Source organism: Nicotiana tabacum, chromosome 23 (assembly GCF_000715075.1).
Source record: "Nicotiana tabacum cultivar K326 chromosome 23, ASM71507v2, whole genome shotgun sequence".
Taxonomy (NCBI): Eukaryota; Viridiplantae; Streptophyta; class Magnoliopsida; order Solanales; family Solanaceae; genus Nicotiana; species Nicotiana tabacum.
Window position 1 is genome coordinate 96,570,422 of NC_134102.1, and position 144,179 is coordinate 96,714,600.

At 39.5% G+C, this 144,179-nt stretch overlaps 1 pseudogene; it reads left to right on the top strand.

Moving 5' to 3' along the window:
• The first annotated feature begins 100,540 nt into the window (after positions 1-100,540).
• On the top strand, positions 100,541-104,780 carry LOC107804556 (histidine decarboxylase-like; annotated as a pseudogene).
• Positions 104,781-144,179: the final 39,399 nt, after the last annotated feature.

Below are 144,179 nucleotides of genomic sequence, written 5' to 3' on the forward strand. Positions count from 1 at the left end.
TGACCGGAAGTGGACTTTTTTATATCAGGGTTGGAATCTGATTCCGGAAGTTGTAGTAAGTACTTAATGTCATTTATGACTTGTGTGAAAAATTTGAGGTCAATGGGACGTGATTTGATAGGTTTCGGCATCGATTGTAGAAGTTGAAGTTTCAAAGTTCATTAAGTTTGAATTGGGGTGTGATTCATGATTTCAATGTTGTTTGATGTGATTTGAGGTCTCGAGAAAGTTTGTGTTTTTTTATAGGACTGGTTGGTATGATTGGATGGGGCCTCGAGTGTGCTTCGGGGTGGTTTTAGATCATTTCGGGTTGTTTTGGAACTGTTGTTGTTGTTGTCTGGTTTGCTTCTTCACGAACACGAAGGAGGGCTCGCGAACGCAGAGAGATGCGTGATGGACTTACGCGAATGTGAGGGGCCAGTCACGAACGCGTAGAAGGAAATGGAGGAGATGGACCTGAGGTCGTTGGCCTTCACGAACGCGAATGCGAAGGAGCCGGTTAGCTGGCCATCACGAACGCGACGAGGAGGTCGCGAACACGAAGAAGAAATTTTGGGCAGTGGTATTTTTGCCTTCGTGAATACGAGACCTTGGTCGCAAACGCGAAGGATGAGTGACTATGTTGTGCAGAACGTTTTAAGAACGGGGGTTGAGTTCATTTCACCCATTTTCACACGGTTTGGGCAATATTTGGAGCTTTTGAAGAGGGGATTTCATCATCAAGCATGAGGTAAGTGATTTCTACTAGTTGTGAGTTACATACAAGGATTATATACGGATATAGACATGAAAATTTGTAAAAATTTGGGATTTTGAAGAAAAACCTAAAATTTGGTATTTTGGATTTTGACCACAAATTTGGGCATGAAATTTGGAATAAATCATATATTTGAGTTTGTGAGGTTACGGGTAAAGTTTATCATCGAAAAGTTTCGGAATCCGGGCACATGGGCTCGAGGGTGATTTTATCAACTTTTCGAACGAAGTTGAAAATTGTTATAAAATGATTAATTATGAGTTTTAGAGTATACTTTGATTCATTTGCGTCATATTTGACTAGTTTTGGAGCGACGGGCATCAGTTTGAATTTTCGTAGCGGCTTTGGAGCTGGTTATGAAATTTCGGAGCAAGGTAAGTCTCCTTTCTAACCTTGTAAGTTGGAATTAACCCCATAGGTGAACTAAATTATTATGTGATTCTATTTGTGGGGGCAACGTACGCACAAAGGGGTGAGAGTCCGTACGTAGCTATTAACTATGCATATGTTCGGGTAGTTTTAGGCTTACATCATGCCTTGTTGCTATTGTTGTTGAATTTATGTTTATTGCTTGCCTTGAAAGGAAGCGAGATTTAGTTAGCTTATTAAATGTTTCAAAATGAGTTGAAATTGAGGACAAGTTGGGAACTTAAAAGTTTTCATTTGAACTTCGTATATTATGAAAAGAATTGAGGAACACCATAATAACTTAAGAAATTTATGTGTAACCGCGTCGCATGTATGTTTCGCGAGCGGGGTAATTTTCTTAAAGAGCTACAAGCTGAATTTTCCTTATTTTAAAAAGAATCAAGAACGAGATATGATTTTAAATGTTAAATTTATATTTGACCGCGTCGCAAGTATAATCCGCGAGCCGGGAAATTCCTTAAATTTATATTTGACCACATTGCACGTATGATTCGCGAGCGGGGTATTTTCTTCTACTACTCTTATGGGATCGGGTTGTTCACCTCGACATGATTTATGTACCACACTCTCATGGGAGCGGGCCGTTCGCCTCGGCAGGTTAATAGATGCATCTATGGTTCGCGTCGTTCGACCCTCGGTAGTGCATAGTTTACTTTTATGTTGGATCGGGCCATACCCCTCGGCATTTCCTATATGTACATTATCCTCATGGAATCGTGCATAACATTTGGAAAGAAGCCAGTGTATCTGAGGGTGTTTCCCTGATTTGAATTATGACAACCACCTCTTTGATGAGATCCACTACATCTATATATATATATATATGAGATCCACTACATCTATATTTATATGCTCCGGTTATGGAGGGAACTCGCTAGTTGAGAGCTTGAGTAAATTGTAAAGAGGGAAATTGTACCACGTATTTTATACTTGTTTGTTTCATATATTTACTCTGTCTCATATTCATTCACTTCTTTACTGTACCTTATATTATTGATGGCCACAGTAAGTGTCGGAGTCGACCTCTCGTCACTACTTCTTTGAGGTTTGGCGGGACACTTAGTGCGTACGCATTGATTTACGTACTCATACTACACTTGTTGCACGTTTTATGCAGGTACATATATGACTAGTGGCCTTGTGGGCGCAGAGGCGCGGTTATTACAGGGACATAGGTGAGCTGCATCTTATGTACGACCCGCAGCCAGCAGAGTCTCCTTCAGAGTATTGTACTTTCTTTCCTGTACAAATTTGTATTACGGACAGTTATTGTATTTTATTTTAAATTCCTAAAAAATACTCATGCACTTGTGACACCGGGTTCTGGGATGATTATGGGATATTCAGTATTGAAATTGGAAAACATTGTTATTATTCTGTAAATTCATCTTTTACTAGTTAGATTGAAGTAAATTTACGATTTCAAAAATATTAAAATGGGAATTTAATTAACTAATTAGTGTTGGCTTGCCTGATAGTGGTGTCCGACTGCATCACGACCTTTAACAGATTTTGAGTCGTGACACTACTTGACCAATTGAGCGTGGTTTGAGGTAAGTGACTTGTCTAACCTTGTGTAGAGGAAATTTCCATTAGGATCGGTATTGATATGAAAATGTACACGAGGTGACAAGTGTGTACACGGGCTAAATGTGGACGATTATATCTTTAAATTGTGTAGAGCACTGTTGCATATTAATTAAATTATTTTATTTTGTTATATTCATCATCATTCATATATTTTCGTATTTTAAATTTGCCTGACCTGTTCCTGCTAAGTGTTTTACATGTTTAGTTGAAACTCTTTTTCTTTTGTTCTGTGCATTACTTGAATGATGGATTTCTTAAGTCAAATATTATTAAAAATGAAGTATTTTACATTTAAAATTTTAATATTTAGGCAAGGTGTTAAATTTGTGAAATATTATTTTGGTTGAATATTTTGTGAGATTTTCGTACTCGTTGTGATGGTGACGTGAGCTTTTTATTTTAGCATGAGCCGTGTTGATTTATTTTAGCATGAGCCGTGAGCTCTTTATTGTGAAAAAATAGTGTTGTTGATTTATTTTGGAAAGTTGAAATAGTTGGGCACTTGAGGTGCAAATTGTGATATATTTGATATTGATACGCATGTGGTGGTACAATGTCTGGGTGTTGAAATGTATGCGGTGAGATAAGGGTGGCTAAAACGCGGGATGCTATTTGGGGAAAAAACATTCTTTAAAATTTAATGTGAGGGCTCCCGCGGTGATATAAGAAATTGAGATATTGTGAATTTATTTATGATTTGGGACTACGAGGTGGTACCTCGGGAGTGCCCTTGTTGATATTTCTTTATGGCTGCATTGTCTTTGGTTATTTTTGGTGTTTTCCTTAAGGTTGTAAATTTCTGTTTTCTTTCCGCGAGGTGTTAATTGCTGTAAATTTGTAAAGTTGTAAATTTCTGTGTAGTTAAATTGTGACATACTACTTACTTTATTTATCCCCATTGTCATTATTGTTATTATGTTGTTAAACTTTTCTCCCTGTCTTTTATTATTCCAGTAGGGTCTGACCTGACCTCGTTACTACTCTACCCAAGTTAGGCTTCGCACTTACTGGGTACCGCTATGGTGTCCTCATACTACGCTTCTGCACATCTTTTTGTGCAGATCTAGGTACATCTTATCAGACCAGTCATCAGTGAATTAGCCGTACGAGGAGACTTTGAGGTATATCTGCCAGCGTATGTAGACCCCGGAGTCCTATTCTATCCTTTTTATGTTGCTTCCTTATTTTCTTTAGACTCTGATATATAGAGATATTGAGAATAAATCCTTAGAAGCTTGTGACTTATTTCTACCTGGTTTTGGGAGTTGTACTTTTGTGAATTTGCAGATTTATTTATTTCAGATTTCTATTGTTATTTTGCATTGATAGGCTTACCTAGTCTTAGAGACTAGATTCCATCATGACAACGGAGGAAATTTGGGGTTGTGACAAGTTGGTGTCAGAGCCCTAGGTTCATAGGTATTATAAGTCACAAGAAGGTTTAGTAGAGTCTCGAGGATCGGTACCGAGACGTCTGTACTTATCTTCGGGAGGCTATGAAATTATTAGGAAAATATTCACTTCTTTGATTCCTTATCGTGCGCATTTTTTGCCTTGAAAATTTAAAACTATCGTCTTTCTATTCTGTCATAGATGGCAAGGATATGCACAACTGGATCCGATGATCAGGCACCCGCGCCCCTGTTAGAGCCGCAAGAGCCCGGGGTCGGAGTAGAGGTCGAGCTAGAGGCTGAGGAAGACCACGTGGTATAGCCAGAGCACCCGCACGAGCTACTGCAGAGGAACCACCAGTAGCTCTAGTTGGAGAACAGGCACCTAAGACGCATGTTACTACTCCTGCACTTCAGAAGACTCTTGCCTAGATTTTGAGCATGTTTGGCACTCTAGCTCAGGTAGGGTTAATTCCACTTGCTCCTGCCACATCTCAAGCCAGAGGACGATCACAGACTCCAGCCGCCCGTACCCCAGAGCCACGGGACCAGGTTGACCATGCCCCGGTGGTTATACCAGTGCGACGAGTTGTTCCAGTTCAGCCCGAGGTTAGGGCAGCTGTTTCAGAGAGGGAACAACTCAGGCTCGAGAGGTACAAGAAGTACCACCCTCCCACATTTAGCGGTTTAGCTTCAGAGGATGCTCAGGGTTTTCTTGAGGAATGTCATCATATCCTCCGTACTATGGGTATTGTGGATTCCAGTGGGGTTTCTTTCACGGCATTCCAGCTTAGAGGAGCGGACTACTAGTGGTGGCGAGCATACGAGTTGGATAGTCCGGCTGATGCAGTTTCACTTACTTGGATTCAATTTTTAGTTATGTTCTTGAGGGAGTATGTTCATTAGAGTCTTAGAGATGCACGTTGCGCAGAGTTTGAGCAGTTGTGCCAGGGTTCTATGATCGTGTCGGAATATGAGGTCTGATTCAGTGATTTGGCTAGGCATGCACCAGCCTTAGTTGCTACTGTTTGAGAGCGGGTTCGCCGATTTATTGAGGGGCTCCACCCTAGTACCAGATTCAATATGTCTCGAGAATTGGAGATGGACATCACATAGCAACAGGTGGTGTAAATTGCTAGGAGATTGGAGGGTATGCGGACTTGGGAGAGAGAAGAGAGGGAATCTAAGAGGCCCTGAGATTCTGGCACATGTAACAATTCTCGTGCCCCAGCTACAGCCCACCATGGTAGAGGCTATGTGAGTTGTCCTATTCATTCAGTACTTCCAGCTTCCAGCAGTATTCCGGCTACTCCTAGACACCATGTTCCATATTATGAACCGCCAATGTCTACTGTACCTCCTGTACAGGCTGCTTTCAGCGGGCAGTCCAGTCGATCAAGCCCGGTCTTGTCCTAGCAACCACGTCCTCCGAGGGCTTATTTTGAGTGTGGTGACACTCGTCATATCATGAGGGATTGACCCATACTTAGGAGGGGTGCACCTCTATAGATTTTTTAGGACCCACCTATTCCACAAGGCCCTCATGCTTCTCAGGCCATGATTACTGCACCAGTTGCCACCCCACCTGCACAGCCAGCTAGAGGTAGAGGTCGGACATGCAGAGGTCTCCCTAGAGGGGGAGACCATGCCAGATATTATGCCTTTCCTGCTAGGACAGAGGTCGTTGAATCTGATTATGATATCATAGGTATTATTTCGGTCTGTCATAGAGATGCATCAGTCATGTTTAATCCAGGCTCCACTTATTCTTGTATGACATCTTTTTTTGCCCCGTATTTGGGCATATCCCATGATTCTTTCAGTTCTTCTGTTTATGTATCTACACCCATGGGTGAATCTATTATTGTGGACTGCGTGTATCATTCATAATTAATTGTTATCAGTGATTTTGAGACAAGAGCTGATTTATCAATGCTCAGTATGGTGGATTTTGACATTATTTTGGGCCTGGATTGGCTGTCGCCCTATAACGCTATCCTTGATAGTTATGCCAAGACGGTGAAATTGGCTATGCCAGGTCTACCGCGGCTAGAGTAGAGAGGTACCTTGGATCATGTTCCTAGCAGAGTTGCTTCATTTCTTAAAGCTCAATGAATATTTAAGAAGGGGTGTGGTGGATAATTGTCCTGTGTGAGAGATGTTAGTGTTGATACTCCTACCGTGGAGTTAGTTCCTGTAGTAAGGGATTTTTCCCGCGGAACTTCCACGTATGCCACCCGACAGGGATATTGACTTTAGCATTGATCGGTTACCGGGCACTCAGCCCATTTCTATTTTACCATATCGTATGGACCTAGAATAACTGAAATAATTTAAAGAGCAGTAACATGAGTTACTTGAAAAGGGCTTCATTTAGCCAGTGTATCACCTTGGGGTGGACCTATCTTATTTGTGAAGAAGATGGATGGCTCTACGCGGATGTGTATTGATTACTGCCAACTGAACAAGTTTACAGTGAAGAACAAGTATCCATTGCCATGTATTGATGACCTATTTGATCAGCTTCAGGGTGCTAAAGTGTTCTCTAAGATCGACTTGCATTCAGACTATCATCAGTTGAAGATTCAGGAACCAGATATCCTAAAGACTGCTTTTAGGACTTGATATGGTCATTATGAGTTCCTGGTGATGTCTTTTGGGCTGACCAACGCCCTAGCAGCATTTATGCACTTAATAAATAGTGTATTTCAGCCCTATCTTGATTCTTTTGTCATTGTGTTTATTGACGACATTCTAGTGTATTCCCGAAATCGGAAGGATCATGAACAACACTTGAGGACTGTGCTTCAGGCTTTAAGAGAAAAGAAGTTATATGCAACATTTTTGAAGTGTGAATGCTGGCTTGATTCACTGGGATTTTTGGGTCATGTGGTAACGAACAAGGGGATCTAAGTAGATCCGAAGAAAATTGAAGCAGTGCAGAGTTGGCCAGACCGTCATCAGTTACTAAGATCCAGAGTTTTCTTGGCTTAGTGGGGTACTATCGCCGATTTGTAGAGGGTTTCTCTTCTATTGCTACACCTATGACCAAATTGACCCAGAAGGGTGCTCCGTTCAGGTGAACCGAGGAATGTGAGGAGAGCTTTCAAAAGCTCAAGACAGCTTCGACTACAGCCCCAGTACCGGTATTGCCTATAGGTTCAGGGTCTTAAACTATGTATTGTGATGTGTCACACATTGGTCTCGGTGCTATGTTGATGCAAGACGGTAGGGTGATTGCCTATGTGTACAGACAGTTAAAGGTACATGAGAATATGTATCTAGTCCATGACCTTGAGTTATCAGCTATTGTTCATGCCTTGAAGCTTTGGCGGCATTATTTGTACGGTGTCCATTGTGAGGTTTATACCGATCACCGTAGTCTATAACATCTATTTAAATAGAAGGATCTTAATTTACGGCAACGGAGGTGGTTGGATTTGCTTAAGCATTATGATATCACCATTCTCTATCATCCTGAAAAGGCCAATATGGTGGCCGATGCCTTGAGTCATAAGGCGGAGAGTTTGGGTAGCTTAGCATACTTACCAGTAGTAGAAAAGCCTTTAGCCTTAGATGTTTAGGCCTTGGCCAACCAGTTTGTTAGATTGGATATTTTCGAGCCGAGCCGAGTTTTGGCTTGTGTGATTTCTCAGTCTTCTCTGTATGATCGTATCAGGGAGCGTCAGTATGATGGCCCCCATCTGATTAACCTTAAGGACACAATTCAGCACGGTGACGCCAAGGATGTCACTATTGGAGATGACAATGTATTACTGATGCAGGGCAGGCTATGTATGCTTAATGTAGATGGTCTGCGTGAGTTTATTCTCCAGGAGGCTCATAGTTCGTGGTACTCCATTCAACTAGGTGCCGCGAAGATGTATCAGGACTCGAGACAACATTATTGGTGGAGGCGGATGAAGAAAGACATAGTGGAATATGTAGCTCTGTGCCTAAATTGTCAGCGGGTGAAATATGAGCATGAAAGACCGGGTGGATTGCTTCAGAAGTTAGAGATTCCATAGTGGAAATGGGAGCGAATTACTATGGATTTCGTTGTTGGGCTCCCACAGACTCAGAAGAAGTTCGATACAGTTTGGGTGATTGTGGATAGATTGACCAAGTCAACTCATTTCATTCTTGTGGTTACTACTTACTCTTCGGAGCAGCTAGCTCATGTTTACATTCGCGATATTGTTAGGGTTCATGGCGTACCGGTATCTATCATCTCTGACCATGGTATACAGTTTACATCACGGTTCTGGATGGTTGTACAGCGAGAGTTGGGTAATTCTGTGGAGTTAAGTATAGCATTTCACCCTCAAACGGATGGACAGTCCGAGCGCACTATCCAGATACTGGAGGATATGCTTCGTGTGTGAGTGATAGATTTTGGGGGTGCATAGGATCAGTTCTTACCACTTGCGGAGTTTTCTTACAACAATAGTTATCAGTCGAGCATTCAGATCGCTCCGTATGAGGCCTTGTATGGTAGGCGGTGCCGGTCTCCAATAGGTTGGTTTGAACCGGGTGAGGCTAGGCTATTGGGTACAAACTTGGTTCAGGATGCCTTAGAAAAGGTTAAATTGATTCAGGATCGACTTTGTACAGCCCAATCTAGACAAAAACGTTATGCGGATCGGAAGGTTCGTGATGTTGCATTCATGGTTGTTGAGCGGATCTTGCTCTGGGTTTTGCCTATGAAGGGTGTGATGAGGTTCGGGAAGAAGGGCAAGTGGAGCTCTAGGTATATTGGGCCTTTTGAGATTCTTGAGGGAGTTGGAGATGTGGCTTACAGACTTGCACTACCACCTTGACTCTCTGCAGTTCATCCAGTGTTCCATGTTTCCATGCTCCGGAAGTATCATGGCGATCCATCTCATGTGTTAGACTTCAGCTCAGTCCAGTTGTATAAGGATCTATCTTATGTCGAGGAACCAATGGTCATTTTGGACAGACATGTTAGAAAACTAAGATCAAAGAACATAGCTTCAGTGAAGGTGCAGTAGAGAGGCCAGCCAAACGGAGAAGCTACTTGGGTGACTGAGCGAGAGATGCAAAGCAAATATCCACACCTATTTGAGACTCCGGGTATAATTCTAAACCCTTTCGAGGACGTACGTTTGTTTAAGAGGGGGAGAATATAACGACATGTCCGCTTGTTTTGAGTATTACAACCCTATTTCCCCATTTACTGCTCAATTTGTGCTTTACAGTTGTTGTGTGACTTGTGGGGGTAATTGGTTCGGGTCCGGTGACATATTGGAATGAATTGGAACAATTAGTTCCAAGGTTTAAAGCTGAAGTTCAAATAGTGACCGGATGTCGACTTACGTGTAAACGACCCCGGGATGGAGTTTTGATGATTCTATTAGCTCTGTATGGTGATTTTGGACTTAGGAGCATGTCCGTAAAAGTTTTTTTGAAATCCGGAGATAAATTTGGCTTGAAATGGCGAAAGTTAAATTTTTGGAAAGTTTGACCGGGGAGTTGTCTTTTTGATATCGGGGTCCGAATCCAGCTCTAAAAATTTTCATAGATCTGTTATGTCATTTATGACTTGTATGCAAAATTTGAGGTCAATCGAAATTGATTTGATAGGTTTCGGTATCGAATGTAGAAGTTGGAAACTCTTAAGTTCCTTAAGCTTAAATTGGTGTATGATTCGTGGTTTTAGTGTTGTTTTATATGATTTGAGATTTCAACTAAGTTCATATGATGCTTTAGGACTTGTTGGTGTACTTGGTTGAGGTCCTGAGGGCCTCAGGTGAGTTTCGGGTGGTTAACGGATCAACAATTGAAGTTGGGAGACTGCTGAAGTTGAGTTTGTTGGTTTTTTTGGCTGATCTGGTTTTTCCTTCATCTATCAAAAATCGAAGTAAAAAAAACAATTTAGGTCAAAAATCGAGATTAGGAAATCGAGGTCACGAAATCGAGGTCAAAAAATTGAGGTCAGAAAATCGAGGGTAGGAAATCGAGGGCAGGAAATCGAAGTCTGGAAATCGAGGTCAGAAAATCGAGGACAGCGCGTGGACAGAGACTTTAAGTTATAAAATGGGGGCATTGTCCCATTTTCCATTTGGACAAATTAGGGCTTCGGGAGAGGCGTTTTTGAGAGATTTTCAAGGAAAAATATTGGGGGTAAGTGATACCTACTCAGATTTGGTCAATATACACGAATATATCACTGTTTTCATCATTTAATTAGTGTTTTGAGATGGAAATTTGGGGAAATTTTTTAGAAATCTCATAAAACGATTTTTTGAGATTTTGGTATCGATTCGGAGTCGGATTTGAGTAAAACTAATATGGTTGGACTTGTAATTGAATGGATTGTCGGATTTGGTAAGTTTTGTCGGATTCCGAGATGTGGGCCCCACGGGCAATTTTTGGGTTAAATTTCAGATTTTGTTAGAAAATTTGTATTTTCATATAGAATTTATTCCTATAATTTGTATTTATTGAATCGAATTAATTATGACTTGATTCGAGCCGATCGAAGTCGAAAAATTAAGGAAAAAACATACTACTTGACTGATTGAGCGTGGTTTGAGGTAAGTGACTTGTCTAACCTTGTGTGGAGAAAACCTTCCTTAGGATCGGTATTGATATGAAAATGTTAATGTATTGACAGTCATGTACACGAGGTGACGAGTCTGTACACGGGCTAAATGTGGAAGATTATGTCTTTAAATTGTGTAGAGCACTGTTGCAAATTAATTAAATTATTTTATTTTGTTATATTCATCATCATTAATATATTTTCGTATTTTAAATTTTTCTGACCTGTTCCTGCTAACGGTTTTACCTGATTAGTTGAAACTCTGTTTCATTTGTTCTGTGCATTACTTGAATGATGGATTTCTTAACTCAAATATTATTAAAAATAAAGTATTTTACATTTTAAAATTTGATATTTAGACAAGGTATTAAATTTGTGAAATATTATTTTTGCTGAATATTTTGTGAGATTTTTGTAGTCATTGTGATTGAGCCGTGAGCTCTTTACTATGAAAAATATTGTTGTTGATTTATTTTTGCATGAGCCATGAGCTCTTTATTGTGGAAAAATAGTATTGTTGATTTATTTTGGCAAGTTGAAATATTTGGGGACTTGAGGTGCAAATTGTGATATATTGTGATATTGATACGCATGCGGTGGTACAGGGTCTGGGTGTTGAAACGCATGCAGTGAGATAAGGGTGGCTTTATACGCGTGGCTAGTAGAGGAACTACTAGAAGTCATGCAGTGTGATAAGGGTGGCTAAAGCGCGGGATGCTAATTCGGAAAAAATGTTTTCTTTAACATTTAATGCGAAGGCTCCCGCGGTGATATGAGGAATTGAGATACTGTGAAATTATTTATGATTTGGGACTACGAGGCAATACCTAGGGAGTGCCCTTGTTGGTATTTTTTTATGGCTGCATTGTCTTTGGTTATTTTTGGTGTTTTCCTTAAAGTTGTAAATTTCTGTTTTCCTTCCATGAGGTGTTAATTGCCCTTATGTTGTATAGTTAAATTATGACATACTATTACTTGATTTATCCTCATTGTCATTATGGTTATTATATTTTTAAACTTTTCTCCCTCTCTTTTATTATTCCAGTAGGGTCTGACCTGACCTCGTCACTACTCTACCCTGGTTAGGCTTGGCACTTACTGGGTACCATTGTGGTGTACTCATACTATACTTCTGCATATCTTTTTGTGTAGATACAGGTACATCTTATCAGACCAGGTATTAGTGAATTAGTTATACGAGGAGACTTCGAGGTATATCTGTCAGCGTTCACAGACTCTAGAGTCCCCTTCTATCCTTATTATGTTGCTTCCTTATTTTTTTTAGACTCTGATATATAGATATATTGAGAATAAATCCTTAGAAGCATGTGACATGTTTTTACCGAGTTTTGGGAGTTCTACTTATGTGAATTTGCAGATTTATTCATTTCAGATTTTTAGTGTTTTTTCGCAATGATAGGCTTACCTAGTCTTAGAGACTAGGTGCCATCAGGACATCATATGATATATATATATATATATATATATATATATATATATATATATATATATATATATATATATATATATATATATATATATGTCTTATTCTCGATCACCTTATTAGTACTTTGCTCGGATACCTCATGCAACGACCCGACTTGTTGTTTTGAAGATTTACGCTCCTTCCATCTATTTGAAGTCTTGAATAGCTTCATATGATGTATTATGACATGTGTGAATCATCGGTTTTGATTTTCAAGTGTTTCAAGATTAGTTCGGAAGAATAAATTCCATGTTGGAAGCCTTAAGTTGAAAGAGATGACCAAATTTGACATTTTAGTATTCGACCTCGGATTTAAATTTTGATGGTTCCGTTAGGACCGGATGGTGATTTTTGACTTAGGCGAATGCCCGGATTTGCATTTGGATAGGTCTAGAAGGTTTCAGCACTAATTGGTGAAAATTGGAAATATTAAGTGAAAAGGTGTCTTAATTTGCACAACACCTACCTTTGAATGGGTATAACTCTCATAATGTGAAGATATTTTCCATGAATTTTGAACCTAGATTGTATCCCTTTGAGTCTAGTTTCTAACGCATCAAGTCGTTCGTCATTTGGATATTCCTACTAAAAGTTATGATCAAATTACCAATGTTAGATCACCCAGTTATTTTGGCGGACAACGAAATGAGGGTCACTTCACCAGACCGGGCGCAGATCCTGTCTTCTCTTGCATGCGGTAGACAGCGAAGTGAGGGTCACTTCGCCAGACCGGGTGCGGGACACCTCCAGCTCTTCTTAAGCCAATTCGGGGTTCATTTTTTCCCATTTCATTTGGACGAATTTTGGAGCTCTTCTCCAATCTCTCAAGACCACCAACTCCCCTCTTCTTCAAGGTAAGCAATCCCCCTTTTTCTTGGTGTGAAATTCCATCATTTCTACACTAGTCTTGTCGAAATCCACATATAAAATACTTAGATCTTCATGAAATGTTTTCAAGAACTTAAAGGAGGATTTTGCAAGATTTCTTCCAAAAGGTAATCCTACACCCTTAGACTTACATGTATGGATATATTATGGGAAAATGACTATGAATTAAGTATTAGAACTTATGGTATGGTGATTGGAAGCCATATGTTCCCAGTTTAAATACATAACCATTGTAGAGATTGAAAGGTGATTATTTGATGGAATTTTGTTGATTCCCTAGTCGGTCGGTTTCGTCATTAAATTAATATTTTAAAATTTTAAAATTGACATAACGACCGAATTTGGTCGGTATTTGTGAGGTCAAACGGTCAAATATTTTTTTAACATTAACATCCGAAAGCGGTCATATCATGACTAAAAATCCATTAAAGGTCGTGATGGCGCCTAACACCACTGTCAGGCAAGCCAATAGTAAAAGTTTAACTTAATTATTCCTTTTAATATTTTGAAATCAAAAATATTTTTCCTTCAATTAATAATCAGAGATAAAATTTACAAAGTAAATGATAATATTTTCCGAAATTAAATACTGAAAAACTCATAAGTACCCCAAACACTTGGTGTCACAAGTGCATGAGCATCAACTAGGAAGTAAAATAAATACAGTATCTATCCGGAATATAAATTAGACAGGAAAAATATAAATAACCCTAAAGGAGACTCTCTTGGCTGTGGATCGTAACCTGGAATGCAGCTCGCAGCAAGTCCCCGCATCATCCGTGCCTCCGTTCCCAAAGGACCACCGGACATAAAAGTTCCTGCACAAAAATGTGTAGCATGTGTAGTATGAGTACGTATATCCACGTGTACCCAGTAAGCATATAGCCTAACCCCTGGAGGGGTAGTGACGAGGGGTCGACATCGACACTCACTAGTGGTCCAATAATATGAAGTACAATAAGGAGGTGAACAAATATGAGGCAAAGTGAATAAATAAAATAAATAACTGTAAATTTGTGGTACAATTATCCTCCTTACAATAAACCCAAGCTCTTAATTAGCAATTCCTCCTCAACTGGAGCGCGCACACACACACACACACACACACACACAGTGTGTGTGTGTGTAATGGACCTCACCAAATAGGTTGTTATAATTCGAATCAGGGAAAGACTCACAGATACTCTGGCTTCTTGCCAAATATTACACACGATTCCATGAGGATATTTTTATAGAAATGCCGAAGCGTACGACCCGATCCAACATAAATAATAAAATATGCATTGTCGAGTGTGGTACATAAAGCATGCTGAGGCGAACAGACCGATCCCTTTAGAATAAGAAGTACATAATCCTACCGAGGAGAACAGTCCGATCCTATTAGAATAAGGAGCTTTGACGGGTCCTTGACTCTTGTAACGACCCGACTTGTCATTTTTAGAACTAGCGTTCCATTCAATGTCTTAAGACCTCAATCAGCTTTGTATTGTGTATGATGACTTGCGCGCGCGGCCGAGTTTTGTTTTCGTATGATTCGAGATTTAATTGAAAGAACAATATATTATTGTTTTGGAAGCTTAAATGAAAAGAGTTGACCGGAGTTTGACTTTTGTGCAAACGACTCCGGAATAGAACTTTGATGGTTCCAATAGCTTCGTATGGTGATTTCGGACTTAGGTGTATGTCCGGAATTGGAGTTGGAAGTCCGTAGAATAATTCAGCGCATTTTGGCAAAATTAGAAAGTTGATGCTTGCTAATTATATTATTCTGTGTGCAGACGAGGACTATTAATATGATGGATACAATTTGGATATGATAATAAGTGTACGAGGCATATTATAAGTGATGTGGGGTCTAAGGTGAGCCCTAAGTCTAAGTCAAGTTGGAAATTTCATGATAGACTGAAGTTTCAAGCGGGTACGCACAAGACTAAACTTTGAACGAGCATATCTACATACATATAAGGATTTATGGGATGGATAGACTACCAGATTAAAGTTCTTTGAGTTTAGTTTATAATATTTCAGACCGTTCGTCATTTGGACACTCCTACAAGAAGTTATAACTAAATTACTAAAGGCTGGCAGAATGCAATTTTGCGGCCAATTCTGCGGGCCGCAGAAGTGGTTATGCGACCGCAAAATGGTCGCAGACCTATCCTGTGAAGCCCATTTCTGGGCATCAGTTTTTGGTGCATTGTGAGACCCGCATAACAATTGTGCGGTCCATTGTGCGATCGCAGACCTGAGTTCGGAGGGTTAATTTTCCTATTTTCATAACCCGACCCCATTTTGATAAATAGCCTTTGGGGCTTATTTTGGGATATTTTTCTGAGGGTTTTACAGAGAAGTAATAGAATTTTAGAGATAGAAGGAGGGATCCTAACAATCTAATCATCTAATCTTGCACCAATCTTCAAGAATCAAGGAAGCCAATCACAAGATCTTCATCTAAGAGGTAAGATTCAAACCCCTAGTCTTCAATTTCGAGTTTGGGGTAAAAGATGGGTGATTGGGGGTATGATTCTTGGGTGTACGAGTATTATGTATTTATGTTAGTACCAATAAGGTTGTGGGGACCAATAAGGTTGTGGGGAAATTGTTGAGCTCAAATAAGTAAAGATTGGTTTGTGGGATGAAAGAATTCACCATAGAAGAACCTTGAAATCATAATGCACACCTAGTGTTTGATGAAATGCTTAAATGAGGTGAACCCACGAATATCTTCCTAATTATGTTTCACTTTTGTTATGTTTCTAAATAGACTGAAGTTTCTAGGATTTCTGAAACATTGTAGTAATGTAAGGAAAGCTCAAGAAAGATTGGAGCCTTCCGGAGGTCAATTCATGTGAGAATGTTATTTTGGAATATCGGCCTAACTCCGTTAAGATAAGTGTCTTATCTAACTTTGTATGAGGTACACGACCTATATGTGGTATTTGACTGGTTAGGACCATTAGACTCCTTTTATACAATTATTTGTAAATATCGTGTTATGATGATATCTTTTGTTGTTAGAATTTTTGTACGTGCTTTAATTGAAATTGTTAGTACATATTACATCCTTGTTGTCAAGTTCACCCTTATATGCTAATTGTTGATTGTAGTCACTTGTTGAATTACTGCTTGTCTGCTATATGCATTGATTGTGGATGGTTATTACCTTGCTATTTGACTTCGTGAGCTATCGTGTAGCTTTTTCATTAATTGTGACTTCTTTGTGTAGACTCGTTATTCCTTATGATTTTGTGGTACACCGTAGTTGGTTGTAAATTAATTGTTTAATTTGTGCTGCTTGAGGAGCGGGTTGCACTCTGCAACGGATGTGTTAAATGTTTAATTTGAGGAGTGAGTTGCACGCCGTAACAGATTTATTGAATGAATATATTGGAGAATCGGGTTGCACGCCTCAAATGAATTTAAAATGAATATATTGGAGGATCGGGTTGCACGCCGCAATAGAATTTAATATGAATATATTAGAGGATCGAGTTGCACGCCGCAACGGAATTTAAATATGAAATTATTGTGATATTAAGGTTAATTCCGACTGTAATTCTCATAATGCATTCCATGTTGGGACGATTATTGTGGTTTCTTAAATCACTTCATTATATTTTGAACATAATTAATTGACCGTCAATGTATTAAAAATGCAGCAATATGGACTTCTTGTGTGAGTCATGCATCCTATGTGATATGATAAGTTGTTGAAAGTTAGCAAATTTAAATGAAAGAACTTTCAAGAGGTTCTACTTGTCTGTATTTCAAAACTAAAACTCATATTTTATTCGAAGATTTACTAATCTAAATGGTGATTATATTTCTACTCTAACTGGTATCTCAAATTTGATCATTATATTATTGTCATGTAATTTACGTAAAAATTATTATCACGTATTACTTTAATAAATCCCATATTTATCTCGTTAAGATTTGATTGAGTGTCTTATTTGTATAAATATAATATTTTATCGGATATCATATATTTCTAAACTAAGTTTTATTGATATTCTATTTGTACAACCTATCAAATATTTTACCTTATTTAAATCCTAAATTGGATTAATAACTCATTAGACACTTTAGTATGTTCAAATTGGAATTGTATTTAATTATGTTTAAATTATTCATCATTTCATGGTAAGGACGAGAGTAAGAGCACGATGGGTGATGTCGTGCCGTGTTTATATTATAGTTGTACTCTGACTGTGTTGTTGCTTAATTGCTTGATTGCTTGCTCGGTGCCATCCGTGTTATCATTGTTTTCATTGTTGAATTGAATGGGAAATTCTTCTACCATTGGCCTTATATTGATATTCTTTCCTTGTTAGCTTTATGTAACCTATTGTACAGGTTTATATGTCTGATAGGTGTCTTGACCTGGCCTTGTCACTACTCTACTGAGGTTAGGCTTGATACTTACTGGGTACCGTTGTGGTGTACTCATGCTACACTTCTGCATATCTTTTTGTGCAGATCTAGGTACCTTAGTGTTGTTGATAATATTATAATTGATCGGGCATTGTTGTGGAGACTTAAGGTATATTTGTTGTCACGTTCGCAGGCCTTAGAGTCACCTTCGGATATTTTTCTGCACTGTCGATTCTATTCTAGAACAGTTGTATTTAGAGATTTTCTCATAAATTCTGTAGAGCTTGTGACTTGTACTACCGGTTTTGGGAATTGTATTAAATTTCTACTTCATATTTATTCCAGATATTTGGTTGATCTATTATCATTTCAACTGAACGGTTAAAAATGGCTAAGATTTATTCTTATGTTGGCTTGCCTAGCAAGTGAAATGTTAGGCGCCATCACGGCCCTGAAGGTGGAAATTTCGGGTCGTGACAACCCCACTCACAAATAAACATGTGAGTTGTAATTCCTTTAACAAAAATCTTTCAAATAATATATATATCATGGAAACATATCGTAAGAGGAGTAGAATTATTCGGTGACTAATAGCAAGTCTAGTCTCAAGTAGTAATGTAAAACAGAAGAATTTAATAGGCGAGAGACTGCTCAAATTGTACCGCTATAGCATGATGTGAACCTAAGCCTACACGGATAATAACATGAATGTAGTTTACGTATGGTCTCTCGTCACCTCGCGCGTACGTAGCCACCACAACAAGTAGCACACATCAATATACAACATCTAAGTGTAATTTCCCACTTACAGAGATAGACATGAGACTTACCTAGCTTCGAAGTTCCGTAACCGGGTCCAACGCCGCTCTAACACCTCAAACCGGTGCTACAAGTCATAAGCAGGTTTAGTAGAGTCTTGCGGATCAGTATGGAGACATATGTACTTATCTTCAAGAGGCTACGTAAACTATTAAAAAATTTTACTTCCTTCATTCCTTGTCGCGCGGTATTGATTTAGCATGAAACATATATCTCACATTCCTTTGCATCCACTCGTGTATGACATTGCAGACTCTATATCAACTGTGCAATGACGGTATATGATGTCGCGAATTGACTACGAGGGAGCCAGGTATGCCCAACATTATTTCAATGTGTGGTTCTGACCGAAGATGCCAATGTATTGAAAGATCACTCAGTGAATAATGTGGGGGTACAACAGGCCATGGCATCTGGTTGATTTGTACGAGCTGTGAAGGTTAATATGATGGGTCATAGGACATTGTGACCTATGACATCACGCCAAATGGGGGAGTCCACTATCAGTGGACGGATTGCGGAGTCACATGTTATATCAGTTTGGGCCTGAGATGTATATGTATGTGGTAGTGAAAGCTTCCCCAAAATTTGCACATGTTTAAGGCCTGAGATTTTGCATGAGATAATGTTGAGACTTGCAGTATGTCTGCGTCCTTAATAATCCTATACTTCAGAATCAAAGGAGTTAGAGAAACAACTCAAAATTTATAAAAGGTCTATTCAGTGTGGGCGTCTCGGTTGCGGCATCATGGGGTACTTCAGAGGAAGTACAGTGATTGATGAGCTTCTGGACTACATGGTTCATGGCAGGATTTGTCTTTATGGAGCTCTACTTTTGTGATGATTGTGTATTGTCCCGACCCAAAATCCATTAAAGGTCATGATGGCACCGAACCCCGCTATCAGGCAAGCCAAAAAATAATTACTTAATTTGGTTCTCATTTTTAACAATTTTGAAATCATATTTCCTTCAATTAAATAGTAAACGATAGAATTTACAGTGTAAATAATAATATTTTTAATAATTTCAATACATGACAACCCCTAATCACCCCAAAACTCGGTGTCACAAGTGCATGAGCATCAACTAGCAATGTAAAATAAAATACAACATCTCTCCGGAATACAAATTGGACAGGAGAAAAAAATATATTAATACTCTAAAGGAGACTCTGCTGGCTGCGGATCATAGTATAGAGTGCAGCTCACCTAATTCCCCGCTATAACCGTGCCTCTGCACCCACAGGGCCACTAGACATATATGTACCTGCACGAATATGCAGCAAGTGTAGTATGAGAACGTAAATCAACGCGTACCCAGTAAGTATCCCGCCTAACCTCTAAGAAGTAGTGACGAAGGGTCGGCTCCGACACTTTCTATGGGCTAAATCAAATACCAATGATATAATTTAGCATAGATTACATAGAGCGGCTGCAACCTCAATATCATGAAATAAGTAAACAATTCTTTTCTAATAAGAAATTTCCAAATTTATTTTTCATCGTTTATCATTTTGTATCTCAGGCCATTGAAGCAATATCAATTATCATAAATTCCAAAGAAAACAATTCAATCATGCGCAAATCATGCTGAGGTCGTACGACCCGATCCAACATAAATATTTAAACTGTGCACTGTCGAGGGTCGAACGACGCAAGTCATAGATGCATCTATCTACTACTGAGGCGTTCGACCCGCTCCACAAAAGAGAAAACACATTAAACAACCAATTGAAGATTTATTAAGGGGAAAATATTCCAAGAATTTCAAATTCCCATTTAACGGTCAAGTAAATGAAGTTTAACCCTTTTTTTCTTTTACAATTCCTTTATCGAGTTTCTAAATATTTTAAACAATTAATTTAACAAGTAGGGCACAACATCGCAAGTACAAAATGATATGGGTCCTAGACTACCCGGACATAAGCATAATGGTAGCTACGCACGGACTCTCGTCACCTCGTGCGTACGTAGCCCCCACAAATAGTAGCACATAAAGATTTGATTCACCTATGGGGTTAATTGCCTCTTACAAGATTAGAAAGGAGACTTACCTCGCTCCGACGTTTCATAGCCGGCTCCCAAGCCTTTCCAACAACTCAAACTGATGCCCAATGCTCCAAAACTAATCAATAAATGTGCAAACCCAAAAACATATACTCTAATACTCACAATAATTCGATTTAAATAAATTTCCAACTCCGCTCGAAAAGTTGATAAAACCACCCTCGGCCCACATGCCCGAATTTCGAATATTTTCAAAGATAAATTTTACCCATAACTTCACGAACTCAAATATATAATTTACTCTCATTTTAATGCCCAAATTTGTGGTCAAAATCCAAAAATATCAAATTCTAGGTTTTGTACCAAAAATCCCACAAGTTTTACTAATTTTCATGTTTAAATCCTTATACAAACCATGTATTTAACCTATAACAAGTGGAAATCACTTACCTTGTGTTGCTTGATGAAACCCTCCCTTTCAAGCTCTCCAAAATCGCCCCAACCAAGTGAAAAATGGAAGAAAATGGGCCAAGTACCGTCTTTAAAACAATATGCACAGTCGACCTTTCGCATATGCGGTACACCGGCCGCACCTGCGGCTCCGCCCATGCGGAAACTCCATCGCATGTGTGTTCCCTCCAAGCTAGGCGAAATTCGCTTTTGCGGTCCTCCACGCGCTTCTGCGCCTTCGCATATGTGGATTCCCTCTCGCATTCTCGCACCTGTGACACTTTATCGCCCAAACCACACTTGCGTCCATTTCTTCGCCTTAGCGGTCACGCACCTGCTGTCAAACTTGCACAGGTGCGATTACACAAGAACTGGCACACTTCATCCATTCCTTAAGTCCAAAACTTGGTCCGTTAACCATCCGGGACCCACCCGAGGCCTCCGGATCCTTAACCAAATATACGAACATGTCCCAAAACACATTACGAACTTAGTCGAGCCTTCAAATCACATCAAACAACGCTAAAACCATCATGTAGTATTTTCATTAATTGTGACTTCTTTGTGTATACTCGTTATTCCTTATGATTTTGTGGTACACCGTAGTTGGTTGTTTAATTTGTCTTGCATGAGGAGCGGGTTGCACGCCGCAATGGATGTGTTAAATGTTTATTTGAGGAGCGTGTTGCATGCCGCAACAGATTTATTGAATGAATATATTGGAGGATCGGGTTGCACGCCATAACGGAATTTAAAATGAATATATTGGAGGATCGGGTTACACGTTGCAATAGAATTTAAATGAATATATTGGAGGATCGGGTTGCAAACAGCAACGAAATTTAATATGAATATATTGGAGGATCGGGTTGCATGCCGCAATAGAATTTAAATATTAAATTATTGTGATATTAAGTTTAATTCCGATTGTAATTCTCATGATGCATTCCATGTTGGGACGGTTATTGTGATTTCTTAAATCACTTCATTATATTTTGAACATAATTAATTAACCGTCAATGTATTAAAAATGAAACAATATGAACCTTTTGTGTGAGTCATGCATCCTATGTGATATGATAAGTTCTTAAAACTTAGCATATTTAAATGAAAGAATTTTCAAGAGGTTCTACTTGTGTATCTTTCAAAAATAAAACTCATATTTTATTCGGAGATTTACTAATCTAAATGGTGATTATATTTCTACTCTAATTGGTATCTCAAATTTGATCATTAAATTATGGTCATGTAATTTACATAAAAATTATCATCATGTATTACTTTAATAAATCCCATATTTATCTCGTTAAGATTTGATTGAGTGTCTTATTTGTATAAATACAATATTTTATCGTATATCATATATTTCTAAACCAAGTTCAATTGATATTCTATTTGTACAACCTATCCACTATTTTACCTTATTTAAATCTTAAATTGGCTTAATAACTCATTAGACACTTTACTATGTTCAAATTGGAATTGTATTTAATTATGTTTAAATTATTCATCATTTCATGGTAAGGACGAGAGTATATCATGGGTGATGCCATGCCGTGTTTATATTATAGTTGTACTCCGACTGTGTTGTTGCTTAATTGCTTGATTGTTTGCTCGGTGCCATCCGCGTTATCATTGTTTTCATTGTTGAATTGAATGGGAAATTTTTCTATTATAGGCCTTACATAGATATTCTTTCCTTGTTATCTTTATGTAACATATTGTACATGTTTATATGTCTGGTAGGTGTATTGACCTGGCCTTGTCACTACTCTACCGAGGTTAGGCTTGATACTTATTGGGTACCGCTGTGGTGTACTCATGCTACGCTTCTGCACATCTTTTTGTGCAGATCCAGGTACCTCAGTGTTATTGATAATCTTACTAATTGATTTGACATTGTTGTGGATACTTAAGGTATACCTGCTGTCATGTTCGCAGGCCTCAGAGTCACGTTCTGATATTTTCCTGCACTGTTGATTCTATCCTAGAACAGTTGTATTTAGCGATTCTCTAGTAAATTATGTAGAGCTTGTGACTTGTACTATCGGTTTTGGGAATTGTATTAATTTTCTACTTCATATTTATTCCAGATATTTGGTTCATCTATTATCTTTCAACCGAATGGTTAAAAATGGCTACGAGTTATTCTAACGTTGGCTTGCCTAGCTGTTAGGCGCCATCACGGCCCCGAAGGTGGAAAGTTTTGGTCGTGACAACCCCACTCACAAATAAACGTGTGAATTGTAATTCCTTTAACAAAAACCTTTCAAAGAACATATATATCACAGAAACATGTCGTAAGAGGAGTAGAATTATTCGGTGACTAATCATGAACTCATGAAGTCTCTACAACAGCAAGTCTAGTTTCAAGTAGTACTCTAAAACAGAGGAATTTAACAGGCGAGAGACTGCTCAAATTGTACAGCAATAGCATGATGTGACATAAGCCTACCCGGACAATAACATTAATATAGTTTACGTACGGTCTCTCGTCACCTCGCGTGTACGTAGCCACCACAACAAGTAGCACACATCAATATACAACATCTAGGGGTAATTTCCCACTCATAGAGTTAGACATGAGACTTACCTCACTCCGAAGTTCCGTAACCGGCTCCAACGCTGCACTAACACCTCAAACCGATGCCCGTCACTCCAAAACTAGTCAAACAATGTTCAAACCAATAAGAATATTCTCTAATACTCATTACAAATCAATTTAGATAAATTCCCTACTCCGCTCGAAAAGTTGATAAAGAAACCCTTGGGCCTCCAAATCAACATCCAGACGCGCTCCCAATACCAGAATAACCATACGGAGCTATTCCCAGACTCAGAATCCCAAATGGACATCAATAGCATTGAAATGCACTTCAACCCAAATTTATGAAATTCTTCAAAACCCCAACCCTCCACAATAGGCGTCGAAACGCTCGCAGGTCATCCGAAACCCAATCCGGACATACACCCAAGTCCAAAGTAATCATATGAACATGTTCGAACTTTCCAATCCTGATTCTGAGTTCGTTTACTCAAAAATCAAACCTTAGTCAATTCTTCCAACTTAAAGCTTCCAAAATTAGACTTTTCTTCCCAAACTAACTTCGAACTTCCCAAAATTCAATTCCAACCATACGTGCAAGTCAAAATACCTGAAGTGAAACCACTCAAGGCCTCAAACCATCGAACGAAGTGCTAAAGCTCAAAAACGACTGGTCGGATCGTTACAGGTCGGAAATCTGTTAATTAGACCACACCAGACGGGTTTCTTCCCCATATCCATCTTTTCAATCTCTCTTCTATCCCTCATCCATCTCCCTTACCCACCGATTATTTGTCTAATCCAACCCAAAATTAAGTCACCCACCCCCAAACAACGAAGCCACACCTCTTCTCTCTCACGCCTAAGCCCCATGCCGCTGCCACCACTTTTCCGCGCCTCCACTACCACCACTGATGTGCCACCGCTACCACCACTACCATTTTGACTCCTCGGCGGCACCACCACTGCCATTGTTGTTCAAGGTTAGTAATCTACCTTATTAGCTTTTTAATTTTTAATTTTCGGAATATAATTTTATGCAATTTTGTTGGGTTTTAGTCTATTTAGAATTTATGTGACTAAATAGAGTTCTTGAACTACATTAGATTTAGATTTATAATTGAACTACCTAAATTAGAATTTTTTAGGGTTTTTTGTTTGAACTACATTAGATTTAGAATTAAGGTATAAATTATGAACTACTTTTAATTATGAACTTATGGTTCTTAATAGAATTCAAATTAATGCATTTAAATTATGTGATGTATAAATTAATATAAGGTATAAATTATGAACTTAATGTAAAAATAGGGAACTTTGTAGATTCCCAACAATAGAAGAGGTCAAGAATGCAGTAATTTCATTGAGTGGGGATAGTGCAAGTGACCGGTATAAATTATGAACTTAAGGTATAAATAACGAACTACCTTAAATTATGAACTTATGGTTCTTAATAGAATTTAAATTAATGCATTTAAATTATTTAATGTATAAATTAATTTAAGGTATAAATTATGAACTTAAGGTATAAATAACGAACTACCTTAAATTATGAACTTATGGTTCTTAATAGAATTCAAATTAATGCATTTAAATTATTTAATGTATAACCTAATTTAAGGTATAAATTATGGACTTATTATAGAATCATAAGCTAATTGAATTCATAAGCTTATTATAGAATTATAAATTGTAGAACTTATGGTTCTTAATAGAATTCAAATTAATGCATTTAAATTATTTAATGTAGAAATTAATTTAAGATATAAATTATGAACTTATTGAATCATAAGCTTATTATAGAATTATAAATTAATTTAAGGTCTAATTATATGATTAATGATAGAATCATATAATATAATTGAATTCAATTATGGATATATATATATATATAACATGTAATTTATTTGTTCTCTACGTAGATGGAATATCGTAGTTGGATGTATAATAGGAATTATCCTAATCGTCGATTTTTGAGGGAGGAATTTATAGAAATGGTTAATGAATTTATTAGGCATGCAATATCACTTGAACCATTTCAAATCGGTGGGATGATTAGGTGTCCTTGTGTGAAGTGCAACTGTTTGCATTTTTTTGGATCGGAGGATGTTAAGACTCATCTTTGTAAAAAAGGGTTTATGGATAATTATTTTGTATGGACTAGTCATGGAGAGGTTGATGGTACTGATGGTGTATTTCATAACGTAATTGTTGGTGAAAGTAGTAGGTCGGTGAAGAATAGCGTTCAACATCCTAGATACCATGAAATGGTTGCGGATGCTTTTGGGATGCACTTCGATTTTGATAGGTCCTAAAAAGGGGATAGCATACGGCCTTCCAAAGAGATCATTTCGGCGCTACAGGGCTGGATTGCAAGGTATAGGAAATTCCGCCCAAGGCGAGGTAATTGATAGGTCGACTCTCTCGTCTGTGGAGAAGAAGATCGCAAAGATGACAGCAGAGCTTGAAGAGACAAAGGCTAAAGAGCAAAAGAGAGTTGAACAATTTGATACCCTTCAAGTTCAGCTAGAAAAGAGGGGCCAACAATTTAATCTCCTTCAAGGTCAGTTGGCCAATCTTCTTACTAGTGCTGTTTTCCCCATTCCCCGGTTTCGTGAGCCTTCCCCAGAGGCTAATCCTTCTCGTCGTGATCCTTCGAACCATGCCAACGATGAAGCTTCTAATAGTGAAGATGGAGATGATGTCATACAAAACACCCATTAAATGGTGTGTATTACTAAACAAAGTCTTGAACTAGTTAATATTTAGTTAGGAATAGTTTTGAATGATGATTGTATTGTTGATATTATTTTGTTATTGAACATTTGTATAGTTTTTGTTGTTGTTCTAAGCGTTGTGGTTGTGATTGTTATTAGCGCTGTTGTTGGTTAATTGTTGTTGTTGTTGGTTAATTATGGTTGAATGGTAGCAATGTAATGCTGCCATTATAGGATGAATATTGGTTGTAATTGTCAGGTGGTGTAGCTTAAAAGCAGGCATATTCTGTTCGGTTTCACCCAGAAAACCGACCGAAGTCGGTCGGAAATCTCATATTATTTTTGTAGAAATTCAAAATTTTCGACCGAAATTTCAAATGAATTATGCAGAATCTTGACATTTCCAACCTAAGTCGCTCGGAAATATCTTTTTAAATATATTTATTTATTTAGTATACCGACCGATTTTGGTCGGTTTATTATAATTTATAAATAATTATAAAATTATAATAGATTTAAAATTCCAACCGAAGTCGGTTGCTTTTTGAAAATAAATAATTAATACCGACCGATTTTAGTCGGTATATTTATCTTTTTTGTCAGTCAACGCGTTGAAATAACCGACCGCTTTCGACTGGAAAATTTAGACCGATATCGGGTGCAATACCTTAGAGACCATTATTTTTCTGACTAATTAAAAGCGATTGGAAATCGGTCGCTTTTCCTCAAATTCCGACCGAAATCTGTCAGTTTTCTTGGACGTAATTATGCTCTTATTATTTGACAGAATATGTAGATTCATATGAAGAAGGAAACAAAAGAGTATAAGCGCAAATAGAAAATAGGAAGATACGTGACTTAGAAATGTGGCTTACAAACATATAATACATCTCATTACACGTTAGGGCTCATTATGCTTGTAAAATTCTTAACTAATTCAGGCTAAGAACAAAGCTTATAGTGGTAAAGTTGCGTATGGGTGAAATTGTGGGCAAAGGTTTCCCCGATAAAGTAACAAAGAAGAAGCGTAGCTCGAAGTGAGTATAATCAAGGCCCAGAAGGCCCTCGTATCGAAACGCTGCACGAATGAACAATGTATCCGAGATCGAGCATGGTGTAATGGAAGACCCGTGCTAAGTATAGCTTCTGGACCTCGGAGGGACGCGATGAACGGTTTCGCATAATGAGAAGGGGGCTATAATATTCGCCCTCAACCTGATATTACGGCGCGAATCCCATTCAGTATCAACTGTAGATCAACATTTACCTGAAAAAGAAGATTTTGACCTCTTTTAGACTTGTGCTAGAATTGAAATTATCCTACTATATAAAAAGAAAGGTTTTCTTTATTCTGACATATTATGACGCGCAAATCAAAGTAATAAAAGCGTACTTTTGTCTTCTAGCTATTGTTAAAAGCATATTATGACCGAGCTTGTACCGAGGGTCCATTTGAGGACGAATTCCACTATTTAGTCTAAGATCAGGCTTGGTCACTACATTGCGATTGGTTTGATAATTTATTTTTTCTTTAAATCATTTACCTATTGTTCTTAATTAATCGTATTGAATTAAATCACGTATCTTTTAAACCGCTTATAAATTTAATTCTTACTTATTTTAGGGGTAAACAGTTTGGCGCCCACCGTGGGGCTAAGGATAATAGTGGTGATTTGATACGAATATCCATAACACACCCTATTTTACGCTTGTTCTTTGAAATTTTAATTCCAGGTTAGCCTTAGGATGTCAAACTCTCTGTCTGCCCACTTGAATATTGACGTAGAGTTAGGCCATCATGGCAAGAATAATATATGGTGCCTAGTAATGATGTTCCACCTGCCGATACCAAAAGTATCCCAGTTGCCGACCTGGTCGATGCTAACTCGCAGCTGGCCATCAACATCAAATTTCCATCTGACCCCGAAAATAGTTTGAGGGGGACCCTGGCCAGCGACTCGAGAAGCGCCTGAAGGTGAAGGTAATAGGGTAAGCCTACGACTGATTTTCGAAATGTTGCAGGCTCAACAAGCGGAAATAGCATAGATGCAAAACCAAAGCCACGCCCCTCTCATGGTCGAGCCCGAACAGTTTCGAGAAAATACTCGGAGAGATGAGCTAGTTTCCATGGAACCGGGTGAAGTCAGACCCGGAGAAAATTCTAAGGTGATAAAGATACTCGAAGCATTAACAAAATAGGTGGAGTGAGGAGAGAAAAAGATCAAGGCCAATGACCAGATGGTAGAAACATACAACTCTAGGATCGATTAGATCCCGGGAGAACCTCTGATATTGAAGGGGGCGGACTCCAAAAAGTTTATTGAGAAGCCCTTTCCCTCGAGCGCGGCACCGATGCCGATCCCAAAGAGGTTTAGAATGCCTGACATTCACAAGTACAATAGGACCACAGATCCAAATGAGAATGTAACCTCATATGCATGCGCGATCAGAGGAAACGACTTTGAATATGACGAAACCGAGTCGGTGTTGACGAAAACATTTGGGGAAACTTTTTCCAACAGGGCAATAATATGGTATCACAACTTGCATTCTATTGACTAGTTTGCTATGATCGCAGATTCTTTCGTGAAAGCCCATGTCAGAGCCATCAAGGTCGAGACCAGAAAGTCGGATCTTTTCAAGGTCAAACAGAGGGATAATGAGATGCTCAGGGAGTTTGTATCGTGATTCCAGATGGAACGAATGGATCTGCCACTAGTTACGGATGATTGGGACATTCAATCATTCACTCAAGGGCTTAAACCTCAAAATTTCGCAACCTCTCAACAACTAAGACAAAATTTGGTGGAGTACCCAACAGTGACCTGGGCCGACGTCTACAAAAGATACCAATCAAAGATCAGGGTCGAAGACGACCAACTTAGGGTCCGTATGGATTTATTTACCCTATTAGAACCGATGACAAGTCTAAGAGAGCCATTGATCAGGAGCCAAGGCCGGTTCGAGATCGGTATCTGTCATACAAGGCATATCGAATAGGGAACAGATCCGGGCATCACTCGACAAGGAAAGAGAAGAGAAGTGATCGAGGACCGAGCGGCCAAGGCCTAATGAGCAAGAGCGGGTTTGATAGGTCGCTCAGGAGCAGCGAAGTACCATGATTATTGGAGTATAATTTTGTCACAACCCAATTCCATTTTAGTTCGTGATGGTGCCCAACACCATTGCTAGGTAAGCCAACAGTGAACAATCTAGTCATTTTCCCATTTTAATAATTTTTTCCCAAGTAAATAGCTTTTCTTAATTTACTAGGTTTAGTAAGAAACAGATTTAAATTATTAAAATGAAAGCAGCTGAATGTATTTACGGCCATAGGAATAAAACCAAAATCACAAGTCTACTAGTGTGTGCCAAGATCTGGTGTCACAAGTGTGTGGGCTACTAGTGGAATATACAAAAGATCTCTCTCTACTGTTTGAAATAGAATAGATAGAAAATAAATCAAAAGAGAGATTTCGGTTGCTGCGAAACGGCTCGGAAGGGCAGCTCACCGTGTGGTCTCGGACCAGAAGTCAAGCGTGCACGTCGGATTGATAACCAGATGCACCTGCCTTAGATCCTGCACAACAAGTACAGAAGTGTAGCGTGAGTAAATAAACAATATACACCCAGTAAGTATCTACTATAACCTCGAAGAAGTAGTGACGAGGGGTCGACTTCGACACTTACTATGGGCTAAAGATACAAAAGTATGAAGTTCTAATTAAACATGATATATAAACTGATAATAGTACTCAGAGCAGAAAAAATAAGTAAACGATCCTCCCATTTTAAGTAAGAACCAAGTCATTTCTCTCGTCTATTCCTTTCACCTTTCAAGTTCGTGGAACAATATTAAATATAAATGGGTTCCAATATATTTACGTACGAATTATGCCGAGGACGTACGGCCCGATTCAAATATACATATAAATATATTTTGCACTATCGAGGGTAGAACGACCCGAACCATAAATACATCAATTAACCTGCCGAGGCGAACAGCCCACACCCATGAGAGTAGTGAAAATTTACCCCGCTCGCGGAATATACTTGCGAAGTGGTTGAGTATAAATTTTCTCAATTCTTTTCAAAATAAGAAATTCATCTAGGAACCTTTAAAAATGTTGAAATCCTCAACCTCCGCTTTAATCCAAACACTTAGTAAGCATAAACAAGCAACGATATCAACAAAAACCATGGTGTAAGCCTAAATCTACCCGGACATAAATATGAATAGTAGCTACGCACGGACTCTCGTCATTTCGTACGTATGTAGCCCCCGTAAATAGTAGTATATAATTACTAAATTCACCTATGGCATTAATTCCCTCTTACAAGGTAAGAAAAGAGACTTACCCCATTTCAAGGCCTATTTTCCGGTCCAAGAATGTGCTCACTCCCTCAATTTGGTGCCGAATCATCTAAAAACTAATCGAAGAGGATATAAAATAATCAATACATGCTAAAAAGTTCGTATTCTAACTACTAAAGCTATTACCTAACCCCAATTTATGAATTCCCAAAATTCACCTCCCCGGGCCCACGTGCCCGGATTCCGGAAAATTGTTACCCATAACCTCATGAACTCAATATATGATTTTTACTAAATTCCATAACAAATTCTATGGTTAAATCTCATTTTTTGATCAAAAACCAAGGTTTTCACCCAAACCCATATTTTTCACTAATTTACATGTTATAATCTACCCATAAACTATGTATTTAACACACATTATATAGAAATTACTTACCTCAAAGTGCTAGGTGAAATCCCCTCTCTAAGAGCTCTAAATATCGCCTAACAATGGAAATAAATGAGCCAAAAAAACTAAGTCTCGTTTAAAAAGAGACCTCACTGCCTCCAGCGATCTCACATCTACAGTCGTAGGGCCGCACCTACGCTGTCACTTCTGCGGAAGTACCCAGGCAGGCTGGCTCTGCTTCTGCGGATGGGGTTCCGCTTCTACGGAAGTTGGGGCACACCTGCGGATCCTAGGCTGCCCTTCCTTGGCCGCTTCAGCGAGCTCGCACCTGCGCTTGGCCGCTTCAGCGAGCTCGCACCTGCGGCTGGCCAAGCGCAGGTGCGATTATGACAGCAACTTGGAGCTTCGGCTGTTGCTCCCAATTCCCAACTTGGTCCGCGCCTCATCCGATTGGCACTCAGGGCACCCCGAGTCCCCGCCTGAATATACCAACAAGTTTGGAATCATAAAACGGACTCGTTCGAACTCTCGGAAAGCCCGAAACAACAATAAAACTAAGAATCACACCCCAAAACCAATTGAATCAAACTTATGAACTTTAAGTTCTTCAATTTACTCCCACTGCGCTGAAACGTACTTAAACTACTCGGAATGACATCAAATTTTGCGTGCAAGTCTTTAATAACATTCTGAAACTATTCCTAGTATCGGAATTCCATTTGGACATCTATATCACGAAAACCCGCTCCAAACCAAATTTAAAGAACTTCTAAAACCTTCAAAGAACCAACTTTCACTATTAGGCGCCAAGACGCTCCCGAGTCATCCAAACATACGCCCAAGTACGAAATCATCATACGAACCTATTGGAACCGTCAAATCCCATTTCCGAGGTGGTTTACGCGAAATATTGACCGCAGTCAAACTTTGCCTTTTAAGGCCAACTTAAGGAACCAAGTGTTCCGATTTCAACCCGAACCCTTCCAAATCTCAAACTAACCATCCCCGCAAGTCATAAATTAGTAAAAGCATATACGGGGAGTCTTATTTTGGGAAACAGGGTTCTAAGAAGCAAAACGACCATGTTAGATTCTCCACCTCTTAAACGAACGTTCGTCCTCGAACGGGTTTAGAATCGTACCTGGAGTACTGAATAAGTGAGGATATCTACTCCGCATGACCTCCATGGACTCCTATGTCGCCTCCTTGACTGGTTGGCCCCTTCACTGAACCTTTAGCACGAAAATCCTCTTGGATCTCAACTGGCGATCCTGCCTATCAACAATGGCAAATGGCTCCTCTTCATAATCGAGACTCTCATCTAACTGAATCATGCTAAAGTCTAACACATGTGACAAGTCGACATGATACCTCTAGAGCATAGACATGTGGAAGACCGGATTAACTCCCAATATACTGGGAGGTAAAGAAAGCTCATAAGCAACCTCTCCAACTCGTCTCAATACCTCAAATAGGCTTATAAACACTGGGTTCAACTTTCCCTTCTCCCCAAATCTCATGATCCCCTTCATCGGCGAGACTTTCAAGAGAACTTCCTCGCCTACCATAAATGATAAGTTAGCCTCACCAGGCTCAAAGCATCCGATGGGAGAATGACATCGCCGACCATATAGAGCCTCAAATGGGGTCATCTCGATGGTGGAATGATAATTGTTGTTGTAAGAAAACTCAATCTAAGGCAAGAACCGATCCCACTAGCCCCTAAAGTCAATCACACATGCCCTGAGCATGTCCTCCAAGATCTGAACTGTCCACTTTGAATGCCCGTCGGTCTGTGGATGAAATGTTGTGCTAAGCTCTACATGGGTCCCCAACTCACTCTGTACTACTCTCCATAAATGCAAAGTAAACTGAGGACCTCTGTCTGATATGATGGAAACAGGCACACCATGCGGCCGAACTATCTCTGAAGTATACGTAGTCATCACAGGAATGAAATGTGCCGACTTGGTGAATCGGTGTACAATGACCAAAACTACATCAAACTTCAGCAAGGTCTGCAGCAGGTCTACAGCAACCCAACTACGAAATCCATATAATGTGCTCCCACTTCCACTCAGGTATTTTCATCTGCTGGAGTAGGCATCCTGGTCTCTAGTACTCATACTTAACCTGCTGGCAATTTAGGCATCTGGCTACATACTCAACTATGTCTTTATTCATCCACCGCCACCAATAATGCTGCCTCATGCCGCGGTACATCTTCGTAGCACCTGAATGAATGGAATATCGAGAACTGTGCGGCTCCTCTAGAATCCTCTAGCTTAATCCATCAACATTTGGAACACATAGATGACCCTGGAGTCACAGAACACCATCCTCGCCGATAGAATTCTCCTTGGCACTACCCGGCAATACCGTCTCTCTGAGAATCGTCAAGTGCAGATCATCAAACTATCGAGCCTTGATCTACTCCAATAGTGAAGACTGGGCAACGACGCATGCAAGAACTCGGCTGGGCTTTGAAATATCCCACCTCACAAGTCTATTAGCCAAAGACTGTACCAAGGCTAGTTGTCTCTTGTAACGACTTGGCTTGTCATTTTAAGAATCTATGCCCCATTCAGCAACTTAAGATCCTGATAAACTTCGTAATATATATTATGACTTACGTGTGCGGCCGTTTGATTTTCGAAAGATTCAAAATTTAAATTGAAAGAAAAATTCTCATTTTTGAAGCTTAAATGAAAAGAGTTGACCGGAGTTTAACTTTTGAGGAAATGACTCCGGAATAAAATTTTGATAATTCCAATAGCTCTATATGATGATTTTGGACTAGGGCGTATGTTCGGGTCTAGTATCAGGTGGCCCGGGAGTATTTCGGCGCCTATTACTGAAGGTTGACATTTTTAAAGTTTAAGAATTTTCTAAATATGGGTTGAAGTGGATTTTGATGTTATCGATGTCCGTTTGGGATTCTGAGCTTGGGAAGAGCTCCACATGGTGATTCTGGTCTTAGGGGAGCATCCATATGTGGATTTGGAAATCTCTGTTGCATAGGACTGACTTGGGAAGCTTATATCTCCCAATCTATAAGTAAATGGGAGATGAGCAACAAATGAATGTTATAGCCCTTTGTGTCTAGTTTTCAGAAAGGTAAACCATTTGTCGTGTGGAGTTGTGTACAAAAGGTTATGGTAGATACACTATAGGCTATCTGGGAAGAGCTTGGAAATACTGTGTCACAAGGTGACTTTTATTCGAAAGAGATTTATTTGAAAGAATTTTATTTGAAAGAAATTTATTTGAAGGAATTATATTTGAAAGAGATTATTTGAAAGAATTATATTTGAAAGATATTTATTTGAAGGGAGTATATCCGAAATATATTTATTGAAAAGTATTATATTCTGAAGATTATTATTTGAGAAGCATATAGGCGAAATATTTATATTTGAAGGACTTGATTAATTGGGTGTACTTGTATTTATTATTTGTTGAGCAATATTAATGGTGTTCTTGTTGCCCTTCTTTGTATATCACTCATTGATTAGTGTTGCCAATATTGTTATTCGTTTTTCTATTATTTTTGTATACTATATTGCACATGTTATTTGACTAGTGAGTATCTTGACTGTACCTCATCACTACTCTACTGAGGTTAGTCTTGATATTTACTGGGTACCGATTGTGGTGTACTCATACTACACTTCTGCACAATTTTGTGCAGAGCTAGGTGTTGGAGATATCGGACTCGGATAGAGTTAAAGTGTGATCGCAAGGATTCAAGGTAAAGCTGCTTGGTCGTCGCAGTCCCTTGGACTCTTTCCATTTTATTGTACTGTTAATTGTTATTCAAACAATATTGAGTAGTCAATCCTTGAGATCATTCCATGTATTCAATTAGAGTTCATGACTCGGTATTACCAGTCTTGGAAGGTTGTTATATTTGTAATTATTTCCGCTGTTGGTTTATATATATAAAAATAAAATTGGCTTGAATTATAATTATAATCGGCTTACTTAGTCTTAGAGACTATGTGCCATCCCGACGCCTGTGGTGGGATTTTGGGTCGTGACAAGTTGGTATCAGTACATAGACGTTTGTATGGTATGGAGTCTTGCGGATCGGTACAGAGACGTCTGTACGTATCTTCGAGAGGCTACAGAGCTAGTAGAAAATATTTCACTTCTTTCATTACTTATCGTGCGGTATTTATTCAGCTTGAAGCATATATCTTATGTTCTTTTGCATCCACTCATGTATGAAATTTCGAACTCGGTATCAACTATGCGTCAATAGTTCGTGATACTAAAGAGGGGTTATAAGGGAGCCAGAGTATCTCAACCATTCCTACAACGTGTTGTCCCGATCGAGGATGCGAAAGTATTGAGAGATCATTCAGTTGTGCACATGGGGGTGCAGTAGGTTCTGACATCTGGTTGATAAGTATGATCTTAAGAAGGTTTAATTAATTGCCTAATCATCACAATTGTGATAGGGTCACGAGGTGGATGTTGATCTAAAGATAGTTGGTGGTATTAGAGACTATGTAGTTTGTATGGGATTTCCAATTAGTGAAAGGTACATACTAGCAGTCAAAGCACTCGAGGAAACAGTTGTCTGCCACAAGGATGACATGTGCCCAATAAATGGCTTGATGTGTCTTATGACTAGTGACGTACGAGCGATGAAGGTTAGTATTGTACATCATCGGACTGTGTCCAATGGCTTCGCACCAAGTGAGGGGACTCCACTATCAAGGATCAAATTACGGGGTCATGTGTTATATCAGTTTTTTAGATGTATATATGTGTTATTGAAAGGTTCTCCAAAACTTGTATATGATTAAGAGCTGAGATTTGTATGGGATGGTGTTAGGAATTGCAGTATTCCCATGTCCTTAATAATTCTACATTTCAGTATCAGCGGGGTCATGGAAACAATTTCAGAATACTCGGGGTGCTCCAGTAAGTTCTTTTAATGCACCACCGGCACGGGGTTCCTATAATGGTTATTCCAGTTATCTGGCATAGACTCAGTATGACCAGTCGAACCAGCAGAGGGGTTGTTATCAGTGTGGTGATACTAGGCATATCATGATAGATTGTCCCATACTTGGGAGAGGCGAATTTTATCAGAATACTCAGGCTACAGGCTCTATTCCAGTTACTACCACACATGCACAGTCAATTAGGGGTGGAGGACAGGCGGGTAGGGGGCGCCCTATAGGGAGAGGCCCGACCCATTGATATAATTGATATGGTATGGTTGAGGTCGCTACACCAGATTGTGTCGTTACAGGTATAATTTAATTTGTAATAGAGGAGCACTGATTTTATTTGATTCAATTTCAATTATCGGGGGGAGACCTCCTATCATGCTCCATGTATAGTGAGTTAGTGATTTTTTACACCACTCACTTGTTTATCCCTGTTGGGAGATTTGATGATGTTAGCCTGTGTCTATCATTTTTATTTTTGTTCACTATTGAGAGCTATAAGTCCAAAAATGACTTTCTATTAATCACTACAGTGCGTTTTGATGTGATTCAGAATAATTGATTTCAATTTTATGAATTCTATGCGCTATTGGTATGGGGTTTCATTATGTGTTGTGAAAAAAAAATTATTTACGAAATTTATTGAAAAGAAGAAAGAAGGGAAATTGAAAATTTCAGTTGGCACAACGTGTAAAATATTTGTTATTCGGAGTTGCGGACGAGATCCTAGTATTTTTATATGATATGAAAAATTTAAACCGGGCTACAAGCCGCGGCGGAAGTTATATATGGACGAGGTCCTTGTGGTGAAATATTTATGAGTTTAAATTCTCCCTTTGTGAAATTTAATTTGTACTATAGTACTAATAGGGAGTCATGCCTGATAGGCTTATGTGATAATTCTTTTATGTGTTTCTGTGCCATAACTGTGCTGTAATTATTTAGTTTTAGCCCACGAAGTGAGAGCCCAAGTGGCATTAAATGTGACTCGGTAACCCGAGTAAATAGTTATGAGGTCTTCATGCCTCGCGTGTTGCTGTCAGTGTTGTAAAAATTATATATGAGATTTTGGTTAAGATGAGATTAATTGAGGATGTTGAAGTTAATTATAAACAACAATTATGACCAGAGATGTGGTTATGGACATACATATGATGTGTGTTGATGTAAGGAATTTGAAATTGATTGGAGTGTAAGGATTTGGCTTTAAAGCTTATAAGTGTGAATAAAAGAAATAATCTCCACTGAGATGATGTTGTCGGACCCCTGTTAAAATTACGGTGACGTAGAATCACACGTGAGTATGTGTGAAATTATGCACTGAGTAATTTAATGTCATCAGAATAATTCTTGGCATGTTCGAGGACGAACGTATGTTTAAGAGGGGGAGAATGTAACGACCCGACTTGTCATTTTAAGGATATATGCCCCATTCAACTACTTAAGGTCTCGAGCAACTTCATAATACGTATTATGACTTGCATGTGCGGTCGTTTGATTTTTGGAAAATTCAGAATTTAAATTGAAAGAAAAATTCTCATTTTTGAAAATTAAATGAAAAGAGTTGACCAGAGTTTGACTTTTGAGCAAATGACTCTAGAATAGAATTTTGATAATTCGAATAGGCATGTATGATGATTTTAGACTTGGGCGTATGTTCGAGTCGAGTATCAGGTGGCCCGGGAGTATTTCGGCGTCTATTACTGAAGGTTGGCATTTTTAAAGTTTAAGAATATTTTAAGTTTGGGTTGAAGTGGATTTTTATATTATCGATGTCCGTTTGGGATTCCGAGCTTGGGAATAGCTGCGCGTGGTGATTCTGGTCTTAGGGGAGCATCTGGATGTGGATTTGGAAATCTCTGTTGCACACGGCTAACTTTGGAAGCTTATATCTTGCAATATATAAAGAATTGGGAGATAAGCAACAAATAAAAGTTATAGTCCTTTGTGTCTAGTTTTCAGAAAGGTAAACCATTTGTCATTTGGAGTTGTGTACAAAACGTTGTGGTGGATACACTATAGGTTGTTTGGGAACAGTTTGGAAATGCTGTGTCACATGGTGACTTTTATTCGAAAGAGATTTATTTGAAAGATATTTATTTGAAAGAAATTTATTCAAAGGAATTATATTTAAAAGATATTTATTTGAAGGGAGTATATCCGAAATATATTTATTGAAAAGTATTATATCCTAAAGATTATTATTTGAGAAGCATATTGGCGAAAGCTTTATATTTGAAGGACTTGATTAATTGGGTGTACTTGTTTTTATTATTTATTGAGCAATATTAATGGTATTCTTATTGCCCTGCTATGTATATCACCGGTTGATTAGTATTGCCATTATTTTTATTTGTTTTCCTATTATTTTTGTATACTATATTGCACATGATATTAGACTAGTGAGTATCTTGACTGTACCTCGTCACTACTCTACTGAGGTTAGTCTCGATACTTACTGGGAACCGACTGTGGTTTACTCATACTACACTTATGCATATTTTTGTGCAGAGCCAGGTGTTGGAGATATCGGACTCGGACATAGTTAAAGTGTGTTCGCAAGGATTCAAGGTAGAGCTGCTTGGTCGTCGTAGTCCCTTGGAGTCTTTCCATTTTATTGTACTGTTAATTATTATTCAAACATTATTGAGTATTCAATCCTTGAGATCATTCCATGTATTTAGTTAAAGTTCATGACTCAGTATTACCAGTGTTGGCAGGTTGTTATATTTGTAATTATTTACGTTGTTGGTTTATATATAAAAAATAATAATTGGCTTGTATTGTAATTATAATCGGATTACTTAGTCTTAGAGACTAATTGTCATCACGACGCTTGTGGTGGGATTTTTGGTCGTGACATCAATAACGTGTGAAGCGTCGCAATACACATTATACATACCCGAACCAGAAGGTAACATTAGGACTGGTGCTGTAGTCAAAGCTGTCTTGAGCTTCTGGAAGCTCGCCTAACAATCATCGGACCAACGAAACTTAGTACCCTTTTGGGTCAATCTAGTCAAAGGTACTGCAATAGACGAGAAGCCCTCCACGAACTAGAGATAATAACCTGCTAACCCCAAGAAGCTCCTGATCTCGGTCGTCAAAGTAGGGTGAGGCTAACTCTGAACTGCCTCAATATTCTTGGGATCCACCTTAATACCCTCGCCTGATACAACATGCCCCAAGAATGCCACAGAATCTAACCAAAATATCGCACTTGGGGAACATAACATATAGCTTCTATTCCCGCAAGGTCTGAAGCACCACTCTTAAGTGTTGCTCGTGCTCCTCCATGCTACGTGAGTAAATCAAAATGTCATCAATGAATACTATGACATATGAATCAATATAAGGCTTGAACACCCTATTCATTAAGTCCATAAATGCCCGCTGGGCGTTAGTACGGAAAGCAGTCTTCGTAACATCCGAGTCTCGAATCTCCAACTGATGGTACCCCGACCTCAAATCGATCTTAGAGAACACCTTAGCACCCTGAGCTGGTCAAACAAATCATCAATACGCGACATCGGGTACTTGTTCTTGATGGTAACTTTGTTCAACTGGCGGTAATTAATGCACATCTGCATAGTCTCATCTTTCTTCTTCACAAATGGCACTGGGACACCCCAAGGTGATATACTTGGCCTGACGAACCCCTTTTCTAGCAACTCTTCAAGCCGCTCCTTCAACTCTTTCGGAGCCATACGGTACGATGGGATAGATATAGGCTGGGTACCTGGAGACAAGTCAATACAGAAGTCGATATCACGATTTGGTGGCATTCCTGAAATATCAAAAAGAAACATATCGAAGAACTCCCAGACTACTGGTACTGAATCAATCACCGGAGAGTCTGCAGTAGTATCCCGAACATAGGCTAGGTAAGCCAAACAAACCTTCTCGATCAATCGTTGAGCCTTCATAAAAGAGATAACTTGACTAGATGTACTAACAGACGAACCCTTTCACTCCAATCTAGGCAACTTTGGCATCGCTAAGGTAACAGTCTTGGCATTTCAATCAAGGATGGTGAGACATGAGGATAGCCAGTCCATGCCCAGCATAACCTCAAGGTCGGTCATATCAAGCAACAAAAGGTCTGTTCTAGTCTCATATCCACATAATGTGACCACACAAGACTGATAGACCCGATCCACAATAATAGAATCACCCACAGGAGTGGACACATAAATAGGAGCACCCAAGAACTCAAGAGGAATATCCAAAAAGTGAGCAAATAGAGATGACACATACGAATAGGTAGACCTTGGATCAAATAGTACTGAAGCTCCCCTACCGCAGACAGAAATAATACATGTGATCACGGCATCTGAGGCCACTGCATTTGGTCTAGCCAGAAAAGCATAGAATCTGGCTGGAGCGCCACCTGACTGGCCCCCGCCTGCCTGACCTCTACCTCTTGGGCGGCCGAACGGCTGGTGCGGCTACTGGTGCTGAAATCATGGGCTGCTGACTCTGCTGCACCGCCTTGCCCCGTAGTCTGGGGCAATGTCTCTTCATGTGACTAGGATCCCCGCACTCATAACAACCTCTCAGAGTGGTGGACTGTTGCCCTGAAGTCTGACCTTGATGGCCTGAATACCCACTAGGAAAACCTTGAAGAGCGGATGGGTTGTATGAAGTATCTGGCATGGTGCTGAAATAGGAACGAGAAGAACCCTGATGACCAGAGTACCCACTGGAAGAACACTGAATAGCTAGTGGGCGGTAAGAACGCTCCGGCATAGCACTGAAGTAGGGTCACACTGGAACACCCCGAGGCGGTGGTGGTGCTGAATATGGGGGCCTGCTGGGCTCACCCCTCCCAAAATGACCTCTTCCCCCAGCTGGGGCACCTCTGAATTCTTCAAAAAATGGGACCTCTTGTCCCGCTACATCTTCTCTCTACCCCTCTTATGGTAACCCTCAATCCTTCCAGCAATCTCCATTACCAACTGGTAATAAGTCCCCACATCAACTTCCCGAGCCATACTAGCTTGAAGACTAGAGTGCAACCCCGCAAAAAACCTCCGCACTTGCTCTGCCTCAGTAGGAAGTATAATAAGTGCATGGCGAGACAACTCATAGAATCTCGCCTCATAATCGGTCACTGATATCTGGCCCTGCTGGAGCTGTTCAAACTGAAGCCGCAACACTTCCCTCTGAGAGGAGAACCTGCTGGTCTGCCAAGGAGATAAGACTTCCACCACCAACGTGCTCTGCCCTCTAACTAGAAGGTAGTGAAATCCACCCCGTGAGACTCCAATATGCTCATGTTGTACATTCAGTCCCTGCACCTATCAATGAAGTCCTCGGGGGTCCTCATGTTCCTTACCCCCAAATATCGGAGGTTGAAGCCTAGTCCATCTATCCAGTAGCTTCTGCAACTCGCCGGTCGCATCTGGTCTGGACTAAGGTACAACTGTTGTAACTGACTGTGCTCCACCCACGGGTAGTGTGCCCGGGGTCTGATATACTACAGCTACACACCCAGGAGTCTGAGCAGTAGGGGTATGTGCTCCCCCTCCCGCCTGAGATTTGGTTGGATCTACTGGAAATAAACCAGTCTGGGTCATAGAATCCATGAACCGTAACATATGGCCCATGACCCTCCTGAAAGCTCGGTGCTGACAGAGATCGACCGGGGCTGCCTCTGCTGCGGGTACCTCACCCTGTTCCTCATCAATGAGATCCTCCACTAGATCGGCTGGTGGTGCAACTGGGGAAACTCTGAGATGTCCTCGTCCTCTACATCGGGCCGGTGCCCTCCCCCGGCTTCTGCCTCGGCCTCTAGCAATAGGGGTGCAGCTCCTCCCGGGTCCGAAATATCTGTCGTGCACGTTCTCACCATCTGTGAGAGAGTAAGAGAAGAAGCTTAGTACACCATCAACTGCATGATAGGAGATGAATAAAGAGTAGTTTTATAACACCCTATAGCCTCTCAAAGATATGTACGGACGTCTCCACACCGATCCGCAAGACTCTATTAGGCCGTCCCATAACTTGTGAGACCTACATGAACCTAGTGCTATGATATCATGTTGTCACGACCCACTTCCATTTTAGGCCGTGATGGGGCCCAACATCATTGCTAGGCAAGACAACAGTGAACAATCCAATCACTTTCCCATTTTAATAAGATTTTCCCAAGTAAATAACTTTCCTTAATTTACTAGGTTTAGTAAGAAACAGATTTAAATTAATAAAACAAAAGCAACTGAAAATATTTACGGCCATAGGAATAAAACCAAAATCACAAGTCTACTAGTGTGTGCCAAGATCTGGTGTCACAAGTGTGTGGGCTACTAGTGGAATATACAAAAGATCTCTCTCTACTGTCTGAAATAGAATAGGCAGAAAATAAATCAAAAGAGAGACTCTAGTTGCTACTGAATGACTCAGAAGGGCAGCTCACCGTGTGGTCTCGGACCAGAAGTCAAGCGCGTGCGTCGGACTGATAACCAGATACATCTGCCTCAGATCCTTCACAACAAGTGCAAAAGTGTAGCGTGAACATAAATAATATGTACCCAGTAAGTATCTAGTCTAACCTCGAAGAAGTAGTGATGAGGGGTCGACTTCGACACTTACTATGGGCCAAAGATATAAAAGTATGAAGTTCTAATTAAAAATGATATATAAACTGATAATAGTACTCAGAGAAGGAAAAATAAGTAAACTATCCTTCCATTTCAAGTAAGAACCAAGTCATTTCTCTCGTCTATTCCTTTCACCTTTCAAGTTCGTGGAACAATATTAAATATAAATTGGTTCCAATATATTTACGTACGAATTATGCCGAAGACGTATGGCCCAATCCACATATACATATAAATATATTGTGTACTGCCGAGGGTCGAATGGCCTAAAACATAGAAATATCAATTAACCTACCAAGGTGAAAGGCCCGCTCTCATGAGAATAGTGGAAATTTACCCCGCTCACGGAATATACTTGCGAAGCGGTTGAGTATAGATTTTCTCAATTCTTTTCAAAATAAGAAATTCAGCTAGGAACCTTTAAAAATGTTGAAATCCTCAACCTCCGCTTTAATCCAAACACTTAGTAAGCATAAACAAGTAACAATATCAACAAAAAACCTGGTGTAAGCCTAAATTTAATGAGACATAAGCATAAATAGTATCTACGCACGGATTCTCGTTACTTCGTACGTACGTAGCCCTAGCAAATAGTAGTACATAATGACTAAAATTCCCTCTTACAAGGTTAGAAAAGAGACTTACCTCATTTCAAGGCCTACTTCCCGGTCCAAGAATGTGCTCACACCCTCAATTCGGTGCCGAATCAACCCAAACCTAATCGAATAGGATATAAACTAATCAATACATGCTCAAAAATTTGTATTCTAACTATTAAAGCGATTACCCAACCCCAATTGAAGAATTCCCAAAATTCACCCCCGGGCCCACGTGCCCGGATTCTGAAAATTTTCTAAAAATATTATTACCCATAACCTCATGAACTCAAATATATGATTTCTTTTTACTAAATTCCATAACGATTCCGTGGTTAAATCTCATTTTTGTCAAAAACCTAGGTTTTCACCTAAACCCATAATTTTTAATCTACCCATAAACTATGTATTTAACACACATTGAATAGAAATTACTTACCTCAAAGTGCTAGGTGAAATCCCCTGTCTAAGAGCTCCAAAAATCGCCCAACAGTGCTAGGTGAAGTACCCAGGCGGTCTGGCTCCGCTTTTGCAGACGGGGTCCCGCTTCTACGGAAGTTAGGGCACAACTTCGGACACTAGGTTTCCCTTCCCTGGACGCTTCTACGAGCTCCCACCTGTGGCTGGCCAAGCGCAGGTGCGATTATGACAGCAGCTGGGAGCTTCAGCTGTTATTCCCAGTTTCCAACTTGGTCCGAGCCTTGTCCGATTGGCACTCCCCCCCCCCCCCCCAAAAAAAATATACCAAAAAATTTGGAATTAAAACGGACTCGCTCAAACTCTCGGAACGCCCGAAACAACATTAAAATAAGAATAACACCCCAAAACCAATTCAATCAAACTTATGAACTTTAAGTTCATCAATTTACTCCCAATGCACCAAAACATACTTAAACTACTCGGAACGACACCAAATTTTGCGTGCAAGTCTTAAATGACATTACAGAACTATTCCTTGTCTAGGAATTCCATTTGGACCTCGATATCACCAAAACCAACTCTAAACCAAATTTAAAGAACTTCTAAAACATTCAAAGAACCAACTTTCACTATTAGGCACCAAGACGATCCCGGGTCATCCAAAGCCCAATCCGAACATACGCCCAAGTCTGAAATCATCATACGAACCTATTGGAACCGTCAAATCCCGATTCCAAAGACGTTTACTCAAAATGTTGACCGAAGTCAAACTTAGCCTTTTAAGGCCAACTTAAGGAACTAAGTGTTTCGATTTCAACCCGAACCCTTCCAAATCTCAAACTAACCATCCCCGCAAGTCATAAAATAGTAAAATCATATATGGGGAGTCTTATTTAGGGGAACGGGGTTCTAAGAAGAAAAAAGACCGGTCGGGTCGTTACAAATTTTAATGTGGACACTACAAGCATAATGTCCTCCATAGGGCACATTAAAGATACCAAATGGCCCCGACCGTTGCAATCCGACCCTGCCTAGAGAGGTATTAGTATGATGTGTAAGTACCACGGTACTCACATTCATCAGACCAAACACTACCAACAGTTTAGAGAAATAGTTGCTCGATTGTTCAACAATGGGCACCTTTGAGAATTCCTAAGCGAGAGAGCCAAGAACCACTTCAGAAACAGGGATGCCAACAAACAGATCGAACAAGTGGAGTCTCAACATGTAATCAACATGATCGTTGGAGGAGTCGATATCCCCCAAGGGCCGATGATCAAATGCACTAAAGTGTTGATTATGAGGGAAGAATACACCCGGTATTACGTCCCAGAAGGAACTATCTCGTTCAGCGACGAAGACATCGAGGGCATCATACAACCCCACAATGATGCACTGGTAATATCTGTACTTATCAATAAATCTTGGATTAATCATCTATTGATTGATATATAGGTAGCTAGGCCAACATCATGAGATCGAGGGTAGTAGAGCAACTGGGTTACAGGATCAAATCGTAGCGGCAGTCCGGGTATTAAATAGATTCAACATGGCGTGATCTAATGGGACATGAGGTACAATGCTTTGTTCGGAAGGTAGTGGGTCCATAACATGAGGGCGATGCCTTCGACCTTATGACAGGCGCTGAAATTTCCCACACCAGGAGGAGTCAAAACAGTCTACGGAGAACAGCCGGTTGCAAAAGAAATGTTTGTTGTCGATGAAGTGATCCCAGTACCCATGATTTTAAAGGGCACAGAATCGACCAAAATAAAGGTAACTAAATATCAATCAATGACACCAGCCTCAGCCAGTCCAGAAGTACAGAAGGAGCAATGACCGGATGATGAGGGCGATTATAGTGTCCCGAGAGCTTTCATAGCACTCGATGACACTAACGCCACCAAATCAACGATTGAGGAGTTGATACATGTTAAATTGATCGATCACCTACCGGATCGAAAGGTCTACCTAGGCACGGGGTTAACCCCCGAGCTCAGGAAAAAACTTATTGATTTTCTTAAAGTTATTGCACATCATTTTGCCTGGTCCTATCTAAACATGACAGGGATCCTACTGGAGGTAACCACTCATAAGTTGAGTTTGGATCCGATGTTCCATCCGGTTAAGCAGAAGAGAAGTCCACAGTCCGAGATCAAACACGCGTTCATCAAGGACGAGGTATCCAAACTTCTAAAAATAGGTTTCGTCCGGGAAGTTAAATACCCGGATTGGTTAACTAAAGTTATAGTCGTACCTACAAAGGAAATAAACTGCGGATATGTGTATATTATAAGGATCTAAACAAGGCATGTACGAACGATTCTCTCACTTTGCCTAATATCGATAGAATGATCGACGCGATGGCCAGACACGAGATAATTAATTTTCTCGAAGCCTACTCCGGGTACAATTAAGCTCGGTTGGACCTAGACGATCAACACTAAGTATGGTACATACTGCTATAACATAATGTCATTTGGATTAAAAAATGTCGGTGCCACTTACCAATACCTAGTAAACCGGATGTTCGAAGAAAAAATATTAAAATCAATGGAAGTTTATATTGATTATATGTTGATCAAGTCCCTGTAAGTAGAGGACCATTTGAAACATTTGCAGGAAACCATTGATGTATTAAGAAAGTACAACATGAAGCTAACCCAGAGAAGTGTGCATTTGTGGTCGGCTCGGGCCAATGTCTTGGATTCATGGTATCTAATCGAGGGATAGATATCAACATTGAAAAAATAAAGGCCATAGAAGACATTACTGTAGTCGACAATGTAAAGGAAGTTCACAGGATGATCGGGAGCATAGCCACATTGGGCCGGTTCATCTCGAGACCGTAGGATAAGAGTCATCGATTCTTCTCACTTTGAAGAAGAAGAACATTTTTTCTTGGACTCCGGAATGCCAGCAAGCTTTGGAAGAACTCAAGCAATACATATCGAGCCCCCTTTGCTGTACACTCTGAAGGCAGGCGAACAACTGTACCTCTACTTGGCAGTTTTCGAGGTGGCGGTAAGTAGATTCCTAGTACGGGAAGAAGAAGGTACATAATTTTCTATTTATTACATTAGTAGAACTTTAGGCTATGTCGAAACAAGGTATCCACTTCTAGAAAAATTAGCGCTCGCCTTGCTAAGTGCTTCTAGGAAATTAAAACCGTACTTTCAATGCCACCACATATGTGTCGTAACCTCTTACCCGCTGAGGAATGTCATGCATAAGCCCGAGCTCCCGGGTCATTTGGCCAAATAGGCCGTAGAGATTAACTGGTACGATATCGAGCATAGACCTCAGACTGCCATAAAATCTTAAATATTGGCAGACTTTGTTGCCGAATTTATGCTGGCCTTAATACCCAAGGTTGAAAGGGATTTTTCGCTTATATCAGGGGCTAGCTAGGGGATCTGGACCCTATTCATGGATGGTGCCTCCAACACGAAATGGTCCTGGATCGTAATCCTATTAAAACCACATGCGGGTAACATAATTAGATAGTCCATTATAACTATAAATTGACTAACAATGAAGCCGAGTATGAAGCTATGATTGCAAGTCTAGAACTGGCAAAGAGCTTCGGGGACGAAATGATAGAAGCCAAATGTGGCTCTCTCCTCATCGTAAATCAAGTCAGCGGAATGGTCAAAGTAAAAGAGGAATGGATGCGGAGGTACTTGGACAAATTGCAAGTGACCCTACACCAATTCATAAAATGGATTGTGCAACACGCACCTCGGGATCAAAATAGTGAGGCCGATCCACTGGCTAACTTGGGGCCGTCTCTCAACTCCGATGAATTTGAATCGGGGGACAGTGGTACAACTGATGAACTCGGCGTTAAAGGAAGGTCACGCCGAAGTAAACTCGACAAGTTTGACTTGTGATTGGAGAAACAAATACATAGATTACCTAAAGAGAGGAAAAATCGCCATCGGATCCCAAAGAATCTAAAGCACTCTGCACTAAAGCTGCCAGGTTTAGCTTAGTCAAAGGGAAATTATTTAGAAGATCCTTGTTTGGTCCACTGTCTAGGTGCTTAGGTCTGGGAGATACCTAATACTCCATGAGAGTGGTCCACGGGGGCACTTGTGGGAACCACTATGGGGAAGAATCCCTGGTTCGAAAGCTAATCAGAGTCGGTTACTACTAGAATGAAATGGATAAGGATGCGAAAGACTTTGCACGGAAAAGCAATGAGTGTCAAAGATACGTCCTAATGATTCATCAACCAGGAGAGATACTTCACCTGCTCCTATCGCCATGGCCATTTATGAAATGTGGGATGGATATCGTCGGTCCCCTACCATGGGCGCCCGGTAAGGCCCAATATATACTGCTCATTACCAATTTGTTTTCCAAATAAGTTGATCCTCATGCGTTCAACAAGGTCCGGGATAAAGAACTCATCGACGTCATTTGGGATCACATAATATGTCAATTTTGGATATCGTTCAAGATCGTTTGCGACAACAGAAAATAATTTGTCGGCAGTAAGGTAAGTATGTTTTTCGAAGACTACAAAATCAAGAAGATATTATAGATTCCTTACCATCCAAGTGGGAACGGGAAAGCATAATCGATAAACAAAACTATACTCAAAAACGTGAAAAAGAGATTGACCGATTCAAAAGGAAAGTGGAAGGAAATCTTGCCCAAAGTCTGGTGGGCATATCGTAAAACTTCAAAGTCGAGTACCGGGGCGACCCCGTTCTATCTAGTCTATGGAGAAGAATCCTTAATACCCATCGATATAGGGGAACCGAGCCTCATGTTCCAGTATTCTACCGAAATATCAAACGGCGAAGCCATGAATACGAGCCTGGCATTATTGGACGAAAGGCGAGAAGTCATCATGGTCTGATTGGCCACCTAGAAGAAACGAGTAGGGAGGTACTACAACCGAAGAGCGAACCTTTGACATTTTCAAGTCAAAAACTTGGTGTTGATAAAAATAACACTACACACTAGGAACCCAAACGATGGGAAACTAGGCCCGAATTGGGAAGGACCGTATAGAGTTGCCGGAATAACCGGGAAATGATCTTATAAACTTGAGTCGGGAAACGGTGTACAACTACCAAACAACTTGAACGTGGAACACTTAAAGTAGTACTACTGCAAAGGTACGATCTCTATTCCCTTTTTAATTTCGTTATATTACGGACTAACTTATGCAGGTACTCGGCCAAAGGCAAATGTGACTATTAGGTCTGAAAGCACGTGTTGTACTCTTTTTCCCTTGAACAGGTTTTCCTGAAGTAGTTTTTTGGCAAGGTTTCTAACGAGGCAATAGTAAAACGTGCTACACTTAAATTGGAGTTGTTGATCATTTGCACCGAACCAACAGTAGTTGAGACCTCACAAGTTCAGCATCAAATACTGGGGGCCATTATCTCTAGGTTAAGATCTTTATATTAAAAGCCAAGGCTTGGTAAATAGGATCCATTATAAGGGTCAAAATGAACCGTACCCATATAGCCCACTCTAGCCATGGCACAAGGCTTATGCGCCTCTGATTATGTGCTTGTCACGGCCCAAAATCCCACCACAGGCGTCGTGATGGCACTTAGCCTCTAAGATTAGGTAAGCCGATTATAATAACAATTTAAGTAAAAAAAATATTTCAATACAAGATAATCGAAACCAACAGCGAAAATAATTATAACAACCTCCCAAGACTGGTAATACTGAGTCCCGAACTCTAACTGAATACATGGAATTATCTCGAGGGTCGAATATACAATACTGTTCGATTAAGAAATTAACAGTACAATAAAATGGAAGGACTCCAAGGGACTATGACGACCAAGCAGTCCTACCTTAAATCCTTACAATCATACTCTAATCTCTGTACGAATCTGATATCTCCAATACCTGGCTCTGCATAAAATGTGCAGAAGTGTAGTATGAGTACACCACAGTCGGTACCCAGTAAATATCAAGACTAACATCGGTGGAGTAGTGACGAGATACAGTCAAGATACTCACTAGTCTAATAACCTGTGCAATATAGAATACAAAAATAATAGGAAACAAATAGCAGTGATAGCAACCATAATCAACTAGTGATGTAAACAGCAAGGCAACAAGAACACCATAAATATTGCTCAATCGAATAATAAACACATGTACATCCAATTAATCAAATCCTTCAAAGTATACATCTTTTATCTATATGTTTTTCAAATAATAATATTTAGAATGTAATCTGTACAATTAAATGTATCCTGAATATACTTCCTTCAAATAAATACCTTACGGATATAATTCTTTCAAATAAATATCTTCAAATATAATTCTTTCAAGTAAATATCTTTCGAATATAATTCTTTTGAGCAAATAGATTTCGAATATAATTCGTTCAAGTAAAAGTCACCATGTGACACCGCTTTTAACTTTCCTGGTTTTAGAGATATATTCAATATATCATATCAAATGGCACGGTAATACCTTCGTGCACTTGTCTCATTCTTACCTGATGATGTGATATGCCGAATAAATATATATATATATATACAGATATATATATGTAGATCAAATCAATTGGCACGACAACACCCTTCGTGCATTTATCTCTTTCTCACAGAGCATACATATAACAGTACCAACTAGGTAGGAGAATGACAATAACAGTAAAAAAAAAAAATAAAGTGGGAGGCACACAAAAAGCCACAACGACTACATATCACATAGAAAACATAGGTTCACAATAACATCTTAAGATAAATGTAACGACACGTCCGGTCGTTTTGAGTATTACAACCCTATTTCCCAATTTAGTGCTCAATATGTGATTTATAGTTGTTGAGTGACTTGCCGGGGTAATTAGTTCGGGTGTCGACCTATGTGTAAATGACCCCGGAATGGAGCTTTGATGATTCCAATAGCTCTGTATGGTAATTTTGGACTTAGGAGCCCGTCCTGAAATTTTTTTGAAATCCGTAATGAAATTTGGCTTGAAATGGTGAAAGTTGAATTTTTGAGGTCAATCAGAATTGATTTGATAGGTTTCAGTATCGAATGTAGAAGATGGAATTTATTAAGTTCCTTAAGCTTGAATTGGTGTATGTTTAGTGATTTTTGCATTGTTTTATATGATTTGAGATTTCAACTAAGTTCGTATAATATTGTAGAACTTGTTGGTGTATTTGGTTAAGGTCATGAGGGCCTCAGGTGAGTTCCGTATGGTTAACAGATCAAGAATTGAAGTTGGGAGAATACTGAAGTTGAGTTTATTGGTTTTTGGCTGATCTGCTTTTTCCTTCATCTATCAAAAATCGAGATAAAAAAATCGAGGTAAAAAAAAATCGCGGTTAGGAAATCAAGGTCAAAAATCAAAGTCAGGAAATCGAGGGCAGGAAATCAAGGGCAGGAAATCGAGGTTAGAAAATCGAGGGTAGGAAATTGAGGGTAGGAAATCGAGGGCAGGAAATCGAGGGCAGCGCCTGGACAGAGACTTTAAGTTATAAAACGGGGGCTTCGTCCCATTTTTCATTTTTGACAAATTGGAGCTTTGGGAGAAGCGATTTTTGAGAGATTTTCAAGGGAAAATATTGGGATAAGTGATTCTAACTCAGATTTGGTCAATATACACGAAAATATCATTGTTTTCATCATTTAATTAGTGTTTTGAGATGGAAATTTTGGAAAACTTTTAGCAATCTCATAAAATGAATTTTTGCGATTTCGGTGTCGATTCGGAGTTGGATTTGAGTGAAACTAGTATGGTTGGACTCATAATTGAATGGGTTATCGGATTTAGTAAGTTTTGTCGGATTCCGAGATATGGGCCCCACAAGCGATTTTTGGGTTATATTTCGGATTTTGTTAGAAAATTTGTATTTTCATATGGAATTCATTCCTATAATTTGTATTGATTGAATAGAATTAACTATGTCTAGATTCGAGCTGATCGGAGTTGAAAAATCGAGGAAAAGGCATACCACTTGACTGATTGAGCATGGTTTGAGGTAAGTGACTTGCCTAACCTTGTGTGGGAGAAATTCCCCTTAGGATTGGTATTGATATGAAAATGTTGATGTCAAAAATCATAGTCTGGAAATCGAGGTCATGAAATCGAGGTCAGGAATTGAGGGTAGGAAATCGAGGTTAAGAAAGCGAGGGCAGGAAATCGAGATCAGGAAATCGAGGTCAGAAAATCGAGATCGGGAAATCGAGGGTGGGAAATCGAGGGCAGCGCCTGGACAGAGACTTTAAGTTATAAAATGGGGGCTTCGTCCCATTTTTTATATTTGACAAAATGGAGCTTTGGGAGAAGCGATTTTTGAGAGATTTCAAGGAAAAACATTGGGGTAAGTGATTCTAACTCGTATTTGGTCAATATACACGAAAATATCATTATTTTCATCATTTAATTAGTGTTTTGAGATGAAAATTTGGGGAAACTTTTAGCAATCTCATAAAACGAATTTTTGAGATTTTGGTGTCGATTTAGAGTCGGATTTGAGTGAAACTAGTATGGTTGGACTCGTAATTGAATGGGTTCTCAGACTTTGTATGTTTTACTGGATTCCGAGATGTGGGCCCCACATGCGATTTTTGGGTTATATTTCGGATTTTGTTAGAAAATTTGTACTTTTATAGGAAATTCATTCCTATAATTTGTATTGATTAAATTAAATTAATTATGACTAGATTCGAGCCGATCGGAGTCGAAAAATCGAGGAAAAGGCATACTACTTGACTGATTGAGCGTGGTTTGAGGTAAGTGACTTGCCTAACCTTGTGTGGGAGAAATTTTCCTTAGGATTGGTATTGATATGAAAATGTTGATGTGTTGAAAGTCGTATACACAAAGTGACGAGTGTGTACACGAGCTAAATGTGGAAGATTATGTCTTTAAATTTTGTAGAGCACTGCTGCATATTAATTACATTATTTTATTCTGTTATATTCATCATCATTAATATATTTTCGTATTTTAAATTTGTCGAACATGTTCCTGCTAAGTGTTTTATCTGTTTAATTGAAACTCTGTTTCTTTTGTTTTGTGCATTACTTGAAGAATGGATTTCTTAATTTAAATATTATAATAAAAATGGAAGTATTTTACATTTACAAATTTGATATTTAGACAAGGTGTTAAATTTGTGAAATATTATTTTGATGAATATTTTGTGAGATTTTCGTACTCATTGTGATGGAGTCGTGAGCTCTTTATTATGGAAAATATTGTTGTTGATTTATTTTGGCAAGTCGAAATATTTGGGCACTTGAGGTGGAAATTGTGATATATTGTGATATTGATACGCATGCGGTGGTATAAGGTCTGGGTGTTGAAACGCATGTGGTGAGATAAGGGTGACTTGATACGCGTGGCTAGTAGGGGAACTACTAGAAGTCATGCGGTGTGATAAGGATGGCTAAAATGCGGGATGCTATTTCGGGGAAAATATTTTCTTTAAAATTAAATGTGAAGGCTCCCGCGGTGATATAAGAAAATGAGATATTGTGAATTTATTTATGATTTGGGATTACGAGGTGGTACCTCGGGAGTGCCCTTGTTGATATTTTCTTTATGGCTGCATTGTCTTTGGTTATTTTTGGTGTTTTCCTTAAAGTTGTAAATTTCTGTTTTCCTTCCGCGAGGTGTTAATTGCCCTTATTTTATGTAGTTAAATTATGACATACTACTTACTTGATTTATCCCCATTGTCATTATTGTTATTATATTTTTAAACTTTTCTCCTTGTCTTGTATTATTTCAGTAGGACCTGACCTTACCTCGTCACTACTCTACCGAGGTTAGGCTTTGCACTTACTGGGTACTGTTGTGGTGTACTCATAATACACTTCTGCACATCGTTTTGTGCAGATCCATGTACATCTTATCAGACCAGGCATTTGTGAATTAGTCGTACGAGGAGACTTCGAGGTATATCTGCCAGCGTCCGCAGACTCCGGAGTCCCCTTCTATCCTTATTATGTTTCTTCCTTATTTTCTTTAGACTCTGATATATAGAGATATTAAGGATAGATCCTTAGAAGCTTGTGACTTATTTCTACCGTGTTTTGTGAGTTGTAATTATGTAAATTTGTAGATTTATTTATTTCATATTTCTATTGTTATTCTGCACTGATAGGCTTACCTTGTCTTAGAGACTAGGTACCATCACGACATCCTACGGAGAGAATTTAGGGTCGTGACAAGTTGGTATCAGAGCCATAGGTTCATTGGTGTTATGAGTCACAAGTAGGTTTAGTAGAGTCTCGCGGATCAGTACGGAGACGTCTGTACTTATATTTGGGAGGCTGTGAAACTGTTAGGAAAATATTCACTTCTTTGATTCCTTATTGTGCGCATTTGTTGACTTCAAAATTTTAAACCATTGTCTTTCTAGTTTCTCACAGATGGTGAGGACACGTATAACTAGATCCGATGATCAGGCACCCGCGCCCCCTTGTTGGAACCACAAGAGGCCGGGGTCGTGATCGTGCAACCAGGGCACCTGTACAAGCTGCTGCACTTAGGAGCATGTCCGAAAATCTTTTTGAAATCCGTAGTAAAATTTGGCTTGAAATGGCGAAAGTTAAATTTTTGGAAAGTGTGACCGGGGAGTTGAATTTTTGATATCGGGGTCGGAATCCAGTTCTGAAAATCTTCATAGATTTGTTATGTCATTTATGACTTGTGTGCAAAATTTGAGGTAAATCAGAATTGATTTGATAGGTTTCGGTATCGAATGTAGAAGTTGGAAATTATTAAGTTCCTTAAGCTTGAATTGGGGTATGATTCGTGGTTTTAGCGTTGTTTTATGTGATTTGAGGTTTCAACTAAGTTTGTATTATGTTTTAAGACTTGTTGGTGTATTTGGTTGAGGTCCTGAGGGCCTCGTGTAAGTTTCGGATGTTTAACGGGTCAAGAATTGAAGTTGGGAGACTACTGAAGTTGAGTTTGCTGGTTTTTGGCTGATTTGGTTTTTCCCTCATATGTCAAAAATCGAGGTAGAACAAATCGAGGTCAAAAAAAATTGAGGTCAAAATCGAGGTTAAAATCGATCAAAATCGAGGTTAGGAAATCGAGGTCAAAAATCAAAGTCAGGAAATCAAAGTCTGGAAATCGAGGTCACGAAATCGAGGGTAGGAAATCGAGGTCAGGAAAGCGAGGGCAGGAAATCGAGGTCAAGAAATAGAGGTCAGGAAATTGAGGTCAGAAAATAGAGGGCAGGAAATCGAGGGCAGCGCCTGGACAGAGACTTTAAGTTATAAAACGGGGGTTTCGTCCCATTTTTTATTTTTGACAAATTGGAGCTTTGGGAGAAGCGCTTTTTGAGAGATTTTCAAGGAAAAATAATGGGGTAAGTGATTCTAACTCGTATTTGGTCAATATACACGAAAATATTATTGTTTTCATCATTTAATTAGTGTCTTGAGATGGAAATTTGGGGAAACTTTTAGCAATCTCATAAAATGAGTTTTTGCGATTTCGGTGTCGATTCAGAGTCAGATTTAAGTGAAACTAGTATGGTTGGACTCATAATTAAATGGGTTGTCGGATTTTGTAAGTTTTACCGGATTCCGAGAGGTGGGCCCCACATGCAATTTTTGGGTTTTATTTCGGATTTTGTTAGAAAATTTATATTTTTATATGGAATTCATTCCTATAATTTGTATTGATTGAATCGAATTAATTATGACTAGATTCGAACTGATCAAAGTCTAAAAATTAAGGAAAAGGCATACTACTTGACTGATTGAGCGTGGTTTGAGGTAAGTGACTTGTCTAACCTTGTGTGGTGGAAATTCCCCTTAGGATTGGTATTTATATGAAAATATTGATGTGTTGAAAGTCGTGTACACGAGGTGACGAGTATGTACACGGGATAAATGTAGAATATTATGTATTTAAATTGTGTAGAGCAATGTTGCATATTAATTAAATTATTTATTCTATTATATTCATCATCATTAATATATTTTCGTATTTTAAATTTGCCGGAGCTGTTCCTGCTAAGTGTTTTACCTGTTTAGTTGAAACTCCATTTCTTTTGTTCTGTGCATTACTTGAAGGATGGATTTCTTAATTTAAATATTATAAAAAAATAAAGTATTTTACATTTAAAAATTTGATATTTAGACAAAGTGTTAAATTTGTGAAATATTATTTTGTTGAATAATTTGTGAGATTTTCATACTTATTGTGATGGAGCCGTGAGCTCTTTGTTATGGAAAGTATTGTTGTTGATTTATTTTGGCATGAGCCGTGAGCTCTTTCTTGTGGAAAATATTGTTGTTGATTTATTTTGGCAAGTTAAAATATTTGGGCACTTGAGGTGCAAATTGTGATATATTGTGATATTGATACGCATGCGGTGGCATAAGCTCTGGGTGTTGAAACGCATACGGTGAGATAAGGGTGGCTTGATACGCGTGGTTAGTAGAGGAACTACTAGAAGTCATGCGGTGTGATAAGGGTGGCTAAACCGCGGGATGCTATTTCGGAAAAAATATTTTCTTTAAAATTAAATGTGAAGGCTCCCGTGGTGATATAAAGAAATGAGATATTGTGAATTTATTTATGATTTGGGACTACGAGTCTGTACTTCGGAAGTGCCCTTGTTGATATTTTCTTTATGGCTGCATTGTCTTTGGTTATTTTTGGTGTTTTCCTTAAAGTTGTAAATTTATGTTTTCCTTCCGCGAGGTGTTAATTACTCTTATTTTGTGTAGTTAAATTGTGACAAACTACTTACTTGATTTATCCCCATTGTCATTATTGTTATTATATTGTTAAACTTTTCTCCTTGTCTTGTATTATTCCAGCAGGGCCTGATCTGACGTCGTCACTACTCTACCGAGGTTAGGCTTGGCACTTACTGGGTACCGCTGTGGTTTATTCATAATACGCTTCTGCACATCGTTTTGTGCAGATCCAGATACATCTTATCAGACCAGGCATCTATGAATTAGCCGTACGAGGAGACTTCGAGGTATATCTGCCAGCGTCCGCAGACTCCGGAGTCCCCTTCTATCCTTATTATGTTTCTTCCTTATTTTCTTTAGACTCTGATATATAGAGATATTAAGGATAAATCCTTAGAAGATTGTGACTTATTTCTACTGGATTTTGGGAGTTGTAATTATGTAAATTTGTAGATTTATTTATTTCATATTTCTATTGTTATTACTCATTGATAAGCTTACCTGGTCTTAGAGACTAGGTGCTATCACGACATCCTACGGAGGAAATTTGGGGTAGTGACAATAAAGGCATGAATGCATACACAACGAAAAGATATCACAATATAATGTATGTCTCTTATCCTCGCCTGCACGGAAACACCCTTCGTGCCATGAACATATGATAATATAAAAATAATGGCACGGCATCACCCTTCGTGCTTTTACTCACATCCTAACATGATAATATAATTGAAATGGAACGACATCACCCTTCGTGATTTACACTCTTAAATGGCATGGCATCACCCTTCGTGCTTTATACTCTCAAATGGCACGGCGTCACCCTTCGTGCTTTACACTTTCAAATGGCACGGCATCACCCTTAGTGCTTTACACTCTTCCTTACCAAGCACATGGATATCATTAACAAGCAAGGTAGGAAGCATAAATAACATCAGGGAAAGTATTTAAAAGACAACACAATACAACAATTCATATCACAATTTGCCCACCGGCCACAACCAACTCCAAAAGATAAAACAAAAATCAATTAATTTCAAAGCAAATAGCCCAAGGCTCCACACAATATATATAAAACCTCAAAATAACAACGGAGATAGAAAAGTAACTCAGCATAGGACAACACCTTCTTTAAACCAAATTTTTGATAAATATATTAACGCCTCTTTTTAAGCTTATTTAATTAATTATTTGTAGATGGAAAATCCATAATGAAAATAATTCCAAGAAATATCGAATCAACAAACACACGGAATTCACATAAAATCTAAGTGGCAATCACTCCAAATTATCATATAAAATACAAACTCGACAAACAAGGAACGAGGCATGACAATTTACTATGTTCCAACAATTTTCCAATTTAATACATAAGGGTGTCTACGAATTTAAACCGATATAATTTGCACATTTAAACCAAGTACATACTCGTCACCTCGCGTACATGGTTTTCAATCTCACAATTTTCACATAAGACTCAATGCCTAAGGGGAATTTTTTCCACTCAAGGTTAGACAAGATATTTACCTTTTTGTAGTTAGGCCGATATTTCAAAATAGCCTTCTTGCTTGAATTGACCTCCGGACAACTCAAATCTATCCAAATTGATTGTATAACTTCATTAAAATTTATCTAAAATAATTTCAGATAATAAAACGTCGACTAAAAATTTCACATTAAAAAGTCAACCAAAGTCAACGTGGGGCTCACCTCTCGGAACCCTATAGAATTTTCATGAAATCCGAAGATCTATTCCGATACGGGTTCAACCATACCAATTTTATCAACTTTCGATAACGAATCGACCTCCAAATCTAAAAATTTTGTTTTTGAAAGATTTTACAAAAATATTAATTTCTTCCATCAAAACTCGAATTAAACGATGAATATAACCATAGATTCATGAAATATAATCACAAGGGAGTCAAGAACACTTTCAAACCCAGCTCCCCAACTCTTTTTTTGTCCAAAATAGAAAAAACCCCGATTATAGAGCCTTAGTTGTTTCGAGCTCCACAAGGAGCATGGGGCACTGCCTGTGGTGCAGTTTCCAGAACTCCAATAATTCCCAGTGCCATAGCTAGCGCCCTACGCTACCCTGGGGGCTGGCGGCAACCGGAAATCTTTCCTGATATGGAAATGGACATAACTCTCTCGTACGATATCCGAATTCGACGATTCATTTTTCTATGGCTCCGAAATTTTAATATGGATCTAATGCTTCAATAAAATTTGAATTTGGAGCTCATTTTATTAATGTTATAACATTTATTCTCAAAGAAACGTGTCGAAACATCATAGAAAAATTCAAATTAAATTTCGTTAACCATCCGAAATCCACCCGACGCCCTCGGAAACTCAACCAAATATACCAACAAGTCCTAAAATATCATACGAACTTAGTATATGCCTCAAATCACATCAAACAACACTAAAAATATGAATCACACCCGAAATTCAAGCTTAAATGAAACTATCAAATTCCAACTTCTACATTCGAAGCTGAAACCTATCAAATCAAGTCCAATTGACTTCAAATTTTTGCACACAAGTCATAAATGATATAATGGACCTATTCCAATTTCTAGAATCGAATTTCGACCCCGATATAAATAATGTCAATTCCCGATCAAACTTTCTAAAAATCTTCCATTTTCCAACTTTCGCCAAAAATGCGTCAAATTGCCCTACAGACTTCCAAATCCAAATCTGTACATACGACCTAAGTCCAAAATTACTATACAAAGCCATTGACATCATCGAAATCCCATTGCGAAGTCATTTGCTCAAAAGTCAAACTTCGGTCAACTCTTTTCACTTAAGCTTCAAAAAAATGAGAATTGTTCTTTCAATTTAATCCCGTATGTTCCGAAAACCAAACTCGAACATACACGCAAGTCATTATGCACATTACGAAGTTGATCGAAACCTTAAGTTGTTGAACGAGGCGTTAATTCTTAAAACGGCAAGTCGGGTCATTACAGTACTCTACATACAAAACTATGAAATAAATCTTTTCTTTCTTTATACTTTATTACAACGCATTTCACCTCGTTGATGCTTCACAACGGATCCTAAATCAGAAAGCCCACGGGCTGCCCCTACTCGGAGACTGTCATCCGATAAAAAATTGGATGGCCCGGGATATTAAATCCTGGAGGTACCGAGCCTATTAGGCAGGGCCCGAACATGAATGGCTACGGCCGCCCTAAAATGTCTCGGAGACTTCCGAAGTCCGTAGTTAGAAAGTGAGGCCTTACGTATAATTAAAACCTATTAAAGGGTTACCCTCGGTAAAATATCATTGCATATGACTGAAACACTTAAGTGTCTTAAAGGCCTTCGAATACCTCACAAAAGTTCGAAGCCGCGAGCAATCTAGAGTTACCATTGAATCTGGGGGCCATTCGGGCGCCGAGGACGTCGCCAACTCAGGTGGGGGAGAATGTCATGGGCGGCTTTCCAGCCATGCCCCATGATCCCTTGGACGCGCCCCGTGGCGTCCTGGCCAGCCTCCCAACGCCCGTCGCCACGGTCGGCCCCGTGGTCTCGGCAGCTCCAAGTGACAAGCGCGCATGTGCCTCTGTCGCCCCACCGATAGCCATCGCCAGCGCCCAGCCACAGGCAAAAGCCAACAGCGCCGCGCGCGCAGACAATGCCGCGCGCGCAGACCCTGATGCTAAAGACAAAGTTGCTGCCAACGGACTTGCTGCTGCTTTGTAGAAGACTAAGTCCTTTTCATTGTAAATATAGAGTAGTTTTGCTGCATTTTCTTTAAGTGTGATTTTCCAGCTTTCATAGGTCTAGTCATGTAACTTTGGTTTATTTTTTTTAAGCATTATTAAGGGGGACCAAGCAATCAAAACTTTCAAGCAAGCAAACAATTCTCTGTACTGGTGTCTCTCCCCCCGACACCGTCTTGTTTTCTGTAATAGCTTTCATTCAATGCAATCAAGCTTTCTTTCATTCTCAATTCTCTTTTCTGCTCTCTTTCAATTGCTCATGACATTGGTTTTCCCGTACGGCACTGACAATCTAGTCTAGCGTACGGAGGAGACCTCAGTTGGCGGACAGCAACCGTACTGACATCGGTTGCCTAGCCTTACGTCGCCCTTCCAAGGAACTTCAGGAAGGCGCCGCGTAACAGTTGGTATCAGAGCCTAGGCTCGACATCGGACGAGGGATCACATTGCAATTACCACCATTTTTCTGACCATGGTGAATTATGGGGATCGCATCGCGACCCTTGAGGGAACGGTTGACGCATTACGGCCCATCGTGGAAATGGTGCCCGATCTAAAAACCAGCCTAGTGCAAAGGTTGGACGACCTAGACCGCAGACTCATCCAGGCCGAAGTTGACATAGAAAACATCAGCCGCGACTCTGAAGGAGACCGGCAAACAGCAGCCACAGAGGCAGCTGAAATTTTTGGTAAATTTGAGGTCCTCCAGCAGGAGCGTGCCGAGGATTTAGCCAACAGGGAACAAGAGGCAGACAGGGTGACTGCCATGCAACAAACCATTGACAACTTGACAGGCCAGCTCAATATTGTCAATGCTGCTTTACAAGGCCTACTTCGAGGAGGCGGAAACCAATTTGGGGGTGGTGTGAACCTCGCCCCCATGGCACAAAAGCTGAAAATTCCTGAGCCAAAGCCATACAGTGGAGCTCGGAATGCCAAAGAAGTGGAAAATTTCATTTTCGACATCGAGCAATACTTCGATGCCGTGGGAAGCCTGGAAGAAGCTAAGAAGGTAGCAACTGCTGCCATGTATCTTCAGGGTGATGCCAAACTATGGTGGCGGGTGAAGTACGAAGCCATCAAGGCAGGTGAAGATGCCCTCGACACATGGGCGGAACTGAAGGCAGCCATACGCCTACAGTTCTTCCCCGAAAATGTTGAGTACAATGCCAGGAGAAAGTTGCGGGAGCTCCACCAGGCCAAATCAGTGCGAGATTACGTGCGGGAATTCTCCGCGCTCATGCTGAACATCCGTGACATGGGGGACAAAGACAAACTCTTCACCTTCCTGGAAGGGTTGAAACCTTATGCCCGGATGGAGTTGCAGAGACAAAGGGTAGACACGTTGCCTAAGGCAATCCAAGCAGCAGAGTGCCTTGGGGATTACCAAGTGGAAGCCCGGAAGGATAGGCCTCAACAGCCTGTCCGAGGAGGATACAAAGGGGGCCAACCAAACACTAGTGGCCCTAGCAGAAGTGGAGGAGACCGGAGTGCACCCAAATCCAAGACTCCCTCTTCCGGCAGTACTAGTGCTGCATCTAACAACAATGATCGGGGGAGGAAGCCCCCCTCAGGATGTCGCCATTGCGGCGGACCACATTGGAATAATGAATGTCCACATGCACAGATGAATGCCCATCAAGCTTTTGAGGATGGGACGGATGACGACGCCGATGATGCGGACCAGACCGAGCCAGTAGGTGCATTCAATGCAATTGTTGGCTCCATTTCTGAGCCCTTAGCGGGTACCAGTGCCGGTATCCGCAAGAAGAAGGACCCCTGTCCAATTGCCAGGAAAGGAAATAAGAAGGCGAATTTGAGGACTCCTCCTCATCAAGAGAGGACCCTAATGTTCGTTGACATGAAGGTAAATGGCAAGCCCATTCGGGCAATGATAGACACAGGTGCCACCCACAACTACTTAGCCTCGACTCAGGTGGAGCGTCTTGGACTAGTCGTAGGAAAGGGCAAAGGTCGTGTGAAGGCTATCAACTCACCACCTCAACCAGTGGGTGGAATAGCCAAAGAAGTACCAGTGAAGCTTGGCCCTTATGAAGGAAAGTTCAACCTGCGCGTAGTGATCATAGATGACTTTGAGTTAATCGTGGGGTTGGAATTCCTGAGACAGACCAATACCATGCCCGCACCGTATGCAGACATGCTGCTGATGATGGGGGCAAATGGGGCCAAGCCCTGCATTATTCCGTGCATTCCCATGAAGATGGCAGCCGAGAACATCTCGGCCTTGCAGTTGAAGAAGGGGGTAAAAAGACATGAACCCACGTTCCTGGCTACCCTCTGCATGGAAGATATAGAACGCTCCTCGGGTCCCATTCCTGCACCCATGAAGGAGTTACTTCTGGAATTTGAAGACATCATGCCACAAGACATGCCAAAGCGTCTTCCGCCTAGGCGAACTGTGGACCATGAGATTGAGTTGGTGCCGGGTGCGAAGCCACCTGCCCGGGCGCCATACAGAATGTCACAACCCGAACTCGCCGAGCTCCGGAGACAATTGACGGAAATGCTAGACACAGGGATCATTGTGCCCTCTAAGTCCCCATACGGGTCCCCTGTGCTATTCCAAAAGAAACATGATGGTAGTTTGCGACTCTGCGTGGATTATCGGGCTCTAAACAAAATCACCGTGAAAAACAAGTACCCTATTCCGCTAATGGCAGACTTGTTTGATAGACTGGGTGGTGCGACGGTATTCACCAAAATAGACCTGAGGACAGGTTATTGGCAAGTTCGGATTTCCGATGGTGATGAGCACAAGACGACCTGTGTGACAAGATATGGGTCGTACGACTTCCTGGTTATGCCCTTTGGCTTGACTAACGCGCCAGCCACATTTTGCACCTTGATGAACCAAGTCTTCCGAGAATACATTGACGAATTCGTCGTGGTTTATTTGGATGACATTGTGGTATATAGCCAGACACTAGAAGAACACCTGGAGCATTTGCGGAAGGTCCTAGCCCGATTGCGGGAGCACGAACTATATGCGAAGCTATCCAAGTGCTCCTTTGCTCAGAAACAAATTGACTTCCTCGGACATGTCATCGAGGAAGGGAGGATCAAGATGGACCAGCAGAAGATTCAGGCCATTACAGAATGGCCGCCTCCTAAGGATATACATGCCTTGAGGTCGTTCCTTGGCCTATGCAACTTCTATCGGCGGTTTGTGAAAAGTTACTCCCTCATTGCAGTGCCGCTGACAGAACTTCTCAAGAAGGCCACCCCGTGGGATTGGGGCCCCAAGCGGGCAAAGGCCTTCGACGCATTGAAGATGGCTATGTCCAGTAGCCCAGTCTTGGCCCTCCCTGACTTGGCCAAGCCATTCGAAGTGCAAACGGATGCCTCCGACTATGCACTTGGTGGAGTATTGCTACAAGAAGGGCATCCCGTAGCGTACGAGAGCCGGAAACTGAAGGATGCAGAGCGACGCTATGCCGCCCATGAGAAAGAATTATTGGCTGTCGTTCATTGCTTACGCCTTTGGAGGCATTATCTACTGGGAGCCCCATTCGTGGTCAAGACAGACAATACAGCCGTTAGCCATTTCATGACCCAGCCAAAGCTGAATGGACGACAGGCTAGGTGGCAGGAACTCCTAGCGGAATTTCACTTCAACCTGGAGTACCGAAGTGGAAAGACCAATCATGTTGCTGATGCACTCAGTCGGAGAGCTGATCTAGCATCGATGTGTGTTCTCGCCGCCCTAAAGGGAAGCGAAGTAACCACCACCATAAAAGACCAGATACAGGATCTACTCATCAAGGATCCTGCTGCACAGTATTTGGTTGATTTGGTAGGACAGGGCAAGACTCGCCAGTTCTACACCGAAGATGGGTTCCTGAAGGTGAAAGGGAACCGACTTTATGTTCCTAAAGGAGGAGATCTGCGACGGACTCTTCTTGCAGAATGCCACGATACTTTGTGGGCCGGTCATCCCGGCAAGGAACGCACCATGGCATTGCTTCGCCGTGCATATTATTGGCCTCAAATGGTCGATGACGTCGCTCAGTATGTGAAGACTTGTCTAGTATGCCAGAAAGATAAGTCAGACCGCTTGACGCAGGCAGGGCTCTTGGAACCACTAGCTGTACCAAAAAGACCTTGGGAAAGCGTTTCCCTGGACTTCATCACCGGATTGCCCAAGGTCGGAGATCTCACAACTATCTTGGTTGTGGTGGATCGGTTTTCCAAGTATGCTACCTTTATAGCAGCCCCACAATATATATCAGCAGAAGATACAGCTCGACTATTCTTCTCTCATGTCGTCAAGTATTGGGGCTTACCTAAAGACATTGTTAGTGATCGCGACTCACGCTTCACTAGCAATTTTTGGACCCAACTCTTTAAGTGCCTCGGGTCAAAATTGAGTCATAGCTCAAGTTTTCATCCGCAATCTGATGGCCAGACGGAGCGATTCAATGGCATGCTAGAGGAATATCTCCGGCACTTTGTGACCGGATCGCAGAAGAATTGGGTGAAGCTTCTGGATGCTGCTCAACTGTGTTTCAATTCACAAAAGAGCTCAAGTACCAACAAAAGCGCTTTTGAAATTGTTACCGGACAGCAACCGCTACTCCCACACACAGTGAACGCACCAAACATGTCAAAATCTCCTCGGGCTGCCAGCTTCTCAAAAGAATGGAAGCAAAATTTGGAGATAGTGCGGAGCTATCTTGTCAAAGCCCAAAAGCGGATGAAGAGGCATGCTGATCAGAATCGCCGCTTTGTGGAATACCAGGTGGGAGACAAAGTGATGGTCAAAATCCCAAAGCGGTACTTGTTTGCAGGGGTCCATGACCCTCGCCTATTGCAAAAATATATTGGACCCTTGTCCATTGAAAGGCGCATTGGGAAAGTTGCATACCGGGTGGATACCCCAGCTTGGTGGAAAATCCATCCTGTTTTCCATGTCAGTCTCCTGAAACCTTTTCGGGAAGATGTGGAGGATCCTTCACGAAGCCAACTCACAATACCAAGTATTCGAGGCCCTAATTCAACCGGAAAAAGGCGTGCTGAAGCTATTCTTGATGATCGAGTGATTCACGCCTCAAGAAAAGATCACCAGGAGTTCTTGGTGAAATGGCAGGGATGTGATGTAGAGGAGAATACTTGGGAGAGGGGAACAAACCTCAAAGCCTACAAGAGCCTGATTGATGATTACCTTGCAAGGAAGGCGCCGAGGACGTCGCCAACTCAGGTGGGGGAGAATGTCATGGGCGGCTTTCCAGCCATGCCCCATGATCCCTTGGACGCGCCCCGTGGCGTCCTGGCCAGCCTCCCAACGCCCGTCGCCACGGTCGGCCCCGTGGTCTCGGCAGCTCCAAGTGACAAGCGCGCATGTGCCTCTGTCGCCCCACCGATAGCCATCGCCAGCGCCCAGCCACAGGCAAAAGCCAACAGCGCCGCGCGCGCAGACAATGCCGCGCGCGCAGACCCTGATGCTAAAGACAAAGTTGCTGCCAACGGACTTGCTGCTGCTTTGTAGAAGACTAAGTCCTTTTCATTGTAAATATAGAGTAGTTTTGCTGCATTTTCTTTAAGTGTGATTTTCCAGCTTTCATAGGTCTAGTCATGTAACTTTGGTTTATTTTTTTTAAGCATTATTAAGGGGGACCAAGCAATCAAAACTTTCAAGCAAGCAAACAATTCTCTGTACTGGTGTCTCTCCCCCCGACACCGTCTTGTTTTTCTGTAATAGCTTTCATTCAATGCAATCAAGCTTTCTTTCATTCTCAATTCTCTTTTCTGCTCTCTTTCAATTGCTCATGACATTGGTTTTCCCGTACGGCACTGACAATCTAGTCTAGCGTACGGAGGGGACCTCAGTTGGCGGACAGCAACCGTACTGACATCGGTTGCCTAGCCTTACGTCGCCCTTCCAAGGAACTTCAGGAAGGCGCCGCGTAACAGATTATATGTTAAGGCATTGTGGATGATTCATAAATAAAAAACTGATACTAGATGCTGGAAAGTAACAACATTGTGTTTCCAAAGGGAAATTTTTGTGTATATCTCAAAAAATATTTACAAAGGCACGATAATACGCCCTCAAAATAAACAAGAAAGAAAATTTACAAAAAGGGAACAAAAAAAGAGCTAAGGCATCTCCGCCTGATCTTTATGGAGGCTTGACTCGGCACCAGAACCTTCAAAACCTTCTGATCTTTCAGGACATTCAGGCTCATAATGTTCTTTTGCCTCAACCTCAAGCCTCTTGGCTTGTTCACTCTCACCCGACAGGTAGAATCCCCGGGCGTGAACCTCCTTGAGGGTCTCCTTCCGAGACAACTGATTTACATACTCGGTCTTTGTCCTTAAACGGGCCTCGACTATCTCCACATTGACTTTATACTAGGCCAGCATTTCTTCAACGTCAGAGAAAATAATCGAGGTTGCCTCTAATTTGGACTTCGGCATAGTGTATTCCCAATCGAGGTCGTCCCGTTCCGAGACGGTTGAACCCAGTTGTGCCCGAAGTTCATCGTTTAACCGAGACAACTTGTCGGTCTTGTCCTTTTCCATACATAGTTGTTCCTTGACCGATACTAACTCCTCTTTTATAGCCACCTTTTCCAAAGCCAGCAGGACCATCCTGCCTGTCACGACCCAACTAGAGGGTCATGACTAGCACCCGGGCCATACTTGCCGAGCACCAACGTACATTTTATCTCACCTTCCTTATTATCTTTAAGGGCTGACAAGATCAATATAAATGGTAGACATGGATCATGAACATCCAACAATGAAAGATAATGTCATGAACATACATAACATGGGACGAAAAGACTGTCAAGAAACTATATATAAGGTACGAGCTACCATGAGTCGACACCTGTCTATGAGCCTCTAAATGAACATAAGTTCTACAACATTGCCGGAACAGGGCCCCGACATACCCATAATATCTATAACAAAAATGCATACCAAGACCACGGCAAGTCCGGAGAAGGGATCTCGCCAATAACCGCTGAACTGGACAGCCTACTGTGGTGGGGGAGCTGCGTCTACCCGTCTATCAGGACCTGCAGCACAACATGCAGCGTCCACGAATAAAAAGGACGTTAGTACGAATAAAGTACTGAGTATGTAAGGCAGGAAAGCATAAGTAAGAACAATAATGTAAACAGTGATAGGGAATATACAACCTGTGACATCTGGGTACCTCTGAGGGCTACTGACATGAAATACATGATACATACATATATATATACATAAACTTTTAAAACATACGCCTTTGTGGGCATCATCATCATCATATCGTACCCGGCCATAATAGGCTCGGTAAAACGTACCCGGCCATCATAGGGCTCGGTAGAATCGTACCCGGCCACGTGGAGCTCGGTAAAACCCAACTGATCAGTGGTTGCACAATAGGTGCCATACCCGGCCGACTATAGCGCAGCTCGGTAGAGTAAAATAGATACATATATATGATGCATGCTGGACTCATTGGAATTCACATTTTGAACCTTTCGGAGTGACGTAAGGTCGGTATCCTTCGTACACGTTATTAGGATTAACTCTTCATCAAGAATCTTATAAGAATCAGGAACTACCAACAATATTGATAATATAAGAATAAGAGAAGTAACATCAATATCAATCGTTTCATAAGAAGGGCAGCAATGTAAGTACTGCTAGCTTCTAAGAGTAGAGTATCTTTGGGAGCTCGTTCATTACATTATGTACAATCGGAGTCGTGAAAAAGAATGAAGGGGATAGCCTCACATACCTTGTATATACTGCCCAACCTCAGGCTATGCAAATGTCACGACTCCTTAGTCTACAATAAGAGAAATGACACTATCATTATCGTTTAAGCGTCCTAACTATTATGTATCGACCGCAACCTATTTTACGATGAAACGGACAGCACCTACCCTATTTATATGACTTCCCACAAGTCAATACAATCACCAAACAGCCCAAACAACATCATTAATAATCATATTGAGCCTCCAAAACTGCCCACCAACTAACAACATTACTACCAAGCCTTTCGATATATATTTCGCAAGTTCTAGCATCAACGACTTAGCCACAACTTGGATAATCATAAATATATATAGAGTAAGAGGTTCCTTACCTTTAAACAGAAATAACAACTCCAATTTGACCTTAATTTTCCACGAAATATCCCTTCAATTCTGCCACAAGAACAAGGAAGCGAAACTAGCAATTAATTCGGGTTTTTCGGCACTAGAATTACTTTAGAATACTTGAAATCACCTAGGGTTGATATTAAAAACTTGAAGGTGTATTTACAGAACATAAAACACTTAAAACAACCTCCCACACGAGCTGGAACAACACAAAAATCAGCAACAACAAGAAGAACAAGAAACTTACTAGCGCCACGGGATTCCCGACATTTGATTTGTGTTGTTTGCCCTTTGTTTGGGTCTTGGATCATGAGAGAACCTTGAGATACTATTTTTAGGGTTATAAGGTCTGAATATACTGAAAAATAATGACTTAAAACGGGGTTGAGGTATCTTATATATGTCCATATGTCTTAAACCGCCTTTGTGGGCCCCATAGAGAGCAGCTTGGCGCACTCTCGTGAAAACGCGAATATCTATCTATTCCGAGATCGTATCGACGAACGGTTTAATGCGTTAGAAACGAGACTAATAGATCTTCAATTTGATAGGTAGATCACCCCATAATTCCAAGCACATTTGGAGAAAAATGCAGTAGCATTTGACCTAAAGTTTAAGTAAAATTATAAACCTAAGTTGCGACAACTTTTATCGACTTTTGTTTCATAACTCGCTTGACTTCAAGACTTATGATACAGATATTATATGATTCAAATACATTAAAACAAGACCTCTTGGGACAGTTAATCACCTCTTGTGTTACCCGAAAATACGGGTTACAACATCCTTGATTCGTTTAACTTCTAATACTTGTTAATCACTCTTATACACCCTTGTATCGTTTAAGACCAATAGGATTAACTTCTTATCATCTCAAAGATAATCTCTTCTTGGATTTACGTCGACTAACTTACGGCGTGATCTATGGTATGCGAATTTGGGTTGTAACACCCTCTTCCCCTTAGGAACATTCGTCCTCGAATGTAAGGGTTTATGGGGTGTCTAACTCATCGTGGATTCCGACGGAGATTTCCGGCTGAGTTTCCCCTATAAAATGGACACTAGCCAAACTTGCAAGCAGTTAAACCCAACCTATGGCCTTACAAGACTATACAAAGCATTATGGATATGTACATTATCTGCATATCACCATTTTGTATTTTAAAAAAAGAGTATTCACAAGTTATTGCTTACCTCATAGAGCCGTTTCACCTTATAATGCATCCTTTTTTCCCCTGGCATCCTCGTTATCTTCACTCTGGAATAGGTAAGGGTATTTAGACTTCATCTCCTCTTCTGCTTCCAATGTCATTTCTTCTATATTATTGTTCCTCCATAATACTTTAACGGAAGCTACATCCTTTATTCTCAGCTTGCGGACTTGTCGATCTAATATAGCCACTGGCACCTCATCATATGATAGATCCTCTGTAACTTGTACATCTTTGATAGGGACGACCCAAGAAGGGTCTCCAATACATTTCCTCAACATAGATACATGGAATACCGGGTGGACAAATTCCAATTCAGATGGCAATTCTAACTCGTAAGCAACCTGTCCAATTCGTCGAAGAATTTTGTACGGCCCAATATACCGCGGACTCAACTTACCCTTCTTCCCAAAATGCATAACACCCTTCATCGGCGAGATCTTCAGGAAAACCCAATCACCAACCTCAAACTCCAGATCACGACGTCGGACATCGGAATAAGAATTTTGCCTGCTTTGTGCCGTCCTCAGTCACTCTTGTATCACTTTCACCTTCTTAATGGCTTGGTGAATCAAATCTGGCCCATATAATTCTGTCTCACCGACTTCGAACCATCCAACTGGTGATCTACATCTCCTCCCATACAGTGCCTCATACGGGGTTATTTTAATACTGGAATGGTAGCTATTATTGTAGGCAAATTCTATAAGTGCCAGATAGTCATCCCAATTCCCCTTGAAATCTAGAACACATGCTCGTAGCATATCTTCAAGCGTCTAGATAGTACGTTTAGCCTGTCCATCAGTCTGCGGATGGAATGCAGTGCTGAGATTTACTTGTGTGCCTAAACCCTTCTGAAAAGACCTCCAAAAGTTAGCCGTAAATTGAGCTCCTCGGTATGATATAATAGATACCGGCACACCATGAATCCTAACAATCTCCTTGATATACAACTTCGCATAATCTTCAGCCGTGTAAGTTGTCTTAACTGGTAGAAAATGGACAGATTTTGTAAGTCGATCAACTATCACCCAGATGGAGTCAAACTTATGATAAGAGCGAGGTAATCCAATAATGAAGTCCATACTAATCACCTCCCATTTTCAGGTCGGAATCTCTATATTCTGAATCAATCCACTGGGTTTCTGATGCTCGATCTTTACTTGTTGACAATTAGGACACTGGGCTACAAATTCTACAATAGACTTCTTCATGTTATCCCACCAATACTGCTCCTTAACGTCATGATACATCTTTGTCGAGCCAGGATGGATAGAATATCAGGACTGATGAATCTCAATCATAATCTTCTCTCGCAATCCTGCCACACTAGGCACACATAATCGGCCCTGGTATCTTAGTGTCCCATCTCCTCCGATCTTGAAAGCTGTAATCTTACACTGCTGAATTCCCTCTCTCAATCTTACTAAGGTAGGATCTTCATATTGCCGTGCTTTTACCTCGGCTACCAAAAGATGATTCTGCTATATTCTGTACAGTATCACCTCCATCATCAGAGTCCAACAATCTGATTCTCATATTGGCCAGCTGGTGAAGCTCCATTGACTTACGACTGAGAGCGTCTGCCACAACATTGGCTTTACCGGGATGGTACAATATCTCGACGTCATAGTCTTTTAGTAATTCAAGCCACCTACGCTGCCTCAAATTCAACTCCTTCTGCTTGAAGATGTATTGTAAACTCTTTTGATCTGTGTAGATGTCAACATGGATGCCGTATAAGTAGTGTCGCCATATCTTCAAAGCATATATTACTGCAGCCAATTCCAAATCATGAGTCGGGTAATTCTTTTCATGCTTCTTTAATTGTCTTGATGCATAAGCAATCACCTTCCCACGTTGCATCAATACGCACCCCAAACCTATACCTGAGGCATCACAATATACCACATAACCTTCTGTTCCTTCTGGGAGAGTGAGCACTGGCGCGGATGTCAATCGATTCTTTAGCTCCTGAAAACTATGTTCACAAGCATCAGACCACTGGAACTTGGTAGTTTTCTGTGTTAACTTAGTCAATGGTGCTGATATAGAGGAAAACCCTTCTACAAACCGCCTATAATATCCTGCTAGCCCCAGGAAGCTGCGGACTTCTGACGGTGTTGTAGGTCTCGGCCAATTCTTCACTGCATCGATCTTCTGAGTGTCGACACTAATACCCTCATCAGATATCACATGGACAAGGAATGCTACTGAGTTCAGCAAGAATTCACATTTAGAGAGCTTAGCATATAACTTATGATCCTGAAGGGTCTGGGCATAAGCCTGAATACGGGAAATATCCATGCCCTCTACCAAGGAGGCTGTTGTGCACTCATTTATCAGATGTGGTCCTAACCCGTTCAAAAACAGGTGCACCCTATCACTCATCTCCGCCACCATATGGGGAGTATACCTTGCTAAAGAATCAAACTGTATACTATACTCTCGTACACTCATATTACCCTGTCTAAGGTTCAAGCACTTATCAGCTCTAGCTCGTCGTATCTCAGCTGGCAAGTAGTGACAAAGAAAGGCCTCAGAAAATTCCTTCCACATGGCTGGAGGAGCGTTCGGACCCCTAGATCTCTCCCAACTATCATACCATAAAATCGCTAACTCCCGTAACCGATAAGAAGCCAACTCTACTGCCTCCGTATCACTAGCATGCATAACCCGCAATGTACAATGAACCTGATCAATAAATATTTGCGGGTCCTCCTTGGGGTGTGATCCGATAAACACTGGAGGGTCTAGATTAATAAAATCACAAACTCTCGCACTAACCGGTTTATCAGCAGCACCGGTATTTTTCCTCTTAGCCTGGGCAGCTACCAAGCTAGTCAACAACTGCATCGCACTGCGCATATCGTGGTCTGTAGTGCCAGACGAAGGAACTGGATGTACTGGGTGCCTCCTAATATCCTCTGGAGGAGACGGAGAGGTATGAGACGGCATCTCACTCTGAGCCTCACTTTGGCCTGCTCTGGCTGGAGGCACCTGAATGTTACCCTCTCCCATAGCTGTATCAAGCCGTTTACTAATCGCTTGCTTCCTAGTCGAAGGCATCGCTGAAAGAAAACAAGGTGAATATTAGATATGAACACTTACTACTCAACTCTACGCACGATCTAGATTCAGGAAGAAGGTAACAACCCTAGATGTCACGTAGCCTCCTGATTATAAATGTGGCGCGCTACACATCCATAATCAAAACTCTACTAGACACGGCTCATAGACATCCCCTAGGACAGACTTGCTCTGATACCAAGTTTGTCACGACCCAACTGGAGGGTCATGACTAGCACCCGGGCCATACTTGCCGAGCACCAACGTACATTTTATCTAACCTTCCTTATTATCTTTAAGGGCCGACAAGATCAATATAAATGGTAGACATGGATCATGAACATCCAACAATGAAAGATAATGTCATGAACATACATAACATAGGACGAAAAGACTGTCAAGAAACTATATATAAGGTACGAGCTACCATGAGTCGACACCTGTCTATGAGCCTCTAAAGGAACATAAGTTCTACAACATTGCCGGAACAGGGCCCCGACATACCCATAATATCTATAACAAAAATGCATACCAAGACCACGACAAGTCCGGAGAAGGGATCTCGCCAATAACCGCTGAACTGGACAGCCTACTGTGGTGGGGGAGCTGCGTCTACCTGTCTATCAGGACCTGCAGCACAACATGCAGCGTCCACGAATAAAAAGGACGTCAGTACGAATAAAGTACTGAGTATGTAAGGCAGGAAAGCATAAGTAAGAACAATAATGTAAACAGTGATAGGGAATATACAACCTGTGACATCTGGGTACCTCTGAGGGCTACTGACATGAAATACATGATACATACATATATATATACATAAACTTTTAAAACATACGCCTTTGGGGGCATCATCATCATCATATCGTACCCGGCCGTAATAGGCTCGGTAAAACGTACCCGGCCATCATAGGGCTCGGTAGAATCGTACCCGGCCACGTGGAGCTCGATAAAACCCAACTGATCAGTGGTTGCACAATAGGTGCCATACCCGGCCGACTATAGCGCTGCTCGGTAGAGTAAAATAGATACATATATATGATGAATGCTGGACTCATTGGAATCACATTTTGAACCTTTCGAAGTGACATAAGGTCGGTATCCTTCGTACACGTTATTAGGATTAACTCTTCATCAAGAATCTTATAAGAATCAGGAACTACCAACAACATTGATAATATAACAATAAGAGAAGTAACATCAATATCAATCGTTTCATAAGAAGGGCAGCAATGTAAGTACTGCTAGCTTCTAAGAGTAGAGTATCTTTGGGAGCTCGTTCATTACATTATGTACAATCGGAGTCGTGCAAAAGAATGAAGGGGATAGCCTCACATACCTTGTATATACTGCCCAACCTCAAGCTATGCAAATGTCACGACTCCTTAGTCTACAATAAGAGAAATGGCACTATCATTATCGTTTAAGCGTCGTAACTATTATGTATCGACCGCAACCTATTTTACGATGAAACGGACAGCATTTCTGGGGAAGAGTATTGCAAGAGAAAATGGTGTATTGACTGTTTATGATTTTTCATGCGTGTAAAACTGTCCACCAACTAACAACATTACTACCAAGCCTTTCGATATATATTTCACAAGTTCTAGCATCAACGACTTAGCCACAACTTGGATAATCATAAATATATATAGAGTAAGAGGTTCCTTACCTTTAAACAGAAAGAACAACTCCAATTTGACCTTAATTTTCCACGAAATATCCCTTCAATTCTGCCACAAGAACAAGGAAGCGAAACTAGCAATTAATTCGGGCTTTTCGGCACTAGAATTACTTTAGAAGACTTGAAATCACCTAGGGTTGATATTAAAAACTTGAAGGAGTATTTAAAGAACATAAAACACTTAAAACAACCTCCCACACGAGCTGTAACAACACAAAAATCAGCAACAACAAGAAGAACAAGAAACTTACTAGCGCCACGGGATTCCCGACATTTGATTTGTGTTGTTTGCCCTTTGTTTGGGTCTTGGATCATGAGAGAACCTTGAGATACTGTTTTTAGAGTTATAAGGTCTGAATATACTGAAAAATAATGACTTAAAACGGGGTTGAGGTATCTTATATATGTCCATATGTCTTAAACCGTCTTTGTAGGCCCCATAGAGAGCAGCTTGGCGCACTCTCGCAAAAACGCGAATATCTCTCTATTCCGAGATCGTACCGATGAACGGTTTAATACGTTGGAAACTAGACTCATAGATCTTCAATTTTATAGGTAGATCACCCCATAATTCCAAGCACATGGGGATAAAAATGCAGTAACATTTGACCTAAAGTTTAAGTAAAATTATAAACCTAAGTTGCGACAACTTTTATCGACTTTTGTTTCATAACTCGCTTGACTTCAAGACTTATGATACAGATATTATATGATTCAAATATATTAAAACAAGACCTCTTGGGACAGTTAATCACCTCTATTATTATCCGAAAATACGGGTTACAACATCCTTGATTCGTTTAACTTCTAATACTTGTTAACCACTCTTATACACCCTTATATCGTTTAAGACCAACAGGATTAACTTCTTATCATCTCAAAGATAATCTCTTCTTGGATTTACGTCGACTAACTTACGGCGTGATCTATGCTATGTGAATTTGGGTCGTAACACTGCCCCTCAGCGCCTCAGCCGTAGTCATGACCTCATCCATATCGGCCCGAAGCTGGTCAATCAAGTCTATCTTCTATTGGACCTGCGAGGTTGCATCATTATTCATCACATGTATCCTCTCTTTTCTAACCTCAAAGATCTTTACCTTCTCGACTAGATCGATATGTTCCCACGAGCGATAAAAGAGTACCTTCTCCTTCTGTCTCCCGAGCTAGAGGGGGATCGGCCTCTCTGCCACCTTCTCTGGTTGCCGCCTGTTCTCCTTTGTCGATGGTGGACCTATGAGCGATAAATTACAGATCATTGTCCACAGGGTAATCCCTGAGCTGGAAGAGGGAATCGGGGTCCGACACCCTGAATTTGGTACTCTTATTGTTTCTTTTCCAGACCCAGAAAGTTACCCGTTTCTTCTTGACCTCGGCGTCCGGGCAACCAAAGGATTTTTTCTTTTTCTTATTCTTCTCATCCTGTGCTGCAGCTCCTGGCTGTCCTGAAGCGGAGGGTTTAGCAAGCGAGGACGGGGCCTCATCCTCATCCAATTGCCGAAGCTCAGTGGTCTTGGACAAACCTGTAAAAGGGAAAGAGACTTAGCAGGAACGGCCACCTCGTCATCCGTGGTCAGGTTGGAAGTTGAAGGGACAGTCTGTTGAGGCATGGATTTGGAAGTTTTTTCGATCGAATTCTAGAAAATATGATGGTTTGAAGATGAGGATGAAGATTTGAAGATAAGGATGGAGGTATGAAGGTCTCACTTAAAGATTTCAAAGTATATACAAAAATTATATATTTATATGTCGGTTTGGTTCGAATTTGTTTACTCAATACCAAACCGAATCAAACCAAACCTAGTCGGATTTTTTAATCAATTTGGTTTGAGTTTTTGGTTTGGTGTGATTTTTCAGTTCGGTTTGTCCACCCCTAATTGCAAGTACTTAAGTGTGGTCTCAGTTAGTTTGACGATTCATGCAACATTAATATTTGCTGTCACACTTTCACCAAAGTTACGTAGTTTCACCTATTCAATAGTATATGATATAGTTTAATTGAACTAATTTTAAAAATAAATATATTTTTTTAAACTTATAGTCTTAAATACATTATGTCGTTTACATGAATATAAAATTTTTGAAATTTGTAATTTTAAATCAGCCATAATATTTTTATAATTATAAGAACTTGTCATTAAAGGTAAATTAAAATAGAAAGTTCAAGACTTAAAAATGTATCGCTCTCTCTCTTGAATGGACTAATAATAAAACTATGTCATTTTTTTAAAGGGGTGGAATATTATATATTGGACGATTTATCGGTAGGTAAAAAGAAGAGTTTAAAGATTTTCTCCAAGATATTTATTTCATTGAGCGCAACGTACTACTATTGAACCAATTACCTCTTTCCAGCAGTGACTTCAAAATACTCTCAATCTGCCCCTTTAGATTTGATCATAAACTATGAACATATATTAATAGTATGATATCAAGTTAATTACCAGCATCAAGGACGGAGTAAGAAGGTTACTTATACTTTAGTTTAAGTCGTATATTTGTATTTAAAAATTTATTAAACTTGGTTTTGCATTCATTTCTTTTATAACTAATTTCAATACATATTTATGTATCTTTCCCGATTTGTACTAATTTATACCACGTATCCTTAGAATTATGTATAAATTTAACTCTATCCATTTTTCAGGTAAACAGTTTGGCGCCCACCGTGGGGCTAAGGATAATAGTGGTTATTTGGTATGAATCTCTGTGAAACACACTATTTTACACTTGCTCTTGGAAGTGTCTTTGATTTCAAGTTAAAAATGACGAACTCTTAATTAATGGCCCTACCTATCGATAACGAAGCTGGCCTTCAACATGAGAACAATAACTTGACGCCCGGGGATGAAAGGCCCCTCGTCGAACCAGTTGGAACTCGAGCCGTAGATCCAATTGACGTTAATTCACAGGTGGCCATTGAGGCGAATCAACGTTCCGACCCCGAAAATAACATTCATGGTGGAGCTTAATCTGCAGTTCGAAATGCCCAAAATGCTGGAGAAGACAGGATCAGCCTGCGTATGATTTTTGAAATGCTGCAAGCTCAACAGATAGTGATAGCTCAGTTGCAGAGCCAAACCCAGACACCGTGCAGGCTCGAGCCCGGTCCACCCCAAGAAGTCACCCACAAAACGTGGCCAACTATAGTAAGGACGAATGAACATGAATCAGGGAATAATCTCGAAATTATAAAAATGCTCGAGGAACTGACAAAACGAATAGAGTCAAGAGAAAGGAGGATTGAAGCAAACGACAAAATGGTAAAAACTTATAAATCCAGGGTTGATCAGATCCCGGAGGCACCACCACCAATATTAAAGGGCTTGGATTCCAAACAATTCGTACAAAAGCCTTTACCCCTAAGTGTGGCTCCAAAACAGATTGCCAAGAAGTTCCGCATGCCCGAAATTCCTAAATATAATGGAACGACCGAGCCCAACGAACATGTCGCCTCTTACACATGTGCCATCAAAGGGAACGATCTAGAAGATGACGAGATTGAATCCGTATTATTAAAGAAGTTCGGTGAAACCCTGTCAAAAGGAGCGATGATATGGTATCATAATTTACCGCCTAACTCTATCGATTCTTTTGCTATGCTTGCAGATTCTTTCGTAAAAGCACATGTCGGAGCCATAAAGGTCGAAACCAGGAAGTCGGACCTTTTCAAGGTAAGGAAAAAAGATAAAGAGATGCTAAGAGAGTTCGTATCTCATTTTCAAATAGAATGAATGGATCTACCACGGGTCACAGATGATTGGGCCGTTCAAGATTTCACCCAAGGAATAAACGAACGAAGCTCGATGGCTTCAAGACAGTTGAAGTAGAACTTGATCGAGTACCCGGCTATTACCTGGGCCAACGTACACAATCGATATCAATCGAAGATTAGAATCGAAGACAAGCAGTTGGGTTCTGGGTTCGTTATTAAAAGGGACACCGCCTGGGGACCAAGGTCAAACAGGGATCGATACCGGCCGTATAATGAAGATCGTAGGGGTAGCAAACTGGAATGTAACCCCGTACGAGGCAAAAGGAGAAGTGATCAAGGCCAAGGGTCTCGAGGACTGATAAACAAGAGTGGGTTCGATAGGCATACCGGACCTAAGGAAGCACCACGATTATCAGATTATAACTTCAACATTGATGCATCGGCCATCGTATCGGCTATCGGACGAATCAAAGATACTAAATGGCCTCGACCTCTGCAGTCCGATCCAGCCTAGAGAAATCCCAATTAAATGTGAAAGTATCATGGCACCAATGGCCACAAAACGGAAGATTGCAGGCAGTTGAGAGAGGAGGTAGCCCGGTTATTCAATGAAGGGCACCTTCGAGAGTTTTTAAGCGACCGGGCCAAGAACCATTTCAAAAACAAAGTGTTCAATAGATAAAACGAACAAGAAGAGCCACAACACATCATCCACATGATCATCGGAGGGATCGATGTTCCTCAGGGGCCGGTGCTTAAATGCACTAAGATATCGATTATAAGAGAGAAGCGATCTCTAACTCAGGATTACATACTTAAAGAAACCTTGTCCTTTAGTGACGAATACGTGGAAAAAATCATGCAGTCCCATAACGAAGCACTAGTAATATATGTACTTATGAATAAAATTCAAGTTAAACGTATGTTAATTGATCCAGGTAGTTCGGTCTACAGGACCAGGTGGTACCCACTACCCTAGTACTAAACAGATTCAATATGGCGTGTGAAACTACTAATGGCGAAATACTTTTGCCAGTAATTGTGGTCGGGGCCATCCAGGAAATGAATTTCCACGTGATCGATAGCGAAATGAGATATAACGCCCTGTTTGGGAGGTCGTGAATCCACAACATGAGAGTAGTACCCTCGACCCTTCACCGGGTTCTAAAATTCCCAACACTAGAGGGAATCAAAATGGTCTACGGGGAGAAACTGGCTGAAAAGGAAATATTTTTTGTCGATGAAGTGATTCATATATTATCACTATCATCGACATATGGATCAAGTTCGAAGGAGATGCATATCTTCACGTGCTTAAAATTGGTTCATCTTGTGAGGTTATGACTTAATAGAGAGAGGAGTTTTTACTGAACATTTGAACTAATAATTGAGTGAATTCGAGAGACTCACTTAAACATTTGAAGTGAATTATTTAGAGTTAGATCCCAAACAATTATCTTGCACCTATTGTTGCGACCAAACACACTCACGCAAGTATACGCGGTCGTCAAGTAATAAAGTGACTCAAAGTCGGATGTCGAACCCACGAGGACTTATGATTAACTATTAACTAAATTAGCCTATCTTAATTATCTAAACAAGAATTAAATCTAAAAATATTTTATTCTAACTAATTAAATAAGAATAATATAAATAATAAACTTTGAACAGAGAAAGAGCAGACTTTTATGATATCAATGTAATGAAAACGATCTAGGGTTATGGGCTATCTAACAATCCTATTGTATTCTTCAATTGAATTGACCGACTAATTTATCTAGCTTATTGGTTGACAGGGTTAATGCTCATAAGAATCTGTCGAGTTCTTACTCGCCTATTCAAGCTAACCTAACGCCTATATGTCTATGGAGTTAGAATCAACAAGAACGCATTTATAATTCCTGTAAATCAACCAAGCAAGGCAATTAGGTATATGTCTATCCTAACTACGAATCCGTTCCCCGATGCCCGAGTTCAAGAACTTGCCCTACTCAATCCTATATGCAATATAGAATTCCCACTTTCGAGTTCAATTCTAGATTCGTAGATAATATTCAATTGATGATCAAGCAATTAAATAATTAAGTGCAAGATTGAATAAATAAACTAATATGATAAATCAAGAAGTCAAAATCAATATCCGAATAACAATAGTCATGAAAGAACCACAACCCTAGAACGTGAAGTTTAGCTCCACATAGACATGGTAGCCAAACAACAAATCATATAAAGAAACATAAAGATTACTAAGTTTGGTGGGAGAAAGAAGAAACTTGATGAATTCCGGCCTCCACAGCTTTGTCGTGGCTTTTTCCCCCTTCCCAATATGTTAGATAACCTCAAAGAGGCGTTTTTAGCTTATATATTGCGTACAAAAGTCGTGGGCCAAAGCTCTCCTATTCCTAGTCCAAATCGGCTTCAGGGGTTGATGCTAAGGTGGATGCGACGCATCCACCTTGTCCTCCATTTCAATTTTTTGCCTGCGAAGGTGGATGCGACGCATCCACCTTGTCCTCTATTTCTCAGCTTGCATGCGATGGTGGACGCGACGCATCCAGCTTCACTTCTACTTCCCAGTTTCGCATGCGATGGCAGACGCGATGGCCCAACTTCACTGCTAAGGTTGCATGCATGATGATGTTTTCCTAGGTTGGATGCGACGCATCCAACCCTTCTTCCTCTAGCTAAACCACCTTTTCTTCATATTTTGCACTCCGAACACCTTAAATCGTCACACATAACTTAATTAGTCATCAAACCAATAATTACACCATGTTGGGTGTTTTAAAGATTAAATAACATCAAAAAGTGGTTAAAGCATGGGCAAAGTAATATCAACACATATCGAAATATGCCAAACATCACTACCCCACACTTAAACCTTTGTTCGTCCTCGAACAAACCATCCTATAGTAGACGAAACAAAATTAAACTCTTATCATTCAAAGCACACTGCACCTATGACCATGGTTATTTGCTACAATTAGGCTCTAGACTATGCATCAACACACTTCCCTTTTCTTAGGCCCTTCTTTAAACATATTCGAACAAAGACAACATGCTCATAACAATCCTAACCTCAAAAACCGACTCAATGTCACAATGCACTCATGGCTTGAACACCCAACATCATAGAGAAGTCTAATAACGTTACCTATCCCTCGTGAAACCATGTGCCCTCACAACAAAAGCAAAGAGAGTAGAATCAATCCACACATTCGAATCTCATGCTCACAAAGAAAATCGCTCACTCTCACAAAAGAAGTCGCATGCATGCAGTTGGTACCATAGGCTTGCCCTTAATGTAAATCTCTACTAATGTAAGCTCGCTCGATCTAAAATCAATTAGGACTTTTTCATGGTTGTAATGTGGGCTAAGGGACGGGTAGGATATATTTAAGGAATAGTGATTCACCCTCCTAAGCACTTTAACACATCATCAAATAACTTAAGCGCAAATTCTTCAACACCACTTCAATTTCACAAATAATATCACCCCAACAATATTTCCTCTTTCTTTAAGCACTACTTTAATTCATACCCACTAGCAAGAACAAGACAACAATTTATTCATCTATATTTTTCTTTCTTTTTTTTTCCAGATTTTTCTTCTTTTTTTTTTTCTTTCAATTTCCGCTAGTGGTGTATTATTTTACAAAATAAGTGCACCCTTCTTTCTTTCATTGATTCCACTCAAAAGTCACCCCACACTTAGTCCCTTCTTACTTCTTTTAGCGCTCATCTAACAATTAAAGTGCTTTAAGAGGTAAAAGGATCAAAACAATGTCAATTAAGAATAAACAGGGTATAGGCTTGTAATGTGGGTACCAAATAAAAGGTCTACAGGCTCAAAAGGTTTAACTAGGGATAGATTTTATTTGTGATAAGCAATAAGCTCAAAAAGATCAAAGAAAGCCTAAAATCATTTTTCAAACCGAGCATCACCTAAAATTTCGCTTCAACTCACATACCGGGCAAGTTCTAGACACAAGTACACTACATGGACTACACAAAACCTCACCACACATGGCACATGACTCGCTAAGGACGGTCACATTCCGACTCTCAAACAATGCAAGTATTCACGGAGCAACGAGATATTAAGCATTAAGCGCAAAGTGAACACAAGTCAAGAAAATGAGAAATAGGCTGCAACAAAACATGCTATCCGTTTTAACAAGGCATCATCAATAATTTCAGAGTGAGAAGGGAAGATATTACATATGTAAAAGCTTAAATATGCCAGTATCAACCAAGTCAAGGTCACCTAGGTTCATCATTCTTCCTCCTTTTATTCCCTACATTCCTACTCTACTCTAAAAAGAAAACAAAATTACCCGGTTCAAACTACATCCCATGGAAAAGAACCGAGGCACAAAGAAAAACCACAGGGGATTATTACTATCTACAAAGATACTATATATATATATATATATATATATATATATATATAAAGATACTTTTTTTTTTTTTAAATAAACTAATAGATAAACTGATAGTTACTCCATATAGATGAATTTGCTGCTATTTTATGCCATTAATCCAGTGAATATATTAGTACATTCATCCATACATCAAACATAAATCACCCCCACCCCACACTTAGGACTGTGCGTTGTCCCCAACGCACACAAACAAGGTAAAGTAGGGTGAGAAGGACTCCCTTAAGTCAAGGTGGAGGGCTCATCCGCAGTCTGTGGAGGAGCATCTGCATCCATAGCATTCCTATCATCAACAACTGGTGCTGATTCTGTATCAGGTGTTACAGCGACCTCAATAGGCCTGTTGAGTAGAGCCTCGGTGACTATGGGAGGAACAGGAGTGGATGGTCCGGCAGTGGATGATGCAATCAGCTGGGAGATGTCTGTACCTGCACATTGAACCAGAGCTCTGAGGAGTAATGATATCTCCTTCATCATCGTGGCCTGCTCGGTCTGAACTCGGCTTAGATCCGCACGAGTCTGTCTCAACTCATCCCTGGTGGCACTCAACTCGACACGAGTCGCTATCAGCTCAGCCCTGTTCTCATGCATATCTGCTTGCATATGCTCAAATAATTGTTGGACGGTGAGCTTAGAAGACCTTCCCTTGTTCGGCTCTAGAACATGAGTGACATCATATGGTCCTGGAGCTTTAGCCTCAATGTCGTCATTCTCCTTGTCCCATAGTACTCCCCTCTCTGTTAAAAAAGCCGTTAGGGTATTAGCAAAGAACAGCCTCCACTTGTAATTCATCCTGGTTCGCTGCATTTGATCATGCATGATGGCTCCGAAGTTGAGTGGTATCCCCTCTAATAAAGCATATAATACGAGTGCGCGGTAACGAGGGACATCAGTTTTATGTTGGCATGGCAGCAGTCGGTTACAAATGAAATTTAGAGCCACACGTGCTAACGCACTCATGAATTCCTTTGCTATAGAGTGGTACTCCATACTCCCATGCTTCCATTCTGCATCCTTCCTGGTAGGGCATAGGACAGACTTAATGTGTGCATAATCTGGTGTTTTGCATATGGCGTCAAACCTGTCAGTGAGTGTGTGTGGCACCCTTAAGAAGTTATTCAGAGCTTCAGCTGACACATTAATATCTACCCCTCTTACTCGCACAATGTTTCCCCGTGCGTGACGCCAATTGGCGTAGAGCTCTCTAACAATGGTGAGGTTGGCTTTGCCATGACCTTTCAGAATGGGTACCCATTTTTGCACCTCTCGAATTGACTTGAGAAACTCTTAGTACTTTGTCTTAAGTGGTCCGATGTTTATCGGCTTTTCCGGAATGTACTTCTTTGAAACCAATATCCTCTTATAGGCTCGGAATGCCTTCTCATTAACAAAGTATTTCTCCCAATCAACTCGGTCTATGGGTTCACCTTCGTCTTCATCACTCATGTTGATCTGTAGGTGGTCATTGTCCGAATCGGAATCGGATTCAGATTCTGTAGTAATCTTCTCCTTCCCTTTATCAGTTGGAGCACTCATTCTCGAAGCTTTTCTTTGGTATGTCACAGGCTCTCGTATCTCTATTCCTTTGCTTGGTGTAATACCCTTCTTCACTGTCCTCCGGACCAATGTTTCCTCCTCTTGCTCTGAATCATCACTTAACTGCCTAGGCAGCAGTTCCATTTCCTTCTCCGTCTGCTTCCTCTTTTTCTGTGGATTTGGACCGCCCGCTGCCCTTCCGGTAGGCTTTTTGGGCGGTTGCTTGTTACCATCTTTGTCTTGTTGCTTGGATGGTTTACTCGCTGCTGTCATTTTACGAATCTAAGTACCTGCAATGCAAAGAATTCAACAATTAGCAGATGAAACAGCGAAGTTCAGCTTGAAAGCAATTGCAACAGCTTGCAGACTTCAATTTATTCGTAAAGTCATGCCATTCACTCTTCATGGAATTGTAGCTCATGACTTTCAGCAAGTATGTGATAACTTTCTTCAAAAATTCAATTTCACATAGCCCCTCACTCGACCCCACACTTACTCTCAAGCATACACCAATGTTGCTCGGTTACTCAGACTTCACCGACGCCTAAATTTTTCTCAGGGACAATTCGTCGAACATGTGGTATGCAACAAGTGTGCCTAGTTCATTCTATCAGTTGAGCAGTGCAACTACCCTCCCAAAGTTGGACGAGATGAAGGGAATTATAGTTTATCATCTCTCAACCATTACAACTACCAAGAACGACAGCCCTAAAAATCTTGAAATTGCAAAACCTACTTGTTGCTACCATTGAAGGAGGGAGGAGAGACGAATTTGGAGAGAAGCCAACGGAAGAACGAAGAGGATGATGCGTACCTGTCGCGTTTGATCTTATTGCGTTACAATTTCGATGAGAGAATTCTGTTCTGCGTTCGTAGGCGTCGCCAAAACGAGACGAGTGGATGCGTCGCAAGAAACGTTTTTGTTCGAATAGGTTATCTTAAGATGTGTTAAAATATATATTACTTACCTGTGCGTGCGAGCTTTGACGCGACGCATCCCCTTGTCTTCCTTCAAAAATTTTCGGACGCGATACGGGCGCGATAGGCAGACTTCACTGCCTTGAGCAATTGGCCCGTCAAAAAAAAAAATTTTTTTTTTTTTTTTCTGAGGGGGACGCGACGCATCCGCCTCGTTTTCTTGAATAAAATCTATGTCCTCCGAAAAGAAAGGAGAAAAAAAAAATTAAAATAAAAATAAAAATAAACTAACTAACTTGGGTGGCCTCCCAAGAAGCGCCTGATTTAACGTCGCTGCACGACGCAACATGTTCTTCATGCCTCCACTAAATCCATTGTGGTCTTGTGACGTGCAATGTCACCACCCCAATAGTGTTTTACTCTTTGGCCATTTACCAAGAATGTCGTATTGGACCCCTTATCACACAATTCTATCGCACCATGAGGTTTCACACTAACCACTTCAAACGGACCCGACCATCAAGATTTAAGCTTTCCTGGAAAAAGCTTTAGCCTTGAATTAAACAGTAGAATTTGTTGACCTGGTTCAAACTCACGATGTTGGATATGCTTATCATGCCATCTTTTGGTTTTCTCTTTATACAATTTGGCATTTTCATACGCATGCAATCGAAACTCATCAAGCTCGTTGAGTTGTAGCAATCTCTTTTCACCGGCCAAGTCCATCTCCATATTTAGCTTTTTAATCGCCCAATATGCTTTGTGTTCAAGCTCGACGGGCAGATGGCAGGCCTTCCCATAAACCAACCTGTACGGAGAAGTGCCTATTGGGGTCTTGTACGCAGTGCGATATGCCCATAATGCGTCATCCAGCTTCCCGGCCCAGTCCTTTCTATTCATACTTACTGTCTTTTCCAAAATCTGCTTGACCTCTCTGTTGGAAACTTCTACTTGACCACTCGTTTGGGGATGATAGGCAGTGGAAACTTTGTGCTTGACTCCGTATTTTGCGAGAATATTATTCAGCAGTTTGTTACAAAAGTGAGTTCCCCCGTCGCTTATCAACACTCTTGGGGTCCCAAAACGTGTGAAGATGTGCTTCTTTACAAAGCCTACCACAACTTTTGCGTCGTTAGTAGGAAGAGCTATGGCCTCTACCCACTTAGAAACATAGTCGACCGCCACCAAGATGTATCTGTGTCCGTTAGAATATGGGAATGGTCCCATAAAATCAATCCCCCAAACATCAAAAAGTTCTACCGCCAGTATATTTTGCAAGGGCATCTCGTGCTTCCTCGTGATAGTTCCAGTTCTTTGGCATCTATCACAATTTTTAACGAAGGCATGTGCATCCTTAAACAATTTTGGCCAATAAAAACCTGATTGTAGCACTTTTTGGGCGGTTCTATCCCCGCCGTGATGACCTCCATATGGTGACGCATGGCAGTCATGTAGTATAGCCTTCATCTCTTCCTCAGGAACACACCTTCTCACCAACTGATCTGCACACTGCCTATATAGGAATGGCTCATCCCACACGTAGAACCTTACATCATGTAGGAATCTTCTTCTATTGTCAGCTGTCCATTCTAGTGGCGTTACCCCCCTTGCGATAAAATTCACATAATCTGCATACCATGGGGCTTCACCTGAGGTGATTGCCAATATTTGCTCATCCGGAAATGTTTCTTTAATTGACCCTCCTTCAGCTACATGGTTCCGGCTCTCTAATCTGGACAAATGATCGGCCACTTGATTTTCTGTCCCTTTTCGATCTCGGATCTCTAAGTCAAATTCTTGCAAGAGGAGGACCCAACGAATCAGCCTCGGCTTGGCGTCTTTCTTTTCAAATAGGTATCTGATAGCTGAATGATCTGTGTAGACGATGACTTTGGTTCCCACTAGATAGGATCTGAACTTGTCAAACGCCCACACCACTGCAAGCAACTCCTTTTCAATCACTGTATAATTCATCTGAGCTGGATTCATAGTTTTGCTTGCATAATAAATGGAGTGAAAGATTTTATCCCTCCTTTGCCCCAACACCGCTCCAATTGCTATGTCACTTGCATCGCACATCAACTCAAATGGTTGTGCCCAATCGGGGCCAATGATAATTGGTGCAGTCACCAATCTTCCCTTCAGCTCCTCAAATGCTTTCAGACATGCATTATCAAACTTGAAGGTAACGTCTTTCTCTAGAAGCCTGCACAAAGGGGAAGAAATTTTCGAAAAATCTTTAATGAAACGACGATAAAAACCTGCATGACCCAAGAAACTGCGAATGCCTTTGATGGATGTCGGCGGGGGCAATTTTTCGATCGTCTCCACCTTTGCTTTATCCACCTGTAGACCATCTTTTGAAACCTTGTGCCCCAAAACTATACCTTCACGTACCATGAAATGGCACTTTTCCCAGTTTAGCACCAAGTTCGTCTCTTCACACCTAGCTAGCACTTTATCAAGGTTCATCAAACAACTATCAAAAGAACATCCAAACACAGAAAAATCGTCCATGAATACTTCTACATATCTTTCAACCATGTCAGTGAAAATAGCCATCATACACCTTTGAAAAGTCGCAGGTGCATTACAAAGACCGAAGGGCATTCTCTTGAACGCATACGTGCCATAAGGACATGTAAATGTAGTTTTCTCTTGGTCTTCTGGGGCTATAGCAATCTGATTATACCCCGAATAACCGTCCAGGAAACAGTAGTATTCCTGGCCAGGTAATCTATCAAGCATTTGGTCAATAAAAGGCAGGGGAAAGTGGTCTTTCCGGGTGGCATTGTTTAGTTTTCTGTAATCTATGCAAATTCTCCATCCAGTTACAGTTCTTGTAGGAATTAAGTCATTATTTTCATTAACTACTACGGTTATCCCCCCTTTCTTCGGCACACATTGAACGGGGCTTACCCATTTACTATCAGAGATTGGAAATACAATACCTGCATCAAGCCACTTAATCACTTCTTTCCTTACCACTTCTTTCATGATTGGATTTAGTCGGCGTTGGTGTTCTACACTCGGCTTGTGTCCGTCCTCCATGAGGATTTTGTGCATGCAGAAAGCTGGACTAATGCCTTTAATGTCAGACATTGTCCACCCAATTGTTCGCTTGTGCTCACGTAGCACCCTTAATAGCTTTTCTTCCTGTAATTTAGACAAGTGAGCAGAAATAATAACAGGTAAAGTGTCAGAACTTCCCAAATAAGCATATTGAAGGTGAGGGGGTAGGGGTTTAAGTTCCAAATTTGGAGCTTTTTCAATTGACGGCTTTGGTGGGGGCCACTTGGCCTATTCAGGGGCTCAAACGGGATTATTCCTTGCATGTAACCACATGATGTATCTAGGATTCCCTTCATCTCCTCAACCTCATCATCCATATCCAAGCTATCAAACAGCATGATTGCTTTTTCTAAACAGTCGCCTAGATATACACTCGTGTTAAGAAGTTTCTCATCCACCTCCACCACAGATATCATAGAGAGCTCCTCATAGTGGCGGGGGAGTTGGATTGCTTTGTAGACATTGAAGACTGCCTCCTCGTTGTCCACTCTCATAATCATTTTCCCTTCTCTCACTTTAATTATTGCATCGCCAGTAGCCAAGAGAGGTCGTCCCAATATGATTGGAACTTGTTCATCAGCCTCGAAGTCTAGAATAATGAAGTCAGCTGGGAAGATGAATTTTCTAATTTGCAGCAGCACATCTTCAATCACTCCTTCGGGGTAGGCTATGGACCTATCAGCTAATTGCAACATCACGGTGGTTGGTCTCAGAGCTCCCAGACCTAATTGCTTAAACAAGGATAACGGCATCAGATTTATGCTTGCACCCAAATCACACAGAGCACGTCCCACGTTAATATTACCGATTTGTACTGGAATAGTTGAAGCTGCCAGGGTCCTTAAGCTTTTGGGGAAGCTTGTTTTGGACCCTTGATGTGCACTCCTCAGTAAGTGCAACCGTCTCGAACTCAGTCAATTTCCTCTTATGAGCCACTATGTCTTTTATGTACTTAGCGTACTTTGGAATTTCACGAAGTACATCCATTAATGGAATATTTAATTGAACCTGACTCAACATGGAGAGAAATTTGTTGAACATGCGATCGTCATTCCTTTTCTGCAATCTTTGGGGGAAAGGTGGTGGTGGCCTTGTAACCTCCATTCGCTCTGAACTTGCATCATCTTCCTTTGACTCTTGTGTTGCCTTAGGTGTCAACTCCCCCAGGTATAGGTTTTTCTTTTATCTTCCTTGGCGCTTCCTCTAGTTCCCTCCCGTTTCTAAGTGTAACTGCATTAATTTGAGGGTTCTTCTCTGTATCACTGGGAAGTGAGCCTGTAGGTCTAGTATTTTGGTTTGCTGCTAACTGCCCCATTTGCCTCTCAAGATTTCTGAAATCGGTCCTGAGCTGTTGATTGTCTAGTAACAACTTTTTCAGCAAGTCATTCGTACTTTCTTCCATTTGTTGGGGTGGCTTCTGAGGTTGAGTAAAATTCCCTTGAGGCCTATACTGATTCTGTTGACTTCCGCCCCATGAGAAGTTAGGATGATTCCTCCAGTTTGGGTTGTAAGTGTTCCCATATTGCGCATGTTGATTCATAGGACCTCTGTTTTGTTGTCCCACATAGTATATAGATTCAGGATTCGTGGGGCACATGTCAATCATATGACTGTCTCCGCATAGTTCGCAACAAATAGACATCTGCTGTACATGTTGCATTTATTGTGTTGTCATTCTATTCATCTGATTTGCCAATTTTGCTATATCGGCTCTCATGGCGGAAAAGTCATCAAGCTCAATCAAACCGGCGGCCTTCTGTTTAATTACCCTTCGTGAATCCCCCTCTCCTTGCCAATTATGGTCATTAGCAGTGAAATTATTTAGCAGGAGTTGTATTTCACTATACGGTCTTGCCATGCAACTACCCCCACAAGCTGAGTCAAGATTCATCTTTGATGCTTCATCTAACCCATCAACAAAAGTGTGACCCAATACCTCATCAGTTTGACAATGATGCGGGCAGTGTCTGAGTAGTTTCTTGTATCTTTCCCAAGCTTGACGAAGTGTCTCGCCATCCCGTTGTTGGAACCCAAGAATTTGGCTCCTCAACGACTTTGTCTTCTTAGTTGGGAAAAACTTGATCAGGAATTTCCTTGCTAGATCATCCCAAGTGTGGATAGAGTTCGCGGGCTCCTTTTGCAACCATTCTTTAGCTTCCCCCAACAGTGAAAAAGGGAATAGTGTCAGCCTGACATAGTCCTTGGAGACGTTCGGATAATTGTAAGTGTCCGTGATTTCCAAGAAGTTCTGAATATGCCTCTGCGGGTCCTCATGAGATAGACCCACATATTGTCCTGTTGATTGAATCAGCTGTACCATGTACTGTTTTAGTTCAAAATGCCCAGTGATATCAGGCTTCACAATAGCCTGAGTCATATTCGCAAGATTGGGCCTTGTGGCTTCGATTACCGGACGCTCTTCATTGCCTGCCATATCTATTGGTTGTGGTTGGATTGCGATGTCCAAATCTCTTTCTATTCTCGTTCTAGCTTCGTGTTCCCTTCTCACTCTATGTAATGTTCGTTCGATTTCTGGATCAAGAGGAATGAGGTTGTTTGCACTTCTACTCCTCTGCATTCGAGAGTAAACCCTGCGTTGACACAAACCAGGCAAACTGAAAATTAAAACTTGAAAACAAATATCTAATAAAAGCTTAACTTAGTCACGTAGCTAATTTCTAAGTCCCCGGCAACGGCGCCAAAAACTTGTTGCGACCAAACACACTCACGCAAGTATACGCGGTCGTCAAGTAATAAAGTGACTCAAAGTCGGATGTCGAACCCACGAGGACTTATGATTAACTATTAACTAAATTAGCCTATCTTAATTATCTAAACAAGAATTAAATCTAAAAATATTTTATTCTAACTAATTAAATAAGAATAATATAAATAATAAACTTTGAACAGAGAAAGAGCAGACTTTTATGATATCAATGTAATGAAAACGATCTAGGGTTATGGGCTATCTAACAATCCTATTGTATTCTTCAATTGAATTGACCGACTAATTTATCTAGCTTATTGGTTGACAGGGTTAATGCTCATAAGAATCTGTCGAGTTCTTACTCGCCTATTCAAGCTAACCTAACGCCTATATGTCTATGGAGTTAGAATCAACAAGAACGCATTTATAATTCCTGTAAATCAACCAAGCAAGGCAATTAGGTATATGTCTATCCTAACTACGAATCCGTTCCCCGATGCCCGAGTTCAAGAACTTGCCCTACTCAATCCTATATGCAATATAGAATTCCCACTTTCGAGTTCAATTCTAGATTCGTAGATAATATTCAATTGATGATCAAGCAATTAAATAATTAAGTGCAAGATTGAATAAATAAACTAATATGATAAATCAAGAAGTCAAAATCAATATCCGAATAACAATAGTCATGAAAGAACCACAACCCTAGAACGTGAAGTTTAGCTCCACATAGACATGGTAGCCAAACAACAAATCATATAAAGAAACATAAAGATTACTAAGTTTGGTGGGAGAAAGAAGAAACTTGATGAATTCCGGCCTCCACAGCTTTGTCGTGGCTTTTTCCCCCTTCCCAATATGTTAGATAACCTCAAAGAGGCGTTTTTAGCTTATATATTGCGTACAAAAGTCGTGGGCCAAAGCTCTCCTATTCCTAGTCCAAATCGGCTTCAGGGGTTGATGCTAAGGTGGATGCGACGCATCCACCTTGTCCTCCATTTCAATTTTTTGCCTGCGAAGGTGGATGCGACGCATCCACCTTGTCCTCTATTTCTCAGCTTGCATGCGATGGTGGACGCGACGCATCCAGCTTCACTTCTACTTCCCAGTTTCGCATGCGATGGCAGACGCGATGGCCCAACTTCACTGCTAAGGTTGCATGCATGATGATGTTTTCCTAGGTTGGATGCGACGCATCCAACCCTTCTTCCTCTAGCTAAACCACCTTTTCTTCATATTTTGCACTCCGAACACCTTAAATCGTCACACATAACTTAATTAGTCATCAAACCAATAATTACACCATGTTGGGTGTTTTAAAGATTAAATAACATCAAAAAGTGGTTAAAGCATGGGCAAAGTAACATCAACACATATCGAAATATGCCAAACATCAGGTATACCTCGGTACGGGGTTAAATCCTGAGCTTAGAAAAAAGCTTATTCAATTTCTTATAGCTAACATGAACTTTTTCTTTTAGTCCCATCTTGACATGACAGGGATCCTACCTGAAATAACCACTCATAGACTAAGCTTGGATCCGAAATTCCATCCGGTGAAGCAAAAAAGAAGGCCCAAATCCGAGGTCAAACATGCCTTCATCATGGACGAGGTAACCAAACTTCTTAAAATAGGATCAATTCGAGAAGTAAAATACCCCGAATGGCTAGAAAACGTGGTGGTAATCCGTAAGAAAGGAAGCAAATTTAGAATGTGTATAAATTATAAAGACCTAAACAAAGCATGTCCTCGGGATTCTTTCCCATTCTCTAATATCGATCGTATGATTGATGCCACGGCCGACCATGAGACTCTCAATTTTCTCGATGCCTACTCCGAGTAAAACAAGATACAAATGAACCCAGAGGACCAGGAAAAGACCTTGTTTATCAATAAGTACGGTACCTACTGTTATAACGTAATGCCATTAGGACTGAAAAATGATGGTGCAACTTATCAACGCCTAGTAAACCGAATGCTTGAAAAACAAATAGAAAAATCAATGAAAGTTTATATTGATGACATGCTAATTAAGTCCGTGCGAGCAGAGGTCCATTTAAAGCATTTGATGGAAACTATTGATATACTGACGGAGTACAATATGAAGCTCAACCCCGAAAAATATGCATTCGGAGTTGACTTGAGTAAGTTTCTTGGTGTCATGGTGTCCAATCGGGGAATCGAGATCAACCCCGATAAAATCAAAGTTATCGAGGATATCACGATAGTGGATAATGTGAAGGCCGTGCAGAGGCTAACTGGACGGATAGCCGCCCTAGAATGATTCATTTCGAGATCCTCAGATATAAGCCACCAATTATTCTCACTACTTAAGAAGAAGAGCAACTTTGCATGGACTCCGGAATGCCAGCAGGCTTTGAAGGAACTAAAGAGGTATTTATCAAGCCCACTGCTGCTTCACACCCCGAAAATGGACGAACAACTTTACCTGTACTTGGCTATCTCAGAGATAGCGGTATGTGGAGTCCTAGTTCGATAATAACGAGGTATGCAATTCCCTATTTTATATATCAGTCGGACCTTAGGCGAGGCAGAAACTAGATATCCACACTTAAAAAAATTAACGCTTTCTTTAATAAGCGCCTCTAGGAAACTAAAATCATATTTCCAGTGTCATCTGATATGTCTTGTAACAACTTATCCTCTTCGAAATATTTTTCACAAACCCAAGCTTTCGGGTCGATTGGCCAAATGGACAATAGAAATCAGTGGGTACGATATTGAGTATCGACCCCGTACCGCCATCAAATCTCAAATCTTGGCGGACTCCATAGTTGACTTTACACCGGCCTTCGTACCCAACATCGAAAAAGAACTACTAATAAAATCGGGTACCTCTTCGGGAGTATGGACCCTCTTTACGGACGGTGCCTCGAACGCGAAGGGGTCCGGACTAGGCATTATATAAAATCACCAACAGGTAATATAGTTAGACAATCTATTAGAACTACAAAATTAACTAACAATGAGGCCGAGTATGAAGCCATGAGTGTAGGTCTCGAACTAGCTAGAAGCTTGGGAGCGGAAGTCGTAGAGGCTAAGTGTGATTCCCTATTCATGGTTAACCAAGTCAATGGGACTTTTGAAGTCCGAGAAGATTGAATGGAAAGGTACTTGGATAAACTACAGGTGACTCTACATTGATTTATGGAATGGACCTTGCAACATGTACCCCGAGAACAAAACAGCGAGGCCGACGCCCTTGCAAACTTAGGTTCATCGGTCGAAGATGACGAACTCAACTCGGGGACTATCGTACAACTCATGAGATCGGTAATCGAAGAAGGTCATGCCGAGATAAACTCCACAAGTTTAACCTAGGATTGGAGAAACAAATACATAGAGTACTTCAAGAACGAGAAGCTTTCATCAGACCCAAAGGAATCGAGAGATGCGCACAAAGGCATCACGGTTCACCTTGTCCGAAGACGGAACACTATTTAGGAGTACGTTCGATGGACCGTTGGCAATATGTTTGGGACCGGGAGATACCGATTACATCCTACGTGAAATTGACGAGGACACTTGTGGAAATCATTCCGGTGCCGATTCGCTGTTCCACAAAATAATCAGAGCATGATATTATTTAACCTATATAGACAAGGATGCAAGGGAGTTCGTTCGAAAATGCGACAAATACCAAAGGCATGCACCCATGATTTATCAACCCGGGGAACTACTCTACTCGGTCCAATCTATATGGCCTTTTATGAAATGGGGAATAGACATCATTGGCCCCCTCCCATCGGCCCCAGGTAAAGCTCAGTTTATTTTGTTTATGACTGATTATTTCTCTAAATGGGTTGAAGCACATGCTTTCGAGAAAGTCAGGGAAATGGAAGTAATAGACTTCATTTGGGACCACATCATATGTCGATTTGGGATGCCATCCGAGATTGTATGTGATAATGGAAAACAATTCATCGGCAGCAAAGTAACTAAATTTCTCAAGGACCACAAGATCAAAAGGATCCTATCAACACCTTATCATCCCAGCGGGAACGGACAAGCCGAATCAACCAACAAAACCATCAACCAAAAACTTAAGAAGAGATTGACCGAAACCAAAGTAAAATGGAGAGAAATATTACTCGAAGTCCTATGGGCATACCGCACAACATCGAAATCCAATACCGGAGCAACACCATTCTCGTTGGTTTATGGCGCCGAAGCTCTTATCCCGGTCGAGGTCGGAGAGCCTAGCATCAGGTTTCAATATGCAACAGAGGAGTCAAATAAAGAGACCGTGAATACGAGCCTAGAATTGTTGGATCAAAGACGAGAAGCCGCTCTCGTCCGATTGGTCGCCCAAAAATAGCAAATAGAAAGGTACTACAATCGAAGAACCAATCTTCGACGTTTTAACATGGGGGACTTGGAGCTAAGAAAAGTCACACTCAATACCCAAAATCCAAATGAAGGGAAACTGGGTGCGAACAGGGAAGGACCGTATCAGGTTCTCGAAATCGTCGGAAAAGGATTCTACAAGCTCGGTATGATAAACGGCAAACAACTACCGAGCAATTAGAACGTATCGCACCTAAAACGATACTACTGCTAAGGTACGACCCTCCCATGTTCATTTGTATTTTGAAACTAACCCTTGCAGATTTTCGAGCAGACGTTTTTAATGAGACAACCATTGATCGTACTAACTTAGAACAATTCAACAGTATCTGAAGCCTCTTTACAATCAACCTCGAATACTGGAGGGCATTGCCCCCGAATATCATGTTCGGGCAAGATCGTTACTTCATGGAAATAGGGTCTCGATAGGAAAAATTTGTAAGGGCCAAATGGTAAAACGAACCATGCTCACATAGTTTGCTCGAGCCCTGGCTCAAAACATGTACGCTTGACATATAAAAGAGAAATTTCTTCTTTACCGTTATCTCATACCTCAGAAAGGTTCTTCTACTTCATATTCTCGATCTATTATGCAAACAGTCTTAAGGGTCGACCATGGCTGGAGCTCGAATAATTACCCCATAAATCGGGGACTGCCATCCGAAAAATCAACGAGATTGAATTATACATAGCCTAAGGGCTACCTTAACTCAAGTTCGAGAAATCATTCTCAGTCGACTACAAAGCCCAATGGCTACCTTAATTCAAGTTCGAGAAATCATTCTCACTCGACTACAAAGCCTAAGGGCTACCTTGATTAGAGTTCGAGAAATCATCATCACTCGACTACAAAGCCTAAGGGCTACCTTAATTCGAGTTCGAGAAATCATTCGCACTTGACTGCAAAGCCCAAGGGCTACCTTAATTCGAGTTCGAGAAATCATTCTCACTCGATTACAAAGCCTAAGGTCCATCTTAATTCGAGTTCGAAAAATCATTCTCACTCGAATACAAAGCCTAAGGGCGACCTTAATTCGAGTTCGAGAAATCATTCTCACTCGAATACAAAGCCTAAGGTCCACCTTAATTCGAGTTCGAGAAATTATTCTCACTAGACTACAAAGCCTAAGGGCTACCTTTATTCGAGTTCGAGAAATCATCCTCACTAGACTACAAAGCCTAAGGGCTACCTTAATTCGAGTTTGAGAAATCATTCTCACTCGACTACAAAGCCCAAGGGCTACCTTAATTCGAGTTCGAGAAATCATTCTCACTCGACTGTAAAGCCTAAGGGCTACTGTGCTTCGAGTTCGAGCGAATAATTTTACTTGACATCTACTTATTAAACCTAAGAGCCACCTCAGTTTGAGTTCAAACATTCACTCGGGGACTACCTATAAGAAACTGTCGAGTGCAGTACTTGCTATCGGTCCTTACTATCTCAATCTTGGGCCTTCGAATAATTATTCCATGCTAAGGCACTTTTTGACCTATGTATAATTTTACAAAAAGGCAAAAGATTCATAAGCCATAGAAGGTAAATGTTTTATATATATACATCAAAATCTTTTACAAAGGCAACACAGAGAGCTTTTCCTCCGCCTTGGCCTTTTAAATTTTGGCCTCAACATCGAAGCCATGAGCACTGACCTCCCCGAGAGCTTCTCTCTAAGCCTGCCATTTAGCATGTTAGACCATGCTCTTGGCCTTGGCCTGATTAACTTCAACGGTGATCCTGAACTGGGCCACTTTAGCATGAGCTCTTTTATTAGCCTCGGTCACCTCAGATCTGACCACTTCGAGTTAATTAGCCAAGCTTTCCTTATTGGAGGTGGCCAAATCTACCCGAGTTTGAAGCTCTTTAACCCTCTCGATCTGCACCGAGGCATTTTCTTTTACAGCCCAAAGCTGGGCCTTAGCCGACTCCAATTTCGCTTGAACGACCTCCTTTTTGGAGGCGAGGATATCCATATTTTCTTTGAATTTTTCCCCTTCGGTCATTAGCTCATCTACCTGTGAATTGAGTTTTCCAATCTGTTCAAGCCTCTACCGAACCTACAGAATTAGATTCTAAGTGTTTATCTCCAATTCGTCTTCACTACCGTGAAGAATTCGGAATACCTGCTCGGCCATCTCCTCGTGCTCATCCCGAGCCACTGCCAAATCTGCTCGAAGTTTATCGCTAAGAAGTTTATAGGGGTCACTCTTCTCTGTGAGGTCCCGACCTCGGCCTCATGCTCCTCTCGGATTCGTAGAAAAGCCTCGTGATGCAACACCGAAGCCTACAAACATGGAAAAAATGTTAGAATTATCTACAACAAGTATAAAAGAAACAGCATATATGCCATTGAAATTACCCGATTCAGAGCATGCTGGGCCTCATTGAAAAGGCTGGTGGGTCCTACCGCATTCATCACTGCCTGATCCTCTTCGATCACTAAGGACCGAAGGTAACTAGCAATCCCCACGGGGGGAGAAAAAATTTGGGTATCCTCCGAGACGGAGAGCACCACCTTTCGCCTACGATCAGGATCAATACACGGGGCTAGGAACTAGTCCACCAGTTTTGGAACCGATGGAGAACCGATCCCGATAACCTCCTCCGAGGCAGCAGACTCGAGCCCATCCAGAAAATCGTGGATATCGATTGGCTTCTGAATGCCCTCGTAGGATCGTCCTTCCATCATGATGGCGTCACTGATCATAGCATCTGAAATCTGAGGGAATCCGCTAATATCAACTATCCCGAGCTCATCCCTCGAGATATCTTCTGCTGCGCGAGAAGTCCTACCCTCGGTCTCCCCTCCAACCATCTCAACTCGAGATGGAATAGCCTCGGCTTTTTCTTGTTCCGGGATTATGGCCAGGGTTCCCTTATTCACTTTCGCCGATTCGGAAGATTGTTGTATTACAATATTAGCCCGTACACCGAATAATTCCTCTTCTCCTTCTTTGTGCTCGTCCCTTAATCGGTGGATTGATTCCGGAAGCATAACACCAGGGCCCCCCTTTGGCTTGCGATATTTCTTTGCTGATTTTTTCTTTTTCGAGACCAAGGAACTCGGTACATCTTTTCTCTAATTTTCTTTAACATGCTTCGGTACAGGAACCTCCTCATCACCAGATGGGGGCCTCATGGAAACGTCCTTCCCAAATCCTACAAAAGGAAAAAAGGGGGTTAAGCAAGTAAAGAAGAGCAAATGACAAACAAATTTAGAAAGAGACTTACCATGACTACGGGCCTCCCATCGACCCTTTGATAATTCCACCCAAGCACGCTCGGAGTACGGTCTCTGCAGCACCAGACCTTTAACCCATTGTTTAAGATCCGGAATCGGCTCAGGCATCCAAGCCACAGCTGTGACAAGAAAGAAAAAATGGATCAAGAAAATGAAAGGCAGTTACAAAATTAAAATTGAACAAAGGGAAATAAGTGCTCACGGTTCATATTCCATTTCTCAGGAAATGGCATGTCATCAGCAGGGATCAGGTCCGAGGTTTTGACTCGAACAAATCGGCTCATCCAACCTTGATCACAAGTCTCGTCTACACTCGAGAACGGCGCTTTAGTGGCACGGTGAGCGAGCTTGATTAACCCTGCTCGATAAATTCGGGGACTTTAAAGGCGCATGAGGTGGTCGCGGGTGAAAAGGCACCCCTCGATTTTGCTCGAGAAAAATCATAGAAGAATCACTATTCTCCAAAAAGAAGGATGGATCTGGCCAAAGGTCACATCGTATCTCTTGCAAAAAGCGTCGATGACAAGATCTAAAAGACCCAATATGAAAGGATACGTATAAACACTTAGGAACCATTCCACATGGGTAGTAATTGATTCATCAGGCGATTTGACAACCACGTGTTTATCGGTCCAATTGCATTCTTGTTTGACTTTATCGAGAATTTTCTCGGTGATTGTGCGCAGGTACCTCGAATCCGCTTACATCGACCCGATACAGAAGAAGGTTTTTCAACTTTAAAATCACTGACAGTTGAACACCCTACCGGAACGAATTCCTCAGGGCGAGGCTCCGCCGCATCCTCACCGCCGACGGGTTGTGATGAAGAAGTAACCTCTTTTTGCGGAACGGATTTAGATATTTTGGCCATCTGAATTTCTATGAACAAAGAAGAAGGGAGATTGAAGTATTTGGTGTTTTGAGAAGAACAAGCAAAGAAACTCCAAAACTTGAAAATAGAAAACTTTGGAGAAGGCGAAGGACTGTGAAGATTGGAAAGAAGAAGGTTTAAAGGTAAAAGTTTGAAATAATAAAGAAAGGGTCTATTTATAGATTTCACAGCGACGGTTCAAAATTGGCAGTGGCCGACAATCGACTGACGCGCATTTAATGCCTTGGTAACTGGACCGATGGGATGTTTGTCACATACGTCACAATCGGGCTCGTCGCAAACGTCAGTATTCGCCTAGTCGGAGGTTGAAAAATCATATCGTTTCTCGCTACCTTCTTTCCGAGAAACGAGGGGACTATCTGTATATGGTCAAAATTGATTTTGCCCTTCATGTGATTAATCAAGACTGGAGCATGATGGACCGAGGTTCGTCAACATAATATCGAGCTCGAGACCCAGAGGTCGATCAATATCGAGCTCGAGATCTAGAGACCGATCAATATCGAGCTCCAGTCAATATCGAGCTTGAGACCCAGAGACCGACCCATACCGAGACCGTCCAAGATCGATATCGAGCCAATGGACCAGCGAATCGGCGGAAATCAATATCGATATCGAGATTTGAGGAGAAAATCTCGGCGGAAATCAAGGAAAAGTTAATTAATTAGTCTATCATGGGATCCCCACTATGTATTTTTAATTATACTCAAAATGGGATTCCCCCACTAAATTAAAAGTGGTTATCATTTGTATGGATACATTGATTGAGACACACATTCATTCTAATATATACGAAAACAGGGCCAATACTATTTTTTTGGTGGCTTTTGGTATTTTAGTAAAATTGTTTCTTCTATCAATCATTCTTCACCCGATTTGGAGGTAATTAAACTTGAAGGCTTAGGCTAATTAGTTCATCTGGTTTTGCATTCATTTCTTTTATAATTAATTTCAATACACATTTATGTATCTTTCCCTATTTGTATCAATTTATATCACGTATCCTTAGAACTACGTATAAATTTAACTCTATTCATTTTTCGGTTAAACATATATACAAAAACTAAATTCAGAATCCAATTGCTAACATCTAATGTTGTCACCTAAAATGAACTCAAAAATTTCAAATTCTAATTTCAAACGTAACATAAAAATTATACACATCTTCCTCTCTCTCCTTGCGGTGAAAAACATTTTTTACAAAGCTCACGTGAAGGAAAAATTGGACCACTAACTATAGGGGCACGTTTTTCATTTCCATGAAAGATATTTTAATTTCCTTTGTTATAAATTGGAGGAACCAAATGAAGTGAGATGCGCAAAAACTTCATCTCTTTGAGACCATTCTGACTAATCCCAATAATTTCAGATAGAGACACCTCTTTAGCTCTGAGAATGGGATTTGAAAAGGTACGTAATATTCATGTTCAATTTTTTTCTATAGTATTTTCTTTTATACTCAAGTTCAAAGACGAGCCAACTCACTAGTATATTATTTTATAATAAAATTAACCTAATACTCATTTCATTTCAAATCATAAAAGATTTTTTTAATTGAAATTTCTTCTTTTGTGTTTATGAGATAGGAGTTTGGCATAATGATTGTCCCAACAAAAGGTAAAATCAACGCGCCACCGCCACCACGAGAGAGTTTGAATCTCAGTGTGGTGGAACCTGATATTAAAGATAATAAGACGTTTTCGCAAGAACTGGACAGAATTTTGACTCAATATATAGAGACATTATCCCATCGGACAGAATTTTGACTCAATATATAGAGACATTATCCCATCGGACAAAATTTTGACTCAATATATAGAGATCTTATCCCATCGAACAGAATATCATATAGGTAAATATATGTCCAGTGGCCTTTTCTATAAATATATAGCTATCACTCTAACTTTTATACACAATTTAACAAAATAAAATTAAAAGACTAGTAAGCTAAGGTGTATAGATTGGAAGGCTAAATATCTTTGGATGGACGCGAGCTCAACAACTATAGCTGCATGAAGCATGAGCTCAACAACAACTTTGATTTTCCGTTGTTAGAACAATGAATTGAGTTTCAAACTAAATATTTTTATATTTTTAATAAATTTTTTAATACAAATATAATATTTATGTGAAAATTACTAAGTTCACGTAAATTCATAACTTTTGCACCAGATCCGCCAGCGGAGCTCTCTCTTTATCAGGGTGGACACATAGGAAATTAAAGTTTTTCATGTTTATTCAACTGTTCCTTGAGTTACTAGAACCCTCTCTTACCATCATACGTATTTGCCAATAATTGAAGGATATTTTTGGAATAAAAAAATTTAGCTTTTAAAATGAAATAAGACAATGTGATATCTCATGAAAAGATAAAGTGTGACAAACTTTTTCAGGTGAGAGGAGTATTAAATATCTACCCCATATTTTGTCACCCTAACTACCTTCTCCCACATGCCACAATAATGATGTGCCTAATTCTCCACACGTTTCTAATAGTTTGTGTTCCACAATTTGTATATATACATGTACTACTTTTAGTTATGTGTACTTCCGACAACTAACAGTACCAATGCCAACTAATGGGTACTCATTCATGCAATATATTTTTGAAGTCCATTAAGTATTAATTATTAAAAAATAGGGATAATATAGTTTCTTACTATGGGTGCCCCAGTACTTCTCTATTATGAATTTAATATCATCCTCAAAGCTGATTTAGCAAAGAATATGTTATCGCATTCTTATATGTGCGTGAAAGGCAAGAAAAAATATTAAAAAATAATTAAACTATGCACGTGTTATCTTTTAATGGGATGTTAGCAACTAATTGCACTTATATATTTATTATTAAATATTTTTTGCATTGTTTATTTTCTTATTCATTGTTCTTTTATTGCTTTTTCTTTTTCTGTTCTCCTTTTATCTTCTTCCTTTTTCCTCTTCTCCTTTCTCTTCTTAATCCCCACATATCTTCTTTCTTTATTTTCTTTGTTTTCTTCCTATTGTCAAATTCCAAATCAAAAGCTCCACTTAACTCTTTAGTTTGTCGAAACTTCACCTAACTCCTTTTTCTTCTCCTTAGTTATTGCTAGTCTACTACTCCTTTAATTCTTTCATCGTGTTCCTTAATTAATATTGGGTACATATTTAATTCTATAAATGTCATTATTAAAGGCAACCTAATTTCTACTTTCTTTGTTTTCTCTTCCAATTTCTGACACCCATTAGTTCATATTTTTTAAACCCAACAGTAATGCGTTCTTAATTTTAGCTCTGAATATGCTGCCTTTTCTACCTCACAAGAAAAAAACTCGAATTTGGTAATGAAAAGAAGTAAAAGATGATAAAATATGAAAAATAAATGGATTGTATTGTTGATTTTTGAATCTAGTTGGACGGTCTTCAATGGCAAAAAAATGGTTGAAAGAAATTGGACGGTGGTTTATTACAATTTGTAATTGTTTGAAATCTGAAAATCTTTTTAATTAAAAATGGTCTGATGGTTGCTCTCCGTAGAGAGTTATGAATTGGACAAAAATGGTGAAGGGTGTGAAACTTGTTGAATTTTAGGGATGATGGTTGTTTGGAGAATTTTCGGGAAGGGGGTGGTTATTGTTGAATTAGTCTAGGGAAAAAAAAGTAAAAATCATGCAAATGACATGTGTCTACACAACTAGGATAAAATCTGGTTTTATAAATCTGGTTTTATCCTAGTTGTGTAGACACAGAGGTATTAAATTTACTTTGGCCAACGATAAGGAGGTACTAGGACATTCATAAAGATTGAGTAGGAAACTTATTTATCTGGACAAGTTCAGGGAGTATCTTACTATTATCCCTAAAAAATATGTAGATTATTAGTTAATTTCGTACATGTGCCAAAATTAATTTTACAACGAGAAGTAGAGAAACTTTTTCAAGAATAATGTAAACAAAACCTTTTAGTCATACTTGTTCTCGAAATATATAAACTTAGCCTCTTTAAATGGGTTCTTTACAGGTTATCCAGTTAATATATGTTACGAGCATCATGCTGCTTTAGCTCCACTTTTGCAATTCCACTTGAACAACTGCGGAGATCCCTTCACTCAGAACACTGTCGATTTCCATTCAAAAGATTTTGAAGTTGCTGTTTTAGATTGGTTTGCGCAACTATGGGAAATTGAGAAGGATGAATATTGGGGATACATTACCAATGGTGGCACAGATGGAAATCTCCATGGTCTTTTGATTGGGTAGGCATCACTTTCCCATCTCCATTGATAGGCAATTTTAATAAATTTTTACACTGGATCCGCCTCTGTGAGGAGTTGATGTGAGGAGTTCAACTTTTAATGGGTTTAATTGAACCCGTAACTCTCACACTGGATCCGCCTCTGTGAGGAGTTGATGAGGTCTAGTACTTATATATATATATATATATAATTTACTTTGGCCTGAAATGAGTTTAAATGGAGTAAGATCATCAGTGAAGATTTATATAGTCAATCCTAACTTATTTGGACAGATACGTAATTGTTGTAATAGAATAGTTTGACAGACCTGCACTTGGAGACATTCTATAATATTTATACTTGATCTAAAAAAAGAGTTATGTACACATTTAGAGACCTCATATTCAAATGATGTATTTCACTTTTACCATTTCAATATTATTTGTGCAGAAGAGAGTTACATCCCACTGGGATACTATATGCATCAAAGGATTCACATTACTCGATTTTTAAAGCAGCAAGAATGTACCCAATGGAGATAGAGACCATCAATACTTTAGTCAATGGGGAGATTGATTATGCAGATTTGAGATCAAAGTTATTTCTCAACAAGAACAAACCGGCCATCATCAATATCAATATTGGTAAATATTATTATAAGATCCTTTATCTTCCAAACTTCAATATATGGTCGAGTAATCTTCCCATTCTCATACGCGGAGTACTACTACTTTTAACAATAATTTAGGAACTACCTTCAAATGAGCTATTGATGATCTTGATCTGGTCCTACAAATACTTCAAAAATGTGGTTATTCCAATGATAGATATTACATCCATTGTGACGCTGCACTATATGGGCTAATTGTCCCATTTATCCAACATGTAAGATTACTTTATAATCCGTTATATATTTTCTTTAAAAAAATTCCCATCAATGGAACAAATAGAAAGTGACATAGTTCTCTATTATATTTGACAACAGGTGAAAACAATTACCTTCAAGAAGCCAATAGGCAGTGTTTCAATTTCAGGCCACAAATTCTTGGGATGTCCAATGCTTTGTGGCATTCAGATAACAAGGAAAAGTTACATTACTAGTCTCTCAACAAAAATCGAGTACGTTGCTTCCGTTGATGCTACAATTTCTGGTAGTCGAAATGGCTTGGCACCAATATTCTTATGGTACAGTTTATGCATGAAAGGCCGTGCCGGATTGCAACAAGATGCCAAAATGTGCAACGAAAATGCCCTATATTTGAAAGGCCGACTTTATAAAGCAGGAATTAGCGCTATGCTCAATGAGTCTAGCATTATCGTTGTATTTGAACGACCTAATGACCCTAACTTCATTCGTCATTGGCAACTGTCTTGCACAAGAGATATGGCACATGTTGTAGTCATGCCGGGCATCACAAGAGAAACAATAGACAGTTTATTCAAGGATTTAATGCAGGAGAGGGGAAAATGGTACCAGGTTGGAACAATTGTGCCTCCTTGCCTAGCAGATGATATTAGTTCTCAAAACTGTCTTTTCTCCAAACAGAAGATGCGTCATTGAAGTCCTTAGAAGACGAGACTTGGAACAGACTTGGATATGGAGTATGCTTTATGCAGAGGTGGCTCAATAAAATTGATGATTTAACGCCAAACTTTTAATAAACAAAAGACCTTAAATTTATTTGTGTTTAATCTTTTTGAGAAAAAAAGTTGGTCTTCTGCTTGGGTTGCATTATCATCTTATTCAACTAAAATGGGACTTGTTCATATGTAGAACACTCTCCCATATTGTTTGATTCTTCTTTTGTTGTTAGTTATTAATTTATTAAGAGCACCTCTTGCGACTATTAAATTTCAATTTTTCTTTTTTTCTTTTTCTTTTTGAGTTTTGAGTAACTTGACTGATATTTTTCTTGTTAACATATTTGAGTTCTAATATACAACAAAAGATAATATTGACCTACAAAAGAAAAATTGTAAAAAATAAAACAAAATTATATATATACTAATTATTTCAGCATGAAGAATTGACATAGTACAATGTCCTTAGATTCTTTAGGTTAAGATTTCATTTTTTCCCTTTCTAAAAATAATAAGGAAATAAGCAAACCCGAATTACGCAATACTAGAATTCGAACTAGTCACAATGCCTTGATATGCAAGTTTGAAAACTCATACGCTTATATAGACGTTAAAGAAAGAAGCACAGCGTGAGCTCATTGAGAAATAGGCATCCAAGAGATTATAATTCGAACAGCAATTAGTAAGATAACTATACACCCCTGAGCCCTCTAAAACCTTCCTATTCCTATGCGCGCTATACCTATATAAACAACTGTGTCATCTCCTTCCCTCATCAGACGCGAATCAGCAGACCCCCAAACAAACAAATCGGCTCCCCCTCCATTTTTAAAGAAACAATCTCAGTGGAGCCCACCCGTCCCACAAAAAGTATATCTTCTCGGTATTGTAGCAAGCTTTCACCGGATCCCCCTCCATTTTTAAAGAAACAATCTCAGTGGAGCCCACCCGTCCCAAAAAAAGTGTATCTTCTCGATATTGTAGCAAGCTAACACTGGATCTAAGGTGTTATAGCGTAGTGGATTGCTCGTTTCGGCCCCCAAATCATCAAATACTCACCTTTCAAAAAATTATAAATCGGGGTATTCCGATTTATTTTTTGTTAAAAATCATGTATAAAAATGCGTATTAGTTATTTTTTACTGTGATCTATACTTTTTCGTGATTGTTTTGTAATTTAACTAATTTGTTATTTTTTATATGGATTAGATTATTATTGTGGTAGAAATTAGTAAAATAGATAAATTATTATTTTATAAATAATTAATGTTATTAGTTGTTATAAAAAATATTTATTAGTTATTTTTTTACTGTGGCATATGTATTTTTGTGATTATTTTGTGATTAAATTAATTTGTTATTTTTTATCCGGATTAGATTATTTATGTGATAAAAGATTAGTAAAATTGATAAATTGTTATTTGCCCTTTAGTGTTATGTTGTGCCCGTAATTGTAATGTAGTGTCCGTAATTGTAATCTAGTTCCCTTTAGCGTAGTAAAATTTAGTGCCCTTTAGCGTAGTATCTTTGTAGTTAATGAAATTAATTATTTAATTATCTGTTAATCCCAAAAATATTTGAAAAAAAGATGATAGTTCAAACACAAACTCTCTCGAATGTTAGTCAACAAATATAAGAAAATAACATTAAAAATAACAATATTTGTCAAACTAAGTATTTTTATAAGAATACTTATTAATTATATCATGTATAGTTATAAAATAATAAACTAACATCCAAAATAAGAAACAAATATATGAAATAAGAAACTAACATAGAATGTAATAAACTATCATATCAAATAATAAACTAACATACAAAATAATAAACTAAGATATAAAATAATAAACAAATATATAAAATAATAAACTAACATATAAAATAATAAACAAATATATAAAATAAAAACTGACGTATAAAATAATAAACTAACATATAGAATAATTCACTAACATATAAAATAATAACCTAACATATAAAATAATAAATTAACATATAAACTAATAATATAGAAAATGTATCAACTTAAGTAATAATATAGTAAAAATATCGATTAAATATTAATATAAAAGATATTACAATATATTTAAAGATGTTAAGCAAACAAAAAGAAAAATATTTTAATTAATATTGTTCAATTTACAGACATCGTCATGGTGGTTCCCATGTGCATCCTGGACCTGCATCTCGAGAGCTACTATTGCTACGGGGCAACCATAGGTCTTCATACATCTGGGATGGGCAGTGTTTTGTCCCAAACATTCCGCCCCAAACGTATAGACAATATGTGGGAGTTCATTAGGGACCACCCACTCCATCCCCGTATAGTTAGACGCCTTCAGGATACGGGTTTCTACAGGATCATAGAGATTGACCGTTTGCAGTTCGACTGGGCGTTGATCACGACTATGATAGAGCGGTGGCAACCGGAGATGCAAACGTTTCATCTACCCATCGGCGAGGCTACCATCATGCTTGAGGACGTGGAGGTTCTCTTCGGGCTGCCGGTCGATGGATTACCTGTAGCTTACCAGTATGCTCTTAAAGACTATAGGGGAGTGCATTACCTGCATATGTTGCAGCGACTCACCAGTTTCCAGCCAGCGGAGGAGACTGCATTGAGTGGGGCGATTCGATTGCAGCAGACGCCCGTCCGGCAGCATCTGGCGATGATGGATGCAGAGATTACATATGATTCACCAATGGAGGATATTGACCGACACACGAGATTGTTATTGCTGCTGATGTTTGGTGGTGTACTGTTCCCGTACACTTCATGAAACCTAGTCAACTTGAGATTTCTACATCATCTGGAGAGGCTAGATGATTTACCTGGTTACAGCTGGGGTGCAGTTGTTCTAGGTTACCTCTATAGGCATATGTGCCGGGCGTGCATGGGCACCCACACAGACGTTGCCAGATTTTTACCACTGCTGCAGATGAAAACATAGTCAATTCATTTCATGATTATAACATACATAGTAAAAAAATACCTTAAATTTTACGTCCACAATCTATATTAGGTTTGGGCCTGGGAGCGGTTACTGCAGTTCCATCCACCTCTACCACTGATGGCTCTGGATGCACCACCTCCACCGTTTCTCCTTTTTGCTTGGAGGTGGGTTGAAAGGCGAGGCTACGGACGCAAGTTCGAGGCTCGACATCATCTCCCCTATTACAGGGATTTGTTAGATTTGCTTGAAGGCGCACATGTACATGTATACTTAAGTTTTTTGGGGCCTAGCTTTATATGTGTTGAGTTTACTGGCAATTACTGTGTTTAATTAATAGTTCGTATGGAGGCCATACAATGACGCGCTCATAGTTGGTTGTCACGACCCGAAATTCCCACCTTCGGGACCGTGATGGCACCTAACATTTCACTTGCTAGGTTTGAAATGCAGTGAATAATCTATAAAATAAGAGGGTCTAAATACTATCCCAGAATTAGTGTCACAAGTGCACGAGCTTCTAGAATAATACAAATAAATGTCTAAATAAAATAAAGTTGTTTGGAAACAAACACACACCTAAAGAAAAGTAGACGGGGACTTTAGAACTGCGGACGTCGTGAAGCTATACCTTAAGTCTCCTCTGGTAGCTGAAATCCGAGCAAGTCTATGGTACACCGCTGGGACTAACTCTGAAATCTGCACAAGAAGTTCAGAGTGTAGTATCAGTACAACCGACCCCATGTACTGGTAAGTTCCGAGCCTAACCTCGACGAAGTAGTGACGAGGCTAAGGCAGGTCACTTACATTAACTTGTACGCAATAATAGTAATAACCACAATAATATAATTAAATCAGGTAACTCATTTCTAATAGTTGAAGCCAACTCAGCAGTCATAACCAATTATTATTTCAATCAATTTTCGTTGGAGTGTGCAAACCGCTCACACAATATATTCATTTTCAATCCTCAAATATATTTATTTTAATCAAGTATACATATAGACTTTTAAATAAGTCTGTTGCGGTATACAATCCGATCCCCCAATATAGATATATTTACTTTCATTTTCGTTGCGCAGTGCAACCCGTTCCCCCAATTTATTTCAACAACTCATAAATGTAATAAATATTACTCTTATAAATACCACGTCCAATGAGAAACTATTAAGCATCAAGGCACACAATAATTATAATTTATTTATGAACAAACAATGCTAATTAACAATGAATTGTGAAAATTATGGAGAAAATAGGCATTTTAATATTTAATATGCTAAATGTCAAGTAACAATTAAGACACATAAATCAAATCAATATGTAGCAATTATTGCAGGAATTCAAGAATTAATATTTGACAAAGAATAGGAGAGAAACAATTATCATAACAATTAATTCGTATATTAAAACAAAGTTAGGATTTTCAAATAATTATGCAAACAATTAATTTGACGACGCATAGACACTCGTCACCTAGCCTACACATCGTCCACATGCATTTCACATAACAAATAATTTAAGGGTTCTATTTTCTCAAGTCAAGGTTAACCACGACACTTATCTCGTTTTGAAAATTTCAATCAATTACTCGACCACAACTTTTCCTTTCGAATTTATCTCCAAAAGCTTCAAATCTATTCACAAACAATTCGATATACTCAATACGAATCATAGGAATTAATTCCAAATGAACTTACTAATTTTCTAGATAAAATCTAAAATGCACTTTAAAAATTGACAGTCGGACCCACATCTCAAATCTCGGAAAAACTCACGAAATCCGAACATCCGTTCCGATACGAGTTCAACCATACAAAAATTATCCAATTCCGATGTCAAATGGACCTTCAAATCTTAAATTTTTGTTTTTGGAACATTTTATGAAAATCTGATTTTTCTCCCAAAATTTCACGGATTCATGATATAAATGAGTATGGAATCATGAAATATAATTAATATAGGATAAGGAATACCTACCCCAATGTTTTCCCATTAAAATTGCCCAAATATCGCCTTACCCGAACTCAAAAATGGAAAATGGTTGGAAATGGGACGAATCCCATTTTCTAGAACTTAAGTTATGTTTCTCGGATTTTTACTCATCGCGATCGCGGAAAGGCGTTCGCGATTGCGTAGAACATTTTTGCCCAGGTCGATTTTACTATTCGCGATCACGAAGCACAATTTGCATAGGCTGCCAATTTGCTCTACGCGAACGCGAAGCATAACCCCGTAGACCTACGCGATCGTGGGCCGTTTCATGCGAACGCGAAAAACAAATTTGTGTACCCCAGCTTTTGCCCCATTTCCTCTTTGCGAACGCGAGGATTCGATCGCGAACGTGAAGCTTTGCACTTCGACCCTTCGCTAACGCTAGCCCTCGGTCGCGAACGCAAAGCACAATTGTGCCAGTCCAACTTTTCTCTTCGCAATCGCAGGAATGGCTTCGCGATCAGGAAGCACAAAACAGCAGATGACAGCAGAAGCTAAAAAAACCAGATTTTTCTCAAACGGTCAAATGGTCCGTAGGCAATCCGAAACTCACCCGAGCCCTCGGGGCTCCAAACCAAACATGCACACAAGTCCACAAACCTCATACGAACTCGTTCGCGCGATCAAAATACCAATTTAACACCTAGAACTACGAATCGGAAACCAAATCAAAGGAAATTTTTAAGAAAACTTTAAAACTTATTTTTACAACCAGACGTCCGAATCACGTCAAATCAACTCCGTTTCTCGCCAGTATCGACAAACAAGTCATAAATATTATAGTGGACCTAAACAGGGCTCTAAAACCAAAATACGGACCCGATGTCAATAAATCAAACCTCAGTAAATTCTTAAAAATTATTAAGCTTTCAAACTTTTAATTTTTTATCAAAATTCCATATCTCGGGCTAGGGACCTTGAAATTCGATTTCGGGCATACACCAAGTCCCAAATCTCGATACGGACATACCAGAATTGTCAAAATACTGATCCGAGTCCGTTTGCTCAAAATGTTGACCAAAGTCAACTCTGTTGAGTTTTAAAACTATATTTCACCTTTCAATTCATTTTTCACACAAAAACTTTCTCAAAAATTATACGGACTATGCACGCAAGTCGAGGAATGATAAATACTACTTTTCGAGGTCTTAGAACACAAAAGTAATTATTAAATTTAAAGATGATACTTTGGGTCATCACATTGGTTTTCCCAATTATTGCTCTCGCGGCCGAGCTATGTGGAGCTCTTCCGTCCTACTGATATGTCTCGATATTATCGAGCATCATGCCACCGAGCGAGTATTTTGCCAAATTGAGGTTTGGGACCAGAGGTATAACCTAATTCTGCCACCACCTCCACCTGAGCGTAGGAATGACGAGCATTAGTATATGGGTTGGTATCGCAGCATTATCAGACTTCTTGTCGGGAATCCCGTTCATTGCGCCAGTGGTCGGTTCATTCCATAGGCCGGGAGGCATGAAGCACTGGTATGTTATTTGTTATACTTACTTATAATGTTACATTATCCTTCCGTAATCAATATTTTACATGTCATGCAGGCTATTGGCTTACATCAGTTCTACCAGTTGGGACTGTAGATGTTACAGCATACCGGCGAGGGAGCGGCAGCTTTGCACGTGTTTGGTGGCCGTTGGGTTACTGATCTTGCTACCGAGATATTGAGACGTGCCCGAGATGATGAGCGCTTAGGAAACAAGGCTGCTTATGTGCCGCCAGAGGAGTACCATCATGGGCCACCAGGGGAGCCTGAATTTGGTAGACATGGTAGGCGTGGGTAGAGAGGAAGAGGTGTCCCACGAGGTCGTGGTGGTCGGCGAGGACGGGGTCCCTAGCAAGAGGGCATTAAGGCACCCATGGATGATATTAGAGATAATCATCCGGGTGACCACCCTGAGCCACACGATGCTCATCATGACATGCCGTCATTCAGCCTTCAAGTGTTAACAGGGACTTCGCAGGTAACCCCGTCAACTCCATTATTGATCGTGGACATGGCCATTAAGCGACAAAAGTGGGATCAGTATTTTCCTCATCCCCAAATCCATCAACGGTTACCGATTATCGTCCTACACGAGAGGTGCATAGTGCGCGATGACTGAGTTATGGCTCATCACCGAGGGATGCTAAGGATCTAGCACATACTTCATCTACTCCAGTGCACCTTGATGTTCCGACAGAGCCTTTCGGCGCTACTCATGTGCAAGTTTGTTTGTATTACTATTATTTATATTTATTTTTATCTCATTGATTAGTTAGTAATATCTAAAGCATTTTTTATTTTTTTAAAGACATCGACATCACCTGTCACGGAGGCCGCATTATGCGATACTGAGATGCCGGAGACGGATGATCTTATTTAGGAGCCCGCCGAGACCATGCTATGACCATTAAAAAAAAAATCCCAACACGTATGTTATTAATTATTATTTCATATAGTAAAATATCTTATTATTCTATAGGTTACTGCCGGCTCGACGGCCACTTCTACCGAGTCTGCCAGCCTTACCGACGATCATGTTGCAGCGCATTCTCCGATAAAGAGGCGACGTGATAAGGATGATCCTGATAGCGTAGCCGGGCAGGATGGGATGCGCCTCAAGCTAGCCAATGCTTTAAAGCATACATGCTATGAGACATATTGACATTTATTATTATTTGTATATATGACATTAAATATATAATAGCAACATTATTTTTGTTTTAAATAATTTGTGCATGTGTTTTTATTTCTCGAGATATTTATTAGTTTAACACTTCAACACAAAAAAATGACAGCTTAACATAAAATTTAAATTCTTTACTAATTAAAGATAATACATGACACATACAACATAAAACTAAAATACTACACTCAACGCATCAATGTATTTGTTTAGTCACTATCGCCCATTATTCTGTGCTTCAACCACTTAAATTTCTCCTCCAACCTATTTTTTTCTTCTTCTGCCTCTTTTAGTTTCTCCTGCAATGCCGCAAGTTGTTCTTGTAGCTTCATGATCTAGAGTTCGTATTCACCGATCAGATTCCAAATGTTTAGCAAACATGATTTGTTTCTTGTTTAATGGGTTCATCATACCATTCATTAAAACCACATTTCTTTTCGTCATACGAATGAGAGAATAACACAAAACTATTAATTAACATGTTATATAAAAAGTATTAACAAAAATTTCATCCAAGAATAATAACTTACAACTTGTTTACACATCCAACGTCTGCACCCCAGATTGCAATTTGACCAACATGGCTTCAAAATTGCACGTTTGCCACAGTAACACCTTGGTACGTAATTGCGTGCAAACATATCGTAATGCTCGAAAATGGAAAATAAATGGAAAGTTTTTCTATTCGTTTTGTTACAACGCAAATAATAACTAAAATGCGCGAGCTTTTTATAGGCAGCTAAGAGTGATTTTAAGTTACATAACGCATATTAGGGAGGCACTATGTTTCGCGTAATAATGATTCTTTCGGGTACAAGTGGATCCAGCTTTTTCAGACGACAACTTTTTTAGGTCATCAGCTTTTTCAGGCCGACAGCTTTTTCAGGTCGACATGACAATACACATAGCGCATATTGGTGATGCGCTATGTTTCGCGTGATAACGATTGTTTCAATTACAAGTTGGTCCAACATTTTAGGTCATCAACTTTTTCAGGTCGACATGATAATACACATAGCGCATATTGGTGAGGCGCTATATTTCATGTAATAATGAATCATTCGGGTACAAGTGGGTCCAATGTTTCATGTCAATAGCTTTTTCTGGCCGAAAACTTTTTCACGTCGACATGACAATACACATAGCGCATATTGGTAAGGTGCTATGTTTCGCGTTCTTACAGGTCGACATGCAGCTTAGTTCTTCCTAAGTTGAACCAAGAGATCAATATTCAAATACCAGTTGAAGAACCTAAACAACATCCAATTCATAAATGCCACTAACATTTAATAAGTGGTTTACGAAGAGGCAAAAACGTGAAGGTAGTTCAAAAGATCCAAATGGAACACATCATAAGACAATGGATCCCTACCTTGAAAATAATATTCTGGGTTGTTATACTGATTTGGTTGATGACAAGTGGTATGATGTTCTGCTTCCCTTGGAAAATAAGCCTATCAATATACACACTGATCTTAAAGTTTGTAGGGCACATTATTGAGGGCGAAGCGCATTCTACAAAGCCTGAAGGCATGCGAATTTGGGGCGAAAAACTACAATAGGTTCTCCTTTACTCAAAATGATGTGATTATTAAGTACTACGTTACTGGCATGGGCTTGGTGTACCACAAGCATTGTCTGCAACTATCACGACCCAAAATCCCACCTCAGGTGTCATGATGGCACCTAGTCTCTAAGACTAGGTAAGCCGATTTCAAAACAATTCAAGCCATGTTTTTATATATATAAACCAACAACGGAAATAGTTACAAATATAACAACCTCCCAAGACTGGTAATACTGAGTCACGAACTCTAACTGAATACATGAAATGATCTCAAGGATCGAATACTTAATACCGTTTGATTAATAATTAATAGTACAATAAAATGAAAAGACTTTAAGGGACTGCGACGACCAAGCAGCTCTACCTTGAATCCTTGCGATCACACTTTAACTCTGTCCGAGTACGATAGCTCCAATACCTGAATCTGCACAAAAAGGTGCACAAGTGTAGTATGAGTACACCATGGTCGATACCAAGTAAGTATCAAGACTAACCTCAGTAGAGTAGAGACGAGGTACAATCAAGACACTCACTAGTCTAATAACATGTGCAACATAGTATACAGAACAATAGGAAACAAATAACAATAAGGGCAACACAAATCAATCACTGATATGCACAACAGGACAACAAGAACACCATTAATATTGCTCAACAAATAGTAAGTACAAGTACACCCAATTAAATCAAGTCCTTCAAATAAATATCTTTCACATATAATTCTTCCAAATAACTCTCTTTCAATTATAATTTTCTCAAATAAATATCTTTCAAATATAATTCTTTCAATAAATCTCTTTCAAATATAATTTCCTCAAATAAGTATCTTTCAAATATAATTCTTTCAATAAATCTCTTTCATATATAACTTCCTCACATAAATATCTTTCAAATATAAGTCACCTTGTGACACCTCATTTCAAAATCATAAAGTACGAGTCTCAGCCCAATTTCATATTTTTCTTAAACAAGGGTCTCAGCCGATTTTTATATTTTCACGGCACTTCGTGCCCAAAATTAAATCATCATATTTATCCGGCACCTCATGCCCACTTTTCATATCACATCTGCATAGACAGTTCACGCGCAAATAATAAAACCATCATATTTTCCCCGGCACTTCGTGCCCACGTTTCATATCTCAACTGCACGGACAATTCACGTGCCAACATTATCATTATTTACTCACGGCACCTCGTGCCCACATTTCTTTTCATAATCTGTCTGGCAATAGCCACAAGCTTCCAATTTCAACATAAATCAGACTATTATCAATTTACCAACAACAAGACAAGTTGCACAAGGTATAAAAATTAACACAAGAAAAATCACAACATCACATAAAAATCACCAATGCAACCACTCCACTTCATCACATATCATCCATGACATTTGCCACCCTTTATCTCTCCTATAGCTACCCTTATCACTCCTATAATAGCCTCTTTTATCCCTCTGCCCTGACAATATCAATAGCCACCCTTATCGCTCCTATAGCCACTCTTATCTCTCCTATAGCCACCCTTATCGCTCCTATAGACATCCTTATCTCTCATATAGCCACCCTTATCGCTCCGCCCAGACAATATCCCAACACACACAACAACAGTGAAATGCCACCCTTATACCCACATTATATCAACAGTGGAATGCCACCCTTATATCCTCAAAATAATAACTCAAATAGCACAATAATTTACATGGAATATTCTCACGGCAACATAACAAAATCAATTCATATCATAATTTACCCAATGGCCACAAACCAATTACAAAGATATAACAAAATTAATTAATTTTACAACAAATAGTCCAAGGCTCCATACAATATGTATAAAACCTTAAAAACAATCAACAATGATAGAAAATAATCAGCATAGGGCAACGTCTTCATTAAATCCAATTTTTGATAATTATACAAACACTCCTTCTTAATCTTGTTTAATTAATTATTTGAGACAGAAAATTCATAATGAAATTAAATTCCAAGAAATATCAAATCATCAAATTCACGGAATCCACATAAATATACAAGTAATAAGCACCTCAAATTGTCAAACAAAAACAAATTCAACAAACGCGAATTGAGGCATGGCAAGTAGATGATTTTATAAATGCCAACAACTATCCAATTTACTACACAATATGCCCAAGAGTTTAACTCAATACATTTTACACATATAAGCCCGAGTACGTACTCGTCACCTCGCGTACACTGCTTTTCACATTTCTTAAATGGCACATAAGACTCGATGCCTAAGGGGTAATTCTCCCACTCGAGGTTAGGCAAGATACTTACCTTTTTGAACATAGGCCGATATTCTAAAATAGCTTTCTCACTTGAATTGACCTCCGGACGGCTCCAATATTTCTTGAACCTTCCTTACATTACTACGAGGTTCCGGAAATTCTAGCAACTTCAATCTATTTAGAAACATAACAAAAGTGAACCATAATTAGGAAGATTTTCATGGTTTCAGCTCATTTGAGCATTTTATCAAACACTAGGTGTGCAAATTTGATTACAAAGTTCTTCTACAAGTTTTCCTTCATTCCACAACCCAATCTTTACTTATTTGATCTCAACAATTTTTCCACAAACCTTATTGGTACAAGCATATATACATAATACTCTTACACCCAAGAATCATACTCTCAATCACCAATCTTTTACCCCAAACTCGAAATTTGAAGACTAGGGGTTGAATCTTACCTCTTAGATGAAGATCTTGTGATTATCTTCCTTGATTCTTGAAGATTGGATGATTATAATATTTGGTTCCTTCCTTATCTCTCTAAAATTCTCTTGCCTCTCTCTAAAATCCTCAGAAAAATACTCCAAAATAAGCCCCAAAGTCTATTTATTAAAATGGGGTCGGGTTATGAAAATAGAAAAATTAACCCTCCGAAAGCAGGTATGCGGTCGCATAATGGACCGTAGAATGGGTATGCGAGCCGCACAATGGTCGCAAAAATCGGTGCCTAGATCTGGGTTGTTCTGGTCCATTCTGCGACCAGTTTGCGGTCGCATAATCACTTCTGCGATCGTATAATGGTCGCAGAATTGGTCGCGAAATCGCATTCTTCCAGCCTTTGGTAATTTGGTCATAACTTCTTGTAGGAATGTCCAAATGACGAACGGTTTAAAGAGATAGAAACTAGACTCAAAGATATTTCATTTGATAGGTAATACACCATGTAACACTTTGTATCATGAGAGTTATTCTCATTTTAAGTTAGGTCTTGTGCGAACTCACTAGAAACTTTTGTCTATTATGAAATTTCCAAATTCTACATTCAATGCCGAAACCTATTGAATCAAGTCCGATTGACCTCAAATTTTTTACACAAGTCATGAATGACATAATGGACCTATTTCAATTTTTAAAATTGGATTCCGACCTCGTTATCAAAAATTCAACCTTCGATCGAACTTTCCGAAAATCATCTATTTTCCAACTTTCGCCAAAATGCGTCGAATTGTCCTATGGACTTCTAAATCCAAATCCGGACATACGCCTAAGATCGAAATCATAATACAAAGCTATTGACATCATCAAAATTCTATTTTGGGGTTGTTTGCTCAAAAGTCAACTCTCCGGTCAACTCTTTCCATTTAAGCTTCTAAATAAGAATTGTTCTTTCAATTTATTTCCGAATCTTTTGAGAATCAAGCTCGACCACACCCGCGGGTCATAATACATATTAAAAAAGCTGCTTTAGACCTTAAGTCACTGAACGGGGCATTAATTCTTAAAACAACAAGTCGGGTCGTTACAGTAACCTTCCAAACAAATATACACAAAGATGAACCAAACGTGATTCGTCTTTTGATGAAGGAGATTCTAGAGATGGAAAAGGCACTTGCTGTCCATCAGGCAATGGATGATCTTTAACTACTTGGAAGGAACAGAGGATCAGTACTGGGATTTATTAGAAAATGAAAAATTACATGAAGACAATAATTATCCTGTTTTCCCAACAATTGTCGAGTGGGAGGGACTACCTAAGTTTCTACCACATACGTTGGACGTAGGAGTCCTATATTATTGTAGAAATCAAGAAAGTGGTCTTATTGATGATAGCAATGAAATACGAGAAATGTGTGTCAACTGGAGCCTAGATTACGATGCTCTTGGTCCCGAAGGGTGCGTACAAGATGTTGACGAAGAAGATGAAGACGGTGACAATGAAATAGTGCCAGACATCGGCGATAATGGCGAATGACAATTATTTTTTATTCCTTGGGGTGTATGTTAAATTATTGTATTGAATCTTTAATTCTAAATATCAATTAGATTTAACCCCATTGAAAATATAATTTTATTTCATACATTTTGCAACCTGAACATTTACATATATTTAGTACAACAAAATTACTCCAATAAAACACTATGTTTATCCTTGATAATTGGGCACATTGGATGAACTACCACCTGAAACTGAATTACCACCACTTACCAAACCAGCTGAAGGACATTTATGGTGGTGGTGTTCTGTTTGGGAACATATACCATATTTACGTGCATAAACGGTATCACCAATATCCATTTAGTTCTGTATACGCGTTCTTTTTTGCACTTGCCATTGACACGTATACTCCTTGTTACACACCATTTTAAATAGTTCCGATGGCTAATAATGCTCAACACCTATTGGATGCAGCTGTCCACAATAGGTGTTTAAGTATCCAGCAATACTATATTCTTTATCAATGTACCTCGTTGCCGCGAAACCTGTATGTTGAAAGCACTTCATGGCATGTGAGCATGGCAAGTGATAGATTGACCATTTTCCATAGAAGCATAATCTTCTGGCTTCATTGTCGGTGTGTGTTTTATTCCCAGGGTTTTGATGCATACCAGTGCGAACTTCAAAAATATTTTGCTCGCTGCAATACTGCAAAAATGAATGCCATTGTGATCTTTTCCTATATTTCTCAAATCGTTTCATTGGCTGGGGCATAAATTCAACACCCCTTTCAATCAATGATAATGTACCTCTAGATCTTTCAACAAACCTCTCCGCCATCTACTTGAAAGACATCAGCACCATGGCAGTGAGAGGCAATCCACGTGTAGACTTCAATAACCCGTTGAAAGTCTTTGATACATTTATAGTCAGAATTCCCCATAATCCACCACCATCCGTATGCAAAGTCCACTTGTCAAGCTCATGTCGCATCAACTCTTTCGGACTAATCAATTCCATTCATCTCCTGAATTTACACTCTTGGTGATCTGTTACAGCCATTCATATTAAATCATGCAAGTCCTTATTCGGATAATCCTTATGGAAGTTGGCCTTCAAGTGCCTAACACAGTAATAGTGGTAGGCATACAGTTCCTGCCATGCATTCAAATTCTGTATAGAACGTAAAATACCTCCATGCCGATTAGATATTAAACAAATACATGAACGCTATTTGACAACGTGCTCCTTTAATTGGTTCAAAAACAATGTCCACGTCTCTTGATTTTCATTGGCACAAATAGAAAATGCTAGGGGAAATATGCTTCCATTAGCATCTACAACAACAGTGATCAACAACTTAATATCATACTTTCCATAGACATGAGTATCATCTATGGATATTACCAGCCGACAATGAACAAAACTATCAATGGCTGGTTTAAATGCCAGAACACATATCTGAATATGTATTCTGGTTTAAATGCTAGAACACATATCTGAATATGTATTCTGGTATTCCCGAACTCTGCTTAAGCTTCCATTCAACAACAACCACGTGGTTAAAGTGTTTCAATGCATCCATGTACCTGGGTAGAGCGGCAAATGACTTATCCCAGTTACCATAAATAATTTCAAATGCATGTTTATGCCCGAGAAGTGCCTTTCTTTTGGTAATGGCACATCCATATACCTGGTGGACATATGTTATACACTCTTTGATCGTGTACCTTATGGACGATTCGATGTGTGAAATCAAGACAAGAGAAATCAAGTCAACATTCAAGTTAAAATGATTCCCACTGAATGTGTCCATTTCACAATTGTGGGTGCCAATGTATTTCCCCACAATCCACATATTTATTTTCAACTTTCTCGCATGCAACATCTACTTAAAACCTTGAAACCATCTATGAAAAATAACATTGTATACTTCTGGATATGTCTCATGAACCACAATCTCACAACACTATTTTATGTTGTACATTCGTACCGCCCTACTTAGGCGCGCTTTATCAGCAAAAAACATGCCCTTTGATAGCACCGTTGCTCTAGATTCATCCCACATTGCTGTTCAAATTTCGTTAAGATCCCTTGCGAGGGCATCAACATCCGACATACTTGGCAACTAATCAAGGTAGGGAACATCCCTTGAATGAAACGACATATTGGACTCGTACATTCTTGGTCTAACGGGAGGTGGAGCATGCTCCCTCGTCAAATCAGGTTCAACATTCTCGCCCTCATTACCATCACCCTCATTAGGGAAGGGTGTTCCATCACCAGACTCACCATCATTGTTGTCATAACCACTATCATCTTCCCGATTCTGCGCATCTTTCAGATCCCGATTAAATATGTCATCTTCGGGAAATTGAGTAAGGATAGGACCTTCAAGTTATTCGTAATACCCTCTCTATATTTGTAACCATAAGCATTCAAGTTGTCCATCGAAAACTAGACCTATTTGCAGCTACACGTTGAAAAATAGGAGAGTGTCATTTCACGCTACCTTCTCCTTTGTAGGGTGGGCATAATATCAATCGAACCGAAAAGACCGGCCGAACCAACAATTTTGTTTATTCGGTTTGATTTATTTGGTTTTTCTGTCGGTTAGCGATTTTTAATTTTGTAAAATTCAGCATTCAGTTCGGTGATCAGTTTTGGGATTGAAAAACCGAAGTTTTGTAAATATGTTATTATGCTTAACTCGTTATGCAGAAAGTAGGTTTGTTAGCTTGTGTAGATGGTACAGTTTAATTTTTGTAGTACTGGAGGAATAAAGAAGGTACGCTTAGGTGTAATTACGGACAATGAAAGTTGTTTTTGGTTTCCTTTGACAGCAAAAGTAAGAAATAAGTTGAAACATCAGAAATTTGACTATGTTGTGCCTCATAAAAGATGGCAACTATATTGCCATGTGAAATTGAAGAGAAAAATTAAGCTAACCTTTAATAACTGAAGCTTGATTTTCAGTAGAGAAAAACCCCAAAGGGCAATGCCAAAACCGACCGAATATTAGCCGAATTAAGCGAAGTTTTAAAAACCGAAAAACTCGTATTTATATTTGTTCATTTTTTGGTACACCACATTAATAATCGAAAACTGAACAAACCAAACCGAATTTCTTGAAAACTGAACCACACTGACCGACACCCACCCCAACTCCTTTGAGAAGGATAGAATGGTGGGCAACTATCTATTTGAGTACCTACAGAATCGTGCGCCACTAACCTAATTTCTTAACTATAAGAAAAATATTACTTCCTCCGTTTCAATTTAGATGAGGTAGTCTTAACTCGGCACAAAGTTTAAGAGAAAATAGGGAGACTTTTAAAATTTGTGGTCTTAAAAGCTTAATGGTAAAACTTTTATGGGGTCATGACATTTGTGTGGTTATAAAAGCTTCTCTTTAAGGGGAAAATGAGTAAAATGAGAAGTTTAAAATTGAATTATTTTCAATTATAGAATTGTGTCATTCTTTTTGGAACGAAATAACAAGGAAAGTACTTCATCTAAATTGAAAGGAAGGGAGTACCTTCATTTTTTAAACATACTGTGTACTGCCTCCGTTTCATATTATCATTCATGGTTACTAAATGTAACGAGCCGGCTGGTCATTTTGAGAGTTGTAGCCATGTTCCCCAATTTACTGCTCATTTTATACTTTATAGTTGTTATGTGATTTGCCGGGATAGTCGGTTCGGGTTCGGTGAGATTTCGGAATGAATTGATACACTTAGTCTCATAGTGAAAAGCTTAAGTTAAAATGATTGACTGGATGCTGATCTTTGAGTAAATGACTCTGGAATGGAGTTTTGATGGTTCTGTTAGCTCTGTTATGTGATTTTGGACTTTGGAGCGTGTCTGGATTATGATTTGGCGACCCGTAGTGGAAGTAGGCTTGAAATGACGAAAGTTAGATTTTTTGGAAGTTTGACCGGGAGTGGACCTTTTGATATCGGGTCGAATTCTGATTCCGGAAGTTGGAGTAGGTCCATAATGTCAAATGTGACTTGTGTGCAAAATATGGGGTCAATCGGGCGTGTTTTGATAGGTTTCGACGTCGTTTGTAGAAGTTGAATTTCCTTAGTTTAAATAGGCTTGAATTGAAGTGCGATTCGTGTTTTTGAAGTTGTTTGATATGAATTGAGGGCTCGACTAAGTTTGTATGAGGTTTTAGGACTTGTTGATATATTGGGTTGAGGTCCCGGAGGCCTCGGTTTGATTCCGGATGGTTAACGGATCAAAAGTTCAAGTTGAGTAATTGCTGAAGTTGGACCTTTACTGGTGTAACCGCACATGCGGAGCTTTGATCGTAGGTGCAAACTCGCAGGTGCGGGCTGTGATGCGTAGATGCGATTTGGAGCGGAGTGTGCAGGTTGTCGCAGGTGCGAAGAGTTTTCCGCACCTGCATGGCCGCAGGTGCGACGAGTGGTGCGCAGAAGAGAAAGGCGCGCAAGTGCGATAGAGAGCTCCGCATCTACGTGACCGCATATATGGCAGGAGGACCGTAGAAGCAGAAGTTGACAGATGAGCTGGGACCACAGAAGTGGTTTGGATGCTCGTAGAAGCGAGTTTGCAAAAGCGGAGTGAGGGACCGCAGGAGCAAAATTGGCCGCAGATGCGTGGGTGATGTCGCTTCTGCAAAGTCGCAAAATCGGTTAAGTGTCCGCAGAAGCGGAAAGCCTGGGCAAATTATTAAAACAAGGGTTCGCGAGTTTGGCTATATTTCAAATATATCAAGCACGATTTAGGCGATTCTTAAGAGGTTTTTCAATGAGATTCTTGAGGTAAGTCCCTTGTGGTCATTTTTATCAATAATCTTGCTTCTCCATTGATTTTCCCACCTAGTTGGTATGCATTTAAAGTGTAAATTGGGAGTTTGAGGCTAGGAATTGAAGAGTTTAATTTGGGGATTTGGGTGATGATTTAGTGTCAAATTCTGATAAATTTGGTACGGTTAGACTTGTGATTGAATGGGATTTCGGGTTTTGTGGTTTTTATCGAATTTCGAGATGTGGGCCCTAGGGGCCGGCTTTTGAGTCGATTTTTGACCGTTGATTAATAAATTAGCATTTTCTTATTTAGTTTATTCCTTTAGCCCGTATTTATTATACAACATTGTTTATGGCTAGATTCGAGGAATTCAGAGGCCGTTTCGCGAGGCAAGGGTGTGTTGGAGTAGAGATTTGCTCGGATTGAGGTAAGTAACAATTCTAAATTTGGTTCTGAGTGTATGAAACATCGTATTACGTGTAATGTATTTGGCTTTGAGGTGATGCACATGCTAGGTGACAGGAGTATGGGCGTGCACCATAGGAATTGTGACTTGGTCAAATTCTATGGAACCGTATAGTTGAATAATCTATTGTTATCTGTACATTCTCCATTTAGTAGAGAAATTGAACTACAAATCATGTTAGAAATCATATTTAGACTATATGTTGGCACTGTAGGGACCCACAAAGGTCGTGTATATGTTGAATTATCTGCTAAATTGTTATTTTATACTCAGTCACAGTTTTACTTGTTACTATATCTCAGTCTCTATTGTTCCTTGTTGACACATTATATAATTTCTGTTGGGGCTGACTTTCATGATTATTGAGATCCCGAGAGACTAGAGAGATGAATGACTGAGTGATGCCGAGGGCCTGATTGTGAGATATTTATACTGTAGCACGTGAGTTGTCTGTGCAGCATATGAGTTGTCTGTGCGGATCCAGATATTATACTATAGCACGTGAGTTGTCCGTGCAGCATGTGAGTTGTTCATGTGGATCCATATATTATACTATATCATGTGAGTTATTCATGCAGATTATAGCGCTTGGGCTGAAGGAGTCCCCTAGAGTCTGTACACACCCCCAATGAGCGCGGGTACCTACTGAGTGTGAGTGCCAAGTGCTGAGTGTTGAGAGAATGGGAGAGCTGAGTGATTGTGGCCCTGAGAGGATGCATTTGATTTCATTATTGTTGCACTTAGCTCCCATGTATCACTGTCTCAAAATTTCTAAAAGATATTACACTCTGTTTCACTTAAACTTGTCATGGAGTAACTGGTTGACCTAATTTATCGAGCTTGAGAGCATGCCTACTTTCCTCTGTTGAAATCACTGTAATTGAACTATAACTGTGAAGCTCGTCACTACTTTCAGTTCTTTATTTAGTCTTATTACTTACTGAGTTGGTTGTACTCACACTACACCCTACACCTTGTGTGCAGACCCAGGTGCTTCAGATCACGACGGTTGTTGAGTTGTGGATTTCGGATTTTCGGAGACTATCGAGGTAGCTGCTTTGCAGACCTTGTTTCTCCTTCCCTATCTTTCAACTTATAGTATTTAGTTTCATATTGTCATAGACAGTATTTTCCAGACTTGTGATGTATAGATGCTCATGTACTCTGTGTCACCCCGGTGGTTGGGAACTTCCGCGTTGTATTTTGGGTTTCTATCCCGTTTATGAAAACTTTTATTGTTTAAACTGCTTTAATTCTTTTTCTGTTAAAAGTTTTGGGAATATTTTTAAATGTCGGTTTGCCTAGTACCAAGATAGGCGCCATCACGACAGGATAGGATTTTGGGTCGTGACACTAAAAATAGTTGTCTCAAATTATTTGTCACTATAGAAGTTCAAGACAAAATTGCTTTTTTTATTTTATTTTTTACCCTTGGTAATAATTGTTATTGAAGATGGAGATAATACATAAATATAATAAATATTCAATGAAAAGAGATTTTATCTTCACACATAAACAATGGTAAAATAGTCTAATCTCTTTTCTAATTAATATTTTTTAAGAAGCGTGTAAAAGAGAAACACGACTGATAATTTGAGACACATGGAGTACTAAAGTGCAGCGGGCCATCTATTAAATGAACTAATGATTTACAACTCATATTGGCAGCTGGACTTGGTAATTAAAGGAGATAACTAGCCAATGATTTTTGCTTGATTGTCTCTCTCACTAATTTATTTCTTATGCTGTTTTATAATTAGGAGAGCACAATGCAGCTTGAATTCTAAATAACGTAAAATTGAAGTTACTGTTGATGAATTGTACATGTATGATGTATAAAATTCGAGAAAAACATAGAAGTTCAAAATGATGAACTGTAAGCGCACTTGACCGACTTGACAACGGAGAAATCATTAGATATTCTTAATTTGCAAATTAACTAATTTTGTAGATGCATGTATTGCATGTGTAATTCTGTAACGACCGGCTAGTCATTTTGAGAATTAGCGTCCTGTTCGGTGGCGTAAGCTCTCGAGCATCTTCGTATCATGTATTATGACTTGCGTATGCGGTCAAGTTCGGTTTTCGGATGATTCAGAATTGATTTGGAAGAATGATACTTGTTTTAGAAGTTTAAGCGGTAAGAGTTGACGAGAGTTTGACATTTATGTAGACGACTCCGGAACAGTGTTTTGATGATTACAATAGTTTCGTATGGTTATTTTGGACTTAGGCGTGTGTCCAGATTTGAATTTGGAGGTCCTTAGGTTGATTTGTTTCATTTTGGCGAAAATTGAAAAGTTAAAGGTTTGGAAGGTTGAGAGGTTTGACAAGGATTTCACTTTGTTGATATTGAGTTCGAATTTCGATTCTGGGTGTTGGTATAGCTCTGTGGTGTCATTTGGGACTTGCATGCAAAATTTGACGTTATTCCGGATTGATTTGATATGATTCGGCGCGCGTTGTAGAAGTTAAAAGTTCATAAGTTCATTAAATTCGATTTGAGGTGCGATTCATAGTTTTGATGTTGTTTGATGTAATTTGAGGCCTCGACCAGGTCCGCGCTATGTTTTGGAACTTGTTGGTATGATTGGACGGGGTCCCAGGGGCCCCGGGTGTGTTTCGGACAAGTTTCGAATTTGTTCTCATATTTTTGGCAAGTCTGCTTCTGGTGTGCCGCACCTGCGCATTTTGGAGCGCAGATGCGGGGCCACTTCTGTGCATTTTGTGTCTCTTTTGCGACATTGAGGTCTGGGCGGAATCTTCGCTTCTGCCGATTTAGGCGCACAAGTGCGATGATCGCTTATGCGGCTTAGTGAACGCAGATGCGCATGATTCCGCTTCTGCAGTTGGTTTAGGTGCTTCTGCTATGTCGCAGGTGCGGCCCCTTTTGTGCAGCCGCGAGGTCTGTTCTGGTAAGCTGTTTTCGCAGATGCAAGCCATCGCTGGTAAATGCGGACTCGCAGGTGCGTTCCCTGGTCCGCAAAAGTGGAATCTCTAGCAGAAACGTTTAAATTCGAGGGTTTGCCCATTTTCATCATATCTTGAGTTGTAGACCTCAAATTTTGGCGATTATGGAGGGTTTCTTCAGGTGGTAGATTGGGGTAAGCGTTGTTTATCCGGATTTAATTATATTTCATGATTCCATAATAATTTTTATCAGTAAATTAGTGAATTGAATGAGAGAAAATAAGAAGTTTTGTAAAACCTTTCGAAAATGTAAAATGATGATTTGAAGGAAGATTTGATGTCGCAATGAGATAGTTTTGGTATGGTTAGACTCGTATCGGAATGGGTGTTCAGATTTTATGTATTTTATCGGGTTCTGTGGTGCGGGCTCGTAGTTGACATTTTGGGTTGACTTTCTAGTTTTCATTAAAGATCGAGGTTTTATTATCTGGAATTTGTTTCCTATGAATTCTATTTATGATATTAAGTTATTTTGGCTAGATTCGAACCATGTGAAGGTTGTGTCATACGAGAAGGTCATTTTAGAGTATCAATTTGGTAACGATCCGACTTGTCATTTTGATAATTAGCGTTCTTTTCGATGGCTTAAGGACTCGATCAGTTTTGTAATATGTATTATAACTTGTGTGTGTGGTCGAGTTTGGTTTTCAGATGATGCAGAATTAAATCGAGTGAGAACAATTATTATTTTAGAAGCTAAGATTAAAAGGGTTTATCGAAGTTTGACATTTGTGCAAACGACTCCGCAATGGAGTTTTGATGGTTTCAATAGCTCAGTATGGTGATTTTGGACATAGGACTGTGTCTCGATATTTATTTGGAAGTCCATAGTTGATTTTGTCTTGAAATAGCGAAAGTTAGAAATGGAAGGTTTGAAAGTTTGACTGGGAGTTAACTTTATTGATATCAGGGTTGGAATCCGATTCTGGAAATTTGAATAGGTCTGTAATGTCATTTATGACTTGTGTGCAAAATTTGAAGTCAATCGGACTTGATTTGATAGGTTTCCACATCGAATGTAGAAGTTGGAATTCGATAGTTTCATTTAAGCTTGAATTTGGGTGTGATCCGTGTTTTTAGTGTTGTTTGATATGGTTTGAGGCATAGACTAAGTTTGCATGATATTTTAGGACTTTTTGGTATATTTGGTTGAGGTCCCGAGTGTAATGACCCAACCGGTCATTTTAACTTTTAGAACCCCGTTCCCTAAAATAAAACTTTTCGTAGGTGCTTATAATGATTTATGACTTGCGGGGATGGTTGGTTCAGGATTTGGAAGTGTTTGAAGTGAAACCGGAACACTTGGTTCCTTAAGTTGGCCTTAAAGTGCTAAGTTTGACTTCAGTCAATATTTTGAGAAAATGACCCCGGAATAGAATTTTGATGATTTCAACAGCTTCGTATGGTGATTTTGGACTTAGGAGCATGATCGGAATTTTATTTGGAAGTCCGTAGTGAAATTAGGCTTGAAATGGCTAAAATAGGAATTTAAAGTTTGAAAGTTTGACCGGGGGGTTGACTTTTTGATATCGGAGTCGGAATCCAATTCCGAAAATTTTTATAGCTCCGTTATGTAATTTATTACTTGTGTGTAAAATTTGAGGTCAATCGGAGTTGATTTGATAGGTTCCGACATTGAACGTAGAAGTTGAAAACTCTTAGTTTCATTAAGCTTGAATTGGGGTATGATTCATGGTTTTCGCGTTGTTTGATGTGATTTAGAGGTTCGACTAAGTTCGTATGATGTTTTAGGACTTGTTAGTATATTTGGTTGAGGTCCCGAGGGCCTCGGGTGAGTTTCAGATGGTTAACGGATCAAAAGTTGGACTTAAAAAGCTGCTGCAATTTTCTCTTCTGCTGCATTTTCTGGGCTGTGATCGAGCCTCAGATCGAGCCCCAGATATCGAGCCCACGATCGAGGCCTGAGTCGAAGCCAGGGATGAAGCTCAGTATCGAAGCCTCGATCGAAGGCAAGGCTCGAGGGCATGATCGAAGATAAGGCTCGAGGGCTAGGATCGAGACCCATGCTCGAGGCCCTGATCTTAGACTCAAGCTCGATGCCATGATCGAGGCTATGATCGAAGGACCGGACTCGATGCCATGATCGAGGCCATGATCCGAGGTCCCGGCTCGATCCTGTGATCGAAGCCACGATCGAGGCCTGATTGAGGGCCATAATCGAAGCCTGATCGAGGCCCTGTTCGAGGCCCAGTTCCGAAGTGCTGGGCAGTGTTATAAAAACAGAGGACATTCGTTCCATTTGCCATTTTTGGCGAACTTGAGCTTGAGCAGAGGCGACTTTTGATAAATTTTCAAGGGAAAAATATTGGGGTAAGTGATTCTAACTTGGATTTGGCCTATGAACATAAATATATCATTATTTTCACAATTTAATTAGTGTTTTGAGATTTAAATTTGGAAAAATTTAGAAATCTCATAGAAACGAAATTTTGAGATTTCGGTATCGATTCGGAGTCGGATTTGAGTGAAATTGGTATGGTTGGACTCGTAATTGAATGGGTTGTCGGATTTCATAACTTTTGCCAGATTCCGAAATGTGGGCCCCGCAGGCGAATTTTTAATTAATTTCGGAATTTTTTATTAAAAATGTAGTATTTCCTTATAGAAATTATTTCCTACAATTTTGAGTGATTGTACTGAATTATTTTGGTTAGATTCGAGCTAGACAGAGTTGGATAATCGTGGAAAAGGCAAAATCTTGGATTAAATTGGAGCAAGACGAGGTAAGTCTCTTGTCTAATCTTGTGAGGGGGAAATTACCTCATAGGTGATTAAGATTAAATAATTGTTGCTAATTATGGGGGCTACGTACGCACGAGGTGATGAGAGTCCGTGCATAGCTACTATTAATGCTAAAGTCCGGGTAGTTTAGGACTCAAAGCATGTATTACTTGTGTAAATTGTATTCTTTGATTAATTAATATTAATTGATATATATGATTATATATTGTGAATTGTTTGATAAAGATATTAAAGGATGAAAATCTCATAGGCTTGATTTCTATTTAAATCAATTAATTGTCAAAAGGAATTGTTCTCCTCCAAAATTTATCATATAATAAACATACTGTCATTCCGGAGGCACATAAGTAAATGTCCTCATTTCATGTGGAGTGGGCCGAACGCCTCGGCAGGATAGATGCATCTATGGATCGTGCCGCACGTCCCTCGGTAGTGTACACGACACTCTAGATCGGGCCGTACGTCCTCGGCAGAAATCGTGCTTAATAATAATAATAATTACACGATGCTTTAATAATTTACTTTAGCTTGTAAAGCTAATTAGTAAATTGGAATTTATTTGAATTAAAAGAATCTAATTGATACATTTGAAGGAATTTAATTATTTCCGCTGATTAAATAAATTCTATAAATCACATTGATTTAAATATCCTAGTTTTATTTCAACTGTTATTGACCTATAGTGAGTGTCAAAGTCGGTCATCTCATCTCTACCACTTTGAGATTAGACTTGATACTTACTGGGTACACGTTGTTTACGTACTCATACTACACTTGCTGCACTTTTTGTGCAGGATCTGAGACAGGTACTAGTGGAGGACCTATCATCACATACCCACGTCATCCAGAGGCATAGTGGTGAGCTGCCTTTCTGAGCCGTTCTGCAGCTACCAGTGTCTCTTCTGATATTTATATTCTGTCTATTTTATTTCAGACAGTATTTGGAGTTTTGTATAATCTACTAGATGCTCATTCACTTGTGACACCAGGTCTTGGCATACACATTGGTAGAGTTTGGGTTTATATTTACTTGTTTTAAATTTTATCAATGTATGCTTAATTTATTAGTTGGCTTGCCTAGCTGTAGTGTTGGGTGCCATCACGACCTACAGGTGAAATTGGGTCGTGACACCGAGGGCCTCGGGTAGATTTCGTATGGTTAACGGAATTTAATTTGGATATTTTAGAATGTTTCGACGTCGTTTCTTCAAGAATAAGTGGTATCGTATTAAGCAAATAAGCTCCAAATTCAGTTTTGATTAATGCATTAGATCCGTATTGAAATTTTGGAGCCATAGCAAAAAGAATCATCGAATTCGGACATCGTATAAAAGAGTTATGCCCATTTCCGTGTCAGGATAAAATTTCCCGTCGTCCGCGTCCAGGGTAGCGTAGAGCGCTATCCCTGGCGCTGAGACTTCTGGAGTTCTGGCAACGGCGCCACAAGCAGCTCCCAATGCCACCTGTGGCGCTACAGACATAAACCCCCCATAAAAAGGGGAGTTTTGCTATTTTTAACAAAAATGGAGTTGGGGAGCTCGGTTTGGGCGATTATCAGAGGGGGGTTTTCACATATTTGAACTAGATAAGTGTTATTTATCCTAAATCATTTATATATCATGATTTTATACTTATTTAAATCATGAATCCGTGAATTTAATTGAAGAAAATCAATTTTTTGTAAAATCTTCCAAATTTGTAAGATGAAAATTTGGAAGGCAATCCGATGTCGGAATTTGATAATTTTTGTATGGTTGAACTCGTATCGGAATGGGTATTTGGATTCCATAATTTTTTGTTGGGTTTCGAAAAGTGGGACCGACATTGACTTTTAGTTTAGTTTTCCGAAAATGACTTAAATTAATTCTCTTTCTAATTGTGAATAATTTTTAAAGCTCAAATTGAATTGTTGGTAAATAAATTGCTAGGTTTGGTTGGTTTGGAGAATAATTCGAAAGGAAAAGCCGTGGTCGAGTGATCACTAGAATTGCGAAGTAAGGTAAGTGTCGTGGTTAACCTTGACTTGAGGGAATAGAACCCTTGAATTAGTAGTTACGTGAATTTCATGTGTAACGATGTAAAGGCGAGGTGACGAGTGCTTATACGTCGTCAAATTGATTGTTTGCATATTAATCTGAAAATCATAAATTATTTTAATTCATGAATTAATTATTATATTAATTATTTCTCTTATATTCCTTGTCTAATATTATGTCCTGAATTCATGTTATAATTGCTACATGCTTATTTGACTTATGTGTCTTAATTGCTACTTGACATTTAGCATATTAAATATTAAATTACCTATTTTCTCCGTGATTTCCACCATTAATTGCTACTTATTATTACTTATTTCCTAAATAAATCATAATTATTGTATGCTTTATTGCCTAGTAATTTCTTATTAAATGTGGTACTTATTGGAGTAGTTTTACATTTAAGTGTTGTTAAATTATATTGTTGGAGCGGGTTGCATGCCGCAACGAATTTTATTTTAAGTTTATATTGTTGGACCGGGTTGCACGCGGCAACGGATTTTATTGAAAGATTATATTGTTGGATCGGGTCGCACGCCGCAATAAATTTTATTCTAAGTTTATATTGTTGGAGTAGGTTACACGCCGCAACGGAAATTAATTGAAGGATTATATTGTGGGAACGGGTTGCACGCTGCAACAAAATGATAAAAACGAAATAATTGGCTATTACTACTGAATTGACTTCAGTTATTGATATGATTTAACGGTCTTACCTATCTCCTTGTCAATATTATTATTATTATTATTATTATTATTATTATTATTATTATTATTATTATTATTATTATTATTATTATTGCGTACAGGTTAATGTAAGCGACCTGCCTTAGCCTCGTCACTACTTCGTCGAGGTTAGGCTCGGCACTTACAGAGTACATGGGGTCGGTTGTACTCATACTAATACTCTGCGCTTCTTGTGCAGATACCGAAGTTGGTCCCAACAGCGTACCGTAGATTTTCCCAGGTTCAACTATTAGAGGAGACTTGAGGTATAGATGCACGACGTTCGCAGCTCTAAAGTCCCTTCTACTTTATCTTAGTTGTGTGCTTTCTTTCAAACAACTTTATTTTATTCAGATCATTGTTTGTATTATTGTAGAAGCTCGTGCACTTGTGACTCCAATTCTGGGATGGTATTTAGACATCATAATTTTTTGGTTTGTCCATTTAAATTCACATATTATTCCGGTTGTTGGTTTCTTTACTATTTAATTAAGAGGAATTGTTAAAAATGGCTAAACTTATTCTAGCATTGGCTTGCCTAGCAAGTAAAATGTTAAGGGTCATCACGGTCCTGAAGGTGGGAATTTTGGGTCGTGACAAGTTGGTATCAGAGCTCTATGTTACTTAGATCTCACGAGTCATTAGCAAGCTTAGTAGAGTCTAAAGGATCAGTACGGAGATGTCTGTACTTATCTTCCAGAAGCTATGGAGTTTAGGAACAATATCACTTCTTTCTTATTCTATCATGTGGTTTTATTCTACATCAATGATTGAACCATTCTATTCTTGTTCTCTCACAGATGGCGAGAACACGTACTACATCTACCGCCGAATAGGAGCCAGAGCCCCCGGTGGCAACTATGACCAAGGGTAGATGCCGAGGCCGAGGTCGTGCTAGAGGCTGAAGAAGAGGCAGAGGCAAAGCCCAGCCTCGAACTCAAGTAGTTGCACCTGTTGTAGAACCTCAAGTGGATTTGGAAGAGGTTCCAGCTCAGACAGCACCTTTTGGACCAGTCCAGGCCCCGGGAGGATTCATAGCTACTCATGTACTTCAGGACGCTGTAGTTCGTTTGGTGAGCCTAATGAAGGGTGTGGCCTAGAATGGTACATTTCCAGTGGCACCAGGCATTTCACAGGCTGGGGGAGGAGCACAAACTCCTACTACTCCTGCTTTGGAGAAGATAGCTCGTCAATATCAGGCTCAACAAGTCCCGCCAGTTAGGGTAGTCCAGCCAGTTGTTGCGGCACAGGCCGATGATAGACCCGCCATGTCTTCTGAGGCCCTATTAAGATTAGACAAGTTTTTTCTAGTTCACTTCAGTGGTATACCTATTGAGGACACATATGATTATCTTGACCACTGCCATGAGGTATTGCGGAACATGGGAATAATTGAAAGCAACAGAGTCGATTTTACTATATTTCAGATGACTGGTTCTGCCAAGAGGTGGTGGAGAGATTATGTATTTACTAGACCAACTGATTTACCTGCACTTACCCAGAAGCAGTTCTCACAGATATTTCTAGAGAAGTTTGTTCCTATTACACTCAGAGAGGAATACCGCATGCAGTTTGAGAATCTCCAGCAGGGTAGTATGACTGTTACCCAGTATGAGACCCGATTTGTGGACTTAGCACGTCATGCCATCATCTTGCTTCGAACTAAAAAGAAGATAGTGAGGAGATTCATTGATGAACTCACTTATACTATCAGGCTTCAGATGGCCAAGGAGACAGGGAGTGATATTTCCTTCCAGACAGCCGTGAATATTACTAGGCCGATCAAGTAAGTTCATGCTTAGGAGAGAGGTCCAGTGTCAGAGGTCCAGTAAGTTCAGAGGTGCCTCATCTGGAGACAGGGGTACTAATGGTAGGGGTCATCCTACAAGGCCATTTATTCAGCACTTCAGGCATCTCACGGTGCTTCACGGAGTCATAATCCTATTATGCCTTACTCTAGGCAGCCAGCATTTAGTGCACATTCGGCTCCTATGAGTGCGCCACCGCTCTAGAGTCAGTACAACAACTATCCAGTCCGTCCTGGTCAGCTTCAGCTTCAGCAGCCATAACAACATGATGGGTGTTATGAGTGTAGGGACTTTGGTCATATCAGGAGGTATTGCCCTAGGCTGTCGAGTAATAGATCTCAGAAGAATTCTCGTGCTATCATACCGGCACAGGTTGCTCCACCACCCACCCAGTCTGCTAGGGGCAGGGGTTAGAAAGCTAGAGGTGGAGGTCAGGTTGTTAGAGGTGGAGGCCAGCCAGTTAGGGGCCTTCCTAGGGATACAACTCCAAGTGGTGGGGCCCAGCCCCGATTTTATGCTTTTCCAGCTAGGCCTGAGGCCGAGTCTTCCGATGTCGTAATCACAGGTATTGTTCTAGTTTTCCATAAAGATGCTTCAGTTTTATTTGATCTAGGATCTACTTATTCATATGTGTCCTCCTACTTTGCTTCATATTTGGTTGTGCCTCGTGAATCCTTGAGTGCTTCTGTGCACTTGTCCACGCCGGTGGGGGATTCTATAGCTGTAGATCATGTCTATCGTTCGTGTGTTGTTACTATTGGGAGTCTTGAGAATAGCGTGGATCTTCTACTTCTTGATATGGTAGATTTTGATGTCATCTTGGGTATGAATTGACTGTCACCTTATCATGCTATACTAGATTGTCGCGCCAAAATGGTGACTTTATCCATGGTGGGGTTACCTCGAATATAGTGAAAAGGGACCCCTGGCCATTCTACCATCAGGGTTATCTCCTACGTGAAAGCTTGACATATGGTCAAGAAGGGCTTTCTAGCTTATTTGGCTCATATTCGCGATTCTAGTGCTGATGTTCCTTCTATGGATTTAGTCCCAGTTGTTTGTGACTTTCTAGATGTATTTCCTGCAGATTTATTGGGGATGCCACCCGACAAAGATATTGATTTGGCTCCGGGCACACAACCCATTTCTATTCCACCATACCGTATGGCCCCGCCGGAGTTGAAGGAATTAAAAGAACAATTACAAGACTTGCTTGATCAGGGATTCATTAGACCTAATGTCTCGTCCTGGGGTTCACCAGTGTTATTTGTAAAAATTAAAAATGGTTCAATGCGGATGTGTATAGATTATCGGCAGTTGAATAAGGCTATTATCAAGAACAAGTATTCATTTCCAAGAATTGATGACTTTTTCGATCAACTTCAGGGTGCCAAGGTGTTTTCAAAGATAGATTTGAGGTATGGTTACCATCAGTTGAATATTAGGGCATCTGATGTCCCTATGATAGATTTTCGGACTCGGTATGGGCATTACGAATTCCTAGTGATGTCATTTGGGCTGACAAATGCCCCAGCAATATTTATGGATTTGATGAACCGGGTATTCAAGCCCTATTTGGATTCTTTTTGGTTGTATTCATTGATGATATCTTGATTTACTGCAGCAGTCGAGAGAAGCATGAGAAACATCTTCGGATTGTGCTTCATACTTTGAAGAATAATCAGCTATATGCCAAATTTTGAAAATGTGAATTTTGGTTAGACTCGATTGCCTTTTTGGGGCATGTTGTATCGGTAGAAGGCATAAACGTGGATCCTAAGAAGATTGAGGTAGTTCAGAATTGGCCTAGACCTACTTCATCTACAGAGATCCGGAGTTTCCTAGGTTTGACAGGTTATTATCGCCGGTTTGTGGAAGGGTTTTCATCCATAGCATCCCCATTGACCAAATCGACCCAGAAAGGTTCCCCATTCAGATGGTCAAACGAGTGTGAGTTGAGCTTTCAGAAGCTCAAGACTGCTTTGACTATGACGCCAGTGTTGGTACTGCCCACATGTTCAGGATCTTATATGGTGTATTGTGATACATCTTGCATTGGGCTTGGTGCAGTATTAATGCAAGATGGCAGAGTGATTGCATACGCTTCGCGGAAGTTGAAAGTTCATGAGAAAAATTACCATGTTCATGACTTAGAATTAGCAGCCATTATTCATGCGATGAAGATTTGGAGGCACTACCTTTACGGTGTCTCGTGTGAGGTATTCACTGATCATCGTAGTCTACATTATCTGTTCAAACAAAAAGATCTCAATTTGAGGCAGAGAAGATGGTTGGAGTTGTTGAAAGACTATGATATCACCATTTTGTATCACCCCGGAAAGGCCAATGCGGTGGCCGGTGGTTTGAGTAGAAAGGCTGTGAGTGTGGGTAGCCTTGCGTATATTCCGGTTGGTGAGGGGCCGTTAGCTGCAGATGTTCAAACTTTGACCAATCAGTTCGTAAGATTAGATGTTTCAGAGTCTAGTCGGCTTCTATCTTGCATAATCGCTCGGTCTTCCTTATATGAGTGCATCATAGAGCGACATTATGATGATCTTCATTTGCTTGTCCTTAAGGACACGGTGCGACACTGTGGTTCCAAGCAGGTTGTTGTGGGGGAAGATGGAGTTCTACGGATGCAGGGTCGTATTTGTGTGCCTAATGTGGATGCGCTTCGTGAATTAATTCTTGAAGAGGCCCACAATTCCCGGTATTATATTCATCCGGGTGCCGCCAAAATGTATCATGATTTGTGGCACCATTATTGGTGGAGGAGAATGAAGAAGGATATAGTTGCATATGTAGCTCGGTGTCTAAATTGTCAGCAAGTCAAGTATGAGCATCAGAGACCTGGTGGTTTGCTTCAGAAGTTAGAAATTCCTGAGTGGAAGTGGGAGCGTATCACTATGGATTTTGTTGTTGGACTCCCACAGATTCAGAGGAAGTTCGATGCAGTATGGGTCATTATGGATAGGTTGACCAAGTTCGCACATTTTGTTCCAGTGGTAGTTACCTATCCATCAGAGTGGTTAGCTGAGATTTACATCTGCGAGATTGTCTGCCTTCACATTGTGCCCGTGTCTATTATTTCAGATTGAGGTACGTAGTTCACCTCGTACTTCTGGAGGGCTGTACAACTTGATTTAGGCACGCAGGTTGAGTTGAGTACAACATTTCATCCACAGACATACAGACAGTCATAACGCACTATTCAGATATTGGAAGATATACTTTGCGCTTGTGTTATAGACTTTGGAGGTTCTTGGGATCAATTCTTGCCACTTGCGGAGGTTGCCTATAATAACAACTACCAGTCGAGCATTCAGATGGCTCCCTATGAAGCATTATATGGGAGGCAATGTCGTTCGCTAGTTGGCTGGTTTGAAACAAGAGAGGCTCGGTTGTTGTGTACCAATTTGGTACATGATTCCTTGGATAAGGTCAAGATTATCCATGATCGACTTAGCACAGCACTGTCTAGGCAAAAGAGTTATGCTGACCATAAAGTTCGTGATGTTGCATTCATGGTTGGAGAAAGAGTATTGCTCTGGCTTTCACCTATGAAGGGTGTAATCGGAAAGAAGAACAAGTTGAGCCCTAAGTATATCTGACCCTTTGAAATTCTTGAAAGGGTGGTGAAGTAGCTTACAGGTTTGCACTACCACCTAGTTTATCAACATTTCATATGGTGTTTCATGTGTTTATACTCCGAAAATATCATGGTGATCCCTCCAATGTGTTAAATTTCAACTCAGTCCAATTGGACAAAGATTTGACTTATGAAGAAGAGCTGGTAGGTATTCTAGACCTGCAGGTTCGACAGTTGAGGTCTAAAGGTTATCCATCAGTTCGGGTACAATGGAGAGGTCAGTCGGTTGAAGTATATACCTGGGAGCCCGAGTCGTACATGCGGAGTAGATATCCACACCTTTTCACCAGCCCATGTGCTTTTCTAATACCGTTTGAGGACGAACGTTTATTTTAGAGTTGGAGAATGTAACGACCCGACTTGTCATTTTGCGAATTAGCATTCTATTCAGGGTCTTAAGGTATCGAGAAGCTTCGTAATATGTATTATGACTTGTGTGTGTGGCCGAGTTGGGTTTTCAAATGATTCGGAATTAAATCAAGAGAGAACAATTATTATTTTAGAAGCTAAAATGAAAAGGGTTGATCGGAGTTTGACTTTTGTGCAAGCGACTCAGCAATGGAGTTTTGATGGATCCAATAGCTCTATATGGTAATTTTGGATTTAGAAGTGTGTCCGGATATTTATTTGGAAGTCCGTAGTTGATTTTAGCTTGAAATGGCGAAAGTTGGAAATGGAAGGTTTGGAAGTTTGACCGGGAGTTGACTTTATTGATATTGGGGTTGGAATCCGATTCTGAAAATTTGAATAGGTCTGTTATGTCATTTATGACTTGTGTGCAAAATTTGAAGTCAATTGGACTTGATTTGATAGGTTTCGGCATCGAATGTAGAAGTTGGAATTCAATACTTTCATTTAAGCTTGAATTGGGGTGTGATCCTTATTTTTAGTGTTGTTTCATGTTATTTGAGGCATCGACTAAGTTTGCATGATATTTTGGGACTTTTGTTTATATTTGGTTGAGGTCCCGAGGGCCTCGGGTGAATAACGTAATTTAATTTGGATATTCTAGAATGTTTCGACGTCGTTTCTTCAAGAATAAGTGGAATGACATCAAAATAATAAGCTCCAAACTTACCTTTGATTGAAGCATTAGATTCGTATTAAACTTTCGGAGCCATAGCAAAAAGAATCGTTCAATTTGGACATCGTATGAGAGAGTTATGCCCATTTTCGTGTCGAGATAACAATTTCCCGCCGTCAGCGTCCAGGAGTAGCGTGGGGCGCTATCCCTGGCGCTCGGACTTCTGGAGTTCTGGAAAAAGCACCACAAGCAGCGCCCCACGCCACCTGTGGCTCTACAAACATAAAACCCCCCATAAAAAGGGGAGTTTTGCTATTTTTAACAAAAATAGCATTTGGGAGCTCGGTTTGGGCGATTATCAGAGGGGTTTTCACAAATATGAACTCGGTAAGTGTTCTTTTATATCATGATTCCATACTTATTTACATCATGAATCCGTGAATTTATTTGAAGAAAATCAGTTTTTTTGTAAAATCTTCCAAAGATGTAAAATGAAGATTTGAAAGCCAATCCGACATTAGAATTTGATAATTTTTGTATCGTTGAACTCGTATCGGAATGGGTGTTTGGATTCCGTAATTTTTCGTCGGGTTCCAAAAATTGGGACCCACATTGACTTTTCCAAAAATGACTTAAATTAATTCTCTTTCGAATTGTAAATAATTTCTAAAGCTCATATTGAATTGTTTGGTAAATAAATTGTTATATTTGGTTGGTTTGGACAAAAATTCGAAAGGAAAAGTCATGGTCGAGTGATCTCTTGAATTACGAAGCAAGGTAAGTGTCATGGTTAACCTTGACTTGAGGGACTAGAACCCTTGAATTATTTGTTGTGTTAATTTCATGTGTAACGACGTAAAGGTTAGGTGACAAGTGTCTATACGTGGTCAAATTAATTGTTTGCATATTTATCTGAAAATCATAAATTATTTTAATTCATGAATTAATTATTATATTAATTATTTCTCTCATATTCCTTGTATTATATTATGTCCTGAATTCATGTTATAATTCCTACATGCTTATTTGACTTATGTGTTTTAATTGCTACTTGACATTTAGCATATTAAAAATTAAATTGCTTATTTTCTCCCTATTTTTGACCATTAATTTCTACTTGTCATTACTTGTTTCCTAAATAAATCATAATTATTGTATGCTTTGTTGCCTAGAAATTTCTTATTAAATGTGGTACTTATTGGAGTAGTTTTATATTTAAGTGTTGTTAAATTATATTATTGGAGCGGGCTACACGCCGCAACAGATTTTATTTTAAGTTTATATTTTTGGAGCAGGTTGCACGCCGCAACAAATTTTATTGAAAGATGATATTGTTGGATCGGGTTGCACGCCGCAACCAGTTTTTTCTGAGTTTATATTATTGGCGCGGGTTTCACGCCACAACGAAAATTAATTGAAGGATTATATTGTGGGAACGAGTTGCACGCAGCAACAGAATGATAAAAGAAATAATTGGCTATGACTGCTGAATTGACTTCGGTTATTGATATGATTTAACGGTCTTACCTTTGTTACTGTTTATTATTATTATTGTTATTATTATTATTATTATTATTATTATTATTATTATTATTATTATTATTATTATTATTATTATTATTATTATTATTATTATTATTGCGTACAGGTTAATGTAAGCGACCTGCCTTAGCCTCGTCACTACTTCGTCGAGGTTAGGCTCGGCACTTACAAAGTACTTGGGGTCGGTTGTACTCATACTACACTGCACTTCTTGTGCAGATACTGGAGTTGGTCCCAGCAACATACTGTCGATTTTCCTGGATTCAACTTTCAAAGGAGATTTGAGGTATAGCCACACGACATTCGCAGCTCTGAAGTCCCCTTCTACTTTATCTTAACTGTGTGCTTTCATTAAGATAACTTTATTTTATTTAGACACTTGTTTGTATTTTCTAGAAGCTCGTGCACTTGTGACTCCTGTTGTGGGATGGTATTTAGACATCGTTATTATTTTGGTTTGTCCATTTAAATTCACATATTATTCTGGTTGTTGATTTCTTTACTATTTAATTAAGAGGAATTGTTAAAAATGGCTAAAATTCTTCTAGCGTTGGCTTGCCTAGCAAGTAAAATGTTAGGGGTTATCATGATCCTGAAGGTGGAAATTTCGGGTCGTGACAAATTTAGCTTCTTCGAGGTAAGTATCTTGCCTAACTTTGTGTGGGGGAACTACCCCATAGGAATTGAGTCGTTTGTGCTATTTGTGTCATGTGAAGGCCATGTACGCGAGATGACGAGTACGTACTCGGTCTTATTTGTGGAAATTTGGCAAATTTAGTCTCTTAGGTTCTTATGTTCATTTAAAATGAAGTTGTCTTATCGTGTTAAATCCTCCATTTGCTAAATTCACCCTTACGTGTCGTATTTGGAGTTGATTGATTCATGTTCTACTCTTGTTGCCAAATAAACTCTTATGTGCCTTAATTGAAGTTGTTGCCCCTTTAATTCCCATACTGTCTTTTTTTGTAATTTCTTAACCTTAATTGAAGTTATTGTTATCTCTTCTATAACTGCTTAACCTTAATTGAAGTTTTGTTATCTCTTCCATTGTTGACTTATCCTTATTTGAAATCATTGCTACCTGCTATCTCTCTTATCGTCGAGTTGTACTTATTTGGAAATATTGTTACATGGTATCCCTTCAATTGTTGAGCTACTCTTATTGGACATCGTCGTTACCCATTATCTCTCCCGTTGTTGATTTATTCTTGTTTGAAACCATTATTACTTGCGTGTCTTTCATTGTGAGCTCGTTCTTCCAATCTATGTGTTCTATAATTCTTGTGTTGATTTACTTATCGTACTCTCGTGTTATTGTCACGACCCAATTTAGGATCATAACCGGCACTTAGGAGCAAGTGCTTTCAAGTAAGCCTCATCGGTATTTTATAGAAAATCAAATAGAGTTTTCCCTATTTTAGAACTATAAAAAAATAAACTTGACTTAGAAATTAACAACACAACCAACTAATATCCACCAAAACAAGTTATAATCCGCATGAACGAAGTACTCCTAACAATTTAGTACTAACTTCATCCCCAAAAATACGATAGGAAAGTCTAATGCGAGTCACAAATCTATATCAATAAAAGAATACTCATGATACTCATAAAAATAACTATGTAGCGACTCTAAGAGTTTCAAGAAGGAGACTATAACAAATAAATAACAATCCCACACAAATAACTGCGGGGCTCACCAGAAACTATCAACTCATTTACTCTAATTAACGAAATCTTCGCCTGCGTCTATTGCTTCCTCTGTAAAAATAATAGCGGAGAGTGAGCTGCTAGCTGAGTGAGTAATAACACTTAACCACAACCATTTTTAATGGGTACAAGTTAGAAAATATGCTAGTATATTAAACAGAAAATATCATAAAAATGCCCTTACAGAAATAATAAACAATAATCAGTCTCATCATGTGTTTCTTGTAATATAAATCAATTGATAGTTCGGTAATAAACTCGGTAAACACTGTGTAATATCAATATTAATATTTGGGAGGTTTCTAATAAATAATCATGTCATCTATATCATTGTGTGGACCCCTTCGTGAAAAGAGTCAAATATAACTGTAGGTCCCTACTCAAGAGAAAACTGTAATTGTATGCTAGTTCTACCTTCCCACTAGCGAGGGCTATAACTGTACTCGATAATCGGTAAATACAAGGTGCACCAACGAACCGGCCGTTAGCTATGAGATCTTTCAAAGTCTCCTCTTATTTATACTTTTCTTTGTAAACAGTAAATATTCACATGGAAGCATTTTCAAAATAGTACAGGGCATTTCAATTCTTATCAAATCAGGTAATCCAAATTTCGGTAACGGTAATCATATCTCAAGTAACAGTAAAATATGGCTAGTAACAATGAGAACCTTTTAAATAACTTTAAACATCTCAAGTAAAATATTCAGTACCATATCAAGTAAAGAACTTGTCCCACCAAAATTTTGACTATATTTAAATTTTTACAACCTTCTACTATGTAAATATTTTTAGAAATTTAATATATATATATTTTTAGCTTTGTTACATTTTTTTTATATAGGGTAAGAATTAGAAATAATTTAAAAGGTCAAGTTATTACTATTAGTATTAGTATTATTGTTATTTTTTATCTTTATTTTAAAATAAAATAAAATAAAAACTAAAAAAATTAAACATTTTTCAAATTTTCGGATGGGAATAAAATAATAGAAAAATTAAAAGTATGGAATAAAAAAGTAAAAGTAAAAGTAGGTGGAAATTATTTCTTTAAAAAAAGTAAAAGAAAGTGGAAAATTAAAAAAAATAAAATTAAAAGAATGTGAAAATTTAAAAAATCAAAAGGAAAAGAAAGTTGGAATTAAAAAATAAAAGTAAAGGTAGCTGATTTTTGTTTTAAAAAAAGTAAAAGAAAGTAGAAATTAAAAAAAAGAAAAGTAAAAAAGTGGAAATAAAAAAAAGTAAAATAAGTGGAAAATAAAAAAATAAAAGTTAAAAAGTGGGAAATTAAAAAATAAAAGTAAAGAAAAGTGGGGAATTATTTATTTTTTTAAAAATGGGAAGTGGGAATTCTTTTTAATAAATAAATAAATAAAATAATAAATAAAAATATCTGAAAAAATTCCGAATTGTTTTTCTATAAATAGAAGAGAAATGTGGGGAGAAAGATAAGAAAAAAAGAGAGTAGGGAATTGGGAGAATTTTGTTTTCTTCTTGTATGCTAAGGAAATTTTTTTTGTTTTCTTCTTGTATGCTAAGGAAATTTCTACTCGTGTCATTCTTTCATCGCCTCTTCTTTTCGAAAAATCTAGCTATTCATCAACTAAAACCCAACAAAAATACTTCATAACATCCCTTTTTACACGCCAAAAAGTGAAGTCAATAGTCGAGAATTCCGTCGGAGCTTCGTTCACTAGCTTTGATGTTCTTCTTCGCTTATGCTTGTTTGACGTTCGTCAGAGTTACTGTACATGTTCTTGAAAACTCATTTAATTGGAAATTTTTCATTAAAGGTTTATTCTTTCATCTATTCTTTTAATCTTATTTCATGTCATTTTATTTATTTGCCTTTAAACTTTGTAAATAATAATGTAAATTAGTCAGTAAATGCGATATACTTAATCATGTTTATGGAAATATGGTATTCAAACTTGCTTTAAAGTTGGGAAGATTTGGACCCTAATATGTTTGGGTTTCAATTGTTGGATTGTAGGGTATTGGTATATGATGGTTTATTTATTCAAATATCTAAAATCATACACTTCTTCCACAAGTAATTCCATAATTCATGACCTTAGAATAATCTAAAAAATATAGGAAGAATAATGAACACCGATAGAGTGCTTTAGGCACGCCTTTAATTAGTTTATTGCGATTATGTATACGTTCGCGTGGCATAATTGTGATTTTCAAAAATAAAACCGAAGTATGTGTTAATTTTGGCTAAAACAATCTTAATAATAAATATTATTAATTGTGTACACGTACACGGGACAAGATTTTGGCCTAATAAACAAAACAGATTCACACTCGTGATTCATTTCAAAGATAATTTCATATTTTAATAATTAAAAGCGGATAGATAAAACATAAAAACCAATAAATCACAGTTTATCTAAAATTAATTCAAGCCAAGTTGTAGTCAATAAAGCGACCATGCTGGAACCACAGGACTTGGGGAATGCCTTACACCTTCTTCCCAGTCAACAGAATTTCTTACCCCGACTTTGTTTTCGCAGGCCAATAATAAAAGAGGCAAATCTTCCTTTGAATAGGGATTCAAATAAAAGGTGACTTGAAACACCCAAAAAATCAATTCCAAGTGGCGGCTCTGTAAATAAAATAATCCATACTCAAATTTGTTACTTTAATTGCAAAAACTCTTTAACCCACAACAATCCATATACATATCTTTTGTGGGGGGGAGGGGGGGGGGGAGGGAAGGATGTGTGACAGCTCTGGCGACTCTGTTAGGGACAAGAACACAGAACTTCTGGTTCAGGGTTCAGAATTCGAGCTTGTAATGTGATATGTACTTGACTTTCTT